Below are 103,310 nucleotides of genomic sequence, written 5' to 3'. Positions count from 1 at the left end.
GTGGCTAAATTTAATCCTTGCTTAACTACATGGACTTTTCATTAATGCCTGTAGGACATTTCAGCACTTCAGGGAGTTTATAATCATGCAAGAAACTGTCTGTATCTCACTGTGACCACCTCCCTCTTTCCAAATATACCCTTTGTTTAAGTGGCCTTTGTTAAACAGCCTAAACAAAGCTTTGCCTTCTCTGACATGTATCTTCAAAATTAATTTCTTTTTGCACTGCATTCCTGTGCACCTAATTTCAAATGGTCTAACTTCAAGTTGTCAGTGCCTACAAACTCATTTCAAGAGCAGCACATGAAATCTGCCTTATTACACTGTGTTAGATGGACATAGCAGTACTTCAGAGAAGCATCATCAGCAGGGCTGTCTCTGGAGCACATTTTGATCATGTGGAAGCCAGGAAAACAGCATCAGTTTTCACCATTTTAATTTTTCAGAGAAGGATAATTAAAACTTGCCCTTGCTCCCCTTTTTCCCTGATGCCCAGGACTGATGTGTGTTGAAAGTATTCATAAACAGTAGATTCCAACATGATTCAATCTGTTCTGAAAAAAAGTTACGAAACTCTTGTTTTGTTGCTTTTTTCTCGTTGTTGTTGTTGTTATTATTATTATATAAATATAATTTTTCTTAATGTAAAATATTTCATGTATTCTTAACCTGTTCCAGTTTACACAGACATCAGGAACACTTGTCAGTAGTTTGTAGCACCAAAATAGGAGAAACAGTAAATGCCAGGCTCTCTCGTGCCAGTAAGTGGGCTTAATGCACAATAAGACATAGGACTAGGACAGAAATATGTCGCATTTGACCACAGAGCTGGAGTGTATATGGAAATAGCTGCCGTTCCCATGGTGTGTTACTTGCTGGGCAGCCTGTTCGTCTGCGTGACCCACATGCTACCACCCAGGAATCCCCTCCAAGCTGCAGCAAGCCCCTCGCTGCCAAAACTCCCTGGTATGAGCCTGACCTTCTCCTCTGGTATGTGGGCTGAGCAACACCATATGTGAACGTCAAAAGAGGATAGATTAGGAAGAAAGGACTTCCTAAGATTTTAAACCCTCCAGACTTCGCACCACATCAGGCGAATGCCCAAACCCCAGGTTAACTGAGAGAAGAACAGTGGCAACATCTAGTGGCCGTTGAAGCTATAGGTCTGTACTGTCAGGGAATGGCCTTGTCTTTCCTGCATGCCACATGCCTCCCTGCTGTTCTCTTTGCTGCACATTCTCCTTCCATCGGGTATGATTGTTTGGGGGTAGATATCTCCACTAGGCACCTTACTATTTTCTGGTTTTAAACTTCTCTCAAAGGTGGGTACTGAAGGCCAAGTTAATCCCTAGCCTGCTAAATAGCTGTTCAGTAATCCTTTGGCTTGGCAGGCTCCTGTTCCACCTTTCAAAGTCTGCTTGTCTGGCTCCTTTTGACATGATCTACTCTAAGAGGAAATGACTCTCACTTGAGAAGGTTGTAGAGGTTAACAGGGAATTTAATCAAGAGCCCTGGATACAGCAATCATCCTGCAATGTGTCAAACCATCTGGAGTAGCTCATAATCCTACTATGTCAGATTTATTAAGCAAAACAGGATGCAGTCCTAATCTGCAGCCTGTGCATCTGTATACTTACTTCTTTGGGAGCTGTGCTTCTGGCTGGACAGAAGCTCAGGTTTGGCATCAGCAAACATTGCTGCCCCTTTCTGTGTTTTTAGGTGACACCTCCATCACAAATACGCTGAATAGTCCTGAAACCTACCTCCAGACCACTGCATAAGGAAGCCCTCCTTGCAATTAAGCTGACAAACATCCACAAAATTACACTTGGACACATGTCCAGAGCCTGCAGTCTAATCCTATAGCTGATCTCAGTGTCTTTTGCAGTGCTTAAGAATTGCTATCTGTGGGTGAGATATGTCTGGAAAAGGCAACCTGCTAACATTTGTCCTAAACTGAACACAATCAACCTCTCAGGACCCAGAAACTGAGTAGACTTTTAACATGAATTGGGAGTTAAGATTAGATTTGGAGCCTGAGAATACAATGGGATATATTTGATTTTCTGACTGACTTGTTTTTCTGATATCTTGGTTAATATTAAGTTGAATTGTTCAATGCAAGTTTATATTTGGATTTATCAGAGCTGACCAACTTCCACTGCTACTGGATTTACAAGCAGAGCATAGGGTTTAGGTTAGAATAGGCTGAGGGACATTGATGGGGTAGGACATCTCAGGCTGGTCCACAAATTTCTTCAACCTGTCAGTGAGTGAGTGTTTTATAGTCTGTAGTACCAAAGTTTTTGATCTCACTTAAGTTTTTGCTTGCATGGAGCTTTTTTAATGTATAGGGGCTTTAAGTCCAACTTAGGTGTTTTTATTGCTGAGACATCCCATCCTTTTTTGAACTCCTTTTATTCTCTTGTCCTTAGCAGTTTGTTGGTAGTGCTAAATGCATGTGCTGTACACATAGCAACTCCTCTTGGGTGCCAAACAAAGAAAGTGACAAAATGCCGCATGTAAAGTGCATATCACAAGTTTATTTTTCTGCACAAACAAATAGAAAGTGATTGTAAATTGAAAAAAAAAAAAAAAAGACAAAACGGAAAAGGAAAAAAGGTATTTCCATAAACAAAGATGCCAGCTCTGTTCATCTGGGGTCACGTCTTTCACCAGACAGAGCACTGCTGCTGGGCTCCCATTTTCAGAGCACTGATGGGTCTCTTCTAGGAAAAGGGTCTAGTAGGGGGTGCTGGATATTATAGCAGAAAGGGAGCATGTTCTTTACGAGGAACAATCTTGCCTCACACTGTGCTCATGTCTGGTGATCAGTGACTCCTCATCACACCAGTCTCTTCTGAGATGCTTCCTCGCAGGTGCTGCAGGATCTTGAGGTTATCTCTGGTAAGTGTTCCCATATATTGAGAGGGAAAGGACTGTTACTTCTGAAGCAAAAGATAAAACCCCAGAATTGCCATAGCTGCAATATGTAGCCTGCAGCATGCTAGAGAGGAGGGATGATAAGCAGTTTTAAATCAGAGCCCATGAAGACATCTTCAAATGTTTAACAAGGGAACACTGGGGTTTGGCCTACCACTGCAGCTTATAACTTAGGAGGGGGGAGCTAAAACTTGTCAAACAACTGTTTACGTCTGTGCTTGTTCAACAGCTGAGGAATTAGACGTTTGGGGAGGCTCAAGACAAGCTTACATGTTTCAAAAGTATTCCTTGTAACCTCACCTGTGACCTTTCTCACAGGCCAGCCACAATATTTTCATGAGCAGACATTAGCAGAGCTGCTTAAAGCCAGCAGAAGTTCAGGCTTCTTCCTTACAACTTAACAGATGCATCTCAGTATTATTTCTCATCTCATGCTACTTGCAGCTACAGGCCTTATTTGGGATACACCATGAGCACTGTAGGCTTCATCTGCAACACCCTCTGCTTCTGCAGATCAAGTCCTTTGTCAGCATAGTATCCAGAAAAGTTTGTGAGGGGCTGAAATCCATTAAACTACTTTGGTTTTGCTTCTAAACATAGCTTTGAACCAAGGATGTAAGTAAAATGCAGGATTCCCAGCCTCCTGGTTCTTTTCCTTGCTCTTACACTTAATATTTCTTCTCCAATCAAACCTAACTTTTTTTGTCTCCTGCCCATTACATTATCAGAAATGATGGGGCAAATGCAGTTATTCCACTCACTTGGATCATGACATCTAACATTGAATGGTGTTTGGCAATCACTCCTCAGCAGAAATCATTGTCTCCCAGAAATCTGGAGTGGGATCACCAAAATACTAAACCCATGCAATCTCCCTTACATACGAAGGCCAGACTTCTCTATTTTTCCAGTGGCAAAATGAATTTCCTGAGACTTTCATGCCCTGAGAGCACTTAACTTTAGGGGCCTGAGGGAAAGGGATACGGGAGTAAGATTCAGACTTTCTGAGGTTATTTCTTGACTGTAGAATTATGTTGAGCACCCTTTCTCTGGTCCACACAACCCCTCTCTACACCTGAGTTCAGTAATGTTTTCAGTCTGGGCTAGCTTGCCTGTCTAAGGCTAATGGCTTAAATCACTAGCCAGTTACAGACAACACTCACCAAGGAGATGAGAGACAAAGCTTTTGGAGCACTGCTACTCCTTGAGTTCCTTCGTACAGCTTTCCTAGATAAAATAGAAGATTCCTCCCTCTACATTTGGAAGGGGTCACAGAGATTCAGTTTGCACACAGGTCTGGGTTTTTTTCAGAAATGTTGGCAGTGCAATGCAGTACAGGATGAGTGAGAAAGCAATCATCTGAGGTTTTGTAGCATGGTTGCTCCCCTTCACTGGAGCTAAGTGGATTCCGGTGATCTGAATTAACTCTGTGGTGATGATTTCTCCTAAGACATCCTCTCTGGGGCTTTTCAGGGACACAAACAATCTCCTCATCAGTTCAGATTGGCTGCTCCTATGTCATACAACCAGGTGCAGCACCTCTTCTGGCTCAGCCACACCTCTGTCCATTAACTCAAGGTATTACCACGGCTTTTCTTACAATCCTCTCCCATGGCTGATAGTGTCCAAGTGAGGTGTAAGTTCCATCCTCCTCTGTCCCCAGCATGCTCTTTATATGTTTCAGGGGCCCCAGGAATGTGCACTGCAAACACAGGCCTGCAAAAATGTCCAGCCAGAGTGTGAAGGATTCAAAGGCAGAATTGTGTATTACTTCTCCTTTTCTCTCATTCTCTCCCTCCCAAGCTTGTCCATGATGAGAGCTGGGTTCTCCAGCCTTCTTCTTCTTCATGGGAGAGCACACGTGAAAAATCTCCAGGTGCTCATAGAGAAAGACTTTAGAGCCTCCAAGAGAAAGTAGAGTCCCAGCTATCATGAAAAAGCTACACATCACTAGCTCCTGCTGTGCAGAGGAAGGTTGGCTTAGATTTAATGTGAAACAACACTAGCTGCACTGCATACAGACTGCTTCAGACCAAATTGCATGCCTTTTTTTCTCCCCAGAACCTACACTTTTGAATACCCAAAGTTTGTGCTCAGTCCAGTCAGAGAACGGCTACTGCTTGAAGGAGAGGAGCCAGCCTAATGAAGTGGAGACTTGTCTCAAGGGGAGAGGGCTATGAGATCCTCATTCTGCCTCCTGTACACATTCCTAAGGGTTTAGCTAAAGGCTAGGCAACCCTGACCCAGAAAGAAGTGGCCATCTCTTTCCCTGCAGCTGGGGCATCTGCTGTGTTTGGAGCCAATGTTTCAGGAGCAATGCTTTCTTGGTGTACTTGTGGGATCACGCTGGAAAAGTGGCTGCTGGCAAAGGAGGACCACAAACAGAAAGTAATGGCAGGGGGGTGTGTAAACCAGAGTATAGATGACATGCACACACACATGCAGAGTCCCTACTAATATGCTAAATTCTTCCTTGGGAAGGCAGTGCTTTCTTCCTGTATGCCTGTAGTGTAGGGATTAAGCTGGAGGCTAGCCTGGGACATTCAAGGAGTAACTAGTATTGTTTATACCTCAGCATCACCAGCAAACTGAGCTCTGTATATGTGAGTGCAGATCCTCTGGGATTCTCAGAGCACTTCAGTTTTTACCAAATAGGCCCCACAAGAATACCTAAGGCATTTAGTATGAAGTTTTACTTGTGCCTTTCTGTTTGCCTGACCTCCACTTCCATGCTGAGAATGTCTTTAAAGGCCCTCCATTTTCCACTCATCACAAAGCAAGTTTTATGCCATGACCCATTTCTAATCTAGCCCCACATCCATCCTAAACAAAACAAAAAGATCATGTGCAAATGCATATTCAGTCCTGCCTCCTTTTAAAGCCAACTGTACCTTCTCCCATGCAATCCACCTTTGTACTTACAGCATCCATATCCTGTTCAGTGGAACTAATGCTGCAGGGCCTTTCTTTGTGCCACTGTCTGAGCTTAGCTTTGACTTTCTGTATCCTCAAAAATGGACACTTCCTTCTGCAGTTCCCACAGCTGGTAATAGCCCCACCAAGTCTCCTCAAAGCCCCTCTTTGGAAAACTACTTCCAGACCTGATAGTGGTATTTAGTAGCAGCTAGGATGACTCTCCTGTTACCCCCAGCCCTAGTGACTGGAGGAACAGGCACACATGGCCACTCTTGGCTGCTGGGCACACTGCCCACATGTGCATGGGCAAACACCCCTGCTCAGTCTGCTCTCTTGCTTTCTTTCCCATGCCCCCACAGAGGGAAGTCTGGGAGAAATGTCCCAGGTGAAGCCCCACTTGTCCTTTCACTCCCTGCTGAGGGTTGCTGTGTGCATGTGTGCGTGCACACAAGTGAACGTGTACAGATTGGGAGGATCAGAGAAGAGCAGTCTAATGGGAAAGCTGGGGCTTCTGTCCTGTAAACCCATCTCTCGCCCTTTCTTCCTGGAAAGCTCTTGCCTCCTAATTTCCTTCCATTCAGGGGTGACTCCAAAGCCCTTGGAAAAGGAAAACTACTGCTTCCTGTGTGTCTCCATGTGAGACAACCCCTGCCATTCACCCCCTCTGGAGGTGTGTTTTGTTGCTGTGTACAAGTTCTCAGTCTTTGTGTACCACACGGATGCCCTCTCTTCACATTCTTCCTCCTGCTGTAGCCACAGCCACTAAGCCTTTTCATGAAGTATCCCATCTGAGACCAAGGGAAGGCTGGGAAAGGGGGTGGTGCAGAAAGGCAGTAATTTTTTGAGGTTTTTTTCTTCATTTTGTGTCACTCATCCCAATGTACTGAGCTGACATGAAAGACAAAACAAGCGCTATCTCTGCGGGGCCACAGACAGGATGGGAGGGGTGCCTGCCTCAGTGATGGCCAAAACTTGGCCTCCACACATTGGCCTGCATCCCTGTTCTTGCTGCTGAGAATTTGGGCCTGGCCACCTGAAACCGAGAGGCAGAGGCTGAGTTTGGAGAAGGTCCCACCTGTCCAGGCTCTGGGGAGCTCTGATATGGCTTAGGGGAGGGGCTGAGCTCCACCTGGAAGGGTGCCGGTGTAGCAGGGGCAGAAGAGGCCATTTCTGTTCTCCACAACGGCTCATCCAGCGTGGTGGCTGAGCGGGGCACAAGCACAGTGGGTGCCAGGCTGCTTGAGGCTGGCATGGGAGCCGGAGTGGAGAAGCGACGAATCTCCTGGGTCTTGGCTATTTTCACAGGGACCTGCTTGGCTGCCATGAAGGATGAGCTAGCCTGCAGGGCTGGCTGACCAGGAGTATTCTGAGTGCTGGAGCTTGGGGAATCCCCAAAACAGAACATGGCTGACTTTAATTGATAGGGCTGGTGGCGCATTAAATCAATAACCTTTATCCCTGATTTCTGGCCAGGTGCCTTTTTCACTTTGCTTTCTGCTTTGCTAGCCTGAGATTTGCTGGCTGCCAGGGGATAGAAAGGGGAATGCATTGGGTTGTAAGCTATTGGAGGGGGAGCCCGGATGTTGGGTGAGTATTTCCAGCATGAGGGTAGAGAAGGGGATGGAGAGGGGGTCCTGGGCTGGTACTCTGGCTTTGGTGGTGTTTCCACCACAAATTTGTCCATGCGGCTCTGGCGTTTGGCAAAGAGCTCTGCCCCCTTGCCTTTAAGCTGAGGCATGTCCTGGGCCCCATTTACCAATCCAGAATCTTGCTGAGGCTTGGGAGCCACTGGAGGTGGGGTCTTGAACTTGCGGCCCGAGGACTGCAGGAAGTTGCACGCCTCAGCACCGAGGCTGAGGAAATCCTCCTCAGGCCCAGACTCAAAGCCTGCCCCAGGATGGTCACCTTTTGGCTTCTCATCCAGGTTCTGCACCAGAGACAGGAGCTCAGGGTTGGGCGAATTCTTCTTCTTCTCCTCAATCTTACTGAACATGGGTTTCTTGTTGCCCCGTCGGCGAGCCTCCTGCAGGATGCCTGTGCGGGGAGCTGGCACAGCAATCCTCTGCTCCCTGGAGGTTAAGGGCTCAGAAGGAGGTCGTGGTATTGCTGGAGTGATGGCAGGAGAAGGCTGTTTTGGCACAGGGGAACTGCTTCTCATGTGCTGTGATGGTGCTGGACTAATATACAATGAAGAAGAGGCTGTTCCAGGGACTCGTGGCTGGGATGCTGTGGAGGCCATATCCCCTCCTGGCTTTGAGGGAGTTGACAGAAAGATAGAGGTGGTGGATGTCCGGGAAGTGTTGGCAGAAGGTTTAATCTCTGGAGCACTTCCTCCCCCTTTTGGCTGTGACTCCAGTGGTGATGTTGGTCTTCCTGGTGCAGGAATATACAGAGATGTGGAGGAGCTGACTGGACCACGCTGTGTTGGCACTGGTGCATTGGCAGGTGCTCCTGGAGCCAGAGGTGAGAAAGGGGGAACCACTGTGCTTTGTCCACCCAGACTTTCAGTGGGTTTTTTGGGTGCAGATGGCCTAAAGATGACAGAGGATGTTGCTGGCCGTTGGCCAGAAAAGCCAGGAGTAAAGGGCCGTGCAGACCTGTTGAACATGCTTGTTGAACTTGCAGAGAAGGGGTCAGGGGTGCTTGGGGGAGGCGGGAAGAAAGTGGGGCTGGGGGCAGTCAGGAGCTGAGTGGGGACAGTGGCTGGTTGCTTGCTGGGCACTTGCACACCTTCCAGGTGGATGCTGAGGGGCATGTTGTCTGCCTTCTCTGGCACAGGCATATCTCTGTTCACTGTGCCCTGCTTTGGCTGGGCAGCTGGGCCAAGCTCTGGGCTCTTCTGCACTGGAGTTTTCTCAACTATGTACTTCCCAGCCCGTTCCCTCTGCTGCTCAAATAATCGTGCTCCTTTACCTGAGGCTTCACTCAAACCTTTTTGCTTCTTTTCCTTCTGTTCAGAGTCAGATTTGTACTTTTCAATGTCTAGGTAAGTGTTGTCCCAGTCTGAGTGATTAGTTAGGCTTCGGGCATCAGAGAAACCTTCCTCATCAAATTCAGATTCACTAGTTGGAAAAACTCCGTCTTCCTCCTCGTAGGAGCGGTCTTCATCAACACTGCCAAAGCTTACCAATGTATACTTCTTAGCCCTCTGCCTGCGTTTCTTAAACATCAGCACCCCCTTGGAGTGGGGGTTGGGTGCATCTGTCAGCAGGGATGCAATGGTTCTGCACTTGGTTTTGGCTTCTTTCACGTTCTTCTCCTGGATGCTCTCGTGACGGTGGAGCTCTGAAAGAGATAGAAAGAGGCAGTCTCAGAGCTCAGAAAAGGTTGGGTGGGCAAAGGTGTAAAGTGAAATGGCTTTAGGCATTCTAGTGCACACAGGAGGAAACACACCCCTGCCCTTCTTTTTCTTTCCTACTTTTGCTGATGATAGTGTCTTTATGAACTGTTGGTAGAAATTCTGGAGCAGTTTTCTCTTTCCCTGCAAACACAATAGAAGTCGATGCAGGTGTGGGAAGGAACTCCTCCCACTCTGATGGCCGGTCTAAGTCTCCTCATCAGATCTGGGATTTCCTATTTCTGAAGCATGTGGCCAAGAGTCCCTGATGTTTTTACAGTGCATGCCCTTGCTTGTGGGAATTTTTACCATTTATTTATCACCCTGAAGGTGGAGCCCTGCTTTCTGTAGAGATCCTACCATATAGAGGATTGCATGTGTGCAAAAGGAGAGGTGCTCTGCAGGTACAGGAGGGCTGCTCCTGATCTGAGCCCTGCAACGTCAGCTACAGTCAGAGTGTTGTGCAGCAGCATTGTGTGTAGGGCTGTTTGCTGCTCTGCAGCAGCCCTGCCGCTGCAGGAGGCAAAGGAAGCATGATTTCACCCTTGCTGCAGTCCCTTCCCTGTGCCCCATGCCTGGCAAGGAAGAAGAGTATTTGCTCCTGAGCAAGAATCCCAGATCCCCACAACTGATCAGACAGGCTTGCTTGGAAAAGACAACACCTGTTGGGACACTGTCATGAAAGTGTGGGATAATCATTTTCCACCTGCTCTGTGGTCAGTAAAGCCCATGGGAGGCACATTGTATCCTCTGTGTGCAGGGAAAGCAGGTGGTGAACAAGATTCAATAGTAAAACCAAACTTGTTTGCCCTAAGGAAAGTATAGACATGCCTTGAATCACTGTTGAAGTGGCAGAAGTCAGCACTAACCTTACACAGAAGAAAAGCCCCACATACCTAAACCACAGACTAATTTGTGATGTCTTTCATTTCATCCTTTTCCATTGCATCATAGTACAGAGGAGAGGAGAGGAGAGGAGAGGAGAGGAGAGGAGAGGAGAGGAGAGGAGAGGAGAGGAGAGGAGAGGAGAGGAGAGGAGAGGAGAGGAGAGGAGAGGAGAGGAGAGGAGAGGAGAGGAGAGGAGAGGAGAGGAGAGGAGAGGAGAGGAGAGGAGAGGAGAGGAGAGGAGAGGTGCAAGGCAGTGCTGAGGGATGGCATTAGCTCAAGAGATGATGGAAGCTGCTCAGTCCTCTCAGGATGCCACTTCTGATCATTCTATCACAAAGCATTCATTCAGTGGGAACCTGCTAATGTGGCAAAGTCACCTACAGTGGGGCACAGGGAGCTTAGTTAAGAAGTTTACTAGTTTTCCTGAGGGATACAGTCTCCCAAAACCTTTCTAGGCTAGACAGTTGTTGCATCAGTGTAACCACAGCAGAAAGAGCTTCTCTCTCCGAGCCCAGGCTGAAAATCAAATGTTGATTTGCAAAGCCGTCATCCTTCCACGAAGCTCTCAAAGTTTGCAGCCATTCCAGAGCACATGCTACTGCTTTGGGATTTCAGCAAGGGGCCTTCTGCGGTTTGAGATCACCTCATGTGGATGCACAGTCCATTCTTCTCCTTTGCACCCAGAACTGGAAACAGGAAAAGCAATGCTGAAATCGCTCACTATTTGTACTTGCATTTGCAAAGTGAAGGCTCTCTGCAAAACTTTCCTTACAGAATGACTCCACCTTGCTGAACCAACGCTGAAGTAGTGTCCAGGTTTTTGTGTAGATTTAGTGTTCTTCAGGGCCGTCACAGACTTGCCCTCAAAGACCTGCTCTCCATGATGGAAACAAACTACCGTCCCAGAAGGTCTGCCCACTTCATTTACAAATCTGCATACCTGTGTCTCTAGAGGTTGTTGACAATGGAAGAAATAAGGGAAGTTGCTACAAACAACCTTGCTACAAGCTACTACACCTCACCTGGTGGTATTTTGCTTCCAAATTTATAAGGAGAAAGAGCAGCACCACAGAATCTTAGTCAAATGCAGAATATTTAAACTCTGGCCTGAGTGACTCACAGGAGGATTTCTAGTGTCAGGAGCTAACAGCTAGGGAGCTACACCATTCAAAGTGATGTCTGCAGAGCCCTTTCTGACAGCAGAGTACCATGGAAGTGCCAACTCTAAAGTCTGGGCTAGCAAATACTGTCAGAGAAAACATAACAGAAGATGGTCTTGGCTTTAATTCCACCAGCTTGTAGTCCTGGCTCAGCATTAGGATCCATGTACAACTTCCCTAGAAAGTTGCTCTGAACTGACCTGTGCTCTGAAGGAGCTGGCAAGTAGGGCCCTCTGGGACCTGCTTCTCACCTTCCTGTTCTCTTCTTCCTACTTTTCTCCCCATCAAAGGCTAAAGCACATGACTAATTACACCAGTCCTCCCAACAGAAAAATGGTCATGCTATTCAAGTTACAATCTTCCACAACATATTAAGAAAACACAGAAAGAGAAGTATTCCTAAGATGACTTGTAGAAGGTAAAGAGCAAGAATGAAATCAGAATAGGCAAAAGAATAGGGTAAGGAGAGTAGACTAAAAAAATAGGAGATGAAAGGAAAGAAGGAAGAAAGGAAAAGAGAAGAGAAGAGAAGAGAAGAGAAGAGAAGAGAAGAGAAGAGAAGAGAAGAGAAGAGAAGAGAAGAGAAGAGAAGAGAAGAGAAAAAAGAAAAGAAAAGAAAAGAAAAGAAAAGAAAAGAAAAGAAAAGAAAAGAAAAGAAAAGAAAAGAAAAGAAAAGAAAAGAAAAGAAAAGAAAAGAAAAGAAAAGAAAAGAAAAGAAAAGAAAAGAGACATCTGTACCTGCATAAGGCTGATCCAAGCTTGAGAAAGTAGAGTCCAGACCTGGAGAACTGGGCATGTCACAAAGCCCGTTTAATTCACAACTCCCCATAAACAGAAAGAGAGGCAATGAGAGAGGAGCAGAGCAGTCCCCTCCTGGAGCAGAACCAAAACTCTGAGATGTCCAAGCTCTTTGCTATCAGTCCACAAGCCTTTTAAAGGCTCTCTTTTGTCTCGTAGGCATTGCTGCTGAAAGCCATGAGGTCACTCTGTCTATTTTTGTCTTCATAGCTTCATCACTGAGCAGTGTGATGGACATTGTCACCTGGCACTTAAGCACCCTTATTCTTTCCCCCACCCTGTACTCCCTGTAAGGAGAAACTCCTCTTTTTTATTTTAAGAAAAGAAAATCTACTCTATATTCTCACAGCTTCTGTGATGCAACCTTCAGGTTAGAAAGGTGCAAGCTTCAAGTTAGTGCTACCAATACCCCGATGTCCAGCATTTCTGTGCCAAAGAGCCCTTCAAAGAGATGAAGCTAACAGTGTGCATGTCCAACATTGACAGGCACAAGAAACCTGCACAGGAGGAAAATAACTTTCGTTGCCTGAAAACCTCAGAGAGCACTCAGCTCCAGGTAAACATTAGGAAGAAAAGAGACAGCAGAGGCTTTAATTTCCTGTGTATATCAACTTTCTTCCACGTCTGAAGAGAACCAGTCCATGATTTAGACTTCTGTTGTGTACAAGACTGAGCAACATTTAACAGAGGAGCATCGGGATCCTGGATGCCTGCAGTGAAGTTGTTTAGCTGAATTAAAACAGCAGAGGCTGTTACCTACACTGAAAACATGGCTGTGCCCAGGGAGGGTGATGGAGTGTTTGAAAACCAGGGAGTGGTGTTTTGGCAGCACCATTTGGAGCTCCAGCACTGGAGACTGAGAGGTGTTGAAAGATGAGATGCTGATAGTGAGGACTGTGGTGGATGGGAAGGAAGGGAATAGATGGTGCTGGGAGTCTGCAAATCTCTGCTGGTGTGGCCTGCTCAGCATCTCTTCACACTTTATCTAGGTCCTGTCTTACTGCTCCTTTCTGTACTCAAGCAATAGCTCCTGTCAGACAATCCCAGAGCTGTAGCCAAGGGACACTGTCCCATGATTCTCCCTCCCAGCAGCCCCAGCCTTAGCAACTGTGTAGCCTTGGCAGATTATCTCCAGTGTTAGAGAGTCTGGAAAAATGAAGGTCTGGCCATACCTCCTGAAATCCAGTAGCCATCGCTGCATGCCAAGAAGACAACTCCCGCAAGGCAACATTGCTGTAGAGAGACCTGTCATGCCTCATGCAGAGGCTCTTAGAGCAAGAGCAATGAAAGTGGTTCAGTCTCTTTCGTGATGAACATTTACACATATAGGGATATATGTATATATATGTCTCTTTGGGGAAAGCTTGTAATATTGATACATACCTTTGGAATGAAAATACAGCCCTGTCTCTAGTGAGAACATTCAAATGGAATAGATAAAAGAGTAAAAGGAAGGGTTATAAAACTCTCATAAATTCTGTTTGTGTGTTGAATAACTTCTATAGAAGACTTTTTGTTAACTTCTAAAGCACTTATTTCATGTTCACACTGAATTCTGTTGGAAAAAATCTACAAAAAGGAAAAATTTCTATTAAGCAAAGCCTACGAAGATTTTCCTCTTAACTAAGTTTCACTGAAGTGAAATTATTTTTGTTACTAATTACAGTAAAGAGAAGTGTAAAAAGTATGAATCTTCTCAAGATCAGGCCTTATTAAAAGAAAGCATTTTAATGTATGCCCAGGCAAGCTACTGAACAAGCAGGCTTCCATGATGTCAGATACTGTTCTTGTTCTCTAGGAAACAAACAATGGTAATTTTATTACCAAGATCAAATTCTAGAAAAGCGATTACTATAGAAAATAAGAACTCTGCTACTTCCATAGATAAAGAGCCCGTTCCTCTGTGATGAAATGCTACTTGTCAACTGCTTTTTTCAGATGGGGTCACCTCGAATTTTGTTCTTCCAGCTATTTATGTTAGACAAGGTCATTTTTCCATGGCTAATGTTGCAAATATCTCAGTAAGTCATAAGAGGCTACAGACGTCTCATACTTTACATACCTGAAGTCCTTTCAAATGAGATTTGGGTGGGTTATATTGACCTTCTAAGTATTTCCCTGTTGAAAGTTTCAACCTTTAAAACTTTGATCAGTATTTAAATTGCAAACAGTTAAGCAGAGGCATATATATTCTTTTACTTCAAAGTAAAGGTAAAACTCTTGGGATAGGAAATTTCTCATTCTTGGATATTTGCACACTTCCATCACATAACCTGTGCATAATATACAACACAGATATGGCTTCAGCTCCAATTTAGGATACTACAGACAAATGCTACAGTCCTACTCAAGTCTGCAACACTTTAGCATGTATCCCAGGTTAAATAGCTAAACACTTGTCAAACCACTGTTTCTTCTTGAATGGCTAGTGATTTTAAGTGTGCCAGCGAGACACTGCCCCACTGTAATCTCCTGGTTTTGGAAAAACACAAATCAGGCTTTTCTGAAGGTGAGTTGACAGCCCAGGTGAAAAATCATGCCCAGTCATTTTGTAGATTTTTGACCATTTTTAACCATACTGCTATTGGAGAGCTCTGTTAGGCAGAGAGGGTGTGGAAACCTACCTGTGCATGGCTGCAATATCTTAGTCTCATGGTATCCTTCTGGAGACTTGAATAGCTTGTTCACTCGAAAAAATCTCCCTCAGTTGGGTGACAGTTTGCCTTTCTTTCTGAGCTGGATGGAAGTGTCCTCAGTGCAAAAGGTAGCACACAAGGCCAGTTTTTCTGGGCTGACAGCTCACACTTTGGCCCTGGATATTCCCTACATAGTCTTCTCCCAAAGGAGAACTTTCTTTTGCCAGGACAGCACCTGTTGAATCCACTAGTGAATCTGTCTTTTGCGGTTTTAGCCCAATTCCCTATGAAAGGTTTATGCAGTCAATGCTGCACGTCTTTTGATCTTACCCATTTCATGCTAATAGCTTTTGAGTCCATTTGCTAATTTTAAGAGTCTGAAGTCACAAAGATACAATGCTCCTAAAAGTTTACTTGGAAATAAAAGGCTCAACAGAGGAGAGAGACCCCACCGTAAGAAGCGAGAAGCCTGAGTGCAGTCTTAATTAGGCATCCAAAACTGGAGAACACACACACATGCTTTCTCATTTTGAACGTGAGAGACAGACATCAGACAGATTTGCATTTACTAGACATGAGAGAATGAGATATCAAATACAAAACATAAAGGATGCCAGGATCTGCTAATTCTGCTGCTTACCAAATTTCTTGATGTCTGACAGCAGGATACCACTGACTGATCATCTCTTTGTCTTTCAGTGTATCCAACATCTACTCCAGTAATACAGACAAGTATATGCTCACCATCTCAGTATGTGGACTTGATTAATCCTCTAGCAGTTGCCCTACGGTCTCATTAACCAGTTGATTTTAGTCCTTTTCTACAACAGTTCAAGCTCCTACTACATTAGAACTTCTAGCCATTCATGAGACAACTATATACCTTCCATGTGTCATGTCATCTGCCAATTAATACACAGCAATCTCCACTGAATCCCCAGGACACCCATTGAAAATGGTATTATTGCTATTTCCTGTTACTGCTTGCTAGGTACAACACCCCAGAGAAACAAGCCACATTTACAAAGCTTCACTAGCAGAAATCTGTATCTGAAAAAGCAGATAGGAAGACAATAGCAGTGTACCCGGCATCATTTTTGAGCTCCTTAGTCCAGGTAACCCCCCTCCCTCCCCTGTGTCCCCCACACACCTGGGTTTCTCTGGGAAGAAAAACCGGAGAAAAGCTGCAAGGTGTCTCAGCTAGGTTCCAGATTTGAATAATAGCAGTTTTGGGGCTGTGGTGTGCCCCACAGCACATATCGCTTGTTCTGTCTAGATGCAGCCAGAGGACAAGATCCACTGACAGAAGAGAAGAGGGTTGGGATTTTTTATCATCTGTCTCCTTGCCAGTCATATAACATTGAGGTGGAGAGGACCTTTGATTGACATTAGTGTTTAAAGCTCCGTGGGTGAAAATATAGAGGTAGTCCTGTTAGATTCAGAAGCCCAGTGAAACACTACTACCAACTTAGCCAGTTAGCTCATCTGACATCATGAACCATTAATAGTTATGTTTTCTGTTCTATTCTTAGCCAATTGTGCGGTCACCTTACGGTAGTCCTATCTCATCCATATTTCTCTCATTGGAAAAGTCATGTGGAACTGTATCGGGTATCTTATAGAAGCCAATATATACTGTGTTCACATTATTCCTTCAGCCATGAAGTCTTATCTTACTGAGCAGGTCAATGATTCTTTCTACTTTTTATTAGTCCACATTGATTTTACTGTTCATTTTGATTTCTACAAATATGCACAAAAGAACTACTTCATTCAACTAACTGAAGCTAAATGATTTTTTTTTTCTTATCCTCAGAGCCTATGTCTATTAGAAGGGTATGTTCTTGGTCTTCTTCCCTGAGACCCTTTTCATTATTCCAAGGTTCTTGGCAAGGACTGGGGACCATTCTGATACAATTTTCATTAATTCCTTACATTTGACCTCTGCAGAGAAGCTGACTCAGCCTTGTCCTTTCAGTACAGTCAGTGTATCAAGATATGCTGAATTTACTCGCCCCCGTTTCTGCTCCTGTTTCTTTCACCAAAGAGCTAGATTCTTAGTTAACATAAGTGGTAGATACTGATGACAGTAAAGCTTTACACATTTCCCAGCAAACTACTGTCCCTTCCTATGATGGGTTTAAGTGAAACTGAAGAACAAGTATTTGCCAGGTTCACAGTTTTCTCCTTCCTAGCTATAATTTTCTCTCACTTCTCTTGAGTAATGACTGTTGTTTAATCACTCCTTGTCAAAGTCCTTATATGCCTCTCCCTTGTCCATCACTATCACTTTGTCTCAAAACAATTTCAGTGTTGTCCCTGAGAAGACTTTTCCCAACCTTGTAAGCAGCCTTGTCCTACATCACTTTCAGAACTGATGGAAACAACTAGACAGGGAAAGGGATTCCTGCTGCCTGTTTGCATTACAGTTTCTTTCAACTCAGCTCTCAAAACCCTGGAATCTAAAACTACCAGCTTGGTTAAAACAGTCTGTGGAGTTATATGTGTAGTTGTTTCAGTGTGATTATTGCTGTAATCACCTTTGTGATCTGAACTGTTGGCAAAATTTTGGTTTAAACCCATTGTTCCCCATCAGCTTTACACATCCTAAGTCAGAGTAGAAGTGCATGTGCAAGGACAGGCTATATTAATATATGTGACAACATGTTTTAAAAAATCACTAACTGGGGCTCTGCAAGGACCATGGAGCTTGGAAGTGAACTCTGACACTGCTTCAGCAGCAGCAGGAGGATAAATGACCTCTGATCATGTCTGAGGAACTGTGACCCAGAGTCAGAGTCCCTGTGCTGACAATAATAACATAGAAGTAATGTCTGAGTAACTGATAGTTTAAAAAAAGATGCTTCAAATGATCTCTCATATAGTAGAAATACTAGGACAAATGAGAGTATATAGCTTTTCATTTTAGGGATCCCATAGTTTTGCTCCATCCATCTTCAAATACTAAAGATCTTTCCCCTCCCAGAGAATATTATCTGCAGCTAGATTTATCTTGAGCTAGCACACATTCAGCTAAAGTTGTGTCTCTGTCAGGCTCTGGGGCAGCAGGATTGCAGTGAGGTACAAAGGTGGAGCAGAGCAGAGCTCTATCAGCCTTACTTCCAGTGCTGCAACCCAAAACGTCCTCATTGAAATGCTGGACAAGGGTGATGCCTGAGGGAACAATACTGGAGGTCTCCAGTAAGAATACCTGAGGAAGATGGCCAATTACTTGTTACAATTGTTGAGATGACTTGAGAAAGAGGGAAAAATTCATCCACACTAGCTAATACAGACAACAGTAGTTTATAATCGCTGTCTTCTGCCTAATTAATATATCAGCCTGAAAATATCACCTCTGCTTTCCATAGAGGACATAAACCAAAGGAGTAAGATCAAATGTCAAACTCAAGCCTAAAGATGGAGAAAGAGGGCTCTAGATACCTGGTGTTTATCTCATGGTAGTCTTTAATAAATGCCTTTCAAGCGGCACAGAATTCAAAGCTGAATGTGAGTTATTAAGGGGGTTTCTTAAACAAACACGTAACTGGACTGCTACTGCAGTGTATGGAAACTGATTTCCCAAGCGGATGCCAATTTCCAGTTTCATGCATGCTGAAATGAAATCAGTCTCTCCATCTGTGATTCAATCATGGAAGCTGTTGTCCTTGTTTTCCTAATGGCTGGCTGCTCACTGAGTAGCAAGGGCCAAGGGTGATTCAGCATTGCTTCATACAGACTTCCTGTAAGATCAATAGTTCAGGCAATTAATTTTAATCTCCTGGTCTAAGCAGAATTGTTTTCTATTTTACTTTAAGGCACATAGGATGTAGTAGTAGAAGGCTACTATCCTAAACTTTTTGGTCTCCTAGACTGCAGTGAATGACAAAACCAGTAAGTTAGGCTAACAGTCACATAACTGTGATCATTAGAGTTACAACTGTCAAGGCCGAAAGCCAAATAGAAAATGTGGTGCAATAAGTTCAAACTACCATTCAGATACTTCATCTTCTTCACAGCTCCTGTGGCCTATACCAGTTGTAACAGGCTGAGAGATGGCTTGCTGCACTCACCCTCTCTGCAGAGAAATGTGACTGCAGTCACTCTTAGAGAAGGTAATCTCTATGACCTGCCAATGAATAGGCCACTTATTTATAAGCATCCTATCTTTTCAAATGATGCTGCTGTACATCCGCTTTAAACAAGAAGGATTTCCTTTTCTGATATGGAATGTAGTGACTTTGATGACTCTGCACAGGCAGCCAGGCCCATATAAAGCAGAGGAGGAAATTTCCCCACCCAGTTTTCCCTCCCTTCCTCTACCATACATGGAGAGGCTCTTGAATCCTACGAACTAAAAATAGTCCAGCAGATAAGTTTAAATTAAGATATTTTGAAGCACTTCTTGCACTGACACAGTGTGATAGCAAGTTAGGAATAGACTGCTATCCTGGTATGTCTATCCTCTGCTAACAATTTGTATTTCCAGTTGTGAGAAATGCTGAGCCTTTTGTCCTATGAGATGGTTTAGGATGGGGGTGAAAATACAGTGAACCTCAGAGAGCACAGGTGGCTGAGAAGAAGCAACCCTGGCTACAGATGGATCCCAAGCCTCTGATAGTGGGGTGAGAAGAGAAGGACACTGCAGGACCTATGGAGAACCAAAAAAACTCACTTGCAATTACTTGTGACAACTACAGTCTGATTCTCCCTGCCACAAGCTCCCACTTTCTGCTAAACTCCTGAAACTGACATATATTTTAATTTGTATTTTTTGTCTTTCTATCTCTTCCTCTTCTTCTGCTCTGTGCAAGTGGCACTTAAATGATCTCAGAAAGGGATTTAGCTTGGCCCTTTATAGTGATGACAAACTGAGGGCCTAAAGATCCCCAGTTTCCCCAGGGATTAATCATCTCTCTAAAAAGAGCAAGTTACAGTTTTAGTGGGAAGAAAACAAATTCATACTTTTGTTTCTACAGATTAGGCAAAATATTGGCTGTTCACAAACATCACTGTTCGATAGTTCATTTAAAATACAGCAGAGTCCCTGTTTACTGGCTGTTCTCTTACCCCACTGAGCAAAACACCAGGGTGCATAGAAGCCACTGGGTAGTGATACAGACTAAAGTTTTTTACTTGTAGGGCAAGTTCCCCTGCACTTGGGTGTCCTCCCATTCCAGTCCACAGCTTCTCTGCAAGCAGCCTCCCATGGAGCCAGTGGAGCTCAGCAGTCTCCCATCCACCTGTGTTTATTCCTGTGTTTATTCTAGGTAGGGGTGTTCTTTAGCTCTGTTGACCATGTAATGAACACCTTCCCTCCCTCCTCCTTACTTGTTTCCTTCCTTCACAGTCACTGGCTGCTGAACCGGACTTTTGTTTTAATGGTTGCTGTGCTGCAGCATGATCAGGATGCAGAATTTTGCCTTCTCATTTACTGACAAGATCCCTAACCCAAGAAAAGATGATGTGAGTTACCATCCCTGGCAGAGTAACTCCTACAGAAGGACACCCATGGCCAAACATAAACCAAAAAGAGGGTGAGCAGTGAAGGAGTAATAGGAGAATAAAATACTAACTCATTCTGCAGTGCTTCTGGGAACCCTAACTCCAGCTGGCAATATTGTTGCATCATCTCCTGCCATGGGATATTATCTTGCCATCAGAAATGCTCTGAATTAAATACGTAGCTTTCCTGGGATCCCTCTGTAGTGATGCCGTCCATGGAAATAAGTCTTGATGTAAAGCAATTGCTCTTCCACTGCTAGAACTATCAGGTGGCAGGGAGCAGCTGAACATGCCTTTCTCAACATTCAGCTCATGCTTGCACATTATTCAAAGGGGGAAAAAATAGCTTCATCTTCAGGGAGGCTGAAATTACTGATTTCTTTCCTGTCCTAAGGAAAATGAGTGCTAAAGACTAGGAAGAAGGAGAACAAGGCATCAGGTCAGGTCCAGTGCCCAGCAGAGCAAGACCTAAGGGACCCAACTGAGCCTCTCCTCTTAAGACTGGAAAGAGAAGTAGGACAGTGCCCTATCTGAAGGAAGAACCTAGGTTTGAAAGTTACTTCTAAAGGAGTCCTTAGGCAGAACAGATAAAAGAATATTTAGCCCAAGGAAAAGAGAGGTTTAATAATTGCCTTGCAGTATTATCTGGCCTGGGTAAAATGTTTTTGCATTTGAAGCAGAAGATCAGAAATTAGAATCCACGTTTTCTTTCTGATTCAGTCTAGTAACTTTTCTGTGTCTCTCCATTTTCCATTCTGTCCCTAAGCCATTTTTTAAAAACCTGCTTTATTTCTAGGCTCAGAGTAATGTAAAGTAGTCTGTCATACTACACACTGAGGTACGTATATGAAAATAAGTTTATGATTACCTTGTTTTTAATATTATGAGATAGATCACAACTCTGAAATCAGATAATACCTTGTTCTACCCTCATATCTGGGCTTGAAATACTCCATGTGTAGCAGAAACCAGGAAAGATATTCACAATTAAGGTCACTTCAGGTCCATCTACAATACATTTTTCAGTACTTTATTCCACATGGCAAGGTCTTGACTGTCAGGGATGGCACTACAAGGAACTGTTTCAAGAGCTGATTTACCAACTCCTGCCTGTCCTTGCTGGCAACCCTCCACTGCCAACACCTAAAAAGTTATAAATTCTACCTGAACTCACCAGCTTCTGCCAGACATGGGCACCCTTGTTGGACTGAGTACCTGCAGGGAAAATTGATGCAGAGGAGTCCCTCCCTGAGCTGGACAGGGTGAGAGAAATAAATCTGTTACTGACAAGACTCTTTTGCGGGTATTGCTGTCTGCAAATTATCTTTCATCAGTCCTTAATTACGTAATACTGCATGCCTCTGTGCCCATGGAGAGCTGCACTGAACAGAGCACTCCTTGGGAGCCTCTTGAAATGAGACTTCTGTGCTTGACACAGAGGTAGCTAAGGAGCAAACTGAGCTGCCATAAGACTTCTGTAAAGCCAGGGAAATTTAACCTCCAAGTTCTTTCCTGACACCATCATGTCATCTGAGTCTTCTTAGCCCAAAGTGTTGAAGAAAACAATGACCTCCATCCTTTTTCCAGGACATAGAGGTGCTACAGCACAGCTGGTTGTATGGCTGCAGCCTCTATGAGTGACTCCCAGACTCCTGACCCCAGACACTTTCTCTTATCTGTTTCTTAGGATGTCTTGGGTGAGGTAGACCCCAGTGCCAAAGCTGCAGTAGGAAGCCCTGGTCTCTGCAGGTCTGATGTGACTCTGCTCCTTTGCAAGCTAGAGGAGCTAACCCACCTTATATTTGCAGAAATCAGGCTTTTGGAAGGAGATCCAGCACAAGAAAAAGGCATGGGTGAATGGCAGTTTAGAGGACTTACTGGCCTGCTTGGCTTTCTCTGCATACGTGGTGGTTAGGTCTTCATCAACCGGATGTTCCACTGGCCCCACCATGGGGATGAGATGGCGTTCTGCTTGAATAGCCTTGGTGGCATGGGGCAGGAGCATCGCCTCTGGAGAAGGCTCCCGTCCCTCTGTTGACGGTGGCCGCAACTGTCCCTCGCTGTCTGAGAATGGAGTGTCTGTGCGACTGCCAGGCAGGCAGACAATCTCCCTCTTGGCCACCCCGCTGGAGCTGGCCAGCTCTGCTCCCCCCTGCGCAGCAGCCTCCGGCATGCTCTCGTAGCCACTCTGTTCGGACAGGGACACCTCGTCCTGAGGTGCATCTGCCCTGCTGGTGGTGCTGTCAGGTGGCGAGCGTGGGCTCTTCTTGCGAGCCCGGCGGTGCTTCTCCTGTGCCATGTTGTCAGCATCACTGTCTGTCTCACCATAGTAGGCCTCACTGTCTGGTGGGGACGTGAGGCTCTCCAGGTGCCTCTGTGACCTCCGTGGCTGTGAGGGCCGTGCAGTGGCTGGGGCTCCTGCTGGTTCAGAGCTGAGTAACTGTGCCGGGGGGCTGAGCAGGGATGGTGGAGAGAGCACATGCTGCCCTGGAGAAGGGGAACGCTGGAGCCTTGGACCAGTCTGGTCCCCACCAACTATCCTGTGGGGAAAAGGAAAAGTGGTGAGCGAGGTCTGGTTTGTGTGGCTAAGCTGGAAAGAAACCCTGACATGAGAGAAGGCTATGGATTGAGATGGTGTTACAGGTGTTTTTCAGGTGGTACAGACACCTGAAGTGTAGGTGCCAGGGACAGACTCATCTCTGACATCAGCTACATGCTCTCATTCTGATTTTCTGCTTCATGACTCTATGGAAACTGGGTGTTAAGCACTCAAAAGTCAGAATGCTCTAAAACCATAAAAAATCTACCAAGCTTAATCAGTTCCCCAGGCATTTCTCCTGGAGAGATGAATTCCTGCATAGCAAGCATTCCCCAGGACAGTGTGACTACTCCTCAGCCTGCAGCTTGTCAGCAGAGAATGGCTGGTGCTCAGCTATCACACTGCACTCCAGCTGCTCCTGCAGCTGAGACTGTGTCAGCCCTGCAGATCCTGGCACTCCCAAACTGCTTTAGTTCAGACTGGGCACCAAAGAAGTCAGTGTTATTTGTTTGCCCTGACCTCTGCATGGGAGTAAATAGAAAATACTTAGGATATAAAGGCCCAAGTGTTTTTTGGGGATAGGACTCTGGTATCCAGTGGTAGGAGACCACTCTAATATTTAGCCTGCTCCCTGTGGGACTGCTTCACAAGCTAGCTACCAGTGCCTGGGTTTTGATTACCATATGCAGTCATGCTGGCGAGCCCAATCCATGGTGGCATTTGCCTTTGGCTTAGACATACCAACTTCAAGCCTCTAAGACATCTGGAAGGATGACTGGAGTAGGTGCAGGCAGACTGGTGCAGTCAACCCTACTGCTGGCTTCCAGAGGGAAGCAGAATTGGCTGTGCTAACAGGAAAAGAGCCTACTCTGTCTTCCCTCTCCTCAAGAGTGAGTCTGGATTTCAATGGCAGTTTGACTCCAGCCCACACAGATGGAGCAGGGAACTTGTTCCTTCTCTTGTCAGGGTCACCAAGGCTTATAAGAGCTATAAAGGAGTCCTAAGTATTTGCCTTCTGAATATGCATACCATGAAGCCAGGCAGACAGCATTGCCTCTGTAAAGCTGTGGAACTCATTACTTGTATCCCAATTCTAAACTGTGAAAAATCTATGTCAAATGCAAACCTTTGTGGAAGCTTAGGGTGGGAGAATTTCTCTGGTGGTTTATTTTTTTAATACTATCTGCCATTATGAAATCTCACTGGGTAGCACCCTCAATGTTCCACAAGCAAAACAGAACAGTCCCTCCTCTTCTTTAAACACTTGACCAGGTAACTGAAAAGCATTACTGCTTGTAAGCCAGTTTCTCTTGTTCTCTACAGTCAGGTCAGTGTCTGTCCCTTCCTCTTTTTCTGAAATACACGTACTCCAGAGTCATCCAGCTACCTCTCCTTTCGGAACAGGAAAGATTGGTGTTTTCTCTGGGAACATAAATATGAAGTGGGAATAGACATGTGATCAAGAAAGCAATATTTGATGATTTCTCCACTACTCCAGGGAAGCCAACTGATTACATTATTTCCAAACCATCCAGTGTTGGCTCCATCCAGAGGGCTGTGAGAAGCCTGCCTTTGTCACTTTGTTAATTCAAAGTGTGCTGAATTTGACCCATTAGAATTTGCCCAGGCACCTGTTGGCTGCAGATAGGCTCCAATGGTGTGAGATAAGGCTTTGGCAAGGGACCAGGAGCTATTCTGGACAGCTCGTATAAAACTTACTCATCCCACTTAATCACAGCTACGGTATAGAGCAAGCACATCAGAAGGCACCGGCACTTTCTCCGAAGCCAAGAGGAAGATCCTACATGCTCAGGCTTTCCTTCTCTGAGCACTGCCCACCTCTGTTCCTGCTTTACAGATGACAGCAACCAGCGTGGCTGTCCCTCCCCACTGCTCACAGTGCTCTCTCTATTTTTTCAGGACTGTAGAAAAATCACATCTTCCAGCCCCCTTCACCAGGGCCTGATTTTCTGAGGGTGACTTCTGTTTAGGCAGTAGTGTGGACTAGCTAGGACCTCATACAGCTTTGCTGCCTTCATCTTTATAGGATTATTCATTTATAGCTTGGGCCGCATCCAGCATGCACTGACGCACTGGGTTAACTTAGCACAGGGACGATGAGGAACGTTACTGGGACTATTTTTTGTCCTTAAATTTGAGCCTGATCTCCAGTATTCTCCTGAATGAGAGGCTGGCACAGATATTTCTTCCCATAAAAAGGGGGCTCAGCCACACACTCTAATCTTTGTGGCACTCAGTTTACAGACTGTTGGACTACAACAGCCCACCGTAATAAATACTTCGGTAATCTTGTCTTGCCTTAACTATTCAATGCGTAGTCAAATCAATTTCTAGAGAACAGTTATTTACCCAGAATGAACCTGAGTGTCTTGTTGCTTGCTGAGATGAACTGCCTCTTTGGCATCTACTTGCTTGGTTACTAAATAGCTCATTCTTTGCAGCATAGCCTTCACACTGCAAACATTTCCCTTCAGGGCCAGGGATGTCTGGGCTCAGTTCAGCCCCAGGGCCAGGCATTCTGGAGAACAGCACAGAGACAGGGCAAAACATTGAGATGCCACATGTTAGCCATGTTAGGGCATGGGTAAGTCCTCCTAGTACACCTTGCAGTATGGCGAAACCAAAGGCTTCCTGCGTGCCTTCTTTCTGCTGGATGTGGATAGCTGCTGTGCTGGATGAAACCACCCTACTGTCTGCACTGTCACAGCACTGGCACTTGGGAGCAGGTTACCTTTTCACGCGGATGTTGAGCATGCCGTTGGACGAATCGATGATCTGCATGGCATTAGCATGGGACAGGCCAGCACATGACTTCCCATTGATAGATACTAGAACATCATTTTCCCACAGGCCTCCACGGCATGCTTTGCTTCTCTTTCGAATCTGAAAAAGCAGGAGAGAGGATGGGGATGAAGGGAAGAAGAGCAGCTATTTAGTTCAGTTGCTTGTCTCTTGCTGGCCCTTTTATTGCTCCATTCCTCACAGAATAAAATAAGGCCTAAGGCTACTGTGCTGCCAGAGTGGAGCACTAATCCTCTTGGATGAGCCCTGGCTGTGCCTTTTGGTCTCTGTATTCCTGTTAATTCCAAGAATCACTCTGCTGAGCATAGGCCTGACCTGATCACCAACCCAGTCCTTTAGTGCAGATGAAAGACTCAAGAATATCTACGTGCTCTTTTCCTCTTGTTCCCTGTCTCCTAAGTTGGTTAGGGAGTCTGTGTTTCAGAGAGGGAACAGACTATGCCTGCACATGACCGTGTGTCCTTCTGCATGCTCCTACTGTACTTCCTTGGTATGATCCCTGACTCATGCAGAGCCTCTGCAAGTACCATCCTCAGGGAAGCTGACACAGGGGAGACATTTCTGCTCCAATGGCTTTGGTCAGTGTATTTCTGGACATCTGCATCAGGCCATATGGTGTCCTGTTACACAAGTGTAAACTTGGAATAAATCTTTAGCCTTAACAGGAGTTGTGCAAGATATGCATTGCTATATCTGAGAAGGGAGTTGGAGTCACTAGTTCCAGGCTAGCTCCTAGATCTGGCCTCTCATGCCCATCTTCCACCAAGCGTTGCCTCTCCCTTTCCTTCCATCATCCATCAGTTAAACTTCTTACCAACTCACAGTAGCCCTTCTGCTAGAGCAAGCAAGCAAGCAAACCAAATGCCCACTCAGCCAAAAATCACAGACCTCTCCCATACAGGCAAACAATGGAAACAGTCTTGTAGGACAGCTTGGCACCCATAATGTACTCATTTTGCACATAAAAGAACAGCCAAGTAAAATCACTGGGTCAGAGCAACTCAGGACTAAGGTAGTATTACACTATATTTGTAGAGTCTTCTAGAATATTTCTTCAGCTCTTGCAGTTAAGTGAAAGACAAATCAGTGCAGAGCTGTTGAACAGAGGGTGCAGTGAACAAACTGTGTCAGATCCCTGCAGAGAAGTAATACCCAACAGGGCACCTTCACCCACATCTCACAGCCTTGCTGCTCGAGCCACCAGACTCATCTATAACATCATAAAGCTACTTTGCCCACACTCCCATGGCAGCTTCAAGAAAGAGAAATTAATGTGGGAGGATTGCTGCCCTGACATTGTTCTTGCAGGAGCAGCAGGGAGCAGGAGAGGAGAGAGCTGGAGGAGCTAAGGAAGTCTCATGGTATGTCTGGCCAGTCTTAGGGCCCAGGCCCTCTGCACTCATGGGGTGTGTGAGTGCCCTGGGCTCGACCCTCCTGGCCTGTTTTGAGCAGACAAGAGCAACACTCCTCCCAGGTCAGCCTGTCAGCAGGACTGAGAGGTGTTGGGGAAGAAGATGGAAAGAAGAGGGCTATGCTTCAAGTTGTTTTTGTATTCAGTGGCACTTTATCACACTGTAGCCTTTCCAACTTGACCCCAAATCTTGCCTGCATGCTTAAAATAGGGACTGGCTCATCCCAGCTGCCACATCCATCAGCCTCTGTCATTTTAGTCCTTTATCTCCCTCCTTGTTAATATAAGCCTGGAATGAGCATGTGTAGGTCTGTAATGAACTACTGCTGAGGAACGACTTTTCTGCTATTACAGTATAAATGCTGCTTCCTGATACTTCCTTCAGATGCAGCTGTTAACTGAGAAGGTATAGCAGACACATCTTCCAGTGCTGCCTACTGACACAACAGCTAATGAAAAGAGGTTAAAAGGAAGGTTTCCTAGTATTCCCCAAAAGGCCAACGCTGCTCCATAGCCAAGTACTTGGTGCTTAGCACTTGATGGGAACATACTTGCTGAGTATCTCTCCCAGTTGTGAAGCGAGGGGACTGGGGGTTAAAGGCTGTCAGCAGGTGCACTGAGCATTCCTCACATCCCATGGTATTCCTCCCTGCTCACTGAAACCAACTGGATGTGGGCTGGTGACCAGCCAGAACAGCAACAGTAAGCTCCCTGCAATTCTCTGGTCCTTCAGTACTGCCAGTCTTTGCAGGCAACTGTTTGGGATTCCCATGCAGGAAGGATCAGGCTCTGCTCCCAACACTGCCTGATGCTGTTTCAGGTACCTTTATATCAGAGAAGGCTGGTGGGACACAAGCAGTCCATGTGGGCTGATAATCATGAGCAGGCAATGCATTTTTCTCATGGTTAGTGAGGATGCTGGGTCTGGCTTGGTCTGTGCTCAGATTTTACTGAACTGACAGGAAGCACATGCACTAAAGTAACTATTGGTACCTAGGTACTCTACAATCCAGCAGGCACTTTTCCACGTCTCCATTCCTTTCTGGAAAAACAGGACCAGGTCTCTTCTAGCACAGGAAGAGACCTATAGAGTCTGAAAATAACATGTGTCTGGCTCAGTCTTCCACAGATTTATAAACCCTCCCTGGAAGTTTATGAATTTGCTTCCTGGGATCAGAGGGAAATGACCTATCCACAGCTTCATTTTTATGCCAAACCCCTACCCCACTGCATTTGCCAGGGAGGAAAGCAAAGGGGTTAAACGCAGAAGAGGATTGTGCAGAGAAAGAAGGACAGTACAGGACTTAATCCACAGCCATGACAGCAGAGTGCAGTGTGCTGGAGGCTGCAGAGCCTCTGGACAGAGACCAATACAAGCCTGGCAGTTTTGATGTGACTGCCAGCTCTGTGCTGTAGAGACTTTAATGACAACGTGTAGCCTGCATGTCTTGTGTACAGCGAGGGCAGCACTGAGCCTTTGAGGCCCCAGGCCAGGGTGGCTGCCCAGTCCAAAAGCCAGGCTTCTCTGCCCATCCTGAAGGTCAAGCTGCCCTCAGGCTCAGCCACTTGCTCCCCATGTCCAAAAGATGCCCTCTCCTGGGCACCCAGTGAGCCACATGAAGTGTCACTAACAGGGAGCTTCTGCTTAAGCTGCAGAAAGCTTGGAAGGTGTCACCCAACAGCTGTTATGAAGAGGTAGGAAAAGTTGGGAAAAGTGGCTTTTCAAAGAGAAAACCTCTCTGTTTTCTGTAACACGTATCTGGAGAGCTTTCTTGTGCAAAGGAGAAGCAGCACTGACAGATTCTGACAAGTGGTATGGGCTGGCCCCAGACCTGGCCCTGGGGGATTGCACTATCAGACCTTCTAGCACATACTGGCGAGGACTGACCTCTCCTTTCCTGTGGGGACACCCACAAATTCTGTGAGCCTCTCCTAACTGACTGTTACACTTTCCACTCCATGCCTCAGTGGACACACCCTGCCACGGCATACCTTGACTCATGGGAGAGGACTCATGTCCTGTTTAGATTTCAGATGCGTTTAGGAAATCCCAGTTTCAGAGTTTTACAGATTTATGCTACTGGAAAAACAAATCAGTGTGCAGAACTGGAATACACTTACTCAGAAAACTATCCATCTCTCTGCCCTCTCTGCAGGAGTTCTGTAGTGACAAAAGAACTCTTGTCAAAGGGGTTTGGGTATTTGCAGCACCTAGGTACATGCACACACAGACACGTTTTCTTTCATTACTTTGCCTGCTTCCTCCCATCGATTGTGTTCAATCAGACAGAAGGGAAAGGACAGAGGCAGCTGGGAGCAAACAAATGGAAAAGAGTAAGGCAACAATTGAGGAGGAAAGGAATAAGAATTGTTGAAAGGAAGGTCAGTGCTAAGAGAGGCCAGGAAGGCCAGGGCTGAGATCAGGCTTTAACAGTACAGTACAAGTTTCCTTGTACAGCCCTAGGCAGACAAAAGGACATGCTGACTATTGGACGTGTCTTGGGGAATTCAGCCTGGCTTTCAGGAACAGAATGCAAGAGAGGAGGGGGTCAGATGCAACTTGGCAGCATCTGTCCTTCAGTAGGGACTATATTTAGATAGTGGTATGTGGGGGCTGAACACATGCTGGGATGCTAAGAATAGAGGAATCCTGATAGTAACTCAGTGGCTTCACATCTTGCCTCAGTACAGCCCAGAGAACCTGTCTTAAAACTTTGCAACCACTCTCCCTGCTGGCCAGCACCGCTTCTTCCAAAGGAAATAGGCTGTGGGTAAATAGAAATGGTTTGCAGTGTAGGTTCATGCCATCCATCTCTCCCCTGGCCTCCCCAAGCCACCTCCTGCTTCCTCTCATTGGAAAAGCTCAGACTATAAGGTAGGAAGACAAATTACATTATCAGTCTTCCCCTAATTTCCTAAAGTCTTTCCAGCAGAAACCTAGCAACCCCAGTCCAAGTCAGAGTTGTCTAGTGAATACAATTCATCTTCCCATCCAAGGCCCTTCCACTCTCTGATTGCATCTCTCAACACACAGCTGTCCCCTTCCCCCAGAAGCTACAATGCCATGGGATCCAACACTCCATACAACCTGGCAGTGTTTAAATTTCATTCCCAGCCTTATGTGAAATGTAATCCTGTCACAGGGTTCTCATGGAGAGGTAAGACCTGACTTGTTGTGGTATAAAGCATTACCAAAATGGAATGACTCAAGCAAGAGCCAACCAGCATGTGGGTCTGCTCCTCCTAGAACTTCCTGCTCAGCTGAACCACAAACATAGCAGTTGCTAGATGCAAAAGCAGAAACAAACACCCTCCATCTCTTCCTTCTTTCTGAAGATGTGTGTTGATATCATTTTGGTTATTGGAACAGTTTAGTTTTCTTCCAAGGCCAGGGCCTAATCTTTTTGTGCAAGGAAGGATACCCCTGTGGCTAGAGTGAGGAAATGGCTAGAGTGGGTAGATGGCTAGAGTGGCATTCAGAAGACCTGGATGATTTTTTGTGTGACCGTGGAGAAAACACTCAGACTGGGAGCCATAAAAGGCAGGAGCCTGGAAACCAGGACATTTTTCAGCAGTCTTTCTTTATCTCAGTTGCCCACCTGAACACAGAGATTCAGTGAGATACTTTTCCTATGCCTTATCTGTTAAGTTGCAAATAACATCACATCCTCATGGCAATGCCATGTTTTTCCTGGAAGCTATTTTACAGGAGAATATTTACTTTAATCTGTTATAATTACACTAAGCATTACAGCTACACAGGAAATTAGTTCTGGTAACTTCCTGACGAAAAATCGTATTCCTTCTTAAGAGGTGACACTGGATGACTTGCCTCTTGGTAAAGTAGATCCAGTGCCTCTGCAGACCTACTTCACAGGCATCCATGGTGAAGCTTAATTAGGGAGTCTTTATAAAAAGAAAGAGGGAAGAGAACACATACTTTGTGGGATGGACACAGCAAGGGAGAGTGGTGAAAAGGCGTATCTTAAGTGGCAGGACTCACTTGGGTGGCTTCTGGGCAAGGGGTTTAGCGATGAGAGCTGGTAGTGGAAGAGAATGCTGGTGCCCCTCAATTGGTTAAGTACATGTCAGACTACTGTTAAATATGTTACTGCCTAGAGTGTGCTGGTGCAGGAAAGAGAGAACGACTTCTTAGATGCACTAGATTTAATTCTGACTTGTACCAGCTGATATAAAACAAACACAAACAATCAGGGATTGTTGGTTTTCTCTCTCTGTTGGTTTTCTGTTACTTAAACGAAGTGCCTTAAAATGAGTTTTTTGTTGTGATAATACAAGAGAGGGAAGAGAAAAACAACCTCAAACAATCCACTTTTTTTTCCTAAGCAAAAAATTTAGCACAGGTCTCATTGCTGAGAGCAAGTTTCTAGGCAGAGGTGGCCCTAGGTGGATAAAAAGAGGCTTTATCTCCTTAGTTATTTGTTACTTCATGGTAGATGAGCTGAAAAGTGATTGAAATGTAATATCAATGAGAAAGAATAATGCCACATGTACTGTAATAGATACTAAAAGTACTTGATAAGCATTTTACCCTCAACAGAGTAAGCAGCAGGATATCAAGCATTTTTTATATGAAGCAAGGATTTAGAAGGAACAGATATATTTGTCAACTATTTGCACCAGGTCCCACATCTAGGAGCTGTGAGAAAAGCAACTAAATGTTCAGAAAAAACATGCTTATACATGTCCCATGTAAGTCCTTTTTCCAGAGGCTCAACCTGGCTCCTGGGCCACAAAAGATTTTAGAATCTAAACCTAAGGGAATTGGAGCTCATAAGCAAATCTAGCAACCAAAACGTCTTTTTACAGGTACAGGCACTGAACTGGGACGGAAGGAGGGAAAGACTCTTGAACATGGTGCAGAGTAATCCAGAGACATGGCTTCAGTCCTCCAGAACAAAGTGTTCTCAACCTTCACACTGTGTGCTCATACTGCGCTCTAAGGGGCCATGAACATTTGCAAGCCCTGAATAAAAATCCTTATCAAAACAGAAGACTCTTGTCAGCTGCTACTAATTGTTGAACAGCAGCAGTCTTACGTATAATAGGCCTCCACAATATTTATGCTGAGAGAGGGCAAAGTAGAAGATGACATACCTACTATTGTTTCGATAGAAGGAGGGCCACTTTTATTTGCAAAAAAATACTGGACACAGCATTCATAATATTGCAAGAATTACTGCACCAAAAGACAGCACTCACTAACCCAAAGGCAGCCTTTCAGCAATAGTCTGAGGAGGACAAGCACCGTTGTTCTGCAGCAGCGAGGACAGGATCAGCCACAAGTATGGATTAGAGAAGTACCCCATTCACCTGAAGGATCCAGGGCACTTCAGTACAGAGACCTTCCTGTGACTTGCAGCATCTTTTAGTCATCTTGTCGGTATGAATGTACATCACAGACCAGGCTCGCCCTCCATAGATGTATTCAGTAGTTCTAGCCAGTAGCAGGCTGAATAATGTCAGCAAATGAACCTGAGCTCTGGGCCACAACTACTCTAGCATCAAACTGTTGAAATGATCCTTGGTACATCTTTGGCTCCGATCAGCTACTGCTGTCCTGAACAATTCCCAGGCACAGTTTGGGAGCTAGAACAGACCATTCCCAGAGCCACTGCCTGTGGGCATGTGGTCATTTTGTTTGGAAGAATAGAAAATGTTAATTGCTTGGCTGCATTACACTCTGTAGCAGCTGGCATAAGTGCCAGAGAATGGTCCCAGGTACATTTAATGCACCAGGTATAGATGGAGCATGTATGGTTTCACTGCAACTTCTCATCAAGAGATTCTTCCAGGTTGTTGGAAAGTTCCACTGGTGCCACAGCATGCACTCCCTCACTAGCAGCCAAGTGTAGCACCTGCCTAAGTGCCGACAGGCCATAAAATATGTCCAGGAGCACTCCCAAAGCAGCCTGAGGCATTCCAAAACCAGCATTAGTGACTGCTACATATTAGGCCACCAGCAGTGCTTTTTTAGGTGTGACAAAATGTGAACATTTGCAAAACCAGATAAAGAACAGGCTACCCACTGAAAAGGGGAGTGGAAGAGAAGGTGCTCGCAAATCTGGAAGCCATCAGGCCTATTGGGTTAGAGCTGGCACCTCCAGCAGGAATAATGTCACGTGAGCAAAGGAGAATGGCACAGAGCAGCCAGGCTGTGTGTCACAGGGAGCAGTGACATGGCAAGCAGGCAGCAAGGGTATCTTGCAGAGGACATAATAGAAACAGTGAATTATCAGCAGAGAACCATACAGGAAAAAGTGGGAATATGTGGGAAAGAGCTAAAAAGGAGGTTGTGATGAACTGCTCTTAAACAACAAAACAATTTTTGGTTTTAGAACCATTACAATCCTGTGTTACTGCTTCCCCTAACATTTCCTCTAACACAGTTGCAGAGTATTTGTACAGAACAGCCAACTGAAAGGAGTCTGTTGAGCTACCAGGGTCAATCCTCTGTTGTTTTCAGAGGCCATATTGTTTACTCCAGCTCATAAACTGACTCAAAAGGTTTTCAATTCTTTTTCTAGATCGGAAAATCATTGCTGAACTTCCCTGGTTAGTTGTTCTGTGCTGTCAGTGCTGTCACCTATATTTGAATAGTGTTGCTGATATTTGCTCAACATCTATTTGTAGATTGCAGTCACCTCTTTCAATATTTTGCTAGGTGAAAGAAACCTTCTCTCTTCCCCTCCTTTTCTATGGCTGCTTTACATTACATCTCTTTTCCTTGAAAGTGGCTGATTCTGTAACTATGGTATTTCCACTGAATTCCCCCATGTGCATTAGTCAGTAACATCAATGTCTTCCTACCTCTGTTAGACATGGCTACCTGAGGCTCATTTGTTTATGTTTGCCTCTTTTTTTTCAGAGACACATAATTTTGCTGGCTTATCATCAGTGATGCACTAGTATGCCCAGGTCCTTTGCCTCTATCATCAGTACCAGCTGTAAAGACTCAGTTTCCTCTATTTTGTCAGTATTACTTTTACTTGTGCTGGAGGTAGAAGTGCCTTCCTTGCTTTTTATAGAAAGTAACCAAGTTTCCCCCTCATTGACTAAATCTTGTTTTGTAGCAGGATCCCTAAAGGCAGGTTTGTCCTGTTCATCTTCATAAAAATTATTTCCATAATATAATTTCATGTTAGGTTTCTACTTTGGTTGATTAATGGCATTAGTGCTTACAGCTTTTCTCAGACTAGCTATTTTACATTTTGTTTTGTTTCAAATGCATTTGATGCACAGATCCTTACTGCAAAGAAATCCTCCAGGAACTTGATGGTATTGTTCTTCTTACTCTCTTTTCAGAATGCATGAACCTTCTCATCAGTTACAGCTACATCTGAGGACCATGTACTTTCCCTCAGCCTTTCTAAAATAAAAATCTTGTCATCTGTAGATCGTTTTTGCATCTTGTGTTTATGTTTGTTCTCTTTCTTTCCTGATGACTGTTTCTGGTCCAAGATGTCTTGTGTTGTGTTGTCATGTGCACCACAGCTACTGAGCTACACCAAATCAGCTTTATTTTGTTGAGGGGTAGTGTAAACTCCCACTAGACTTTATTTGCTTCATTAGGTAAGAGGTAAAAGCTTCATTAGGAATCACAATAAGCCAGTATGAATCCAGAGTAGTTCAACTGATTTCACTTTAAAGGACATAGCTGTAACTAAGAACAAAATGAAGATTGTCCTTTGCTTTTTGTGTTCTTCAGTCTTTATTTCCCTCTTTGTTTCTCTAATTCTTGATATTCCTAACCTTTGTAATTTCTGCAGAATGATTAATGTCCTCTGTTGATGTTTGATCATGCTGTGTATCTGCCTGCTGAGCATATCAATGTCTGCCTTTCTTTCAGCTTACTTATTACAGCATGATACTTTAATACAACCCTCATTGAAAAATCATCTATTCTTTCTCACTGAAGGCTCTTAAAACTCTAAAAACTTAAAAGTTTTTTGTTTATTTTTTGGTCTCACTCTCTACTCTTATAGTGTGTGTTTTTATGAGATAAATTATTAATGGTACGCCTTTCAAATACCCATCAGTATGGCAGCCTTCAGATTCACATTAGACAATTTTAGCACCTGGACACAGCAAATGATTGTGTGGGTGGAACAAAAGAGTCAGTATGTGCTCTTGTAGGCAAGTTTAAGATAGGCAAATCTGGAACCATATAACCAGTTAGTGTTAATGCTAGCATTTCAATCTTGCTCGTGTTATTTAAATTTGCGCTTTTTCCTCAGTATCCACTGGGCACTGCTGGAAGAAGCAATGTTCTGATCCCAAGGCAGGCACAGCTGGTTTGGCACCGTAAGTTTACTTGAACACAAAATTAGTTATCATAGAATCATAAAATGGTTGGAAGGCATCTTAAAGGTCACCTAGTTCCAACCCCCCTGCCATGGGCAGAGACACCTTCCACTAGACCAGGTTGCTCAGAGCCCCATCCAACCTGGCCTTGAACACTTCCAGGGATGGGGCACCCACAGTTTCTCTGGGCAACCTGTTCCAGTGCCTCCCTACATCTAATCTAAATCTCTCCTCTTTTAGTTTAAGGTAATTCCTCCTTATCCTATCACTATCTATGCATCTAAAACATCTCTCTCTCTCTCTTTTATAAGTTCCCTTTAGGTACTGGAAGGCTGCAGTGGGGTCTCCCCAGAGCCTTCTCTTCTCCAGGCTGAACAATCCCAACTCTCTCAGCCTGTCTTCATAGGAGAGGCTGCTCCATCCCTTGGATCATTTAGATCCTCTAAACCCTAGGAGGTCCACATCTTTCCTGCACTGGGGACCCCAGAGCTTTATGCAAGTGCTCCAAGTGGGCAGAGGGGCAGAATCACCTCCCTCCACCTGCTGGCCACTCCTCTTTTGATGCAGCTCAGGATGCTGTTGGCCTTCTGGGCTGTCAGGGCACACTGCTGGCTCATGCCCAGTTATGTGCAAACCAAGAGACTGTCCACAGGTATGTAATTCCAGTGTCTTTCTCTAGGTATGTGAGGAAGCATACAGTACACCCAAAGAATTTTCAGGAAAACAAAAAAAAAAAGATACCAAGAACAGCAATCAGTGATTAATTTTATCATAATCTCCATAAAGAGAAACAATAAAAAGATGATGGTGATGTAAACTTTAGAAAGCATAAAGGCAAGAAGACTGTGAACTGTGTACACTGATCACATAAGATGAGGAATTGTGAAGGGCTTTGACAAGAGCGACTCAAGCAGGAAATCCCACTTAGTGCAACATTTAGTCTTTGCAATGCCTGGTTGCTTGATGTTATCAAATCTTATTTAGGAAATCATGTGAGACTTAGACAAGTAAGGTACTAGTTGTTGAGAAACAATTTTCTGTTTATGTATAGGGTAAACCACTAAGACTACTAATTCTTAGATACTTCCCAGGGCATGCCGATAACTACATGAGGGGAAAGGATTTCCCTCCACATTGCATTACTCAAAAATTAGATGCATTGGTGAAATTTACAACTTCCTCTGAAATACTTGCAGGAAACACAAAGGAAGCAGGAAGCAGGACAAGGAGTGACTCTTAAACTAGTCTGACTTAGCAATTCCAGCATCTCTACCAAAGTACAACATGTATCATTTATATATAATGTATTTTTTATACTTGATTAATTTCCCAAATTAACTTTTTATCGCTAATTCATCTAGAAAAGTACATTTGACTCAGCATCCAAGGGTAAGCATCTTTCCTTAGTGTTATTACTATGACTTTTCTAGCCTATAAGATGGAATTGTCTAAAATGACAGCACTGGAATCTCTGAGACACAAACTGTATCCACTCAGTTATCTCCTGGCACCTATCAGCTATTCATGTCTGTATGTTCTATCACATGACACCTGGCAGTTTATTCTCTTTTAAGCAGGTTACATTCAGATATGATCTTCCTGGGTACCTGGTAAGGACGTACAAATCCATTCTTTGGAGACTATTTAGATGGCATTGCCTTTAAGACAGTATGTAGGGTCACTGGATGCTATTAAATTCTGGGTGATAATGGACAAGAAAGATAATTATAAAATGAAAATCCTGCTTGAAGAATGATCTATACTTTGAGCCTCAAATGGATTTGTATCAATTATATTTTCCATAATTATTCTTAATGCAATATCCAAGTATTGTAAAATTATATATATATTTGTATTACTAGACTAAAAGTACAGCACCCAGATCTGGGTGAGAGCTGCTTCTAGTTAATACCTTCCTGCAAGTGCTACTAATCCTTGAGCAATATTCCATTCACCCTAATGTGCAACTTAGCCTGGGTAATGGCTAGTTCTTGACACCGTTCAATCCTGAGTAATCTTTATAGACACTCAGAATCTCCTCCCTCTTCAGTCCCAGTTTCTTGTCTACTGAGCAAAAACAAGAGTCAAAATAACCTTAGACCATCCAGAGTTAATGCAGCCCCTGAAAATTCCATTTTCCTAAGAACCACTGATGCCAGACACCTGTTTCAAGGATATTGATTCTTTCTTTTTAGCACCTGAAGCTCTATGAGTATGTGCAGAAGTTGTTTTTCTGGAGAAAAATCATCTTTCTCTAAGATAAGAAACATTCACTTCAAGGCCAAGCTATGGGATTCCAAACAATGTGGCAGAAGTTACAGACAAACACTCCATGATCTGGGGTGAGCCAAGTGACACAGAACATTTAACTTCAAAATTCTCTCAGAGGCATGGTCTGCTTAAGGAAACAGAAGGAGCTGGGCATAGCATTTTTTCATTCCTGCTGCTGGGTGCCTTCCAGTGACACATCCCAAGATATCATTGTGTCAAGGCTAATGCAGCTTAATAAAGAAGACCTTTTTTCCCCACTAATTTTTAAGCTATTTAGTAGTCTTTCTGAAAAGGCAACAGTAACAGCTGTTTATCAAAAGTAGGGCAACACAAGATTTATGTTTATTCAATTATTTTTTATTTCATCTCCCATCCAAACAACTGTTTTTCTTTAATTCTTGAAATTAAACCAGTATTTGCTGCTTAGAGCATCACAAATATTCACTTAAGACAGTATTGAGAAACTTTCACCAACAGAAGAGGCACTAAGAAATGTGCATCTATTTTGAAAGCTGGAATGAAGTAATGAAGTGTTACAGACAGATGAACTAAAAATACAGCTTTTACAGCTTCAATTTAAGTTACTTGTTCTTTAGTTGGATGTCTTACATGAGTATTGAAGTTTCCATATTTGAGCCCTTTTCCCTGCACTGTCACTATGGTTATAGCTCTGCTGACAACTCGGGAGAGTTGTACAGTTTACAAAGTGTCTGAGCTTGTACTGAAGCAGATCTTCACCTGACACTTGTCTCTACCTCAACAACATCTATTCCAGGACCTGCAGCCCACCTCACACCCTGCTTGAGCACACCACCCAAGTTTTCCTTTTAAGATCTGCTGCCACGGTAAGGAGTTCCTGTATTCCTTAACAGTAGTGAAAGATGCCCAACTCAGTAGGGATATCTTAGTTCAGCAGAATAACTTTGCTCCCACAGTTCACATCTCAAGGTCCTACCTTTGACACTTGAAGGGGTCTTTTCTGCTCTGAACCCCCTTGCAGGCGGAAGCCCCAGGGCGCACCTCCAGACAGAGTGATGAGCATTTCTTCTTCAGCTCCCATGATTTCTGTGCTTTAGATATTTTGTCTTCACAACTTCAGTACAGAGTCCAGTTCTTAACAGGCAGAATCTTCTATTCCCATATTCACAACTCACACTACCACTCTCCAGTTCCCACAAGGCCCTCTGCTCACTTTCTCCTTGGAGTTCACACACACACAGGAGTTGAGACTGTCAAGCCCAGCCTTCACCGTTCTTCTGGACTCTCAGCTGCTGCTCTGCCTATGATTAGACATTTGATTCTGCCCTTGGTAAGGGGCCAGAGTTGTCCTACACACGTGTCATGTCAATCTCACCCTCTGTGCCCCCCCCCCCCCCCCCCATACACGATGGATCTCTCACCGGAACGTGGCTGAAAATAGCACACCTCCTGTCTCTCCAGAGCTTTGTCTGACACTCTTAAAGCTGGAAGCATTTCAGTAAAAATTTTATTTCCACTTTGCATTCCAAATGCAAATCTTAGAGTCACTCAGTACTCAGGATTCATTAGTATGAGTTTCAGGCAAGGACATGTCACTGGCAGAAACTTGAACAAGATCAGGTGATAGCACCTGACCCTATGAATTGAACAAAACCAGCTTGAAATTAATGTGCTCTCCACTTCTATTTTCTTCATGCAGCTAGTGTTATTACTCAGTAGTACTATGTGCCTGCCCCAAAAGCTATGGGCAGACTATAGATGTACTGTGCTCCCTCTGCAGTGTGCTGCTCCCTGGCATCCCCTACATCCACTCGTAATATTAGACACTGGGACCAGAATAGCTGGGATTAGCCACACACATGTGATTCAAACAGTTCTCTGCAGGGCACTGCTTACATAGACTCAATGGCCAAGAACAGCTTTGTACCCAGGTCATAGAATCAGAGAACAGTTTGGGTTCTTTTAAAAAGAACTTTTAAGGATCATCTAGCCCAACCCACCTGCAATGAGCAGGGACGTTTTCAACTACATCAGATTGCTCAGAGCCCTGTCCAATGTGACCTTGAGTGTTTCCAGGGATGGGGCAACTGCCACCTCTCTGGACAACCTGTTACAGTGCTTCATAGCCTCATAGCACAATTTTTTTTCCTTCTATCTAGTCTAAATCTACCCTCTTTTCATTTAAAACCATTACCCCTTTTCTTATAACTATAAACCCTACTAAAAAGTCTGTCTCCATCTTTCTTATAAGCCTCCTTTAAGAGGCTCTCCTCAAAACCTTCTTCAGGCTGAACAACCCCAACTCTCTCAGCCTTTCTTAGTAAGAGAGGTCTTCACCCCTCTGATCATTTTCTTGGCCTTCCTCTGGACCTGCTCCAATGGGTTTATGACTTTCCTGTGCTCAGGACCCCAGAGCTGGATGCAAGCCTCCAGGTGAGGTCTCTCTAGAGTGGAGTTCTTCAGTATTTTTTTCTTTAGGACCAAGACCTCCTAGCCATCCCAAGCCAGGGAATTATAGAAGAATTAAAGTCCATGTTCCCCCTTTGGTACAAGACTTAAAACATAATTTTCTGTTAAGGTCCTGAGGACAAGCTTACCCTTACCTCTGCCTTATTCTGCCATGTGCTTAGCTCTCAGTGACTAGTATCCTTACACCGTAAGATCCAGAGCATGTACTTTTGCTGTGATGCTATTGCTTGGTTGACTACTCCATTGCCAGTACTATAGCATCACTCATCCAGTACCATTGTATATTGCTGGTGGGCACACACCAACACAATCATAGAATCATCAAGGTTGGAAGACACCTTTGAGATCATCAAGTCCAACCATCCACCCACCACTACCACTGTAACCACTAAATCACATCACCCAGCACCAGATCCTGATGCCTCTTATGTACCTCCAGGGATGGTGACTCCACCACACTCCTGGGCAACCTATTCCAATGCTTGACCGCCTTAACAGTGAAAATGTTTCTAACATCTAATCTGAGTCTCCCCTGTCTCAGCTTTAGGCCATTTCCTCTTGTCCTCTCTGTAGCCAAAGAGATGAGTCCCCCCCCACTGCAATCTCCTTTCAGGCAGTTGTGGAGGGCAGTGAGATCCCCCATGAGCCTCCTCTTCTCGAGACTAAACAATCCCAGATTCCTCACCCATTCGTGTAAGACAAATTTTCTAGACCTTTCACGAGCCTTGTTGCCCTTCCCCGGACACACTCCAGAACCTCAATGTCCTTTCTGAAATGAGGAGGCCAGTAGGGCCTACTGAAGGCAGTAACTGAGGTGTGGCCTCACCAGTGCCCAGAAGGGAGGGACGATCACTTCCCTGTTTTCAGTAGGGAGTGAACAACTTTTTGCACCTCGGTGCAGAACTGGCCCTAGTTACTCCCCTGTCACGGTCTCCCACAGGCCGCTTGATGGGACAGGCGGCCAAGGGCACCGTGGTCAGTGGTGTCCGCAGCTCAGCAGCGTTCGGCCGTGCCCTGCTTCCGCCTCAGCTGCCCATGCGGACAGTGCTGGTTCGCTGTGCGCGAAAAGCAGCCCCAAAGCCCTTCCGCGCAGCCGCCTCCCGCCCCACTCGGGACGTCAGCGGCCGTGGCCTCCCGGCGCCTGCGCCGCATCCGGGCCCCAGCGGGCGGAGCGCGGACGTGGCAGCGGCGGGCGGGGAGCGGCGGGGCGGGAGCCGGAAGCGGGCCCGGCAGTGGCGGCGGCAGCGGTGGTGAGTGAGGCCCGAAGGGGCTTCGGGTGGCCGGGCCCACCGGCGGGGTTGGGAGGTGCCCGCTGCGGGCGGGCGGCACCGCGCCCGGCGGCCCGGCTGTGGCCCGGACCCGAGGTGCCGCTGCCGCTTCCTCCTCCGGCGAGGCCCGGCGGCGCCCGGTGGGGTGACGCGTTGGGCCCACCGTGCTGCGCGCCACGGGCGGCTCTGCAGAGCCTCGGGGCTCCCCGGAACGCGCCCGGGCGGGAGCGTCCGCACCGCCCGCGGCCCGGCGGGTGCCGGGGAGCTGCGGGGCCGGGCCGGTTGGCGGCGGGGCCTGCACTTCCAGTGCCTGGCTGCCCCGAGGGAGCCGTCGGTGTCCCGGTGAGGTGCGGCGACTCCCGGCGGCTGCGAGTCGGACCGTCGGTCCCGCCCGGAGAACCGAGTGCTTCTTTTTGGCCGGGGTGCGCCGCGAGTCAAATACCCCCCTTTCCAACCTCCCTAATCTCCTGTAATCCGCGGATCTTTCCCCTGGCGTTTGTGCTGGGCTGTTCAAGCTTTCATTCATTCGAGCTTTGTAAAGGATGGTCGTCTCTTGCGGAGATCCAGCGGCTGAGATTGATTGGATTTGGTAGTAAAACTTGGTGGTTGCTTGTCTGTGGCTTTGAAAAAAGGAAGAAGGAAAGTAAAGGAGATGGCATGATCGAAATGCAAGTGTAGTCTTGAAAAGGTGGTTATGCAAGATGGGACTCTTGCTTTCCATGTAGATGGTGCTTTAAATGTGTTTATTTTTTGTTGTTGGAGTTTGCTTTCACTCCTTCTGAGGAAACGCTTTTGATGGAGTACAGTGAAGCTTAGTTCCCTTTTTTTTTTTTTTTTAAATTTACTGAGCTCTGAGAGAGACTTTGCAAAACCATCCAAACTGGCCTGTAGTTTAAGTTCTTTTTAAACTTACTGGCTAATGGAAGTGCTTGCTGGAACATAAGAGAATTGCTTATGCCTATGTCATAAGTTATCCACAGGAATTAATGTTTGTACTGTCATTGAAAATACAGATTTTTGCAGTTTGGTACTCAGTTGATTGTTAGCTATTAATGTGATAGTTCCTTAAAAGTATTTCTAGGTATTTCTGTTACAGGATTCTGTAGTTAACTTTACCAAATGTTGCGAGGAATGTTGGATAGAAATCACCATCTGAGACATAACATGCAAATTCTCTTTTGTTGTTTTATACAAGCAGTATAAAATCACATCACTGGAATGGGAGGTGACTGCTGATTTTGTACTAAAGTCTTTACTGTTTACTAATAGGAAGTTTTCCTGAGTAAATTTAGGGAACTCTGGCTTTAATATTGCTTTTTTCTTTCCCCCAACCTTCTCCTAGAATAGGTGTTCCTGTTATGGGATGGATAGAAATATATGTCGCCTAAAACTTCGAAGCTTTCTTCTTTAAAGGAGACTTACTTTCAATCACGTGTATACATACACTCTGTGAAAACGTAAACATTTCTATCCATTTTTTTGTGGAACGAGTTCCTGCTAATGGAACTACCCTTTTTGTCTTGAAGCCGTGCCGTTCAGGATTCTTTTTATTGCTGTAGACAGACTGTGAAGTGGACATCAATATAAAAAATATATAATTGCTTCTTAATATGCTGCGGCACTCATTCCAGGTTCTAATTTCATCACTGAAACCTGGTTTATAGCAGTGAACAGCTATTTAAAGGATTATTTCTTTGATGAGTGGTTTGGTGCTTGTACCTCTTTGAATGTTTTTTCCTGCTATGGTAGGACTATGTTATCTTCCTGTAACAGTTATTACCAGAAGGAGGGTCAAAAATCAAAGGAAGAATTGATGGTTGGCTAAGGAAGGGCAAGGTACAAAGAGTCACCAACAGTGATCAACAACAAGGTCTCTTCAGAAGAGAGAAGGTGGATGCTTCTTGTTCTTTAGGTTTGGGAAGCTGTATTAGGGATAAATTGTGAAGAGAGAGCTTGTTTATACATGTTCAGCAAGATTCATTGTTAACTTAGAAAGAACTAAAAGACAGTATAAAATGGCAGTATGTATTAGGAAAAGCTAATTCTGACCTTTTTTTGTTTCTTGTAAGTGATGGAAATCGTGTAATGTATATTTGTGTAGAGGAAGTCAGAGCACAGAAATTGTGGATGAAAGATGGCCAGTGTTACAATGTATGTGAAGAAAACTTGTTTTTTAGTCTTATTCTATATATTCCCATTCTTACTTTCTTCCTTCTGGCCTATTCTCTAAATTTGAAACTGCCCACGTAACTTTTTCTAATCAATTATGCTTATGCAAGGTTCAGAGAAATGATTCTGATTACTTCACTCATTGTAGCATATATATGGCCGCATGTATGTGGACGTAGCTAAGAAATAGATCTTTCGCTGTGATTTTGTTGATGCTGTATTGTCAGTGACTTTGTCAGTGACAGGGTTGCTCTTCAGAAGCCATGATCATAACAGAGCGTTTTTCAAATCTTTTCCTGGAGCTTTATTACAGTGATAGAGATGTGAATCAGTCCCACCAGGAGACTTGAGTCAACAAAGTATAAAATGTTACTGAAGTAGAAATCTGGTGGTGATGGCAGGGGTTGGAAGCAGTGGTAGTTTTAAGGATAGGTCAAGACTAAGATGGGGTTTTTTGTAGTCAGTTTTTAATCACTTTCACTCTTGTAACTTGTATACTGTATTGTACCTTGCCCAGGATGATGAATCAGCCTAACAAAACTGGGTTTAGTGTGGTCCTTCTTTAGAAGAGTATAGAAGTGATCATGCCTTAGATTCACTTTGGAAACTGTGTCTTATACCTTTCATGAACTGTTAAACGTTTCTGGCAGTAACTCAAAATGCATAGATGAAGAAAATGTTCCCTGTGGTGTAACAAGTTGAGAATCTGCACAAGCTGGAAGACAGAGTGCCACATATTACAACCAGATTGGAGTTGGTTCCAATGTTGCCATTGGGTTGATTTGGACAAATGTGTGGGAAGCATTTGTTACAATGGCCTGTGGGCTTACAGATTAGTTGGCAGTTTCTGACTTCTAGGACATGAGTTTCTTTTCCAGGATTTTCTATAGAAAAAAAACTGAGGAATTTTTTATATCTGAAAAGAACTAAGTGTTCCATGAGTGCTCGTAGAAGACATAGTCAAGCTGTCAATGAAACAAAAGCAAGGACATCTGCTTTTCCAAAGAGTGTTCTTAGCTCCAGAGTCTAGGTCTTTGTAAGAGTAGCAAAACCGTGCTGCTTCCAGAACAGAAACATTAAAAGCACTGTAGGCAATATTCTAAATTGCTGGTTCTCTTCTTCTATCCCATCTTTTGGCAATAGTTTTGATTTTTGTGTTAAAGTAAATAGACATATTTCTTTCAGTTTCAGGATAACATAGGCGGCCATGTTGTTGTCTTGGGTTGTGTGTGGGATTTTTTTGTTGTTATGGGTTTGGGGTTTGTTTTTTTTTTAAAGTATTCATCTCCTTGGAAGTTGAAACAAGTCTTTTCCTTCTCTGGGACCAGTAAAAAAAGGCACTAGCATCTTTCTGAAGGAAAGTAATTTTGCTGTATGCCTTTCCTTTAGAAAATGAACAAGAACTGATGAGATCAAGCTTTTCAGTTTCAAAAGGGAGTTAACAGTGAATACAGAATATAAAAATGATGAATATGAAGTTTTCAGTGATCTGGGAGGTTTGCTCATTGAAATGAGCTCATATGAATCACTAGGTTTTTTTTAAGCATGTCATAAAAACTTCACTGTGGTCTGATTTGTGTGGATACTGAGGAATCTTGAAGCTATTGTAAAAATGTAGATATTCCATACCCCCCACATTATTCCTGTGTATTTTCCTCCCATCAGTTTATTACTGATCTTCACTGGTTGTCTGTCTAGTACAGCAGCCTTCTAGTGTAATTGTCGCTTTGTAAATGTTTTGACCAAAACTTCATGGTCAGCTGCCTTTATACAGAGGAATTGAAAATGGCACAGAGTGACTGCTTCCTGCTTTGCAGGAAAATTGTTTTTTATGGTAATGACCACTTGTCACAGATTTTTTTGTGTAGCATCAGTCCTGCTTGTTTGAGCCCTGTGTATCGTAACTGCTGACTAGTAATATGTTCAACACCATGTGTCAGTATTGTTTGGCTTAGTTTTGGTAATGTTACTATGTGCAAAGGAATCCTCAGCATTTTTATCCAGTGAAATGGCCTGTTATCTCCATTTCTCCCTCTCTGGTATATGTATTCTATCATTCTCCAAATCCCACCCACCCTTTGTGTCATAAGACAGAGCACAAAATTCTCCCCTTCTCCATATCTCTTCAAGTGAGCAGGTTCTAATTTACACAGAGATGTTTTTTGAGTGGAGACAAAATGAACGTTTGATACAAATAACTTGTACTGGGGAAGAAGGAAAACAGACTCAGTGACAATTGTCTTCCACCTTCTCAGAGGTGGATACTCTTGGTCCTGCCCTGTGGTATTTCACATCAGTGATGAGCAAGCATGCCACAAGCCTTATGTTCAGAGAAAGTCGAGCACCAAAATAATGAAGCAGCCTTGTCCCCACTTCAGCACTGGACTTGTTAAGTCTCCTTTCTTGACCCTCTGCCAGTGTAGAGCAAGTATCAACTTGTGGTGTGGTGGAGATGAACCTGTGCTGGCTGGCACATGGGCTAGCTAAAGGTCTGAGGTGTATCTACCTTTCAGCTGGGATGCTGAGTTAGAATTGTCTTGTTTGTGTAGCTACTTTTTCCACAAAACTAGGAGATTATCTCAAAACTCTTTTTCTCTGTAAGATGTGCATTAAATCAGCTTACCTCTCGGTTTTGGTATTGTGGAGAGCAACAAGCTGACAGATACCACCTGCTCAGGCAGGAAATACTGATATCCATGTGAGGGAAGGAAGGCTGAGAAGGGAATATTAAAAGATCATCAGGTAAGATCACTTACTGGATATACACTCACAGCAGTAAGTCAGAAGTGGTTTGCAAGGGACATGCTTGAGTTCTTGTCCTATCATCCTTTAGAAAAACAGGAGAAAAATCATGAAAGATTGGTCTTCTGCCCTGTAGTAATTCCTTGTTCAAACATTGGATCTGTTCAGGGATTTCTGTAGGTCTAAAAGGAGTTATCCTGTGGAATACTGCTACTCTGCAGCTCTTCTGGAGGAGGGACCTGTTTGCAGGGGCAGTGACTAGAAGCCAAGTTCCTTGTGTGAGATCCAATAAAGCAGGGGCAGGAAGAAGAGAAAGCAGCCCTCCTTTCTTGTCAGAAAGCCCTGCCCATATGTTCCAAGATGAGAAGGTGGAGGAGTCCTCTTGAAGTGGTCTTCCTTCCCTGTACCCCCACCTTTGCAGGAGGCACTTTCTTGTTTTACTGTTTGTACAGAACAGGAGGTGGCTGAGAGTAGGTCTGTGATTGCAGTGTGGTGACACTGATTGCCTGCCTGGGCAGGAAGAGGTTAACCTTTCAGGGAACTTGGGAAGGGAGCCGGTCCCAAAGTCCAGACTTCCTCGCCACATGGCTGCTCAGGTTAGACTGTTTTGCAGAACTAAGTCAAAGGTGGTGTGGGAAACCAGAATTTTTAGAGATTACACGTTATGACAGCAAGAGAGTAACCATGTTTAAAACCACTGCACGCTGGTGAAAAATTCTGTCACGCTCTTGTAAGCTGTTGCAAATGACATGTTAACTTTGAAGAGCAAATTACCTTTAAATATTTACAAGGAGATCTTTTTCTAAGCAAAAGCCCTATCTTCACCTTTATACAGCTTGGAGAAAAAAAATGTAAAACTTCATTTATTTCCTTTCATAAAAGTTTAAAATTTAATTTTGGAGTAAGTATTAATATTTTTAGTATTGACATTTGTCATGTTTACTAGCTGTAGGTGGTTAAATGTATATTATATGTATTGTGCTAGCTTTCTTTTGTAAATAATTCAATCTCTCTATTGTGATATATGTATTTTCCCTTTATTATATGTATGAAATAATTTCTTCATGTGGATGATTCTTACAGAGCTGTAGTTCTTCCAGTACCTTTGCTGTACAACTGTGGTGTCAGCTGCTGAAATAATTCTTTGGCATTATATTTTTGGTAATGGGAAGAACCAACTTTTACATTGTTTGGCATGTGCTAATCAAAGTGTAGGCAAACCATCTTGGGGATTTGTTACCTGATTGAGTTAAGCTACAGATTCCTGGTCAGGCTTTGCCTCAAGTGGTTGGTGGCTGTTGTGCCTCTGTCTCCTCTGTGTTATGATTTACTTGGTATCTTTAATGCACAAGTTCATCATAGGGTTTGGAGAAAAATACGAGGGCAACATTAGTTATTTATTTTACTTTTACTTTGCATTTTTATATAAACTTTTTATATAAAATTTTTTAGTAAATAATTTAGTTGCCCTAAGCACATTTCTTTAGTGTTAGTGTAGGTAGTCTTAGCTAAAGAGGATAACAGTGGCATGGAGTGTCCAAAGAAGTGCAGGCGATGCAAAATATTCTTATGAGAACCACACCACGAGGGAATCTTCTGCCCCTAAAGTCATCTCCTTGACTCTCCACAAACGAAAGGCACGATGGGTTATCTGCCTGCTTGCTGTTGTGAGAATTGCCTGCTTGGTTTGGGGTCTTACAATAACATTACTGCTTTTCTTGTTATAAAACTAGTCAGTCTCTTTATACAGTTAGTTAGGGGAATTGGGAATCTGTCTGTTAAGCAAGATTTCTTGTGAAAGTTTGCTAAGAAATGTCTCTCCTGTCTCTGACACTCTTGTTTCAGGTCTTAACTTCGGTATAACTCCTTTAGTGCCGTCTTTGCCTGTGATAATTTTCCATTTTGAACGCCTTTCTTAGGTGAACATATTGCTTTTGGAATATCTTTGTTTTATGAAATATATGTACATAGTAAGGAATTTAAATCATCTATTGCTAAAAAAAAGAAGAGACTATAGCCCCCTATGCCAGTCCTGTTCTAGATTCTATCAAACACTTCAAGCAGCTGCCTTTGTGGATGGTGAAGTGTGTTGCTTGTAACAAGGAAACATGATCAAGTAAACTAACACAGAGGTGACAGCTGAACTTGTTCAGTGTTATTGAAGTGTTAAGGAATATTAAGGAATCACTCATCTATATAATGAAATCTGTTTTCTGTTGGTCTGATTCTGTGAGGTGGAGGTAGTTCGTAACGTTTCTCAGGAAGCTTGATAATAATCTGCTATGGAATGGCAAATGATGGTGTTTCTGTCGAAGATGATGATCACAAGTTTAACGAGGATGAAACACTGACTAAGTTGATTAGAAAACATAGTTTCTGAAAATACTGTTTTAAATAGCTCTTGTAAAGCATTTATATTACTTGAAAAAATTGCTGTGCAAGTGTAAGTTACCATTAATGTCTTAGCTTCCCAAGTATCTTAGGATCTCTCACTTATTTGAAAACAGTAGGAATGCTGACCAGTTTGGTTTTATATCTGCTAAAAGTCATTTTTCCCCCCTTTTTGCAGGTGAGATTAGTTTGGGGATGTGAATACAATGAGTGTAAACCAGCAAGCTCACACGGGGCCTCCTTACGGGCAACCTCAGCCTGGATATCAGGGATACCAGCAGCCTGCCTACGGAGCACAGTCATTGCCAGGGGTTCCTCAGTCACAGTATGGAGCTTATAATGGGCCGATGCCAGGATATCAACAGCCAGTCCCTCCACAAGGTACTGCTCAGTCAATACTTAATGAATGTGTGAATTGTGGCGTGGATGGATTTTCTGCTGTATACTTCCTATTATAAGTCTTCTTTTTTCTTGTGATAGCGATTATCTTTTTTTCTCTATGTAATTTGCATGATGCTAAAAATCATGTCATCACATATTCTGAAGTTGTTGTGCTGTCTCTTGTCCAGTTTATAGGGCTTACTCTTCTTTTGGTAGTACATAAAATTAGCGCGTTGAGAAACAGCCTGCTTTTTTCTCTATGTCCATGTCCTTATGTTACTGAAGCACCTGACTTAGAAGAGTCTTCCTGGTGAGGTTATGTCGAGAGGCAGCAGTTAGGGACTGTAACAGATTTATAATTGAGCCTGCCTTACATTATTGTGTAGAAAGATCTGCCCTCCATCCTGAAAGATTAAGACATACAACTCTAGGTAGAAAGCATATTTGGAGCTATTTTCTCTAATGTCTTTAAATTCAATAAAAAGTTTGTAGACACGTGGCAAGCTAATGTATTCCAGAATTTCACTGATTCTGCAGGATCATATCCCTTGTTATTTTTGTCTGTTAAAAAAAAAATAGAGTAATTCAACTTTTGATTTCCTGTTTTCAAAAGGAAGGCTGACTTTTATAAAGAACTTTGTGAGTCTTGGTTTTCAAGTACCTGAATTGCTTTGGGAAATCAATAGTGACTTTAACATGTGAAATGTAGAGTAGAAAATAACTATAGCTTTGAATACAAGTATGTCTGCCTTTTCAGATCGCAGGGATGAATTCAGTTTTGCTGAAATTAGCACAACATGAACTTAAAAATATTTGTTTAGGTTTCAGATGGGTGTTCTAAGGTAATTAGGACTATGCTGGTCATGCTAATCATCTCCGTACTATTCCCCCTGCAAGTACATCTTCAGTCTTTTGCAACTTCTTGAATTTTAACCCAGATTCAATGACGATAGAACAACCAAAGTGCCTCTAGTTGTCTTGAAATGAACAGAAATGGGGGACTGAAATTTGGGTGCTGAATAATTGCACTGTTGGATTTTTGTGTAGTTAGTAGAGTAGTGGAGTAAAAGAGTTGAGTGTGGTGTGGTAAAGAATGGGTTATTCAGTTGCTCCATCTTTCTTTTCTTTCCTTAATCCTCTTCCTCCCATGCTTTCAATAAATCTCTTCTAACAGCACTTTCTGAGAATTTTGAATTAATTTCACAAAGGGTTTGAATTCTATAAAAGTAATGAAAATCATCTCTAAGTGGAGAAAAGAAACCCTGCTTCCCGGGAAAACAGAGGCAGAGCTCAGCCACTGAGCACTCTTTTTGACTGCTCGCTGTAGCCATTGACTAGCTTGTGTTTTCTGTCCAATGGAAGGAATGGGGAGAAATTGTGCTTGCTTTAGTGAGGGAGAGAAGGGGATTCAAGAAGAAGAAAAATTAATCACAGATTTGGAAAAGTTGCATCAGTGCAGCTATTTATATAAAAGAGGTTTTGGCTGTTAGCAGTGTGAAGAGTGATTAGGGTGTTTGTGAAAAGAAACTGATGAGCATCTCCTATCAGTTACTTCAAGAATTTTCAGACTTTACAAGCCTGACAAGCATCTCTTTTTAAGGGAATTAACTTTTTTCTTCTGGATTATTTCTGGTTTGCCTTTTTTAATTTTGGAACAGTGGTTCCAAAATTAAGTGTGGTTCATGACAGCTCAGTAATGGCATACCTAGATACCTTGAAAACATTCATATACACTTGTGCAGATTAAAAATGCAGATTTTGTGCCAGTAATGATTGAAAGGTGATGTGACACTGAGGGCAACAAGCTGGTCTCATTTGAACAACAAAACTGTTTTGCACTACTCAGGTGGTGTCTCATATACTTTATTGTTATTATCAGGCAAAGGCCATCCACAGTTTGTGGGGATTTTTTTCCATCTTTTTTTCTGAGCCCATCATTCCTGGACTTAGCAGACTGTATTAAGGAAATCTCAGTTGTCAAGCTGTGCATTTTGGACCTGCTGTTTAGGATTCCTATCTTTAGAAGAAAGTAATGTAAAAATTCAGAGCACTAGCACAACAGCCAGAGGTTGACCTGTCAGTGGCTGCTGAGTATGAAATCCCTGTGGAAGAGGGAGTAAAATGAGCAACACATTATCAGAAACAGCAGACAGGTGATAGTAAACATAGTGACAGTTATCCTTTCTACCACCACACATAATGTTTACTGCAAGTCTTTGTGGCAAGACCTGTTGTAGCTGCATAATGTAGAGGTGAGAGAATTAATTTCAGAGGCAGGAATTTAGGAAACACTGAGGGGTAAAAGGAAAATGGCCAGTGTTATTCTGTAATCTCAAGATAGTTGTCTTAGGGATTTATTTTTAAAATAACAGTAAAATTGCTTGGAGGACTGAGTGAAGAAATGTTGGGAGCCAGTGCCATCCTTAGTCAGGGAGAGTTTTGCATCTGATTTATGTGGCAAACCCTGACTCTAACTAAATGGAATCATGGGAATGCTGTGGCAGTGATGTTAATCTTTCTGGGGACCAGAAGTGGAGTGCTGTGATGCTAGCTGAAAATAGTCGCTTCTTGTTACGAGAATAGTGAAAAAACCAGAACAATTTTGTCCTGGTCCTTTAGTCAGTCTATTGGTTTCCTTCAGATGAGGTCATGTGGTTAAAATGCAAACACAATTATCTGAATACCATTAACAATTAGACTGTGACAGGATCATTTTACATTAGGCTTAGTTTATGAAACTGTTAACATCTGTGTTAGTGTAAAGACTATATTTGTAATATGTTATGCATGGTAGAAGAGAGGAAGTGTAGCTTAAGGAACAAGGTGGTAGATGACATGAATTTTGTGTATATGGTATTTTCTGGACTGCAGGCTGTTCTCAGCATTGGAAAGGCTGTTTCTCAGTGCTTTCTCTCAGGCTTGATTTACTGGTGTATTCTGTCTTTCCAGGTTACTTTCCTTCCTTGGGGTTTCCTTCGAAGGGTTCTCCTGTATCTCTCAACTCTGACACTTCTCTTGCACCTAATTTCATAGGTAAATGGTGTTCTTTCTGTGGGAGTGTTTGTGCTGTGTCACTGCTTCTGTGCCAAGTTCTCCTTTAATATGGATACCTATCTCAAAGGTTGGGTACCTGATTGTTTAGGCAGAGGTGGGTGGGGCATTTCCTAATCTATTTGTAGGCAGCATTCCAAAAGCATAAATAGGATATGAAGAAATAACCCTAGTAGAAATCCCTTATGCATGCTGATTCATAGATAAAACTTGACTTGTGACTAATGTTTTCTGAAGTCTGATTTCAAAACCAGAATTGGCTCATTCAGGTTCTGTCAGGTACAACCCTTAGTTTAAAAGAACTGGGTCTCACACTTGAGAGGGAAAGTGAGGTTTGAAGGGATAGCATTGAAAATAAGTGAAAAATCTCCTCAGACCACCAGGAGATTGTTACTGGAAGTCATGAGATTTATGTAGCTTGTGCTTTTGTTTAAGGGAAAAAACAAGTTTTTGACTTTCTTGGCTATACTTAGAATTGAAATACATGCTAGGAATAATTACTTTTCCGAAAGCTGTGACTTGAAATAGGAAACGTCTTTTCACAACTAGCAATCAAAATGTAAGAATTAGAAATGCTGCAAGAAACCATATTGTACTTTTCCTTTTTTCTAACTAGTAGTATTTTGGAAGAACTATTTTTAGTGGTGTCAATTTTTTTTTGAAGATTAGGGTGTCAGAAGACCACCAAAGCCCACCTCAGGGCTTTGAGGAAAATCATAGGCATTTCCCATTTTGCTGTCAGTTACCTCCATTTTGAAGTCTTTAATAAGTAGGAACATCTCAAAGATGTTGGAAGGGGAACTTGAGGATTTGTCAAGAAAAATGAATATTAGGGTAATAAACCACTAGATACCTATACCTGTTCTAGTGATTTCTTATTCAGTGACCATTTGAGCAGTCTGTGGTTGGGGTTCCAGAAGTATACTTGTGATAAGAAGTAGAAAAAAAATACTTCCAAAGCTTTTTCTGAAGTAAACAATATTTGTCAAATGGTATGCCTGTTAAATTTGGGGGGGGGGGGAGGAATTTGACTTAATATATATAAAAAAAGTGTGTAGGATCCCTCCAGGAACTGGATTAAATATGCCTTCAAAGACAAAAGATAAGAAGGCCAAACAATTTACTATCAGAGGAAAGAAAATACAAAGTAGATGGCAAGAATCACAAAAGAAATACCCTACGAATAGTTAGAGATCAGGAAGTGCTTAGCCAGAGGAACAGTAAGATGAAGGTGCTGTAACAGTAGTTTAGAAAATACAAGATTAATGAGATTAAAATATATAAAAATAATAAATGTCTCTAGGAGTGATTAAATCCTGTTTTAAAATGAAGAGCAGCAGGAGGTTTAGTAATAAAGAAAAAACCCCAAGAAATTATCAGTTATTCATACAAGGTCTAGTTAATTCCTTCCTTGACTTTACATCCCCAGGTTTGCTAAGAATTGGATGTAGCAGCTAAGATAAAAATGTATGAGTTGAAACCTCATGCTTTAGGGTATAAATTACACTATAGAATTGAGAAATGGCTCCCCTTATTTCCTATTTTGTAATGGTTCCTCACAAGAAGGTTTCAGAATCCCTTTGAAATTTGCCATGCGGGTCACTGTCAGAGTGACACAACAGTGTGTGTGTGTGTGTGTGTGGCCCTGGTCTCATGGGGCAGTTTTAGCCATCTGTACTTAATGATACCCCATACATGAAATAGGTTCCCTTGTGGTTAACAGGCATGGGCATACAGTTGTTCTAATTACCAGCGTTGTTAATATAGTATTATTAAAAGAGAAGTTTATATTCTCTTTTTTGGAAGTACAAACTGCAGTTTGTCTGCTGGTATTGTATCCAACATTTTGTGGTCTGTGGAAAGACTGGTTTCTGAGGCAAATATGTTTAGGCTGTGACTGAACGAGCTCAGTCTGAAAGCTGGGAAAGTATTTGTGTCTCTACCCTGAGAGGCTGGAAAGAACAGTCTGTGGTGGCCCCCATAATGTTATATATAAATGCAGTAAATAATGTAGTTTTTGAAAACTGAATCTGCTTGCATAGCCTGCTTACCTTTGAGATAGGGAAAACTGACTGTAATGAACATTAGATTACATTGAATACTCTTCTTGGTTTAGAAAAAAGTAATTGGTCTTGGAGGGGAAAGGATTCGGTATCTTACTGACAGGGTAATTTTCTTCATAAAAGGTGAAGTTGTCTTTTGAAGACCCTTCACAGCACATATTTTCTGCTTGATCTATGTGGAGATAGTAACTAGTGACAGTGACTAAAATTATTTGTGCATAACTTATTTGTTGCTCTTGGAGTATTGTTACAGCAATTCTGCACTTGAATTTTTCATGGTAGTTGGTTCAAGCCCTTGTTTTTATAATTTGTGATGTTTTAATTTTTTTTCCCTTATGTTTGTAGGTTCCTTAAGAGCCCCGCCAACATCTGGAGCTCCGCCTCCAACCTCTGGAGCATCTCATCCTTCTGGCCACCTGGCATACAGTCAGTTTGAACATGGAGATGTGCAGAATGGGATTCCAGCCTCAGCAGCCCCGATGCAGAGGTGCATATGAGAAGAGTGAATTATAACAAAATCCTGCCTTGGTAGACCTGTGCTAGGTCTAGACTTTTTAGATCTAAGTCAAACTAAATACTTTTGGGTTTTGTGGTGGACATTGACTTTCTTCATTGCTTTGTTATTGTTTTGGAGAAACATTTTGCCACAGGGGTATTTGTTAGTGAGTATATATGGAGATAAAAAACTTGTGGAAGGATATGAGCAGATGTCAATGACTGATGAAAACCTCTTCTCCTCTTAAGACATTCTTTGTGGTAGTCATTTTCCCCTAAAAAAAATCTGATGCCCATGGTCTGTCTTGTATTAAACCAATTGCATCCACACAACTGTAGTATTTGTTCCTTGGCAGTGTGAAATTATCTCTGGACCACGTGGCTGTCTTTAGTGGGTAATGTCTTCATATTGATTCTGGGTCCTCTTCTGTCCTTTATGGATCCCTGAGTTACTGTCGTCTAAGGCTCTTCAGCATCTTTTCCAGAAAGATACTGCCGTGACCTCTGTGGTGAAAGTGGCAATAGTCCCAGAGGGTTCAAGTCTTTTGGGTGGCAGAGCATTCTTACATAGCCATGCAGGCCTTACTGTTGCTCACCCTATAGACTGATTTGTTGCGATAACTGAGATGGAATTAGCAAAAACATAGCATTTGTATTTTAAGAGCTAGTAGGATTTTTTTGGGGGGGTGAAAAGGATTCAGATTCATGCAGGATATGTAATTATTTTTCCAAAACTGAGCTACAGTGTTTCATGTAAATATATGAGACCCAGGTAGTATTTGTGGTAGAACAATTTTAAAAGGCGCAGAGAATTGTAACTTCTATAATGAAGAATCAGTTAAGTTTGTCATCTTCCCTCTCAGGCCACCTGCTTCTCAGCCGTTTCTGCCAGGCTCAGCACCCACGCCTGTCAGCCAGACATCTACGTTCCAGCAATATGGGCCCCCCCCAGCCAGCGTGCAGCAACTCAGCAATCACATGGCAGGGATGACAATTGGCAGCACTGCAGCCTCTGCTCCTCCCCCAGCTGGACTGGGCTATGGTAAGGTTTCCTGACTACAGAAATATGCTATTGATTTTCATTTTTGCTAGTAATTTCATAAAAGATTTTTTCTTGTCAGTGATTCATTACCATATGGTTATGGGAGTTCTCTGAGTGTTGACATCTGCCATTGTAAACAGTACTTTTCTTAACTAAAAAGGTCATAATTGGGGAAAATAGAATTGAGACTATTGTAGGGGACAGTGCTGGCACTGCTGGACATGAATAACAAAGGAGGATAACAACATTGATCCTCAACTAGGTGAATCTTGAGAAACACAAAATGGTCTACCCCAAAGTTGTCTGTTGGAGAGTCTACATGTCTTGCCACTGTTGTGCAGCAGCCCAGTAAAAAAAAAAAAAAAAAAAAAGAAAGGAAAAAGGGCCTCGTAAATGTAAACCACAAAGGGCTGAAAATACTCTGAATGATTGTGTGAAGGGTTCTGCTGGAAGTCAAGAAAAAGCTTACTTAAACAGTAGAAACTGAATTAACAGTAAAAACTGAATTTAGATACTTTGTTCTATGGTATTAGTTCTACAGTCTCACTGCTGTAGATTCGAGGGCTTTTTAAATTGGAGACTAGAGTTTTGTCCTTATTATGTGTAAGCTGGTCTGACTATTTAAAAATTGTTTTGCTAAAGTACTTTTTAACAAGCATCTCATAAGTCAGATTTTATAGGAAAATTACAAGTAGGTAGGGGATGCAGATTTCCTTGGCCTTTTGGCAATGTGTTTGTTAAAAATTATTCTCAGAAAGAGTACAGAGCTGCTAGTTTCATGCTATTAAAACCACAAAGCTCAAAACCATTATTGATATACAGGCTCCAACTGAGTGTGGGGTTTCAGATAGAAACTTAGTTCAAGAAATTCATGGATAGACTTGTGGTGGTTCATGTTTTGCTTATTCCTGGCTTTGCCCTTTTTTACTGGCCTTGAATCTTGAAATGTATTCTGATTATGTAAAATAAGCAGCTCAGACTTAGAGAGAGAAGGCAATGAAAGAACTATCAGGTTTCAGGTCCCCTGAAAGAGCTTCAGCTCTCTGATCAATCTAGGAGGATGGTTACTTAGGATTTGTCTCTGCTAGTACTGGTAAGTTCACCTGAAGATGAGAAAGTGGTAGACTTACTCAGGTGATGTGGAGCAAATGGGTTTTTCTTGCGTCTTAATTGTCTTGAGGATAGGAGAAAATGATGTTATATCTTTTATTTTCTTACCAGGTCCCCCAACATCAGTTCCCCCAGTCTCAGGAAGCTTTAGTGCAACAGGATCTGGTCTCTACACACCTTATAGTACGAGCCAAGGACCCCCTCCTACCAGTGTGTCTCAGGGTCTTCCTTTGGCACAGCCTCCGTTTCCTGGTCAGACAGTATCAACTCAGCGCCTACCTACTCAAGTTCCTGGTTTTGCCCCACCTCCCCCTTCTACAGGGGTTGGACCTTCCTCTTACCCTCCTACCACAGGTGCTCCAAGGCCACCTGCCATTCCAGGCCCACCACTGCCTGGGCAGACAGTTGCTGGACCACCATCATCCCAGCCTAATCATGTATCCTCACCACCACCTCCATCAACTATGGCAGGGCTGCACCCTGGGCCTCCCATGGGTGGTCTCCATGGACCATCTCCTCCCACTCATCCTCCTCAGCCAGGATACCAAATGCAGCAGAATGGTGAGTATTCCTGGTATAGGAATTTTAAGTTATGTGTTCTTTGTATGCTGCAAACTGAGAACTAGATTTCGGGTTGTCACTTGTGGGCTCCTGGCTGCACATCAAAGCTTCCATTTTGTTTCCCTGTGCTCATGTCTAAGATAATATCATGTGTCATTCTAAGATATTTTATAATACAGGTGTTAATAAGATTAACTAAAGGAATCTAGCTTACTTGGGCAAAAAAGTGTTTAGCAATTAGTGCCATAATACTACCAGAATTTGTGATCAAAATTTTATTATGGACTCTAATTTGATGTCTGAAACCTCACCTGTTCAAAAATAGACATCAGAAATACCGAAAAGCCTTATTTTATACTTCTTAAATTTGTGACTATTGTGCATATGTAATGTGTATGAGAGGAGTTGTTAAACATTGAAAAAGGAGTTGTGTGTTTTCTCCTTTAATTCGCATAACCATATTTTTCTCCCTTGTAGAAGCTTGCACATCTTAAATGTACTTAAAAGTAAGACCAGTTAAGCTTTCTGTATTCAAACCAGTTTTCACTGGTTTTTAATCAATAACACAGATAGCTGGGATAAAGTAATCGTGCAGCTTTGCACAGCTGGACAGGTAAATTGCTTAAAAATATCTGTTCAAATTCCTATGAACTGTAAAAATACAAATCATGCTCTTACTCTGTAAGTGACTGGAATTGTCTAAAATAATATGAAATAGCTTGAGGTAGTTACAAAACAAAAGCAAAAATCACACATTAGCCTATTATTGTAATTTCAGACGAGCCAAAACTGCCCAGGGGAACTCCTTGCAGTTCTTTAATTTAAAGAATTAGGGATCATCCACTGGCTTATTTGGCTGTTCTGTGTGCACTTTCTGTTAGACAGTTCTGCAGGTAAATGTTCATAGTGCATGATCTTAATGCGCATTGTAATGAACAATTACAAACTCTAAAAATAGTTACAGTAGTGTGCTGGTTTGGGCTGAGGTAGAGCTAATAGCCTAAAAACCTGTTTCCTTAAGTCTAGTTTTGAGGATTGTATCTATCAGTTTATTGGATAGTCGATAGAGATGTACCAGTCTAAGCTGAAACACTGTGATAAATATGTTTAATCGTAATTAATTGAAAAGCACATGACTTTATTTTTCTGGAGGATTTTTTTTTTTTTTAATGATGGCAGGAAATGTGGGAAGTGCCAAATGAGGAAATGCCTAATATTAAGCTGCTGTTTGATTCTGATGTTCTTTTCTTGTTAAGGTTCCTTTGGACAGGTGAGGGGTCCCCAGCCAAACTATGGAGGAGCCTATCCAGGAGCACCAAATTATGGAAGTCCGCCTGGACCACCACCTCCACCAAAACGCTTGGATCCAGATTCCATTCCCAGCCCTGTAAGCTTACTTGTTCTTACCAGTGTCAACTCTTCCATGGTGTCTTTGCATAAAACAGAACTGACAAAGACCAAAGCTGAAAACAGGTTTCTCATTCCAAGGAACATCAGTCTGTTTTCCTGCTTACATTTTTCTCTTCTATCCACCTTCAGTCTTTCGTGATGAATAAGCCCAGAGGCAGTATTTTTCTTGGTGACTAAAGAAAGGCACTGCATATGGAAATCACTGCTCTAATTCCTCAAGTCTTTTTCTGTACTGTGTTATCTTTTGAGAATCCTTGAGGGCTCTGATTAAACTTGTTTCTCCATTTTTGGAGTCTTGCATAATGACTTTCCAAGGTGAATTGATTTCAGGTTTTGAGGTGACAATCTGTGAACTGTATGATCCATGTTTAAAGTATGGTTAGTAGGAGGTGATTGTAGTGCTTTTCCTATAATCTGTCAAAAAGCTGGTTTGGTTTTTTTTGGGTCGTGAAGTCATGGTGCTACATCAGTCAAATATGAACAGCTTCTCAAACTGGGATTGTCTTTTAGAATGGAGGTTCTGAGACAGGATGAGCAGTTCTATCTAATGGTTAGCAATGATGAATAATACTAAGCCTTGTGATCTTATTGCCACTAGTCTACTGTGCTGTTCCTTTCACTGCTGCTGATGCTGTTTCTGTACTTCAAAACTATGAAGAGAATGTAGTCTTGAGTTATATCTTAGATCCGAACTGATGTTATTCAGAAGGTACTTGTATTTAAAAAAGATTACCTGTTTAGATTCCAGGTTTACGTAAAACTTACTACTGTGTTTTTTCATAGAATATAAGTCTTTAATTGCTTGTCTGCCTCTCTTCTCTTCCACTAAATGAAATCTCAAATAGCTTGTGTCAGTTGCCTTCATGTTAGCATGTTCTTAAAGCATAAAAATCCCCAGTTTCTAACCAAAATGAGCAGGTGAGCCACTGCCTCCATTAGCAACGTGTCCAGAGCCAAGCCAAATATCCCAGCAAGACTGGTTTTGGAATCAATGTATGCTGCAGAAGCTGATGTGTCCTGTTGCATGAAACAGTATCTAAATGTATCTAATTCCAGTGCTACAGGTTTGGGTAGAAAGAAGTAACACTGTTACTTTTTGGTTTATTATTCTCTTTTCTTTCTTTTCTTTTTTTTTTTTTTTTTTTTGTGGCGCTCTTATTTTTCATTAAAAAAAAAAAAAGCAACTAAATGAGCTGCCACCCCAGCAGAAACCCAGACACAGAATAGACCCAGATGCAATTCCTAGTCCAGTAAGTGCTGTATATATGTCAATTGTAGTCTGTTTGTTGGTGACCATCTGTGCATGCCTGAAACCTGAACTTCACCTTGCTAACCCTCCATCATTAATCTTTTACCCTTTCCTTGCTGTCTTCTGCTTGCCTGATCAAAATGAGTAACATTACACCACATGAGGTTGTTAAAATCTTCTGTGATGAATGGTGGCACAATAGAAAGCAGTTTTCAGAAACAGATCATGAAGAATGTCTCCCCTTCACTTTCTTTGATCTTTAGGATATTGCCTTCATCAGATTCCCACTGGCATTTTCAGTGTAAGCTAGCAGTATAATTGTCCATACAACGTGTGTCTCATGTCAGCATGCACACAGCATGAGCTGTTGTAGCCGTGTTTTCTACCGTGTTTTGATCAGAATTTGATTACTGTTATTGTTGATATACCAGTACTGGGCCAGTGCTCTGGAGTTCTAAAATTGAAGATGAATGGGAGTTTTTTTAATGTTAATTCCTGATACAAATCTTTTAGTAGTTTAGTATGAGGCATGGGGAGCTATAAACATTCTCTCATTATCTGTGCTCATGTATAACCATTAAATTTTGAATTTGAAAATTTAATGTGTATGTTGGAGAATCTTACCTAAAGAAAGAAAGAAAAAAGCAGCTACCTTTTGGATTGGAAGAAGAAAAAAAACAACTTTTGGCTTTTTGTTACCCTTTGTCACTTCTTCTTCATGTAGTCAAAGTTTATCATTTAACAGGTACCAGTGGTGAGATCAACGTCAGTCAGCCTGTAGAACTTTGAACGGAACTAGATTTATTCTAGAGTAGTCATTGTCTGAAGCTATGGGAGGCTCTCTGCTTGGCAGCTTGCAATCTGTAGTGAGAGAGTGGAAGTTCTGCCATGCAAACTTCTGCATTTCAGAATTTAGGCAAAGGCAGGTGTGTTTGATGGCAAATAAGAGTAGAAGAACGGTTTCTAGCTTTAATTCTTTCATCCAGTTACCACTGTGGAAATGTAGTTTGAACTGTGTACGAGTACAAATGTCAGTGGATATTTTAGTAAAGCAAAACTATTTAATACATTTCCATGATCTTAAGCAAATTTGCAGTTGTAAAGAATTTGAAATACTAAGAAATTTAAGATTTTTACAGGCTTTGAAGTTTGATTCATTGACAAGTCTATTAAATTTTCAATTTCCACATTCCCAGAATTCAAATCGCAAACCCTTGAGCACCACAAAGTAATGAATATTTCCACCTGAGCTTGCAAGCCATATGTCTTTAGGCCAGGGTTGAAGTGGTTAGAAGTAAAGGCATACTATGAAAACAGTGGGAACATAAGAGAAAGAAAAAGCCAGGTTGCCTCTAGAACTTCAGCTTGAGGATTATAGAAGCTTATAATTCTATTTGACTAGAACCATGCAGGGGAATACTACCAAAAATTCCTTTCTTGATCTGAGTTTGGCTTTTATGAGTTCAGATCAGACTTTAAAACACAAAATATGCTGCAACTAAGAACACTTGGGGAAAATATACTATTTGCAGCTTGTAATTTATTGTTAGTCATTAAGTACTATTTGAAATCAAACTGAGAGGTGACTGCTTGACAAAATTTACTTGCTCTTCTTATTTTTAGAGATAGTAACGTTTGCCTCAGGTCCCCTTTTCACTGTGTTAGAGATTTTTTATTTTGCAGTACTTGGAAATCAAGCCTCCAAATAATAGCATGGTGTTTTCCATCACAGATTCAAGTGATTGAAGATGACAGAAATAACCGTGGGTCAGAACCATTTGTCACTGGAGTGAGAGGGCAGGTCCCACCTCTTGTAACTACAAATTTCTTGGTCAAGGATCAAGGTAAACTATTTTTCTTTTCCTAAACAAACAAACAAAACACAAATCCCAAAGAGTCAGTGACAGAACCATATCTTTAAAGGACATGTGTTTTACCAACAGAGGCTTAGTTTCAGGTGCTGTGTTGATTTGATGTCAGTTTAGATTATCCTGATTGTGTGGTAGCTAGTAACCAACTTGCAGGTAAAAAATGTTTTCCAAGGCAGATACCTAGGACCAGCATTAGCAGAGATATCAGAAAGCAGCAAATGAAGCCTCTTCTTTAGAACTTTATAAAATACACTTAAGAACTGAAATCTACTAGCAACATTGTTAGAATTGGACTGACAACTGTATTTTTTAAAATTAAGAGGGATGTAAGTTGGTCTGAGAGCTCCATAGAGAAAAGATGTTTCATCTTTTAATCTCTGACACTTTGAGTTTTAAAGTTCTGGAAAAAACTTCAGAATCTGATTCTATGATCAAGTATTTTACTCTTCAGCCAAAATTACAAAACAAAATAGTATAAATGTTTGAGTAGAGTTTTCTGTCTACATTATATTTTAGTCTGTGAATACAGTGAAACAGAAATGCCTTTTAATAGGTTTAGGTTGACCGGGAGTCAAGTTCATTTATTTTAAGGTCTTTTATTTTATGTAGTTAATCATGAAGAGGTATTTTATTTGGAATTCAAGTTTTCCATAGATTGAACCTGAATGTTTAGGTAAGCTCTTAGTGTCTGTGGCTTAACAACACAACTTAAGGTATTTTTGTTTCTGTTCTTGAATATAAACTTAATTTGCTCTGAAATTTATGGGGTTTTTTAATTTGTTCCCCAGGTAATGCAAGTCCCCGCTACATCAGATGCACTTCTTACAATATTCCCTGCACCTCTGACATGGCCAAACAATCCCAAGTTCCCCTGGCTGCCATCATAAAGCCGCTGGCTACTCTGCCACCGGAAGAGGTGAGAACCCTGGGTAGAGTTGTGTGCCCTGTGCACGCTCAGCAGGAGAATGCTCTCAGGTGTCAACATTTAACACATATGTTTAGAAGGCATATTTAGGTAATGAAGACCAGGTAAACATTGATTCTCCAACAGGTGTGCAGTAGAGATCTGTAAAGCAGAAGAATGTTGTGTTTAAAGTTTTTAATATTTTGATGGCCATGATAATTTCAGCTTTTTTGCCGTAGCTGTCAAGCACTGTCACTAAATGACCAAAATACTAGGATGGTCATAAAGGCATCCCCTTCCAGCTGATCTCAGTTTCTTTCTTGGTATAAAGTATTTAAATGGTTGCTGATCACAGGTAATAAATCTTTTCTAGAATGCCAAGTTGTGGAATTGGATGAGAATTTATGAAACAGCACTGGTTAAGCTGTTTAATATGGATGTACATGCACAGCACTGTGTGGGATGACAGCACAACACTGAGTACTGGGCACTGCTGAGCTGCACTTGTATTTCTGCCCTTTCTCTCTGCAGCACTTACTTCTCTCTAGGTGTAGTGTGTGGCTGTTTAGCCTTTTACCCACTCATGTTTGGTTGCTGAGAATTTGAAAGCTCAGAAACTTTTACAGAGTTTGACGTTTTTTTAAGTAGTCTAAATACTCTGGCTACTGTGTAGTGTTTGCCTGCTTGGAGCAGTGACATAAAGACAAACAGGCTTGTTAAATTTGAATACATACGTCTGCAGTATTCTGTGCCCTGCTAAACCTAAGGGTAGCATCTGCTGAGAAAAGCCATTTCCTCTGGTCTAAGGGTTCTTTTAAGGTTTTCCTGTTCCATTTCATTAGTGTTCCTAAACTATGGTTTGAATTTTAAAAAGTGGTTTATGATAAAACTGATCTGTGGCTGAAGTTTAAAAGAAACACAATAGGAGAATGAGGTCTTACTTGGGAAACTTGGAGGCTTGTGAAGTTACACATTTTTAGCAAAACTTTACAAATAATAATTGTTTGGTCTCCTGATGTGTTTATGCTTTGAACAAACACTTGTGGTGTCCAAAAAAAAAAAAAAGGCTAGGATTGGAAAATTGCCCTGGAGACCAGTCAGCTTCTAGTATTTGGAAGTTCTTTATGGCAAGGGAAGACTGACTGTGGAGGGGCCCTTCCAACAGATGAAGACTCAGCTGTTTAGAGCAATAAGACTGTAAATAGAACTAAAGCTTCACATATGAGAGGATAAATGTTTTGTGAAAATAATATCTTATGAAACTATAGCATTCAGATAAATTTATGATATTTCGTAATCCAGGACCTTTGCCTTAGGTTATGCACTGTTCAGGAAACCAAACTTGAGGCTTTGGAAAGAAGTATCTGTCTTCTGGGACTAAGTGGTTAATGACAAGTTATGTATAGTGCTGCCTCTTTCCAGCACCCTTGTAGTTTGTTTGCATGTTACAGAGGGGAGGCTGAGGAAAAAAAAAATTGTGTTGAAGTACAATACCAACATTGCCTGCCAGTCAGAAAAGTTGGAAATTTTTTTCCTCTGCAGAGGTCAGCGTGGCCTATAGGAAATGAGAAATGCTGGCTGCAAAACCATTGTACTGTCATTAAATGATTAGTGGGGTTGAATGAAAAGACATAACACATCTGTGGCATGAAGAGGAAAGTGACTGGAGCATTTGCTCATCTTCTGATCAGTGAATATGTTGTCTCTTAAAAATGAGCATAGATTTAAGGTAACAGAGAGTTAAGACCAGACACCTTTATTGGCAGAAAATTTAAAAACAAGTAGTTATATTTTTGAGCTAAGTTTTTAGTTACAAAAAGTGCTTTGAACTATGAATGCAGCTTATAACTTTCATGAGTTCTGTCTCAATAATTTTAAAGTGCTTCCTGCTTGTTCTGATGTTGAGAAGTTGCCAAGTATCTTATTCTGGTTTGGGTGCAGAAAGAGCATATTATAAGTAACAGTTGAAAAATGGTGTCACTATATAACAGTTTTGAGGACTTGCTGTACGGTGGGGTCAAGACAGTAAGAACTTGTGGTTATAATGCATTTCATGATAGAGTTCAAAAATAAGTCTTACCAGATGGAATTTTTTACGGTAGATACTGTGCATTCCATATAGTCAAGAATATAATGACTGGCTTTGCTTTTGTTAAAAAGCTTGCTTTTTACAAGGGGAAGAGAGAAGGGTGAAGAGTCACTTTCAGTCTTCCGTGTTCACTTCAGATATATCTGGCAGTGCATTGTGGTCATGTTCTTCAAGCTACTGGCTACGTGGGAGAGCCCATTGATGACTCTAGCGTGCAGAGTACTGCTGTGCTAGAGCTTGAATTGAAAAGCACTTAGGAAATACTTGTTCAGGCTTCCCACCTCCCCTGCACTCTTTCCCACAATGCTATATCTTATGCCATGTACAGGGAGATAGAAATGACCACACAATGCAGAGCTTAAAACTTTCTCATCATGGTGTGACCCTTCTCTTCATGTTTTTCTCTCTTGCTTCCACAGACCCTTCCTTATTTGGTAGACCATGGAGAATCCGGTCCTGTCCGATGTAATAGGTGCAAAGCTTACATGTGCCCTTTTATGCAATTCATTGAAGGTGGAAGGAGGTTCCAGTGTTGTTTCTGCAGCTGTGTCACTGAGGGTAAGGTTTCTTCTGGAAACCACTCTTTGGGCTCTGCTGGAAAGGTCTTTGAACAAGATGCAGGCAAATAAGTCTTTATCAAGTTACGATCATTTATAAGGAATACTGTGATTTAATACGTGTCTAGTCTTGTAAAAAATTATTGTAAGGCATGTTCAGTGTTCATTTCTGAAATTGTGTTCAAATAGGTGCTTATGCACTGTAGTAGTGTAGCAAATTTTTAATACGATGTATTTGTAGCATAATGCCTGGTGGTTTGAAAGACCGTTGTATTTTCTTAGGATATTTCAAAAGGATGGGATTTTTTAACAGACTGAGATACAGATCTAGTCTGTAGCATGTGTTAGAATTTTTTTTCTCACAAAGCCTTTTTTTGCCTCACAAACATTCCTTAGAGGTGAGATTGCAGTTAAATCTGCTACAGCTGAAAAGGAGTTTTCAGTACAGGCCAGTTAATATTAGTTGCTCTTCTAAATTAGTACAAAACGTGCTTCATTTTAAGCAGAAGTCACAATGGGCTGCTCACAGCATGACATTTGTAGTTTTGAAGGCACAGTGGAATGTAAGGTACAACAAACCTTATGAGGACGTTTTCAGTGTTCCATTTGGTAGATTTTAATGGACTGTTCTTACCACCTCAATTATGCTTTACAAGTGTTTGTACTAGCCAAAATGGGGATTAGAAATGGCCAACTTTAAACACCAATTTTGTCTGGTGATTTTCTGCCTGCATACATTCCTGGTCCTTCTCACTGAGCAACTGTATGTACCTTTAACAACTGAGCAAAGGCAGAAAAGGGAGGGATGCTGAGAGACAGCTGATGAAAGCAATACTCTGAAAACACAATGTAGTTGTACCTAAAAGTTGAGAACAATTTTTGTTTTCTCTCCAAAAATCATCAGGCAATTATCTTATATGGGATGTGTACTTGGGAACAAGAGTGATAGATGCTTATATATAGTCTTAGTGATATCACTTTGTTTTCTTTTGAACTTTTTAAACTTTAAATGTTTAAAATAGTTTAAATATGGTGAATACTGTCATTCCAGGTAATCTCATTTTATTCTCCCCTGGAGCTATATAGACAGCTATATAGAGCTATATAGACAGCTGTAGCTGCAATGCGTTTTGTCACCGGAGCAGTTCTGCAGGAGGGAGTGTCTGTCATGGTAGTTCTTGGGGCACAAGGGAAATACTTGTTTCTGCAGCTGACTTTTGTAGGCAAAAATTCAGCTTAACTCCCATTTTATTTTCTGATACCTCATGCCAGCACAAAAGTACTGGGTGCTGGGCATGTGGTTATACTTCTGTTCCTCCTTCTTAATCCACTGTAAGAAGTACTCTGTCTATTGTGATAAAAAGATTATGGGAGTCTCTGCATGCGAGAGTGCCTGGAGGCTTTACTCTTGTGCAGCATGGGAAGGGAAGGAAAAACTAACTCAAATAGCAGAATAAGGAGCTCAGTGTTTTAGTAAGCCTGATTTGAGTCAGTAATGACGTAGCCTGTAGTTTGCCTCAAACTCTGTTTTACATAATTTGTTACAACTTATATGGGACGTTATATTTTTCCTTTGGACTAAATCCTTCAGAATAATCCTAAAAGTGTATTGTAGTGATGTTTCTGATATGAAATGTAAAATGAGAATGGAAAGGAAATTCAAGAAAAGTACAACAGTAACTACACAGTTTGCTGTCTGGTGCATGAGACAAACTGGAGTAAGTTTGGTTTTTTTTGCTTTAATGATGTTCTTGAATTGCATTAATATTTTTAGTACTTGTGTGCTAGCCCAGAGTGCTACTTCACTTTCCTGGAGTTTTTTTTGAAACAGCTGTTGTCATGTTGACTCTCTAGTCACAGTGTTTATTATGGGCATATCACTGAGCGTAATGATTTTTCCTTTCCCAGTGCCACCTCACTACTTCCAACATTTGGATCATACTGGAAAGCGAGTAGACTTCTATGACCGACCTGAGTTATCACTGGGGTCGTACGAGTTTCTAGCAACAGTTGACTATTGCAAGGTACAGTACAACGTGTTTATTGCTTTATTTATTTTGCTTTTAAGTAAAAAAACTATTTTCTTGAAAGTAAGAAAGACATGAATTGTCTGGGGCTGATTTCTAGCTGGCAGAGATAATTAACAGCATTAATCCAACCCACTTTACTGTGTAAAATAACATGCCTGTCTGCTTACTTCCAAAACTAGAGGAAGTCCTGATCACACATGACATAATATAATTTAATAGCTATGTCTGTAATATTTTTTTTTTCCTGGAGCTATATAAGCAGCTATGGCTGTGCTTACCTTAGGAGTTCTGCAGAAGGGACTCTTGTGCAGTAGTCCTTAGCAGAAAAGGGGATTGTAGGAGGAGGTTCAAGACAAGTACAATAGTAACTGTGCAATGTGCCACCTGTTACCTAAGGCAGACCTTACCTACTGAACTTCAATTTCAAATACAGCCTAAGTGGTTAAGAGCACAAGAATAGTGTGGAAATGTATCTTTTCAAAGCTGTTTTGCTTTTAAATAAAAGATTTAAATAATAATTAACTTCTAAGGAATAGGGAAAATATGTGCAAGGTATTTATTACAGCAACTTATATCTCTGCTGAAATATTATGCTGAGAAAATAGATGTCTAAATGTGAGTTTATGCCGGTTGCCTTCTAATGCCTCTGTTTTACTTTGAGTTAAGACAAAAGGTTCAGTTATTTTCTAACGGCTTAAGAACTTTAAATCAAATGAGATGTGATCTTCCTAGCTTTTTTGGAAGTTCTTCTGTTTTGCTTTTGTTCTGAGTGCTTGTTCCATTATGACCTATAGATTTCAGTAAACTATTGACTAAAACAAGTTTTTCATTCCCAAAGAAAGCCTGATTTTTAAGAAGGAAAAAGTTGTCATCCTTGGAGAGGAAAATCTTTTAGTTTATATAGGTGAAATCACCTATGACAAGTATGGTCAGGTTCCAAAGTCTTGAGATCTGGCAGGAATCTTCCCTGTCTACTTTTTCAATCTATCCTAGTGATGTAAAGGGATTATTTAGTTATAACTGTTCTTCTCTGATTAATGGTAAAGTCAGTCTAGGGCATTTAATACCAGTCCATTTCAAACATAATATAATTACATGTCTGTTAGTTGGAAAAGGACAGGAGAATGAGCTGAAGAAACAACTGCTGCTCATGCTTACAGAGGTACATGAAAGCAACTAAGTTTTGACCAGCATTGATTTATCTGTGTTAGGGAGCTGTTATGTGAGCTGCATTACGTAGCAATAGTGTGATTTCTTCCCTCTCTTCCACAGAATAACAAGTTTCCTAGTCCACCTGCTTTCATTTTTATGATTGATGTGTCTTACAATGCTGTGAAGAGTGGCTTAGTGAGGCTAATATGTGAAGAATTAAAGTCACTCCTAGATTACCTGCCCAGGTAGGTATACTGTGAACTACTGTTGTCAATTGAAACAGGGGATGCTGTTACTTTTTCTCTTTAAAAATGCTAGAAATTTAAAAATTATTTGATAATCCTGTCAAGCTTTTCTTCAGAAAAAAGCCAAGCAGAACATTTCTTGATACCCTTCTAGGTGAAAATAAATTTTACTTCCTTTCATTTTTCCCTTATTGTGTTGGGTTGAGTAATGGTTTTCCTATCTTCTTGGATGTGAAGGCAAGTATGTCTCTTACAGGGAAGGCAACATGGAGGAATCAGCCATTCGAGTAGGCTTTGTCACCTACAACAAAGTGTTACACTTCTATAACGTGAAGAGCTCACTGGCACAGCCACAAATGATGGTGGTCTCAGATGTGGCAGATATGTTTGTGCCACTCCTTGATGGTTTTCTGGTGAATGTCAATGAGTCCAGGACAGTTATTGCCAGGTAATAGAAATTGGTTTACTGTGTGTGTAGTAAAATTTTGTTTGGTAGATTCAAATGTTGTGTGCTTAATTGTCATGTTAAAGCACTCCATGTATTTTAACTTACTATACTGTTTGAGATTAAGCTGGCAAAGTAGGGTGGGGAAATTCAAGGGCTAAAGGTTTATTTGGCTCATAGTCCAGCTTGGCAGAAAGTGTATATAAAGGGATTTAGAGCAGAAGGGCATTTCTGGAGAGAAAAAAACAAACTAAAACCAAGCCACAACAAAACACAACTAGGATGGTGCAGAGGGAAAGTTATAAGAATACTGCATCACTGTCTTTAAGGCAACTGTTTAAATAGCTGCAAACTGAGACAATAGGGATGTCTACTTTTGGTTCCGTGGAGAAAATAGACTAAGTGGGATAAGAAGATAAAATCTGAAAGGAAAGAAAGAAGTTAGTGAAGTTTTGGCAAACTATTTACCATGATATTTGAACTATAATTATTCTATGGTGTGTAGGTAACTACATTTTGGGAACTAGACGTGGAATTGCAGATTTTTAGAGAAAATTTCTAGCCTGTTTTTTAATGCATTAAACAAGCCTAAATACAAAACTGTGGATTAAACCTATTGATCTTTGAATAGTACACAAGATGCTTGGCAAACAGAGGCCAAGTGTCACTAGTATTTCCTAAGAATTTACTTACCCATATATATTGGAATATATTAGAAGAAATACAGAAGAGCTGTGGACTAGACATCAGTTGAGGCTATACAGCAAGCACTGAGGATATGGATGAGAGAAGCCAATGAAGAACAAGACAGCATTTTTGTCAGATGAGATGCCAAATACTGTAAAAGTTATGCGAATTTGCAGACATGTTAGCCACTCCTGTTTAAACCACCTCACTCTTCTAGATCATCAACTATAACTGTGTGGCTTTTCCTATTAAATAGGATCTTGAATTCCTCTTTTTTTTTCTTGTTCTTTGCTAGTTTGCTGGATCAGATTCCAGAAATGTTTGCAGACACCAGAGAAACAGAAACTGTTTTTGCACCTGTGATTCAAGCAGGGCTGGAGGCACTGAAGGTTAGTAAATTGTTATGACGAATTGTTTTCAGCCAATTACTCTGAAGTTCATATTCTGCTAACACACACTAATAAGACAATTCTAAAGATTTTGTAAGCTCCTTGTGGTAGATGCATTGCATGTAGGGCGTACTTGGCTCATTTTTGAAGTGCTTGTACCTTCTGTTTTGTGCAGCTATCTGTATGTTCTTTGCCCAATTCTTTTTTAAATAATTTTTTCAAAGTGTAAGAACATGGCTTACTCTCAGTTGTCTGACTGGGTTTTGCTTTAAACAGTTTACAGAACCTACAGGAAAAAAAAGAGCCTCCAGCATTAAAAAAACAAGTGCTGAAGTCTGTTAAGTCTCATGGAAGTGTCTTTTGTGTCTGTTTGGTGTCTTTTTAATCCTGTACTCTGGTAGAATCTTAAACAAAAGGAGAGAATGCTATCTGTTGAAGTTGCCTGCAACAATGTGCTAACCAAGTAAACCTTTCCTAAAGTTCTTCCATTCTAGTACTTCATCCAGACATAATTACATGCCTGGTTTAACTCCAACTTGTCTGCTGTTCAAATTGAATGCCTGTATGACTTCACCCCAAAGTGATGACACAGCTCTATTTGTCTGTCATGTCAGCCAGCCAATCATTTTAGTTGGAAAAGACTTACATGATTAGCCCAGCTTTTAACCTAGCCCTGCCAAGTCCTCCACTGAACCATGTTCCTAAGTACCACAACTGTGCATCTTTTAAATACCTCCAGGGATGGTGACTCCACTACTTCCCTGGGCAGCCTCTTCCAGCCCTTTCCATGAAGAAGTTTTTCCCAATATCTAATCTAATCTAAAACTCCCCTGGTGCAACTTGAAGCCATTTCCTCTTGTCTTATCTCTTATTACATGGGAGAAGAGGCTGACTCCCACCTGACTACAACCTCCTTTCAGATAGTTGTAGAGAACAACGATGTCTCCCCTGAGCCTTCCTTTTCTCCAGGCTGAACAACCTGAATTCCCTCACTCACTCCTCAAGCAAGAATTGTGCTCCAGACCCTTCACCAGCTCCATAGCCCTTCCATGAACATGCTACAGCACCTCAATGCCCTCATAGTGAAAGGCCTGAAACGTTAAGGTGGAGCCTCACCAGTGCTGAGTATAGGGGGAATGTTCCTTAATAGTCTCTCTTAATCTCAGTTTTCGTTACAATTTTTCAATCAAGAACTAATAAAAATTGCTAATTGACTTTTTACATACTGCCTGGGTCAGAGAAAATAGCTACTAAGCATTAGCTAGTGTTGGCATAGGGTGTTAATTTAAAATTACTGGTCTGTTGAAGCTCAGATTACAAAATTCTTTGCCATTTCTGTGACTTTTTTCCACAAATTCAGTAGCTGCAAATCAGGGAAGAAGGCAATGCAACATGTTTGCACAAAATCTTTTGTATCTGGGTCCTGCTTACTGTTCTGTCTCCTTGGAGAAAGTTCTTTTCTCCCTGCTGTGGAGCTAGCACAAATCCAGTAGAACTCAAACATGCTCTTCTGTAACTGACCAGTAATTTATGCTCCCTCCATTGGACACCAGTCAAGTAACCAAGTGGCAGCGAGCCTGTGTGTCTGGTAGAGTCATCCTGACATTAAAAGAGTGATGAGGTTGCTTGAATGTTTGTTCTTGAATCACTGCTTCCCTTACAATTTTTGTAAATGTTTCTAACCTCTGTTATTGCACTCACTTTCCTGCAGGCAGCTGAGTGTGCTGGCAAGCTCTTCGTTTTCCACACCTCTCTGCCCATTGCAGAGGCCCCAGGGAAGTTAAAGAACAGGGATGATAGGAAACTGATCAACACAGATAAGGAGAAGGTAATAATGATTTGCGTGATCCTTACACAAGAGTGTATATTATGCTCTTTATGGAATAAAATAACTGAAACAGTGTTTTAAAAATTACACGGATAGCACATACTGCAACTGTCCCAGCTAATACCTTTTAACATTCCACTTTTATCTTCTGTTCCCAAGCAGGGCTATGGAGACTTGACATCATAAGGACAGCTGTAGTATGAGAGCAAGAAGAGTTAGCTCTAGATTATTACACAGGGTAAAATACCAAATCTGGGTTAAAGTAAATGTGCTGAATTTACAATTAAAGCAAAATGTGTAGTAATTTTCATAATAATTAACAGTTCTTCAAAGGCAGAGTCAGGGAGAATTTAGATTATTCTAATTTCCCTGAAGAAAGACTTAAAATATAGAAGTGTATTGACTGGGATTATAAGATCGATCTTGCTTTCCTTTTCCTGCACAAACTTCTGATGTCATCTCTGATTTCCTTTCTTAGACTTTGTTTCAACCACAGACAAGCTTTTACAACAACTTGGCCAAGGACTGTGTGGCCCAGGGCTGCTGTGTGGATCTATTCCTATTTCCAAACCAGTATCTGGATGTGGCCACACTGGGTGTAGTACCTTACCAGACAGGAGGCTCCATTTATAAGTATGCGTATTTCCAGGTAGGAGTGACATTGACTCAGGCTGGTATCTGATCCAAGTAAGAATTATTGTTTAGCTAAGAGTTGTTTTTTTCATAGTGGGAACCACAGTGAAGAAGTACTTCTTTGGAAGTAAATGGCTACTTAAATTTCAAGATAATCAGCAAAATGATTTGGTAGCTTTGTGTCTTTATAGAAACATCTCTGTTAATAACAAAACCCAACAGGAAGTTAGGCTGTTACCTCTTAGCACAATATTTTATTAGCAGGCCTCTGAGCGTGGTATCATGGCTGACTTTTAAAGTAAGACCGCAGGAGGTAGCATCTGGTTTTAAATTACTTTATGGTTTATGAAGCAGGTCTGATTTATGGAAGTGTGAAACTTCAAATACTGCTTGCCTTCTAGCTGGAGACAGACCAGTACAGATTCCTGAATGACTTGAGAAGAGATGTCCAGAAAGAAGTGGGATTTGATGCTGTAATGAGAGTGCGTACAAGCACAGGTGGGTGTTAGCATGGATGAATCTTCATAAATTGACCACTTCAAGCATGTCTCATGGGAAGAAAGAGATTTTCCCATAATTTAAAACACGTGGTGACTAGGCTACCCCAAAAGCTCTGCTGAGGCTTTGGAATTCTCTTTTGTTGAGACTGCAAAGATCCTGCTGAAATCTGTCAGGATAACTTGGTGTCAGGATCCAAAGGCTGGCTGTCTTGTTGTTCTGTTCAAAATGGTGGTTGATGTTGGGTTTTTCCCTCTTTTAGGTATTAGAGCAACTGACTTTTTTGGAGCTTTCTATATGAGCAACACAACTGATGTAGAGATGGCAGGTTTGGACTGTGATAAAACAATCACAGTGGAATTCAAGCATGATGATAAATTGAGTGAAGACAGTGGTGCACTCCTTCAGGTGAGGGGGGAGGCTTTGTAGAAGAAGTGAGTTGACAGTTTAATTATTAGACACTTCTTCAAGGAATTATTTGTTCTTTCTTTCTGCATCTTACCATACCCTTGACCTTCCAGCATACTTGTTCTGAGGGTGACCTAAACTACAGCCCCTATTTTCTAAGACCAGGTCCCTTAATACAACTGCTAAAATTGCTGCTTGGTATCTTTCATTGACCCTGATTGTTAGCAAATGCTTTTAGCTTATTGTCCAAGGCTTTTGCATAGTTACCTTGTTGGCTTATGCATCTGAGTCCTAGCTTTTAATGAAGTATATTCTAACCCTGCCCTTCTTATTGTAGCAGGACCTCATTTCTCTGTCTCCTGGCATTTTTGTCTCCTGCAGTGTGCTCTGTTGTATACAAGTTGTGCAGGACAGCGACGACTCCGCATTCACAACCTCTCCTTAAACTGCTGCACGCAGCTGGCTGACCTCTATCGGAACTGTGAGACAGACACCCTCATCAACTACTTGGCTAAGTATGGTAAGGGTAAACATGGAAACAAGAATTGCAGCTTTTAACTGCTGCTAAAATGCCTGTTTTGTCACCCAATGACACCTGTTTATTCTTCCTGCTTCAGATGTCAGGTGGCAGCTCTGATACTTCAGTCAGTTATAGGAAAGAGCATAAAGCTGTGATGATAGTGTTGCTGCTTAGGATGAGAGGTACAGATGGAGGGTGTAGGCTTATTCTTCATACAGATTATTTTCTAAATGTTTTTAATAACAGTTTGTATTGCCAGCTGTCTGAAATCATCCTTGTATTTATTTTGGGCTGTTTTAGTTCATTCCTTAACTGTTGCAGAATTTTGCTCTGGCAGTAGGATAATGGTGGCCTTTGTTCATAGATATGGGTTAAATGTCATACACTTATGCACTGTACCCTATTTACCGTTTCTGGTTTGCAGTAAAAGCCTAGATATCCCACAGATACTGAGAGTTGTGCATGTTTATTTAATTAAAATGAAAGAAGCAGTCCATTTTCAGACCATTAATGAAAGATGGGTAGTCTATAAAAGGAGTTTTTATAGAACCCCATACTTTAAATTTTGATAAGTATATTTTCATTACATGGGAGATAGAGAGTTCAAGATTATGTAATAAAATGGTGTAAATGAGCTTCTTCAGGTTTTCAACAGGAATATATTGTCTCTTTCCTGCAAGTTTGAAGCAGGAAGAATAAAGGCTTCCATAAACAATAATTGTTTAGATTTCCTTTGTGGAAGTAGTGTTGGGGTTTTGCTGTTCATGAGCAACCACTTGACAGCAGTCCATCTCTTTCCTCTCTCTATGCAGCATATCGTGGAGTCCTGAGTAGTCCAGTAAAGACTGTACGAGATGCACTGATCAACCAGTGTGCCCAGATCCTAGCCTGCTATCGAAAGAACTGTGCTAGTCCCTCTTCTGCTGGCCAGGTAAACTCCAATGCTTTCACTTGAATCCCATGCTTGGGAGTTAAAAAATGGTGACAGCTTCTTCCTACTTGGCCTGCTCAAAAAAAGTCAATTCCTTTGCTCAGCAGAAATTTGCAAAGAAGAGACTCAGGAAGTAAAACTATAGTTGAGAATGGCTTATTGGACATCTGTGTGGAGCCCAGGGAGCACTGCCTGCTCCAGGGATAGGTTTTATGTTTCTTTTGCAATCCATGATATAAGTAGACTATCAGCTTTCGCTCTCATGGCTGTACCACACTGTTGGTTCATGCAAGCCTCATTTTGTCAAACATAAGCTTATTCATAAGAAAGACAGCTGACCAGCTTCTGTCTGCTTGTGACTTTTAGCTCATCCTCCCTGAATGCATGAAGCTGCTTCCTGTGTACTTGAACTGTGTGTTGAAGAGTGACGTCCTTCAGCCTGGCCCAGAGGTCACAACAGATGACCGAGCCTACATCCGTCAGTTAGTGACATCCATGGATGTGGCTGAAACAAACGTTTTCTTTTATCCCAGGCTCTTGCCCCTGGTGAGTAATTCAAGATATTCTTAGCTCTTGAGGCTTGCTGTTGTCTCATTGATTCATCTTAAGGACTGGCATTTTTATTTTAGCAAGGAAAGTGATTTGAGAAGTATTTGGGATCTGCCATCTGTTGGGATATTTCACTTAATTTTACTCAGCATTACTGCATCTTGTGAATTTCTCAGGGATTACTTTTTTCCTGAGCTGTAAGCATATGACTAGTGGCAAAGAAGATGCTTTTGACCCTTTCATAGTCTTTTTAAAAAAAGTCCTAAAGCTTACAACTTTTTGTAGTAATTTTCATCATTGCAAGGTAACTCTATGTACTGTTCTGACTTTTCATTACCACAGTTTCTGGAATAATACTAAAACCTAATTACATTCCTACTCCAGGAGGTTGTATTTGAATTTTCGAGCCTTTTCACAAAAGCCTTATGCTCTCTTTTGCTGACCAAGAGTCTCTGATCTGCTTCTGTGTCACTTTGAGTAAGAAAACTAAGGAAGGTGCTACTTCAGTCACAATTATTGCAGTCTTATGAGTCCTAGAAATGAGAAAACCATTGGGGTCTTCATGGCAGAAATTTTCAGGACTTCATAAGATGTTCTTGTTTTATAACCTTTATTTTACTTTAATTTTTATTTCCTTCTAAAACAGACCAAAGCAGATGTTGACAGTGATTCCTTGCCAGCAGCCATTCGGAATTCAGAGGAGCGTCTCTCCAAGGGTGACATCTACCTGCTGGAGAATGGGCTGAACATCTTTGTGTGGGTGGGAGTCAGCGTGCAGCAAAGCCTGATCCAGAACCTCTTTGGAGTGTCATCCTTCAGTCAAATTAGCAATGCCTTGGTGAGCTGGGTGGCAGTGTGGGGGCTGGAGTCTGAAACAGTCATCCAAAACTTAAAACAATGAGAAAGCCAGTAGAGAAAATAGTGTTACATTTTTCATAATAGAAATGAGAGAAGCACAGATGCATGAAACTAGCAGAGATGGTGGTAGTCTGGGCATGTCAGGCATGCTTTTGCCTAGATTTATTTGACAAGTCACATCATTAACAGTGAATAGACCAGTTGATAGCTAAATGGAATAAATAATTGACCTTTAATTCTGATACCATGTTATATTCTCTTTTAAGTAGTTGAAGTCAAAGAGATTGTATGCTCATGGGGGTAGATATTTCTCTACCCTTATACAGTATGCCAAAACTGCTGACTTTCGTTTAACATTGTTCTACTTCCCAAGACTAATGGGAATTGTATATCTTTCATTCCAGAGTACCCTGCCAGTCTTGGAAAACCCCTTTTCAAAGAAAGTACGATCTGTTGTTGATATGCTTCAAGGGCAGAGATCCCGCTACATGAAGGTAAAACTGTCCCCCATTTACAGCTTTAAATGCCCTTCCCTCTTAGTAGAGTCAGGTGATGCCTGGTAATGCTGCAGAGCTGAACTTATTCTTCCCAATCTCATAACAAGAGTCTGAAAATAAATTTCACTAGTTTTGGAGTTTTGTGCTTACCAGAGTCCTAAAACTTTTTTTTTTTTCAGACCTATTACAATATACTACTGTATGAACCATATATGTGGTATTTTCCTTCTGTTTAGAAAGGATTGAGACTTAACCCAGCTGAGTTACCCAAGTCAAAGCACATAAACCCCATATGCCATGATTCTGGTTATCTTTGGGATTTTGAGCCATTTAGCTTTTTGCTCTATTTTCCCCATGAAGATTAATTCTAATAGCTACTCACTGTTGGTTTTGTTCTTGTTTGTTTGGTTTTTTGTAGTTGATAATTGTGAAGCAAGAAGATAAGCTGGAAATGCTGTTCAAGCACTTTCTAGTGGAGGACAAGAGCCTGAGTGGGGGGGCTTCATATGTGGACTTCCTGTGTCACATGCACAAGGAGATTCGGCAGCTACTGAGCTAGAGGAGTGAGTGGTGCTAGAACTCAGCAGTGACATTTCAGTCTCCACTAATGACCTGATCAGAAGGCCCAGCGCCCTCAAAAAGGACAACATAGAAATCTGTACAATTCCATAATTTTTAATACACATTGCATAAGCAGAAATCCTTTCAACCTTTCCCAATCCCATATGAGAGGTGAAATATTTTCCTGGTGAGGGCTTAAAAAAAAAAAAAAAAAGGCCTTTGATACCAGGTCTTTTATTTGCTTCTAAATTGTTTCCTGTGCTTGGCAGGAGTTCACCCCCTACCCCACCCCATGCTCGCTAATCCTGTTGTAATGAATGTAGGGTTTTTTTCAGTTCACTGTACATGAGTCAACATTGGGTGAAAAAGCAGTAATTCTTCAAAACTTCTGGTAGCTGCTGTGCGTTTGTGTGGGTGCGTGTGCATGCTCCAAGTGTGAAGAGGATGCACAGGTGGGGAGAACAAGAGGCCGGTCAGGTGATGGGAGCTGGAGCAGCCAAACATTTTATGTCTCCTCTAAAGAGGGCAACATGGTCTGTCAGAGCACAGATGTATCATATGGCTGTCTGAACCGGAAAGCCATGAAAAATGAAATGAGTGGTAAGCCAGGAGGCAGCGGGGCAAATTTCTCTCCACAATCTTTCCTGTACTATAAGTTGCTGTGCAGAACTGTAATGGAGTAATCAATAGTTAAGGGGGCAAAAATCAACAGCTTCTGAACAGTGTAGGGTAGAGACGGTACTTCCTGTTGACATGTGTGGTGTTCCCTTCTCATTGCACGGCTCTGTATTGTCGTACTCAATCCATGTTCCATGACCTCTCCTGCAGAGCTTACCTGTCTGTCAGATGGTGGTGGGAACAAAAGCTTCTTAACCTTAAGCAGAAAATACTTTTAACAAGGTGTTGGGGGGCTGTGTAGGAACTGGATGATAAGGAAGTGGCCATTTTCAACCATATTTTTGTGAATCATAGCAAACAAGCAGGAATTCGATTTATACTGATGTGAATTTGAGATTGCTTTGTACCCTGGAATACAAGGAAGGGGATACAAAACCTTAAGATTTAGACTGTACTGTAACAGGTATTGCAAGTACCTGATTTTGGTTATTGAAAGCACCTGGGCCATAGCAAAGAGTTTCGTTACTGGATGTTTATACCCTCCCCATTCTATCTACTGATCAGCTTGCACAAAACCTTTTATAAGCCTGTTTGTTAAACTAAAATACCTCAGACAGATTAATCCATCCACTTTGGCTGCTCTGCTGCTCCATTGCAAGGGTGGATGAGAAGACTCCTGTGAAGAGGGAGCTAGTGTAATCAAATTAGGAATTCTAAGGGCTTCGTTTATTCACTTTTGAAAGGGGGCTTGTATATTTTAGCTTGAACACTTAACAGGTGTTCTTCCAATACCCAGGAGTTTAAGCTACCAATAGCACTGAAAGTGAAAGGAAGAATTTGGATGGATTAGAGAACATGTTATCTGGGCTTGATATTTCATAGGAAAGTCCTTGTTAAGATCAGAAAAATATCTGGCTGTGGTTTTAGTTCCATATCCTGTAGCATGTATATAAATCCATTTTTCTTCTAATGCTGCTAGTTTGTCTTCCCTCCCATCACTACACAGAAAGGGGAGTATGAAAATTGTAATGGAGAAACTCTTTCAAGATGTAGTTGACAGAACTTTCAGCGTTTTTGTATGAATGTGGCTGACTTTTTACTCCACGTACTGCCTCCAACCAAAAAATCTAGAGGATTTTTAATCGGAGGGAAAGAAAGAACTTCCCAGGAATATAATGCGCAGCAACCACAGACTTCCACAAATACTAATTTCTAGTATTAATATTGGGGGGTGTGGGGGTGGAAATGAAATCATGAATGAACCTTTCATTTTCTTCACTTGTTTTTCCAATGCATCTTTTAATTTGTAAAGAAATAAAAATATATTAAGATGTATTTTATGTCATTGTTAGTAAATAAACACTGCTTATTTTTCCAAACCCTGTATTTTGCGGGAGGGGGGAAATGGGAAGGGCTGAAGTCTAGCTCATTGATCCTTTACAATCCAATCTTCTGCTAACCAAGTTCAGTCTTTCTTTTTTGTTGTTGTTATTCACACTGAATGATAAATTCAAAAAGAGTCAACAAACAAAAGGTATTGTTTAATCTCAGTGTTTACTTTATTTAGATGATTGGGTTTTGACTTTTTGCCCTGTCTGAGCTTCCATTTCACAAAGAAATTCCCTTTTTTGTTAACACAGCTTGAGTCATTGATTGGGTGGGGGGTTTTTGGTCTACTTAGGCAAGTGTTGCCCTTACCTTGTGACAATGTCAAGTTAATGACTTCTGTAGTCTTAACAGAGCTCATATTTCAGAGGGAGCTGGGTGAACTGGTTGGGGGGTTTTGGTGGGGGGATTTGGGTTGTTTTGGTGTTTGGTTTTTTTTGCTGGGGGTGTTGCTAATTGCAAAAATAAATTCAGAGTAAACTGGCAGTGTAACTTGACTGTACCCGTGAATATTGGTGTTGTACAGTTTGCTGGTAACCTTATAACAAATCTGTATGAAAGCACAAGATAATCATTGCTAAATATCCAATAATACTAAATTTGCTGTAGAATATTTTTGAGATTCCTCTCCTATAGAATGTACATTATGTCCAGAATCTGCCACAGAACTGGTGCAATAATGTTGGGCCTTGTGGATCTTGTACATTAATCATGTGGAGTAAATTGTGCAGGACGCATTCTGATGCTTGTGGAAATTGCCTTGGAGAGCCCATGTCTGTTACCTTCTCTTGGGGCCCAAGTGGAGGATGCTGTCAGGTACTGCTGGAGCAGGCCTAAGCAGTGCTAAGCAAAAACTTTTCAAAGGAAAGGAAAAATATTCCCTCTTTAACTTGTTTCTAACACAGCTGAAGAATACTTCTTTTCCTTGTGTCCATACTAATGTCCTATATTATAACTGATAATTCGTAAATATTATATTATCTCTTAAAAAGTTAATTTGATGCTTTTAGCAATTGTGTAACTGAGCAACTGAATGGTAGTTCTAGAATATGTCTGTTGGATTTACATAGTGTAGCCCAAACCACGTTCCCATTTACAGAATATTTTAACACCATAGGAGTTATTCAAGGTTGGTATAGAAAAGAAGCTGTCAAGGGAGCTTTAAAACCTGTAGATATTAAAAAAAAAACAACAAAAAAACCCCACCAAATACAAGACTTATGTTAGTAAAAGGTGTTTTCTGTTCCTTCCCTTTATGGTCTTCAGCAGGAGCTAAGCTGGGTGCTCTTTCATGTAACAGCTGACCGCTTGCTTGGTCCAGGAGCCCTCTCTCTGCAGGTGCGTTCAGTCGTGGCATGCTGTGCCTCCGGGGAACAGCTCGAGTTTATCGCTGTCAGCTGCAGGTACTGCGGGGTCCCGTGGTAGCACAGACGGATGCAGGAGCGGTAGAGGCAGAGAGGTTTACAGAGGTACAGTGAGGTTGGGAGGGAGCTGCAACTAGGTCACCTCGTCGAGCCGCTGCAGCAAGGCTGCACACTGCGCCAGAGCAGGGGTACGTCTCGCTGCCCCTCCGAGCCGCTTCAAATGTGCATCGACAGTACGAGGTGAGAGGGGCGGGGAAGGCGGCGCCACTGGCGCCCGGACCCTTCCACGCCCCGTGACGGCACCGCCGGGGCGGGGCCCGGCGCCGCTTCCTGGGGCGGGCCCGGGGCACGGCCCGGGGGCGGTGGGCCGGGCATGGGGGGCGCCGGGCCGCGGCGGGGGCCCGCGGGCCTGTGGGTGACGCTGGCGCTGGCCTGGGGCGCGGGGGCCGCGCTGGCCGCGGAGGGGCTGGCGGAGCCGTGCGGGGCGGAGGGGTGGGCGCAGGACGCCGTCCCGCCGGGCGCGGCCTTCGTCGCCGCCGCGTCGTACCGCGGGCCCGGCAACAACGACACGCGGAGCAACAAGGCGCTGCCCATCCTGCTGTGGTGGAGCGGGAGCCTCTTCCCGCACTTCCCCGGCGACACGGAGCGCATCGACTGCCGGCGCGGCTCCTGCCTCGTCACCCGGAGCCGGCGGGTGGCCCGGCACCGCCGCACGAAGGCGCTCATCTTCTACGGCACCGATTTCAGGGCGTACGAGGCACCGCTGCCCCGCCTGCCCCACCAGACCTGGGCGCTCTTCCACGAGGAGTCCCCCATGAACAACTACGTGCTCTCGCATTCGCCCGGCATCCGGCTCTTCAACTACACGGCCACCTTCCGCCGGGAGTCCGACTACCCGCTCACGCTGCAGTGGCTGCCTGGCACCGGCTACCTGCGGGCCCCGGCCGTGGCCCTGGCCGAGAAGGACGCGTGGCGGCGGAAGGGCTACGGCCCGGTGCTGTACATGCAGTCCCACTGCGATGTGCCCTCGGACAGGGACCGCTACGTGCGGGAGCTCATGAAGTACATCCAGGTAGGTGGGCCGAGTCCAGGGGGAAGCTGTGGCGTAGTGCTGCTGTCGGAGCTGGGAACACCCGGCTGCCCCCCTCTACCGCCTCGTTTTAATGGGGTTTGTTTGTCCTTGTTTTTAGCCAAGACACGAATCATAACGGGATGCATGCTGACTACAAGCTGGACAGAAAAACTAGTTGTATTCCTTCCCAAAGCGTGATCTAGACTACACCGCATGTCAGTAGGTAGGCCTGATGCAGATGTTAGTTACGGAGTTGGCCAGACTCGGGACCAGTCACAAGCTGGGCAAAGCCTGAATGAGCTCAGTCTTGTGCAAGAAGGTGCTGAAATCTCTGGACTTTGAAGTTAGCATACAGGAAGGCTGTCCATTTACAAGCCTCACTCCTATTTGAAAGTACAGGAGTGCAGTTAAAAGGCAGGTTGCTCCGTTTTGAGAATCTGCTCCTTCCCTGTGTTGTGGTAGGACCGTATTGTTTCTGTGATGCCTTGTACTGCTATGGTACAGCTGATGGTGAGTAGCTTCATAAAGTAAAATAATGTAGTTTTTTCCAAGCAGGAAAAAAGCATACTGCATTTTTTTCTCTTAAAAAGCTTGAAGTTAGATTGATTTTTTTAAAAAAACCTGGTTTTAGACTTGCCAGAAACATGTTTTTCTAGTGGTTTCTATTATTTCTATCGGTCGTGATTCAGTTATTGTGCAAGATTATCATGTACTGAGTAGTGAAGCAAAGACAAAAGAATTTTTTAAAATGACTGTTCTGTTAAAGTACGATGCAGGTTCCAGTTTAAGCATATTGTCTCGCATTTTTAGACATTCTTTTAGCTCCGTGCATCAGTTTTTCTCAGTCTAACAAATGGAAAAACTTTGTCAGCCTGCTGAGATTGGCTGGAACTATGTCTAATAACTGTTTGGAAGAGCACTGAGTCTCTGTTAAGTAGAAAGGGGAAGTTTAAACTGACATAGAGAATGCTGTTCCTTACTTGTCTGTTTCGGATTTATCCGGTAGTAAATACATTTTTGGGTGGCATCTGTGTGCTCCCCTCACCCCTCAGTCTGTAGTGTGGCTAATGTTGCTTTTGAAACAGCACTTGGTTTCCTCTAAAGCTGGGAGAACTGGAACTCGAGGAATAGTCACAAGAGAAAAAACTTGGAGTGAAAGTGAAGCTCAGTTAAGGTAGCTACGAACTGATCCAAGTTAGGAATTTTACAAGAACTGCTAGGTCTGAAAACAAGTTCCAGGGGAACAGATCACTTTGTAAAGATGCTGTTTGTTATTTTAGGTTGACTCCTATGGGAAATGCCTGCATAACCGTGAGCTTCCCAGTGAGCGACTGAGAGACACTTCTACAGCCACTACAGAAGATTCTGAGTTCATGACTTTTATTGCCAGGTACAAGTTTCATCTGGCCTTGGAGAATGCCATATGTGACGACTACATGACAGAGAAGCTGTGGCGTCCCATGCACTTGGGTGCTGTCCCAGTGTACCGGGGCTCCCCAGCTGTGCGAGACTGGATGCCAAACAACCTCTCCATCATTCTTATAGATGACTTTGACAGCCCCCAAGAGCTGGCAAAGTATCTTGATTTCCTGGACAAGAATGGAGAGGAATATTTGAAGTATCTAGAGTACAAAAACGTTGATGGAATCAAAAACCAGTTCTTGCTAGAGAGTTTGGAGAAGCGGGAGTGGGGTGTGAATGACATGACTCTGCCCAATTACCTGAATGGCTTTGAGTGTTTCATCTGTGACAAGGAGAACACGCGGGTCAAAGAGGAGCAGGAACACAAAAAGTCTCGTGGGAAAATTCCAGCTCCCAGACCTCAAATAGCTCAGTTCAAGCATATGGGATGTCCTGTGCCAACCCCTGGGTTTGGAAGTGTTGAAGACCTCTCTGAGGGAGACAGGTAATGTGCCAATATTATGCTTTTTGAAGGAAAAAAAGCTTCAAATAACAGGAGCTGTAGGTTTAATAATGCTTTGTACTTAAGGGAGCTCTTGTTCCATCTCCAGTTACATTATGTATTATGTCTTGTGGGTGGTGTAGGAGTTCTGCTAATACTGAACTGAATACTCAACTGAGGCTGACCAAGAGGCTTGGACAGTGGTGGTAGCAGTTGAAAGAGGAGTTCAAGACACTCACTATATTCTGTTAAAATGCTCTGTGACCTCAGGCAATGTGGTTGTCCTCTCTCTATCTTAGCCTTTTTGCTTGGGGGAGGGTTGTTTTTCAGTACAGTGATGGTAAAGCACTTGGCAGCCCTGAGGCAAAAGCAGCTCTATACCTCCTCACAAAGTACTGCGTTAAGAATGGGATTGCCAATGTTCAGTGCAGGCCTGCTTGACTCCTGTAGACTTCAGAGCAGAAATTAGGCTCACACAGAATACAAGACTTAATTCTGTTTCGTGTGACAAAACTCTGGCCAGTGTTCAAGGATGCCAGCCCGCTTATTTAGGAGAGGGACTGTGCAGGACAGAGAATAGACTGAGTAGCTTCTTATCCCTTGTTTTCTGTTGGTTGACTGATTTACTGGAGGTTTTTTATAGTAATGCCTTGACTCAGTAGCAAAATGGTTTTTTTTCCTTGTAGTGTGCTACACAGCACCCTACTCTGTAGAAGTATTCCTACTTTTCCATAGGTTTTCTCTTGTGTGAGCATCAGGTGGCAGTAGAGAAGTACCTGTGAAGGCACACACGGAGTGGCTGCCAGTGCCACTTGCAGGCTCAGGTGTTTCCATCATTCTTCTCAGGGGTCATCAGCAGGGAGTTTTGAACAGCTGGTCCATAATTCAAGCTACAGTTTCATCCTATGGAAGTTTCTATGTCTCACTGTTATGCTCCCCATTTGCAGGCATGAGATGTGTCTGGAAAAATTGTTCCAGGGAAGCTTTTATATTCACTGCTATTGACTTTATAAAGATATGTGCCCATAGCTTCCAAGGCATGATCATGGGCATCTCCTGTGAAATACAGTCGTTTCTATCTGATAAGCTTCTAAGCTTTAACCATTTTTATTTGCAAAATGGAACACGATTACTTAAAATTCTAAGTAGTGTGACAATAGCATAAAATTGCCATCAAAGCATTAGCTAAACATGCCCATATTTTGTCTGAGTTTGACAGTAATGTTATTTAACAGTGTGATCAATTTAGATGATTGCCTACTGAGCTAGTCAATGGAGTGTTTTGTTACTTTAGAAAACATTATTGTGGAAAAATGACACAGATCTGGTGGGGATACATGTGATAGACTATATGCAACATGCAAGGTCTGCCTACAAACACACACTGTGACTTGTAGTTCTGGAGCCTTCTGAACTCAGAGGGCAACAAAGGAGTTTATTTTAGAGCATGTACCCAATTACAGAAAGGTTACACTACGCATTTGCATGCTCTGTAACCCTGACTCCCAGATGTAATTTGTTTATAGGGTTGGTAGCTGTGCTGAATTGACGAAATGCTGCAGCAATCAGAATGTCTCTCTGTGCAGTGCCTTCAGCTGTATGTGCGGAGATGCGGTTTCTAAATCCGTATGCTTGCAGCCTCACTTGCATTTGGACTGCTGGGTTTCACACCCAAGTGAGCTTAAGGAAAAAGGCTGTAGAACAAGCAGTTGTAGTTGTTAGATTATGGTCAGTCACTACAATCTATTGAATTCTTAGCTGCTTTGTACAGAAAATAGTGAGTTGTAGTGCTGCTGCTGAGTATAATATCTGTTTAGGAGAAACCAGAATCTCTAGTTATTCTCAAACTCCCATCGTTGTAAGAGAAATGTTTGGTTTGTTTCATTGATAAGGGTTCATTTTCCAAAAGTAGGATGTTTGAGAATGTAACTATAAGAACACTATGTGACAATTTCTTTCCAGTTACTATAAGTTTTTATCTGTGGTTTTTATCTGTGTGTGCCTTTGATAAAGGAATTGTGAAACCATTATGGTTTTGCTAGTTCCATTTTATGTTGATGTCACAGTTTAGTTTTGATGAGAAAAAACATTAACAGTGTATCAGATTTTCCAAGTGTACACTGTAGGATGGCCCTTGCAGTAGAATCCCATTATCATCCAGGATTAAAGATAGATCTGTATCTCGTGGTAATAATGTTTCAGGTGTCTGTAGTTGGTACTTTCTGGTGATTTGTACACTCCTGTTCATCCTGGGATACAGATATTTCCCAATTTACAGAATTAGAGTGAAATTATTTTCTTGAAAGAAGAACAGCAGCAATTTAAAATTACTTTCAATAGTCTTCACTTGGATATTGGAATTCCTTTAAGTGTTGTTTCCGTAGAGTTCATCTGGAAAATGTTTTCTTTTCTTCTGTTCCCTGCTGCCACTTAGTCTTAGATCTGGTACTTCATGCAAGTAGACTCATTTTCCAAACATGTGCCCTTATTCAGTGCTGTGAAAAGCAAGTAACTCATATTGGCAGTCCTTGAACATAGGTTAATGAATTTAACTGGTAGGCAATGTGATCTCACAGTGCATCCAAGTGGTGCATTTTACAAAGGAACCTTTTGGCAGATATTTATTTTTTAAAGCAGAAGCAAGCCTCCGTCTATGATCCTTCACATTGGAATCTGTGTTAAAAGCTTTGTTTTGAGATCTGTGTTGGTGTGCTCTGCAGAAATGAGCCATCACAGGTGATTCTGTTGACCACAGAAGCTGATGGTATCGTGTACAAGCTGTTTGCCACTCCACAAGGACAGCCACTGGGATGTGTTGTGCATTTCTTTCAGTCTTCCTGGAGTGGTGGGCAAGATCTGCTTCTGGGCAGTGCAGACACACAGGATTCAGTGTCTGTTGTACAGAGGGAAGGCAGGAACCACTGTACTTATTTCTCTGATTTGGAGGGAGAAGCAGCAAAAAATTCTGTATATAAGTTAACAAGTATTGGGTAATTCATGTGCATATATTATAAAGAGCAACATATTTGGTCCTTTTCTCCCAAATCTGTGTTTTGTTTCTGGGTAGCAGAAATAATGGAGAAGACAGAAATAATTGGCATATCTTGATATAACACAAGTGAGAGAAATAGTCCCTGTGATCAGGAACTGGAAGAGAATTGCTGAAATTTGCAGTGATACAGTCTGTACTATGAAAAGTTTGAGACTCTATGCACTGAAGAAGAGACAGCCCATACTCAAACACGTAGTCTGGAGATAAAGAATAGAATCTGTGTTGAGGAATGTAATGATGTTTGTCATGTGTAATCTGAGTTTGTAATTCTTAAAATGGATTATCTGAAAAAAAAAATTTGATTTTTAGGCTGTTATATGCATACTGGCCAGGGAAAGCTACTCTCAAAATAATACAATGACTGTGTGATAGATTTTATTTTAATAAAAGTTTTTATTCTCTACAATTAGTAATTTAGTCTCTGTAGTTAACATTACAGTATATGCTGATATTTCTAGAATGTTATAAAGCTAACAGTGAACTTACATTTGCTGTAGAGAATATTCAAAGCAAGTTTCTTTAAATGACTTGGAGCACAGTGGCACAGTAACAACATACTTTGTTATGACCATCTCTGGGCCTGTTTTCCTCTTAAAGGAAAGAAAAATATAGTTTCAGTACTATTACAGCTACAGACTAATTTGGTTTTTTTTTAATTGTTTGTGATGGTGTCTCTTTTTTTGTTTCAGTTGGAAAGAAATGTGGCTACAGGATTATTGGCAAAGTCTTGATCAGGGTGAGGCCCTCACTGCTATGATTCATCGCAATGAGTCTCATCAGGGAAGATTTTGGGACTATATGCATGAGATTTTTCTCAAGAGGACAAGGCAACACTGACCCATCTTTGTAAGAGCTTGATTTGAAAATTGCATTGAAAGTTGAGACTGAATTCTTACCTCACTTCAAATGTTTGCCTTGAAAAAAACAAAACCAAAAAACCTCTCACAGAGACAATCTTTCCTGGTGCATGAATTGAGTAAGTTTCTGTTATGATTGGATTTCAGCAGTGGAAATGTTAGCAACTGCTTTGAGTTTCAGCTCTGTGGTGTGAAGCCACTCCTGACTTGCAGGTGTCAACATGTGGGGGCAAAAGAGGAATTTACTCTCCTTTTGCATTTGCTATACTTATATTGTGTCTTACATGACTTCAGGTTTTTGCTCAAGTGCCCTAAGTTATTTCAGGGATTTTTTAAGTCTTCAAAATACTGGCTTTTAAAGTATTTAATCAGTCACATATTCTCTTCATTACTTTTAGCTGCTATTAACAAATGGCTTTTCCAGTGAAGGAATTCAAAATACACATCTGTGAAGAGCAGTTGTGCCTTATGAAATTGCTGCAATAAAGTCTCTTCTCCCCAAGTAACATGCCTCAGATATTCCTCCTTTTCAAGGTAACTGAATATGTATGGGCAGGTCACTTTACTCTCTGCCTAATTTTCCTCTTTTGCTGACTTAGCAGATGATATGTACAATGGGATGGGAAAACAAATTATTTAAGTTGCAACTTTCAATGAAGTATTTCACACCAGAAAGTGTATTACCTGGTATTGTGTAGAGCAAAATAAAATTTGTATGCTTTGGTTCTTTTAAGTTTCCATCAAATCTGAAATCTGCAATCTTGACTTACTGTTATCTCCTTAATGCTAGCAATTCAGAGGCCTTGGATTTTTTCCTTTTGAATATGTGCAGCTTTCTGCAAAGACAAATACATTTTAACAATGGTGCCTTTCCAGTGGTCTCTGCAGTTTGGATGAAAGTCTTGAAGTCTTTGTATGCTGAAATGGGTGATCAGAACCAGGTGCACTGAGATCATTTTGTATGTCTGCCAAATCTTAACACATTGTGATCCTGGTCTGTGACCAGAGTTCCTAAGTGACAACATGTGGATAGATCTTCCTTGCTGTGTAGCCTGTATTGCTTACAGGATAAATAAACTCCACTGGTCCCTGCCATAGTGGGTGTCTTCCTGAAATAATTGTTCTTGCAGTGGAGGGAAACTAGTTTAAAAGCACAGGCAAATATTAGTGTCACAGGTTTAAAAGCACAGGCAAATATGGCCACATTGCAGTGATGTCTCTAATGGTATAAAGCTATTTTCTTTCTCCATTTCCCCTCCTCCTTCAGAAGTTAACTACTGACTAAAGAGCCAGAGTTTATCTGTGCTTAAGACAGATTGTTGGTAATGAAAGTCTGCAGTCTGTTGGGTAATTTGACTTTGTAAGGCAGTTTATGCTTTGCTATGGGACGTCTGATGTCTGTCAGTAAAAGTTAGGAACAGCAGTGAATCTACATTCTCTCCCTAATTAAGTCACTGTCTATGGCTCAGTGCTGCATGGATCACTTAATATCTTTTTCTTTCCCCTCAAATTCCCCTTCATAACATTACAGATATGGTATTATAGGTATAATACCAGTGTAGGTAACGATCATCTCAATGTTTGCCTCTCAGGTGACATAAAAATATTGCCATGTTAAAATCAGGGCACCGTGACAGTGAAGACTTCAGACCCATGACTATCACTGGATTTTTATAAATGTAGAAAATGCATACACTGTACATTGTTCTCACCTAATTATTTTTAGGAGAAAAATGTTTTTTAATCTCTCTTATCTAATAATAGTAACAAGTGGTTCTTCAGCTAAAATGCATTTATCAGTTTAAGTTCCTTTTTTTCCAGTTATTCAGGAGACATGAGTACCTAAGAGAATATATCTTGAGTTCATTGTTAAAGTGGATTACTCAAACCAGATTAAAATTACAGATATGTGTATTCAGGATTGAAGAGGCCACCATGTGCTTGAGAAGTAAATTAAGATAAAGCAAAGTAAGGATGCTTTAGTTCTGAATATTCACTTCTGCTAAACAAGTTAATGATATTTAAGTAAATTGTTTTAATTAATGCCTTCAGTTACTTCATTTCATGTTTCTCTATAGAAAATAATTGTCTTCTTTAACTGCATTCTCTTAATTAGCTATATCTCAAAACACTTTCTTATTCAAGTGTTTGGTGGAATAGCCAGGAGGAGAAATTGTGATCTTGCTTTTTGTACTAAACATTAAAAATAAGAACCAGGTATTAGCACATGCTGCTTTTACTATTTTATCCTGTAATTTAAGTAGATTTTCCAGAAGTGCAGCATTTATAATAATTTCCAGGTCTTTATTATAATTTATCTGCTGTTGCCAAAATTAGACATGCTACATTTAATGTATTGCCCTTACAGGAGTAACAGGAGGAAGTACCAATAGAAGTATGTGCATCAGCACCTGATGAGTGATGTCCAAAGCCCCATTTTGTCTTCCTGCTCAGCAACATGAGCATGTTTCTCAACTAACAATAGCATTGACGATACGGTGGTACAAGCTGAAGAGTAGCTAGCAAAGTAGGTAAAAACTTCTTCCTTGGGGCCCTTATTGTTCATTTGCTAATTCACAGCCGAGTATTCCTTCACCACTATATACTTTCTGTACTCAGTATATTACAATCAAGAGCCAACAAGGTTACTTTGTTAGTCCTACAGGGCTTGTTTGTTGCTTTGCTCTGTGTCTGTACTACAGAAGGCTGTTGCTTTGAGCTTGATGACTGTTGCAAAGCACAGGAGTATTTCTGATCATCTCGTCACCTATCTTTTTAACGTGGGTATGAAAGGAGTACAGATCTGAAAGTAACTTTTTTACAGTTATTCTATGGGTTTTGTCTGTTTTTCAAAGTACAACTTTCAGTTTGTAATTCAGTCACAAGTCATTCCATAGCTTTCTCTTCTGAGTTTTTAGTGCTTCCTAGGTTTAACTATTTTTTACAGTCTTAGAGGTGGTGAACTTCTCAAACGATAATGAGTATTAGCTACCACTCTTAGCTGTGAAGCTCACCCAAGCCTTGTTTCTTTTGTATCTGCAGTGTTTTTTTTCTGTAGCAATAGATCATACTAGCTTTATTACCTCCTCTGTGTCACAATACTTCCATGATTTATAAACCGTGTATCTGTTGCCTCCATTAATATAGTAAGTTTATTTCACTTTTTATGTATGGTATGCAAGAATTAAGGCTGGAATATCTATTCAGTTCATAGTATGAATACCTGGTGTAGGTGCCAGGCAAACTCTGCAGGGACAGGAGAGGTGAGGTGGTAATCCTCCTCAGGTGGGTGGAGTTGTGGTTGCAGTTGTGTTCGAGGCTGCCGACTGACCTTCACAGCATCTACTGCTCTGCACAGCAAGGACTGCAAAATGTTGAGTAAAGGTGGTTCTACCACCATGGCTTTACTTTGATTCTCTCCTGTTTCATTCTCTCCTGTTGGAGGAGACAGGAGGAGAAGCTGGGTCTCTGAAGAGTTTGCAATTAATTTACTTAATAATGTGTTTGAAAGGATTGCTATATAGCGCCAGCAAGTACTGCCAGTCTTAGCCAAAGTGAATTCAATTTACCCTCCTAGTTGTCTTTCTACTAATGCAAGTGTGTGAATGCAGACAAGGAGGGAGGTCACTGTAGCATTATTATTTTGGAAAAAGGTTCCCAATTTCTGTTCTTGGCTGCTAACTGGATTTCTTACTTCACTGCTTTAAATCCAAACCAGCTAGATGGTGGCTGAATGTCATCACTCATATTGTGACTACTGGAAGGCTATGTGATACTCAAACTAAACATGATAGATTCAACATTTATCTCAATCATTTTCTTACAGTGTAGGTACCCATATTCATAAAAACTGAGACTATCAGGAATTTATCAAAGATACCAAATATTGAAGATGACTACCTGTGTAAATGCTTTGGCGGGATCCTACAGACTAGGGTGAGTGGCTTCACTGCTTATGCATTGTGCCTGTTTACTGTGTGACTAGAGGGAGGCTTTCGGAGCTGTCAGGATAGCTTTATTCACTAGCATTAATGTTCTAAAAATAAATATCTCCTCATTACTGCTCACATGAAACCCCAGTAGACTCTATTGATGCTGTGTCTCAGAATTGACTTGACAAGCTAGGATAAGTTTGTGCCCTCTGAGATGTGAGAGAGGAGAAACAAATGTCTGACTGAAGGTTAAAAATCTAGCAGTCCAATGCATTGCATCGATTGGACAAGCCACAGTTTCATTCTTCTGTGATACCTAGTGCTGCCTATTTATTTTATTTACTGAACTAGTAGTCTGTGTTTTCTGTCCTTTAGCAAGGACTGCAATTTGTAAGAAGCATATAACCTCACTGAAGAATATTGATTTGATACCTAACATTGATGATTTCTAGAACTCGAAAGGAGTTCAAAAAGAGTTGCCTTTTCTTATTTCAGTCACTAATAATTTTCAAACTGAAAGATCTCTGTGTCCTGTCTGGTAAATAGAATGAGAACCAAGCAACAGTGGATGTATATGTTTAGAGGGAAAGGAGAACGAGCTGCTTTCTCTGGAAAGGGTCTGCAAAGTGCAGCAGCAGCAGGAGAATCACAGCAGAAATGCCCCTCTTGCACTTCGACAGAGGGTAGTTTTAAGTGGTGTGGAAGAACAACTCTTAAAGGACTGGGAACAGGATAAATTGAATTGGAACTCAGCCATCAAGGACATCAGAGTTTTAACAGGCTTTGCTGTGTTGGACAAGCAGCCATCTGCCTGGCTTACTGTCCTGCCATACACACTCTTCAGCCATAGTCCCAAGAGAGCCACTCCCTTAACCATTAGTTGTCATCTATCCGGTTGTATTTAATTAAGGTTATTGATGGATCTCCAGGCACCTTCTGGGAAGTTGTATCAATTGGAAACATACAGGGTAGCAGGTTTCTTCATTCTGCCTGGAGACCTCTACTGACAGGGTGAAATTAATCAGAGACAAAATCCTTTTAGTGATATGATTAACTGAGCCAAAGCCTGCATCAGGCTTTAACAAATTGTACTTCTCTTTATGGTTCATTGTCTCAGAGCTGGCAGTGAGAAATAGATGGCCCTGCAGAGGGATTAGGAAGGATGGAGAGGAATGGAGCTGCAGGATTTGTTCCAGAGCTCTGACACCACTAGCATCTTAATTTGTGTGCTCTTAAATACATGTTTACTGCAGAAAAGACCCATTTAATGTGCAAGTGTCTCAGCTAGAGATGGTTCTGGGGATCTTGGAATGGATCAGAGCAGATGATGATACTTTGTGGCATCTCTGAGCAAATAAAGAGGCACAGGTAATTTGCAGTGGAAATGGGATGAACTTCCTAGATCCTGGGAGTTAGGGCTTAGGGATGGCAGGTCAGAACTACTCAGGTAGACAGAAAAATGCAGAGCAGCTGATCTGATTGAGATAGCATAGAATAAGGGCTGGGCTGGAGTTGGGTTGGGGTGTGACATCTTTCCTTGTGAGTCCATTAATATATTGTGCTAATGAGAGCATTAGGTGCTAATACTGTCCAAACACAATAGCTCAGCAGGCAGGAGTTAAGTCTGAACCACCTGGAATCTTAGCAAACTGGCTAGTTTCACTACTAAGTTGAAGTGGAAGTGCTTTAAATCCAAGGCATCTCCAATTAAATTGGTTTAAGGAGGTCAGGGTGAGACATGAGAATAAATTACGGTAGGTGAGAGCTTTATGAACTGGTATGAGAAGAACTGGTGTATTCAAGATAAATTTGTGTGAAAATACTAGAATTTACCTGAAAGCTGGATCCATGCAGTTCAAAAATACATGGATATCAACTCTATTCTTTTTTCCCAAAAGAACTGATTTCTTAGCCTCATCCCCTAATTGATTTTTAGGCAGTATCTGGAGGTTTTACATAGTTACACCAGAAAGTGAAGAATACATGGTGTAATTTCTCACCTCTTAAAGAGGTATTTAAGATAACAGTCTCATTTTAAGGGTGTATTTTATCACAGCATTGTTAGCATTGCATTTAGTTGTGGCATAGCATTTTCTGTAGCATCATATGTGGCCCTTATTCAGTTGTGATATATATTCTTTTCAAATCTAATACTAATAGTTTAAGCTCTGTGGTTCATTTTGGTTTTGATCAGCTGAAACACAAGCTAAGATTCAGCTTTAAATATGTTGATACAAGAAAAAAGTTGTAAATGCTAATTAGTGAAAGTCAAAGTTTTACATGGTTTTTGTAGTTGTACATTCAGGAGTCACAGTGAAACATCTGTCGGGCTCAGTGTTGAGGGAATTTGGTTTCTGACTGTCCCAATAAAGTCAGCATTTCTGTTCCATTCATTGGTGACTTGGTGCTATCAGCTGAGAAAAAACAGGCTGTGGAGACACTTGGCTATTGAGTAACACACCCCTTTTGTAGTTCTGCATTCTCCCTTAAAATTAATGTGTAATACTAAAAAATAATGTTTAACAATGAAACAGTGTCCTACTTCAGATATCTCTGCCTGGTGTGTGCAGGCACAGTCATGTACCTTATTCTGTCTGCTTAAGAATTGCTTAGGCTGATTCTCCAATACCAGACTGAATGCCGAAAAAAAGGTTCTAATGCAGACAGCAGTAACTAACAGGAAGCTATTACAATTCTCCTTGTGTAGTTTGACTTTGTATTTCTCAGCCTCCCCTCCTCCTCCACCTCATTTTTCTTGGAATTAATTAAATGAGAGATCAGCTTTTGAAGGTGAAAGGACTCGAACGTGCTGCCACTATTAGCTAATGTAATTTGGAAAAAGGAGGCTGATTTACAGGGAGTGCAGTTCAGCTTCTCTTACGTCTTAGTACTTTTGTCTTTCCCTGTTACTATTTCTGTGCCAATCTCGTTAGGCACTGCAGGAGGCCAGTGCAGCAGGGGAAGGTGGGTAGCTAGAAGTAAGGTAGGAAGTAAGGGTAGCTAGAAGAGGCAAAACCAAGAGTAGCTGAACCTCCCATGAACTGGAATACTGAAACGTGTTTCACGTGCCTGTCTTAGGTTTGCAAATTTTCCATTGTTTAGAGTTGCACAATGCAAGCCCTCTGGCCTAATTTGAAGATGTCAGCCTGTTTTCTTTCCTCTCTACCAGTAGTCAAGCGCAAAGGATAGTTTGTTTCCTGTCTTTTTGGAAAAAATGGAAATAGAGAAACATCCTGCTTACCAAAATGTCCAGAAAATTTGTACCTTAAGAGATGAAAATTTATGCCTAGAAGAGTGCTTAAAGAAATCTTTTGTTTACTTGAAAAACGTCTTCTCATATTCTTTAATTTGAACTCTAAGTATATATACTATTTTAAAAATAACACAAAAATAATTATAAAATTGGACATACCAGGATTTATTGTCAGCAGAAGCAGTAAATTCTAGTAACCACATTGAGAATTTTGTTGTTTAAGCCTGGTGATGTTTAGCTCAAGTTAACAGAATTTCTAAAGTCTTGTTAACTTCCTTGACTAGGCAAAGGGGAGTCCTTTGGGTTTTATGTCTAGGAGGTTGAATATATTTTAATCCAAATTTGTGTCCGATAAAATAAAAAAATTGCAAAGAAAAGCATCTTTGATTTGGCCTTCTTTGTATGGTCAGAGAACTTTAGCTGTTCTGGATACAGTGGTAAAATGGCTTATTCGGGAACTGCTCCACGACAAGGATCTGAGTGCTTTGCGGCCCCGGTGTCTGGCGTCTTAACTCCTCACTTTTCTGCATCTACTTTGTCTTGCTGTGCAAGAGACCTGTTTGTATCCCAGCCTTTGGAATGTTCCTGTGCCTTCTGTATTGCCTGTCTTTTTCAGCTGGGGACATGAGCACCTGCCAGATGAGTTGAGGACTTCCAGGACCTAGGGAAGAAACTTCTGGGAACAAGAGGTTTTTTCCACCACTGAATATGAGGCTGTGGGAATGATGCTGCCATTTTGAAAGCAGCAGTTTCAGTATCTGCTTGGAAGGAACAGTAGGAACAATGCAGGGGAGACCCAGCTGTAATGTAATGGAGAGAAATGAGGGGCTGAGAGCTAAATTATGTGAGTTTGAAGTACCAAGAAGAGTTTCCATTCAGTTGCAGAAGAACTTGATAAGAGATGAGTGAGAGGGACCTCATCCATGCCTATTAGTATCTGAGGGGAGAGCATCAAAAGGATGGAGGGATGCAGGCTCTTCTCTGTGGTGCTGGGCAATAGGACAAGAGGCAACGGACAGAAGCTGATGCACAGGAAGTTCCACCTGAACATGAGGAACAACTTTACTGCGCAGGTGGCCGAGCACTGGAATAGCCCAGAGAGGCTGTGGCGTCTCCCTCGCTGGACGTATTCCAGAGCTATCTGGATGCAATCCTGTGCAATCCCACTGTGGTCCTTTCCAACCTCGCCCATTCTGTGATTCCTTTAATTCCATCTGAATTACTTGAAACAATCATGATTTCTTCTGCTCTGGCTGAAGTGTGTTTGTTCGTTCGTTAGTTTTGCCGCAGGAGTTTCTGGATGGTAATTGTTGGGGCAGTGGTTCCGCCCAGGGCGGAAGCTGTGGGGAGTTTCTCGATTTCCGTGGCCTGTCCTTGGCCGTATGGGCAGGAGGGGGCGGAGCGGGCGGCTGCGCCACGGGCGGCTTCCCGCGCCAGGGGAGGGCGGGCCCCGCTCCGCCCCGCTCCGCCCCGCGCTCCGGGCGGGCATGGCGGCGTCCGCGTACCCCGCCTGGGTGACGCGCTGGGTGTCCGGGCACTGGCGGAACAAGAAGCGGCCCCCGGCGCTCCGCCCGCCCCGGCCGCTGGCGCTGGCCGACAAGGTGGCGAACCGCCGGGAGCAGCTGACAGGTGAGCTCCCGGCGGCGGGGAGCGGTAGCGAGGGGAAGGCTGGGCCCGGCCCCGCCAGCGCTGCCCCGGGAGCTGAGCCGCCGCTGTGCCCCGGGAAGGGCCGCGCTGCTGGCGGGGCTCGGCCGTGCCTTGTGCTCCGCAGGGCAGCAGAGGAGAGGGGCCGGTCTGGGCCATGGAATTCGCGCCCGGGTTCTGTGGGAAGGATCTTTTTCTCACACTGCAGCCCTAAGTTTGCGTCGTATGCGCGTCAGGCACGCTGCGTCCTGGCATTGCCTTTACTTTAAAAATTCAATCAGATGCTAGGTGGCTGCAGCTGTTTGCTTTCTGTTAGCAGCAACTTCACTGCCCAAAGCAAAGCTGGGATCTTTAGTTTTGCGTTTCCTCACTTGCCTCTACCCCATTTTCTTTGGAGATTTATGCACTGTGGAGGCTGTTAGCATGAATTCCCAAACACCTGAGATTTCTGGTTGTGTCTTTCCCTTCTAGAGGCTACGTGCATTACGGAGATGTCGGTAATGATGGCCTGCTGGAAACAGAATGACTTCAACGATGCATCTTGTACCGAGGAGATCCGGATGTTCTATGACTGCGTGGCAAAGGCAGAAGTAATTAAGGCCCCTTTTATGTTCTTAAAGGCTAGCAGTAGGGAAGGAGGAAGTCTCCAGTCATTTTTTGTGTGCCAGCAAGAATTACGTTCTCTGAACAATTTGATTGTGACCCATTTGAGCAAGTAAGAGCAATTAAGCTGGTGAAGGATCCAGAGAGTCCTACAAGGACGAGCTGAGGGAGCTGGGGTTGTTTAGTCTGGAGGAGAGGAGGCTCAGGGGAGACCTTATTGCTCTTTACAACTACCGGGAAGGAGGGGTAGCCAGGTGGTGGTCAGTCTCTTCTCCCAGGCAGCTGGTGATGGGACAAGAGGACATGGCCTCAAGCTGTGCTAGGGGAGGTTCAGGCTGGACATCAGGAAGAACTTTTTCACTGAGGGTGTGTTGAAACATTGGAACAGGCCGGCCTGGGAGATGGTGGAGTCACCATCCCTGGTGGTGTTCAGAAAATGACTGGACATGTCACTTAGTGCCACGGTCCAGTTGGTGATTGGTCAAAGGTTGGACTTAATTATCTTAGAGGTCTTTTCCAACCTGTTTCTGACTTTGAAGGCTAGACATTTTTGAAAAATAAATTTGATACTGTTTGGAAATCAGAGGTTTCTGATTGTGTATTATATATTAACATAATAATACTATATTATAAGCTTGAAGTAAAATATTTTTCAAAATAGACTAAAGGTACGTATATGTACTAAACTTGTCCTTAAACTAGTTTCAGGTTTCCATTTTCTTTCAGTAACAGTGTCATCATTTAAATAGTTATTTACTGTTGCTGTTTGACAGCATAAGTGAAAAATTATCCCCAGTTTATTTGGTAGATGACAAAGAATCAAACAAAAATCAAAGAATAACAGAAAGTAAAAGATCTGAGTTGTTACCAGAACTTTATATCATCATTAACTAAGAATATGGGAGGATATAATCTTTGCAAGATGTCAGTCATTAATTGCACTATTTGAAGGCCATCAGCTTGTTATTATTGAGCCAAGTGCTATGGTAAGTGTTCCTTAAAGAAACAGCATTTTTCTGAAAAAAAAATCCTCATACAGTTAGTAGTAGTCTCTGGGAATGAGCATCAACTCTGCAAATAAATGGAGGTAAATATTTTGAGGGTTTTTTTTCTCTTTCAGAAAGAGCACAAGAATCAAAATGAGGACACCCTGTCATCCAGGGGAAACTTGCCTTCAAGCAAAGTGAACAAGCTCTTGAAGAGGTTTCCTCAGATCACCCGTTATGTATAATGTACTTTATGAAAGGGACTGTGGACAAGCAATTAAAGTTGGGGTCTTTGTCAAAAAAGAGGAAAGTCAACTTGAGTGATTGATGTCAAGTGGTTTGTGGATCTTGACCCTGCTTTTGATTCCAGAGTAAAAACCACCCATCTTGAGTATCAGCTGATTTCGTTCATGAGACTCTTGGGTCTTGCAGTGTTAGGATTTCTGCAGTGTTGTTCAACTAGTCTATTTGGGTCATCACTGTTAAATAAAACCTTCTAGGCAAACATGTAAATGCATTTCCTAACGGGGTGACTTCCTCACATGCAAGTTTCTTGCCCAGCTCTGGAGCTGCTATCCAAAAGTTTTCAGGCTCGAACACTGAGCCATCTTAAAATTGATAGTAATCTCATGGCTTGTACTCTTACATGTGTCTATACACAGTTCGGTGCCTCTTGAAACGTTTAAAATTCCCACTGCTGTAAAGAAAGGCTATAGAATTTAGAAAAAATCTCCAGCAAAATACCTTGTTAATACATTGTCAGGGTTTTGAGACTGGCTAAGTGCCAGGCACCCACGAAAAACTGTCCACTTACTTTGCTATAGCTGAGAAGAGGAGGGGGAATTGAAAATTCATGAGTTGAGGTAAGGATTACGGGAAAAACACTTTAAGGCAAAACAGGCTTAAAACTTACACAGTATAAAGAAAATTTATTAACCGAATTAGAAGTAAAAAGGGTGATGAGAACTAAAATAAACCTTTAGAACACCTTTGCTTCCCAGTCCCATTCTCTTTCCACCAGCCACCCAAGGAGACAAAACATGAGGTGGTTTTGGTCAGTCTTTCACTTCCTAAAAATCTTTTTCCGGTACGCGTGAGGAAGAGAGTTTCTTTCTTCTGCTGTGCTGTGGGATCCTTTGCATGGGAGATAGTTCTCTGCAAACTTTTCCAGCATGGTTTCAACTTCATGTGTAGCAGTCCTGCCTGAACCTGCTGTAATGTGAGTCCCTCCCACGGGCCAAGCAGTCTTCCCACAACTGCCCAGTGTGGGTCATTTTAGTTCATGGGGTGAGCAGTTCTAGTTTGGAAGAAAGGGTCCTCTCTCTCTCTCTGTTCCTTACTAGATTACAGCTTTTCAGCATCCCCTCGCTCCAGCGTGGACACTTTCTCAGGGGTTGCAAGTGGATCTCTGCATCCCCCTGTGCACCTCATGAATTACAGGGAAACAGTTTGTTGTACCATAGTCCTCACCACGGCTTGTAGAAAAAATCTTAGCTCCAACACCCGGAGCGCCTCCTCCCTCTCCTTTTCACTGACCTCAGTGCCACTATGTTGGTTCTCTTCATGTGTCCTCACTTTTCCCTTTTCTCTGACTCTGGAGAAAGTTGGTGTCTGTAGGTTCATTTGTTCTCAAGTTCCATCAGTTGAAAAGTTCTTTGAGAGCTTTGCTGCACTGAAAAGGTTGATTTCATCTGGACTTCATATTGGGAATTGTTCACCATGTTCATCGCTGGCCATGTGGTCCCTGCTGGCACCGTGCGGGCGGCCCTGGCCTCGGGAGGGCCCCGGGCACACGGCCCCCCCACTGTGATGGGCCCTGGCGACCGGCTCACCACCCCTCAGGAGAAGAAAAAGAGACTTTCCCCTGGGTTTTCCTTTCCTAAATATGTCATCAGAGGCATTACCAACTTGTCTAATTGGGCTAATAACCTGCCCATTATCAGAGCCTTCAGCAATTTGCTCTGTGCCGAACATAGAAGTTTCTAGCAGCTTTCCTTCCACTCCACCAAAAACCAGGCTGTGTTGAACCAACACATACATTATACATTGGTAAGTATCAAATATAATTTTAACACAGAAGTTTGTGATTTAGGCCCTCTGATTTGCAGGTGGGACAGGTATGGTGCCACATGAGTTTGATTATTTTGTCTGTGTTGTAATAAAGCAAGACCAGTGTTTGACTTGGGCAACTCATAATCTACAACAAAATGTTTCATTGTCTTTTGGTAAAAAAACTAAAAGGGGGAGAGAAAGTTGAAGCATGGACTGATAATTGAAATAATGTAATTAATTTTTAGTTTTTGATGGGGGGGGGGGGGGGGGGGGGAGTGGTGTTTCCACTACAGTACTACTAAACTACAGGCAGGTTCCTGGGACCAGTACCTAGTTGGTGAGAAAAATGCAGTGTCTCGGAGAAGTGTTATAACCACTTATATCAGTAATTCTTTTGGGTGTGTAGAAAAAGCAGAGTAAGAGGGGAGTCAGGCACATACTGTGTGATTACCCACAGGTAGCTGTAGAGTTTGCTGGAGCTGAGTCCTCTGGAGCCCCAGGCTGATATCTCTGCATCACAAAAAATTTGGTCAGGTGAATGCTTTCAAGTTACTGAAGCAATTTTCATTTAACTGTTACTTACAGTGGCTCATTAGCAGATTATCCACAGGGTAGCTTGTTCTTTTGTTGCTATTATGGCATAATTGAGTCTTTCAGAGGACTTGGGGTCAGTAAGAATACAATATCCCCATCTGAGTTTGGGAAAACACTTCGGTTCTATGACATTTTGCATTTTCTGTCCAGAAGACACTGTGAAAAGGAATGCTACTTGCTGTTCCTGTTTCTGGAGGATACAAGCTAGATTGGGAGTGAGGAACCGATTCACCTCAGTTGATGATGATTTTTCTTCGTATTAAAACTTGGAATATAAGCATAGTTTTGCATCTCTTAAGATAGCACCTGTGCTGAAGGTACCAAATTCTAGTGTCTGTGAAGAACAGTCTTGCATAAGAGGCTGTAATAGAGACACTTAATACGTTTTTCTATTTTGAAATTTTGCACAGCTCCCACTAATCTGAACAGCTATTTTTGGATTATACTGCTTCATGGTGAGCATCACAAATTCAGTTGTTTGGGTTTTTGTCTAACCTTTTACATGTCTACTATAAGCTTGAAATTACTATGCTAAGGTTTTCCAATCCTTTTATTTATTGAGAGGAAGGAAACAATGCTTTTCAGGTGCACCCAGGTTTTACAGTGCTTCCTTTAAAAGTACTTGAGCAATTCTTTTGCTTCTTTTGCTGTAACCAAAAACCCTCCAGTTACTGATTGTCCTTGGCAATTTCAGCTGCTGCCCATTTTCCTGTATCTCACCGTTAAGCTTATGCTGGGTGTCTAAATGCATTCTGTGAGATGCTCACATTGAGGATCACTCCATTAATCGTTCATGTGCGTACCCACAGGGAATGGCACTGTTCTTTCTGAGTTGGGCTTTGTACCACCCCATGATGCTGTTGCTGGGGAGTAAAGAAATCTGAGTTCTGGTGTTGAGCACACTGGTTAAGAAATTGCTGCAAAGACCTGTATGTGATTGCGTGGTGGGGAAAGAATTAAACAAAAGCTGACTAGCTGTTCTACCCTCCTAAGTCGGATTTACAGGATTTAAGCAAATCTGCTGGAATTCCTTGATCTTATTCCTGTAGCTTATAGCTTGACTATTATACTAGCTCTGGGTATGATTGCGATTGCTGTTAACTACTCCTTTTAGGCTTTCACTGTGGAGGTAGCATTAATATTTCATCTGGTCTTGATGAATAGTCATCCTGCCAGTTCAGGAGAAATAGGTTGAATTCCAGAGAGCCAGGAACATTTTAGAAGATGGGATTTGTTGTTCAGAAGGGTCAATACAGAAAAATCTGGCAAAATCAAGGCAGACTCTGTAGAGAATCATAGATGTACTGTAACAGAATTATGCATATATCAGGGTGAGAAGGTGACTAATGTTGAACAGTGGATTTAGATAGTTACAACTACTTCAAATTTGCCCATACAGGAAAGTTCAGTATTACATTATCTGTAGATACATTACTGGTCTAAACTACCATAGTTATATTGGTATAATTCCCTTTTGGTCTTCCTCTCCACCTTGGAGAGTAGTCATGAGAAGCTTTTGAGAATCTGAGATCCACCTCTCTCAAGAAATGTCATTACATGTGCCAGAAAAACAGGGTAGTCTTGGTGAGAAGGAAATAGTTCCAGAAGAGAACCTACCACAGAGGAGACAACTGCAAAACCCACTCTATCTTTCCAGTTTGTCATTCTTCCAAAAAGTGAATACAAGCTTGGCCTTCTATTGCTTTTGGTGCACTGGTCTGTGCTTCCTTTAAAATTACTTTATCTATTAAATCGCTTTATTTAGGAAAATTCTGCCTTGAGAGGGAGGCAACTCAGAAGGTAAAGTGAGAGCAATCCAGTGCAGACTTCTGCTAGAGGTGTTAAACCCTGTGTCAGAGGCCTAAACAGTGAGCATCTCATGGGATGGAATTCTGAATGAGCATCAACAGCCTCTACTAAGGAGCTAATTTCTCTGAATGCTAACAAAATCTGTGTTCCTGGTTCCAGTATATCCTTTGCTTGTGTGTTCACTAGAGTAAGTGGTTCTAAATTCTAGCACAGTCCCATATTTTTATTTTGTTTTGCTCCTTTGTGCTAGTGCTGCCTGAGCGTTACAGTGGGATGTAGCATCTAAGCTATTTCCATCCTCTGTTGCCCTGATCATCTGCCTCCCTCACTATGAGGATATAGGAGATTTGCTCCTAATTAACTGAGTGTAATTCTTGGCCAAATCCACTACAGAAACAGCTCCTTTCTACCACTTAGCGACTCCTGTAAAAGATCCAGCATGTAGTGAGATTTCCTTGCCTTTGATGAGTGACTGAGAATGAGGCAACACAAAACCGTCACATGAAGTGAGTAATGGGCAAAAGTGAAGGAAGGAAAAAAAAGAGGCTTTTTGTCAAGCCAGTAGATTTTTAGCAGCCTGTTCCTTGTTTTTATGCTGAAG

The 103,310-nt window shown here is 42.2% G+C and overlaps 4 protein-coding genes across 6 annotated transcripts; 3 read left to right on the top strand and 1 right to left on the bottom strand.

The window, feature by feature from the left end:
• Positions 1–2,523: 2,523 nt before the first annotated feature.
• Positions 2,524–38,796, bottom strand: SYNPO2L (synaptopodin 2 like). Its single transcript, XM_082286213.1, has 4 exons — positions 38,508–38,796; positions 25,475–25,626; positions 22,062–22,723; positions 2,524–9,144 (listed from the first exon to the last, which is right to left on the bottom strand). Exons 1-4 carry the CDS (start codon positions 38,610–38,612, stop codon positions 6,815–6,817), a joined length of 3,249 nt encoding a protein of 1,082 aa, XP_082142339.1. The 5' UTR covers positions 38,613–38,796; the 3' UTR covers positions 2,524–6,814.
• A 2,376-nt stretch (positions 38,797–41,172) lies between these two features.
• Positions 41,173–79,537, top strand: SEC24C (SEC24 homolog C, COPII coat complex component). 3 transcript variants are annotated; one of them, XM_082285881.1, is made up of 25 exons: positions 41,173–41,250; positions 48,749–48,951; positions 51,901–51,984; positions 54,411–54,552; positions 55,424–55,602; positions 56,824–57,273; positions 58,530–58,660; positions 59,865–59,933; positions 61,665–61,776; positions 62,592–62,719; positions 65,216–65,354; positions 67,262–67,377; positions 68,656–68,780; positions 69,037–69,228; positions 70,208–70,301; positions 72,013–72,129; positions 72,608–72,778; positions 73,164–73,260; positions 73,523–73,668; positions 74,050–74,188; positions 75,001–75,119; positions 75,486–75,665; positions 76,315–76,506; positions 76,931–77,020; positions 77,442–79,537. In XM_082285881.1, the coding sequence occupies exons 2-25, from the start codon at positions 48,777–48,779 to the stop codon at positions 77,580–77,582; spliced, it is 3,528 nt and encodes a 1,175-aa protein (XP_082142007.1). In that variant the 5' UTR covers positions 41,173–41,250; positions 48,749–48,776; the 3' UTR covers positions 77,583–79,537. The 3 variants fall into 3 exon arrangements, with proteins under 3 accessions (XP_082142007.1, XP_082142009.1, XP_082142008.1); XM_082285883.1 differs by lacking the exon at positions 51,901–51,984; XM_082285882.1 differs by lacking the exon at positions 59,865–59,933.
• A 1,788-nt stretch (positions 79,538–81,325) lies between these two features.
• FUT11 (fucosyltransferase 11) lies at positions 81,326–88,906 on the top strand (the record flags this gene model as incomplete). The annotated part of the gene is made up of 3 exons (XM_082285647.1): positions 81,326–82,024; positions 83,305–83,930; positions 87,669–88,906. The coding sequence occupies 3 exons, from the start codon at positions 81,326–81,328 to the stop codon at positions 87,814–87,816; spliced, it is 1,473 nt and encodes a 490-aa protein (XP_082141773.1). The 3' UTR covers positions 87,817–88,906.
• Positions 88,907–96,488: 7,582 nt separating this feature from the next.
• Positions 96,489–98,771, top strand: CHCHD1 (coiled-coil-helix-coiled-coil-helix domain containing 1). Its single transcript, XM_082286550.1, has 3 exons — positions 96,489–96,650; positions 97,137–97,255; positions 98,389–98,771. Exons 1-3 carry the CDS (start codon positions 96,509–96,511, stop codon positions 98,497–98,499), a joined length of 372 nt encoding a protein of 123 aa, XP_082142676.1. The 5' UTR covers positions 96,489–96,508; the 3' UTR covers positions 98,500–98,771.
• Positions 98,772–103,310: the final 4,539 nt, after the last annotated feature.

This window comes from Coloeus monedula (genome assembly GCF_965178545.1).
Source record: "Coloeus monedula genome assembly, chromosome: 8".
NCBI lineage: Eukaryota > Metazoa > Chordata > Aves > Passeriformes > Corvidae > Coloeus > Coloeus monedula.
This window is presented reverse-complemented; position numbering and strand designations above follow the sequence as displayed.

Coding starts and splice junctions, on each gene's coding strand:
- SYNPO2L (XM_082286213.1), bottom strand. CDS start 38,612: ATGGGAGCTGAAGAAGAAATGCTCATCACTCTGTCTGGAGGTGCGCCC. Junction 22,724..25,474: donor CTCAACATCCGCGTGAAAAG/GTAACCTGCTCC, acceptor TTTTCCCCACAG/GATAGTTGGTGGGGACCAGA. Junction 9,145..22,061: donor AGAGAAAGCCAAGCAGGCCA/GTAAGTCCTCTA, acceptor TATCTCTTTCAG/AGCTCCACCGTCACGAGAGC.
- SEC24C (XM_082285881.1), top strand. CDS start 48,777: ATGAGTGTAAACCAGCAAGCTCACACGGGGCCTCCTTACGGGCAACCT. Junction 59,934..61,664: donor CAGATGCAATTCCTAGTCCA/GTAAGTGCTGTA, acceptor TTTCCATCACAG/ATTCAAGTGATTGAAGATGA. Junction 73,261..73,522: donor GAGAGTGCGTACAAGCACAG/GTGGGTGTTAGC, acceptor TCCCTCTTTTAG/GTATTAGAGCAACTGACTTT.
- CHCHD1 (XM_082286550.1), top strand. CDS start 96,509: ATGGCGGCGTCCGCGTACCCCGCCTGGGTGACGCGCTGGGTGTCCGGG. Junction 96,651..97,136: donor CCGCCGGGAGCAGCTGACAG/GTGAGCTCCCGG, acceptor TTTCCCTTCTAG/AGGCTACGTGCATTACGGAG. Junction 97,256..98,388: donor ACTGCGTGGCAAAGGCAGAA/GTAATTAAGGCC, acceptor TTTCTCTTTCAG/AAAGAGCACAAGAATCAAAA.